The sequence below is a fragment of the Mus caroli genome, unplaced genomic scaffold (genome assembly GCF_978045245.1).
Source record: "Mus caroli unplaced genomic scaffold, Mus_caroli_1 scaffold_20, whole genome shotgun sequence".
In the NCBI taxonomy this organism is placed as follows: Eukaryota; Metazoa; Chordata; class Mammalia; order Rodentia; family Muridae; genus Mus; species Mus caroli.
In genome coordinates this window covers 22,303,769-22,425,664 of record NW_028227275.1, presented here as the reverse complement: position 1 = coordinate 22,425,664, position 121,896 = coordinate 22,303,769, and the positions used below count along the sequence as shown (strand labels likewise).

General features: G+C 40.3%; 3 protein-coding genes and 1 pseudogene across 3 annotated transcripts; 3 read left to right on the top strand and 1 right to left on the bottom strand.

The window, feature by feature from the left end:
* The first annotated feature begins 356 nt into the window (after positions 1-356).
* Hells (helicase, lymphoid specific) lies at positions 357-37,393 on the top strand. Its single transcript, XM_021151190.2, has 22 exons — positions 357-490; positions 811-932; positions 4,967-5,089; positions 7,829-7,885; positions 9,842-9,878; positions 9,968-10,032; positions 11,840-11,878; positions 13,140-13,367; positions 14,916-15,098; positions 16,368-16,511; positions 18,949-19,145; positions 20,525-20,621; positions 22,148-22,309; positions 23,293-23,432; positions 23,516-23,654; positions 26,774-26,857; positions 26,937-27,056; positions 28,942-29,058; positions 29,572-29,731; positions 33,774-33,870; positions 34,559-34,635; positions 36,858-37,393. The coding sequence occupies exons 2-22, from the start codon at positions 828-830 to the stop codon at positions 36,950-36,952; spliced, it is 2,466 nt and encodes an 821-aa protein (XP_021006849.1). The 5' UTR covers positions 357-490; positions 811-827; the 3' UTR covers positions 36,953-37,393.
* On the bottom strand, positions 24,653-25,759 carry LOC147000138 (ATP synthase peripheral stalk subunit b, mitochondrial pseudogene; annotated as a pseudogene).
* An 8,756-nt stretch (positions 37,394-46,149) lies between the features above and the next one.
* Positions 46,150-75,988, top strand: LOC147000137 (cytochrome P450 2C11-like). The gene is given in 10 exon segments (XM_085833792.1): positions 46,150-46,317; positions 51,018-51,208; positions 51,336-51,472; positions 57,818-57,978; positions 61,560-61,736; positions 67,019-67,113; positions 67,115-67,146; positions 70,393-70,574; positions 73,387-73,528; positions 75,751-75,988. Coding segments are annotated over 10 exon segments (1,464 nt in total). The 3' UTR covers positions 75,930-75,988.
* A 3,686-nt stretch (positions 75,989-79,674) lies between these two features.
* LOC110285234 (cytochrome P450 2C55) lies at positions 79,675-115,293 on the top strand. Its single transcript, XM_021151220.3, has 9 exons — positions 79,675-79,860; positions 83,032-83,194; positions 83,689-83,838; positions 91,457-91,617; positions 104,095-104,271; positions 106,871-107,012; positions 108,123-108,310; positions 110,951-111,092; positions 114,644-115,293. Exons 1-9 carry the CDS (start codon positions 79,693-79,695, stop codon positions 114,823-114,825), a joined length of 1,473 nt encoding a protein of 490 aa, XP_021006879.2. The 5' UTR covers positions 79,675-79,692; the 3' UTR covers positions 114,826-115,293.
* Positions 115,294-121,896: the final 6,603 nt, after the last annotated feature.

The following is a 121,896-nucleotide window of genomic DNA, read 5'->3' as shown; positions in this document are numbered from 1 at the left end:
GGTCCAGCGAGCTTGGCCGTTTTTGACACCCTAACATCGACCTTTACCTACGGAAAGGACAGGTACTGGGGGCGTTCAAAAGAGGTCTTGCACCCCGCCGAACAACTCGGGACCATCATTAAATAAGAAAGGGGCGATCGGGGCCACTACGGTCTGCGGCGCCTCTGTGACCACGGGCGATGTTCGAGGCTGGAGCTAGCAACACCCCTTTGCCTGGGCACAGGCACAGGCTTAACGCATCCCTCCTGGCGAGAGGCGGAAAGCAAAGCCAAGCGCGTCCAAATCTCGTGAGCCGAGGTCTGCAGCGGGCGGGGAGCCCGAAGTCTCGCGAGACCACCGGGTTTTCCCGCGAAAGAGAAGCGCGCGAATTTCTTGCGCCGCGGGGCGAGCGAGCCGGCCGGGTGTGAGGATTTAGCTCGCGGCGTTTGAGGCAACTGGGTCCCCGGCTGGTGTCCAGCCATACCTGCGGAGCCGCCCGCGTGCAGCAGCGGTGAGCCGGCGGCGTGGAGGCTGCATCCCGGGGAGGGAGCTCGCCGGGGTCCGGGCTGAGGAGGGGAAAAGGGGCGTGAGGAGCCGCCGCCGGCGACCTGGTCTGCTTGGTGGCACGGAAGCGTCCCCCCAAGTCTCCCTTACAGGTCTCCTCACGACCTGGGTCCCGGCCGACCGGCTTTGTCACCCAGACGCTGTCGGTGGTGGCTTTCGCTGGCGATGCGGCCGGCCAGGGAGGGGGAAGGCCGTGGCTCCCCCAAGTTGGAAATCCGGGGTTGTAACTTGAATCCCGTTCTGAAAGCCCCCGCCGTGCTCCCTTAGGGTCCTTGGCTCCAGAGATGGCCGAAGAAACGGAGCCTGCGGTGATTACTCCAGCCATGCTGGAGGAGGAGGAACAGCTCGAGGCTGCGGGACTTGAGAAAGAGCGGAAGATGTTAGAAGTGGTAATGTAAAATCCATAGCCGGAGGTTCTCCCCGGCTCCCCACCCCCACCCCCGGCCTGCCTGCCTCCCCCACTTGCTTCTCCTTGAACTCCCAAGCAGCCCTGGCCACTTGGCTTCTCCGTACTTGTAAAGAGATGATCTTGGAGTGGGCTTTGAATGATAGGTTTCTGAAGTGTGGTCTGGGCGGGGTAGGTTGCAACTTATCTTTGAGTGGACGTTTCAGATTGCTTTTTTGACTACTAAGATCCAGTCAGAGTCAGTGATGAGGAGTGTTTGGTTGCTTTTGCCATCTTTATTTGCTTTTTAAATATGTTCTCTTACTGTATGCCTAATGGCCAACATTATTAATCTTTAATGCCCGAGTCATAATGTATGTACTACTAGACAGAGGTGGTAGACGTTGACATTAATCAAAAGTTGGGCTGTAAGCCGGGTCTACGGATTATTCCCTTCCCCTCTATTTTTCTGTTGGGTTTGTTTTTGAGACAGTATTATGCTGGCCGTCATATCCTAGGGTCCCCCTGCCTAGCTTCCCAGTGCTGGGATTACTGGAGTGTGCATATCATTCCCTTCTCCTAAGGATTTCTTAGCAATTTATTACTGTTTGCTGCCTAAGTGATCAATTTGTTTTAGTTTTCTACAAGTAAGATTCTTTAGCTAAAATTGAGGTGTATGTTTTCATGATAAGTTACAGTATTTGTACATTTTTTAAAAACAGAACCTTTTAAAACGTAGTGAAAGCAGCTTTTAACATTTGGCAAGTTTAGTTCTTGATTAGTACTATGAAGTCCCACCTGCTGCTTAGTTGTTGCATATGCAAGAGAGGGTGATATAATCATGGGAAGTTCTTAACTCCATCTTAGTTTTTTTTCCTTGCATTTATTTCATCCTGTCAGTAGAGTATGAACTCTCTGTGGGATTTTTAATCTTAATTTTGTAGCCCATGCTGGGCTGGAACTCACAGTAGGTCTCCTTTTCTGAAGTGTGTGTGTGTGTGATGTCCATTTGAGTTTGGAGTAGCTGCAGGTGAGTTTGGAGCTAGACTAAGCAGGTTGTGAGCCGTCTGACTGCCGGGAAACAAACCTGGCACCTCTGCAAGAGCAGTTGTGCTTTACCAGCTGAGCCAGTTGGTCATAAAGTAAATGTGCCAGAGTCCAGCTTCAGCAGGGTTCGGGTCCCAAAGAGGTGTAGAGTCAGCAAGGGAAGGAGACTGACACCATCTAAAGACAAATCAGGCAAGATCGTAGGTTTATTGAAGGCTTTGCACCTTTTATACTCTATGTTTGCATGGTAGCTGAATCACAGGTAATGCTGAAAGTGGACTTAGTGATTCCAAGAGATGTATGATCTTCTCACAGAATACATACAGTTCAACTTACTTTGAACTATCTAACCATAAATAGAAACCCACTTAGTTTAGGAAATAATCCATCCTGAAACAGGTGATCAGTCACATGGTTCATGGTATGTATTTTGTATGTCAGTGTTCTTCAGTATTTATTTGTGTTCGTGGTGCACATGGAAGATGGACAGAAATTGATGTTATCACACTAGTTGTTTTGTAACTTTTTTTTCCCTCTGAATAGGAATGGGGGCATAATACATAGTTCTAGTTAGCCTCAAACTATTGGATCTAGCATTGTTAAATCTTAATGATGGTTTATTAAGAGTAGGTCACGTTAGGCCTCATGCCTATAATCCCAGCACTTGGGATGTGGCAGCTTGAGGATCAGATGTTCAAGTCATCCCTACATGGGTCACCCTCAGCTGTGTATCTACATAGGAAGTTTCCGGGGAGCCTTAGTTATATGATAGCCTGTCATAAAAAAACAAAACAAAACAGTGGTGGTTGTACTTCACACCTATAAATTAAGGACAACACTCAGGGAAACTGAGACTGGAGAATTGCTGCAAGTTTGAGACTATCGTAGGCTGTATAACAAAACCCTTTATCAAAAACAGTCACTGGGCTATAGAGGCATGCTATACAAGATTGTTTCTCAGTACTCACATGGTGGCTTACAACCATCTATAACTCCAGTTCCTAGATGACCTGACATCTTCATCTTCATCAGAACTCCATAGGTAGCAGGAACATGTATGGTACATACACACATATACACACAGTCAAACACATAAAATAATTTTCTCCACCCCTAAAATCTTAAAATCATGCTAGATGTGGTGGTGGTGCATGCATGCCTTTAATCTCAGCACTTGGGGTTTGTGTGGGGCAGAAGGCAGGTGTGAGTTAGAGGCCAGCCTAGTCTATGTAGCAAATTTCAGACAAGTCACAGAAAGATCTCAAAACAGAAGACAGAAAAGGTCAGGTTGTATTTCCAGTGTTTTATTCATTGAGTTCTCATCTACTTTATTAAGTAGATAGTTAGTTACATTTTAAAAATTGTAGAGCTAAGGAGGTGGGTTAATGATTAAGTGTTAATTGCCCTTGCAAAGGTTCTGAGTTTGAGTCCAGAACCCATGTCAGGTGGGTGGCTCACAAATTTTCTTTTTTTTTTTTTTTTTTAAAGATTTATTTATTATATGTAAGTACGCTGTAGCTGTCTTCAGACACTCCAGAAGAGGGCGCCAGATCTCGATACGGATGGTTGCGAGCCACCATGTGGTTGCTGGGATTTGAACTCTGGAACTCTGGACCTTTGGAAGAGCAGTCGGGTGCTCTTACCCACTGAGCCATCTCACCAGCCCACAAATTTTCTAATTACAGCTCCAGAGGATCTGACATCTCTAGCATCCATGCGCACCTTCAGTCTTCTCAAAGACACAGCTTTAATTTCCAGCATCCACATCGTGGCTCACAATCCTCTGTAACTCCAGTTCCAGGGGATCCAATGCCTACCTGGCCTCTGGATACCAGGCACACAAGTGGCTCACAGACATGATACATGTAGATAAAACATCTACACACATAAAGTTAAATTACTCAGTGAGTAAATATGAAAGTAATATAAAAAGTAGAGGTTTGTAGTTCAAAAGTGTATGTGACATGAAAGCAATGTCTAGTTGGGTGTGGTGGCCCATGTGTAATCCCTGTGTCTGGGAGGTAGATGCAGGAGAATCAATTCAAGGTCATCTTCTGTTAGCATAGTCAGTTTGAGGTGAGCTTCAGATCTTAAAGGTAAAGCATGAAGGCAAAGCTCTGGGGAACACAAAATGCTGGCAAGGGATAATAAGCCATGAGCAGTACAATATGCATATAGAACTTTGAAAAGAGCTTCATACTGATCAGATTGCTCAGCTAGTAAATTGTTGGGTGTACAAGACTGGCAACCTGAACTGGATCCCCAGGACCCATGGAAAGGTAAGAGAGAATTAACTTCAAAGTTTTCTTTTGCTCGTCACAAATGGGTGTGCAGGCCTGCAGATGTCCATACATGGTGTCCAGACAAATAAGAAAGAGGCTTATTTTGGTGTCACTGTTCTGATCCAAGTTTGAGGGGCTGAATTTGATGATGACATTCTTGAAGGCTGAATCTCCAAGTGGCAGAGGGCAACATAGATCACAGGTTTTGTTTTTTGTTCTGAGGTTTTGTTTTGTTTTGTTTTGTTTTGAGATAGCATCTTATGTAACCCAGATTGGCTTGGAATTCCCCTATATAACAGTGACTATTCTTGAACTCTTGATTCTTTCATCTATCTCCTGAGTACTGGGATTAAAGGCATAGGCACTGTGCCTAGGTAACAGCAATTTTAAAGTTATAAAAAGATGTGGTAGTCCCTGGCCAGTGAGAGTTTTGTTTGGTTTGATTAGCTTAAAAGTTAGGGATTTCATATGGTATTTTTCAAACATGTCATTATACTTAGTTGTTAATTCCTCCCCTCCTATTCTTCCTCACCCTCCTTTTAGTGGTTTTCGTCCTTTGGGTTTTGTTTTAATTTTATTTTCATTGCTTTGTTTAATTTATTTTGAGACAGGGTCTTGTGTAGTTAGGCTGCTGCCTAACTTGCTGTGTAGCATGACTTTGAATATTTGTATCTCTTTAATTTAGTATGGAATATTTTTCTTTGGATAGGCTCAAAAGTCTTGGGACAGAGAGTCCACTGAAATTCGGTACCGCAGACTTCAGCATTTGCTTGAAAAAAGCAATATCTACTCAAAATTTTTGTTGACTAAAATGGAACAACAGCAATTGGAGGTAAGTATGTATGATTAACTAGAAAATAGGTTAGAAGCATTTTGGAAACAGCTTTTTGAAGTATAGATTAGTACAGTTAAATGTAGAGATTTCAAATTTATTCGAGTTTTAAAAATTTTTTATTTTTTTGTTAATGATTTTTTTTGTCTGCATATTTGTATGTGTATATACCATGGGCATGCCAGAAGAAGGTATTGGGTCCCCTTGGATGAGTTACAGATGCTTGTGGGCTACCATTTGGGTGCTGGGAATTGAACCTGGGTCCTGGAAAGAACAGCTAGAGCTCTTGATAGCTGAGCCATGTCTCCAGATCTTGTTTTAACCAGTCAATGTATAGACTTGTGTAATCACCATCACAATTGCAGTAATGTACATGTCCATTCCAAAAATGTACTCTTGTGACATCAGGAAACTTAAGATGACTCTCACTATTGATTACTGTATTATAGTATTTTATACATAGATCTTTGGTTTCATTTTGTTTTCTATCATAAAATTCCTAAAGCTCTGGGATCTCCACAGTGGTATCCTTTTGAATGCTGACGTATTAACACGTTGTTGGGCCTAGAATTGGGGGTTAGCCACTTACAAGCTGAAACAGGATTAGAGGTGTACAACACCAACTTCAAGGAAAGTTGTTGGTTGATTACATTGTGGCAGTGCTTTAATCATTCATACCTGTGTAATGGAGCCCCAAAGAGGCATGAGCGCGTCCATTTATGGATCCTTCTGTTACTGATTCCTAAGTGCTGTGGTTATTCATACACCATCATGTGCAATTGCTTTCTCTCCTCTCCAGCCCTCTATTGTCTTTCTTTAGCAGTACTAGGGGTTTAATCCAGTGTTAGGGTCATCTCAGATACTAGGCAAATACTGAGTACTCTGAATACACAGAACCCTACACATACAGTTTCTATTTTAGGATACAAATATACCTGGGAAGGCTACCACAATTGTATGAGGATTTCTATCAAGTTTTTCATCCTGTCCATCTTCATCCATTTCTCCAGTGCTGTTATGTGCTATGTTTTCTAATATTACAGATTTATTTGAATTTTCTCTTGGTGATTTTATAGCATATCTGAATATCTTTTTCATGTTTGAAAATCTTCTCTTCAAAGTTTTGAAAGATATGTTTTTACTTGCAGGACTGGAGAGATGGCTCAGTAGTTAAGAGAGCACTTACTATTCTTGCAGAGGACCTGGGTTTGTTACCCAGCACACATGGTGGCTTGCAGCCATCTATAGGCATAAATATGGTGTGTGTGTGTGTGTGTGTGTGTGTGTGTGTGTGTGTGTGTGTGTAGGATTAAAGGTATGTGCCAGCTCATCCTGCTCTTAAGTTAAAAAAACAAGATATTGCTTCTGAAGCATTTTTTTTCTGGCCATTGAGTTGGCTCAGTGGGCAAAGTCACTAATCTTGAAGACCACGTGGTGGAATAATATTGCCCCTGAGAGCTGTCTGACTAGATACATATGGCACATGTACCTCCCCAAATAAGCAAATAAAAACTAATACAATGATTCTTTTTCTTTAGTATTTTAGTTCCCTCCTGTGACTTTTCAAGCTTCATTGGCCTCTAGCTTTTGTTTCTCACAAGATTTAATGCAATATTTAAAGAAAGTTAGCTACCTACTTGAACCTCGTTACCTTTTAGGCCATTTTCCAGAGTGTACCTGTCTCTATCACAGTGATCAACTAAGACTTTACTACATTTGCCGGAAGGTCTTTCTTTTAGAAACCTTGTTCAAATCTTGTGGTAAAATAATAAACACAAAATAAATCTTTAGCTGGACGAGTTAAAAGACAACTTCTGTTTTAGCCATCATATATATATATATATATATATATATATATATATATATATATATATATATATGTATATCTTGCTAGCATAGATATACATATATATATGTATATGCTAGCAAGATACCAGTGAGATGGCTGAGCAGGTAAAGGTGTTTGATCTCAAACCTGGCAACCTTTGTTTGATCTTCAGCCCCATGTAATCAGAGTGTCATAGATGTGTTCACATACACACAATAAAATGAAATTTTGTTAAGATTAATTATAAGGTAAATGTGGCATAGCTTTTAGTTTAGGAATAACTTTGCATTCCATGCACTGCTTTTGTAGGACTTAGTTTTTAGCCTAGGGAATAAACTTATTTCTTTTCCTTATTTTATTCATTCATTCATTCATTCATTCATTCATTCATCTATCGATCTATCTATCTATCTATCTATCTATCTATTTATGTATTTATTTATTGGCAGATTGCCTTGCCAACTTATTCTTTCTGTTGGTTGTCTTATGGCTTTGCCCAAGGACTTAGAAGTACTTAGCCTGAAGTCTGGAAGACCAGCTTTCTCTGTGCATCACAGTTCTCTCTGGTACTTGACCTTGGAGATGTTATCAGTCTGAAGATTTGCATTTTGTCTCATCTCAAAGACTTGGTTTCTGTTTGTCCTGAGATTGAACTCAGGCTGTGAGCTAAGCACTCAGAAGGTTTTCTTCTCAGAGCTCACTGTCCTTTTGAAAACTATTGTCTAATATATTGGATCTGTATTTAGTTCTGTGTGATAGAAGAGGATAAATCTGTTTCCTATAATCCCATAAAGCCTAGAAGTAAAAGTTCTTGTTTTTAATTAAGTAATTTTTTATTTTAAATACATTTTGATATAATTGTAATGCATATTTTTTTGTCACATGTCCTAAGGAAAAATTTTATCTTACAGGAACAGAAGAAGAAAGAGAAGTTGGAGAAAAAAAAACGGTCATTAAAAGTTACAAAGGTGATATAGTAAGCCAGGATTTTCCCCTTTCGTGCTGTGGCTTGGTCTTGAATGTGTTAAATACATTCAGTCCTCTTGAGAAAATTGTTACTTATTATTTCATCATCTACTTAATTTCAGATTTATTCTTCCATTGTCTTTTAAGAAATAATAATTTATGTGTATGTTTTTTGTTTTGCCTGGATGTGTTTAAGTACACCATGTGTGTGGAATGCGTCTGGGAGTCAGAAGTGGGTGTTATATATATTCAGCTGGTCCATCTGTTTGGTGTTTGTTTGCTTTAATTTTCAACTATTTATAAGTTTTCTTAATGGGTAATGTATCTTTCTCAAAGATGCATTTTTTTATGAATATGAGTGAGTGCCTCTGTGTGTGTGTATACACATATACACATATGTGTGTGTGTGTGTGTGCGCGCGTATTCACATGTGTGCCTGGTACCTGGAGAGGCCAGAAGAGGGTTTTTGGATTCCGTACAGTTGGAGTTACAAATGTTTATGAGATTCTAGGTGGGTGCTGGGATTTGAACCTGGAACTTCTGGGAGAGGAACCAGAACACTTAGCCATTGTTCTTGCTCCTTAAAATTTAAAAAAAAAAATTACTTTTCTTTTAAATTACCCTTTCATTTTTATGTGTGTTTGTGTGTGTCTGAAGGCTTATGGATGTTCACATGTGTACATGTATAAAGTCCCAGGGATGTCTGTTGGGAGGCTTCCTAGGTTATTCTATATTCATGAGGCAGAGTCTCAGTTAAACCTATAGCTTACCTGAATGTTCTGACTAGCTAACCTGCTTTCTTCAGGGAGCACTAGAATTCAGTGCGGATACCTGCTCACTCAGCATTTACCTGGGTTCTTGATCCAAGCTAGTTTTCACACTTAAAACTGTCCAGGCATCTCCCTAACCTTTTTTTTTTTTTTTTTTTTTTTTTTTTTTTTTTTTTTTTTGGTTTTTCGAGACAGGGTTTCTCTGTGTAGCCCTGGCTGTCCTGGAACTCACTTTGTAGACCAGGCTGGCCTCGAACTCAGAAATCCGCCTGCCTCTGCCTCCCGAGTGCTGGGATTAAAGGCGTGCGCCACCACGCCCGGCTATTTTTTTTTTTTTAAAGTTAGTTATTGCTAGTGTTTTGGTTGTATTTATCCCATTATCTTATTTACCCACTTCCATTGAATCCCTTCTTCCTAACATTTCCTCCTATGTTCATGCCTATTGTTTTTGAGACTCACTGAGTTTCAGGGCTTTTTTTGTGTGTGTGAGCTATATTACTGGTTTCCAGTTCACAGAGATCTTCCTGCCTTTGCCTCCTGAATGTTGGGATTATGTATGTGGCACTACCACATCAGGAAGTGTTTATATTGTTATTTTTATAACGTGTGTGTGTGTGTGTGTATCTGTCTGTTTTTTGTGATCGCTTACCTATGTTTGAGTGCTCATGGAGTATTAGAATAGGGCATTGGATCCCCTAAAGCAGTTGTGACTTGCCCAGTGTGGCTTCTAGGAACTGAACTTTGTCTGCAAGGGCATGAAGTACTGTTACTCTCAAAACATACAAAGAAAAAGTGTAACAACATAAGGATCCTTAGTAAACATAACATTCTAGGGTTTTGAGAGATAGCTCAGCAATTAAGGGCACTGGATGTTCTTCCAGAGATCCTGGGTTCCATTCCTAGTACCCACATGATGGTTCTTTTGTTCTGTTTTTTTCTGGCTGTCTTGATACTCACTCTGTAGACCAGGATGTACCTGCCTCTGTTTCTTATTTGCTGGGTTAAAGGCGTGTGCTGCAACCACCTGACTCATATTCATGGTTTTAAACTGTCTCCAGTTCTGGGGAATCTGATGCCCTCTTCTGTTATTGGCACCAGGTGTGCACAGGATGCCTAGATGGGGACATGTAGGGCAAATATTTAAAATTAATACATTTTTTATTAATATTCTAAATCTTTGTTTTGTAGGGTAAAAGTTTAGTTGATGGAAATGCAGAGAATCCAGGTAAACTAACTTTGTTCCAGCTTGAAGGATGTATGTTTGTACTTCTGTTTTTAGCTGCTATTAAAAAGTTAAATGGTTTTGTTTTATAGCCATGAAAAAGAAAAGAGGAAGAGAAGATGAATCTTATAATATTTCAGAGGTCATGTCAAAAGAGGTAATAATATTAGAAGACTACATATATTTGATGTTGGCTAAAATCTACTGTTGGTTTTAACCTTAAAAATATATTTACTTGCTGGGTGGCAGTGGTGCATGCCTTTAATCCTATCTTTTTGGTGGCACAGGCAGACAGATTTCTATGAGTACAAGACCACTCTGGTCTACAGAGACAGTTCCAGGATAGTCAGGGCTACACAGAGAAACCCTATCTCAAAAAACATAACAAAAATATCTTTACTTACCTGGACTTGGTGATGCATGCTTTTTAATTTCAGCAATTGGGAGGCAGAGGCAGGTGGATCTCTAGTTTCCAGGCCAACCTGGTCAACATTGTTCCAGGCTAGATAGAGCCTATCTTAAGTAAAAGATATTTATTTTTATGAAAAAAATATTTTATTTTTATGGTTTTGCCTACTTATATGTATAGTGTCCTTAATCCAGAAGAGAACATCACATCCCCAGGAACCAGAATTATAGAAAGATTATGAGTTACCTACCATGTGAGTGTTAGGAATTGAACTTAGGTACTCTAGAAGAGCAACCAGTGCTGTTAACCACTGAGCCATTTCTCTAATCTGGTTTTGCTGGTTTTGTTGTTGTTGTTGTTATTAATACAGAGTCTTGGTGTATACATCAGGCTGACTTTTTTTTTGTTTTTGTTTTTTGAGACAGGGTTTCTCTGTAGCCCTGGCTGTCCTGGAACTCAATTTGTAGACCAGGCTGACCTTGAACTCAGAAATCCGCCTGCCTCTTACTCCCGAGTGCTGGGATTACAGGCCAGCACCAGGCTGACTTTTAACTTGGGATTCTGCTGCCTTTGCCTCTTGAGTGCTGGGTTTACTGTAGTTTGTAGTTGCATCATCCTTCGTCATATGATTATTACGTATCAAGTGGATTTTAATAAAATTACAACATTCTTGGTAGAGAAAGTAGAGTTCTGGTTTATAGGAACAGTGTTGGAGACGCGTAGACTACTTTGTGTGGGGTTACAGCAAAGATGCTAAGAAGTGCTCATGAAGAAGGATGGCACCAGCCATTGTTGGAGGAATCCATAAGTCTGTGGTTTATAGATGCACACACCTTTGTGCATAAAGATCTGAAGAGGGCCTGAGGTTCCTTGGAGCTGTAGTTAAAGACATATATGAGATGCCCTGATTATTATATGTATACAGGAATCTGAATTCTTGTACTTAGGGTTGTATACTAATCTCCCTCCCTCCCTCCCTCCCTCCTCTCTCTCTCTCTCTCTCTCTCTCTCTCTCTCTCTCTCTCTCTCTCTCTCTCTCTCTCTCGATTTCTTGCTTTCGGCGGACTCTTTACTGTTTAGCTTTGGCTAGACTGTGTAATCAAGCTAGCCTTGAACTCACAGAGATCAGCGTGTCTCTTCTGGGATTAAAGTCATACTACTCTGAGCTCTTGCTTCTTCACAACAGCCCTCAACCTCCTTTTTTTCCTCACAGTGCTGGCTACTAAACCTAGGGCCTATCTTAGCCAGTCATGCATTGGTTCACTCACTATAAAAAGACATCTTTAATTAAGGATGAGAATAATTTACCTGGATCATACTGGTGGGGCCATGGAAGTAGTAGTCCTCTTTTTGTTTTGTTTTATTCTTTCAACACAGCTTCTTTGTTTAACAGTCTTGGCTATCCTGGAACTTGCTTTGTAGACCAGGGTTGGTTCAAACTCACAGAAATCCTCCTGTTGTCTCTTTAGTGCTGGGATTAAAGGCATGCATCACTAGAGCATGGCAGAAGTGGTAGTCTTATACATTATTAATTTTTATTTTTTTAATCTTATAGGAAATTTTGTCAGTAGCTAAAAAACATAAGGATAATGAGGTAAGATAAATTTTATTACTGTTGGTGTCTCTGTGTTTATGAATGCATATGTATGCCATATGTTTTGAAGCTCAGAAGAATAAGTTGATGGCAGGGTCCTTTATCTGCTATGCCATCTTGCTGGTTCTTTTGGCAATTTTGTTTGTTTTACATTAATTTAGTTATGGGATGTATGGCATGCAGGTGTCATGACAACTTGGAGAAATTATTTTTTTATCCTGTGGGTCCCCAGGATTGAACAAGTCAGATCATTCATCATCAAGGTTGCTAGCAAATGTTGAGCCATCTTGCTCCTTCTAACATTTTAACAGTGACCAGTTACCTAGGGTGAACCTGGAGGAATATGAGTTTGAGTTTGAGTCCTGATTAGCGTACAGATGCATAGAAGGTAGTTCCAAAGAAGAAGGCTTTTCTAACTGGTAAAATCTATAATTGATTAAGTTGTTAGTGAGATGGCTCAGTGGGTAAGAGCACCCGACTGCTCTTCCGAAGGTCCGAAGTTCAAATCCCAGCAACCACATGGTGGCTCACAACCATCCGTAATGAGATCTGACTCCCTCTTCTGGAGTGTCTGAAGACAGCTACAGTGTACTTGCATATAATAAAAATAAATAAATCTGAAAAAAAAAAGATATACATTGGCATTCTTTTTTAAAAGATCTTAAATACTTGCATATAATAAAAATAAATAAATCTGAAAAAAAAAGATATACATTGGCATTCTTTTTTAAAAGATCTTTTTAAAAATTTATTTGTCTATAATAAACATACACATTTGAGTACATGAAAAGGCCATAAAAAGGATCTCCCAGAGCTAGAGTAGAGGAGGTGCTGGCAAGGGAATTCTATTCTGCAAGATCCCTAACGGAAGAGCTAAACTATCTCTCCAGCTCCGTTAACTTTTTTTTCTTTTTTAATGACTTCATATTTATACGGGAAAGGAAGGTCTTGGAGATGTGACCATGCATTCAGATTTTATTCTCTAGACGTAGTAACTACAGTATTGTAGATTTTGTTACATTTTCTTTTTGAAAAAAAAGTTTCATGGATGATGCATGTGTGTGTGCGCGCCTCAGTATACATGTGGAAGTTAGGACAACTTTAGAATCAGTGGTTCTCCCATTCTAATTCAAGTCTCCAAGCTTGTACAGCAAGTGCTTTTACCTACTGAGCTGTGCCACCAGCCTGTTGCATTTTCTGATAGATGGTGAACATAGTAGCATTTACTATCAAGATTTTAATTAAATATTTCTCATTACAGGATGAAAGCTCTTCCACTACGAATCTTTGTGTAGAAGATCTTCAGAAAAATAAGGATTCAAACAGTATGATTAAAGATAGATTGTCTCAAACTGTTAGGCAGAATTCTAAATTCTTTTTTGACCCAGTTCGGAAATGTAATGGACAGCCTGTACCCTTTCAACAACCAAAGCATTTCACAGGAGGAGTAATGAGGTGGTACCAAGTAGAAGGCATGGAATGGCTTAGGGTAATGAGTTGTCTTCTCATCTTCTTTCTTAATTCTGTTACTTCTGTGTCTATGTGGGGGTTAGGGTATGGGCCATAGCACATGTTTATATAGCAGAAGATGATTTTGTGGAGTCTGTTCTATCCACCTTTATGTGACTATTTTACAATTGAATTTAGCAGGCTCTCATACCAAACACTTTTATCTGCTAAGCTATCATGCCATTCCAAATTTTATTATCATCATCATCATCTTTATTTGGTGTGTGTGTGTGTGTGTAGAGAGAGAGAGAGAGAGAGAGAGAGAGAGGTTGCTGTTGACATGTGTTGACTCATGTGCCACCAGAGAGAGAGAGAGAGAGAGAGAGAGAGGTTGCTGTTGACATGTGTTGACTCATGTGCCACCATGGTGTATGGTTCTAGAGTGTCAGAGTAACTTTGGAGTTGGTTCCACCTTGAGGATCCTGGGGATTGAGTACAGTGTGGCCTAGCGTGTGTCCTAGGGCTTTTATCTGCTGAGCACTTGGTACCCTTTTTTGTTTTTAAGACATTTTTTTGTCTTTAAGGCATTTTTGTTTTTGTTTGAAACAAGCAAGTTTCATAACTGAGGCTGGTTTGGAAATGGTGAGCCAGGAAAGAACTTGAACTCCAGGCTCTGTTGTATCCATTTCTTCAAGTGATGGCATGCATTCCCTATGAAACCTGTCTCGAATTGTCATTGTAGGTGATATGATATATACATGAACAAAAGTGCTCTGCTAGCTGGCTCAGGAGCGTGGAACTTCTCCTGTCTTTGTAGGAGTGCCAGGATTACAGGTGTACATGCACCGCTCTGTCTAGTTTTTATGTGTGGTTTGGGTTTCCAAAGTCAGTTCTTTAGACTTTATGCACTGAGCCATTTTCCCAGCCCTTGTGTTACCTGCTTTTGTTTTGTTTTTAGAGACATGGTTTCACTTTGTAGCTTTGGTTGACCCAGGTTTCACTAGTAAGTACTTCTGCTTCCTGAATGCTGAGATCAAAAGTATGTGGTGGCACACCTGATCTGAAGTTTTGCATTTTTGATATTGCTTATGGATTCTTTTCTCTAATAACTAAGTAGCATGATACACTACTACTCAAATTGTTCCATTTGAGTGTGAAAGAAATATTTGCATTTTTTAACATTTATTATTTGTGTGAGTTGGGTGGTACATGTGCACCTTGTACTTGGATGTTGTGCAGTGGTTGTCTGCATAAGCCTTGAGTGCATTGGATCCTTTGTGGCAGAGTACCCAGTGTAGGGGTTGGGATCTTAACTGGGATCCTTTGGAAGATAATCGAGTATTCCTAACTGCTGAGTCATCTCGCCAGTTCCTTGTGTGTATTTTCTGAGTGTTTTAAAGTGGAAATGTTAAATTTTAAAATGAGTGAGACCTTCAACACTTTCTATGTCCTAGATAAAGGACTTCTTATAACTTAGAGTTTATTTTTTATGTTAGATTCATAGTTTTGATTATCCTTTTAAAAATGAAGCCTTTAATCCAGAAAATGTTTATATTAACATTTATGTATGATGTATTTTTTTGTACAGATGCTTTGGGAAAATGGAATTAATGGCATTTTAGCAGATGAAATGGGTTTGGGAAAGACTGTTCAGTGCATTGCTACAATTGCATTGATGATTCAGAGGGGAGTACCTGGACCTTTTCTTGTTTGTGGCCCTTTGTCTACACTTCCTAACTGGATGGCTGAATTTAAAAGATTTACTCCAGAAGTAAGATATATTTTTTACATTAATATATTACATATATTTATTATATGAAATATAGACCACTCACAGTAGCTGAAATGATTTTTATATACATTTGATTTGACTTACTCAATTTGAATAGGACCATTCTTTGATTTATATATAGAATTGGGATTGGTAGCCTGATATTTTTTACTGAGATTTTCCTTAAATTGTTTTTGGGATTTTATAAATTATTTCATCTGAGTCAGATCTACATTTAAAAAAAGTTTTTGGTCGTCTTTTATTTTTCTGCTTGTTTTTGAAACACAATTTCACTCAGTATATAGCCCAGCTGTCCCCAGATATTAGCACAGTCTGACCTTGGATTTTTTTTTTTTTTTTTTTTTTGGTTTTTCGAGACAGGGTTTCTCTGTATAGTCCTGGCTGTCCTGGAACTCACTTTGTAGACCAGGCTGGCCTCGAACTCAGAAATCCGCCTGCCTCTGCCTCCCAAGTGCTGGGATTAAAGGCGTGCGCCACCACGCCCGGCTCTTCTTATTTTTAAAATACTTTTTAAATGTGTACCCCATGAGTGCCTGGTGCCATTAATAGGCCATCAAATCCCCTGAAACCAGAGTTATAGACAGTGAACCATAATGTGAGAATTGGGAATGGAAGCAGGTCCTTCCTCATTCTTATTTTAATTTATTTATTTTATGTACATTGGTGTTTTGCCTGCATGTATGTCTGTGTGAGTGTGTTAGATCTTGGATTTATAGATAGTTGTCAGCTGCCTTGTGGGTGCTGGGATTTGAACTTGGGTCCTCTGGAAGAAGAATAAGTGCTACTGCTCTTAACAGCTGAGCCATCTTTCCAGTCCTCCTCCCATGTGTATTGTTACATATTTTCCCCAATACATATTATTACCCCTATAATAATTCTTGTATGTGCCAGCTTATCGAATAACAAGTTCTGAATTATAAAAGAATCACTGTTTGGACTTGTTTGTAAGTTTTTTTTTTTTCAACTTAAACAAGTACTGCATATACATGCTATCTTACCTATGTCCTTGCCTCATGAGAATATATTCCTGAAGTAGTTTACCCATCTGCTTCATAAACCTCTTTGTTTTGTTTCTGTGGATTTAGGATTACTTTTTTTTTTCTTCATTTTTTTTTCCTTATGTTAGTCATGACTTCTTAAGTTAACTTAGTCATAGAAAAATGGAACTAAAATGTTCTTTAAGAAAGTGACTTGTTCTGTATTTTCCAAATCCTTTATATTTTGATTTGAATCAATATACCCTTGTAGATTCCTACTCTGCTGTATCATGGAACCCGGGAGGACCGTCGGAAATTAGTAAAGAATATCCACAAAAGACAAGGGACACTGCAGATTCATCCTGTGGTGATCACATCATTCGAGATCGCTATGCGAGACCAGAATGCTTTACAGGTACAGGTGATTTCTTTGTAGATCATTAGTCAGATTTTTAATTCATAGTATCACCATCCAATAACATTTGGTTTATTGTGGGTGAAGTAGTAGATGCACTTTGCATTTCCTTTAGAAACTGGAGACTTGCCCATAGAAAGATTGTGATTAAGGTTGATGTCTGTTAGTAGAATTATTGGCATTTTATCTGTGGCCATATTAAAAGTATTAGAATTGGTTGTACATTAACTATGCTGTAAATTTGAGATCTGTAGTTGGAATTTATTTATTGGTTTAGTTTTATTCAAATATGAATAGATTTGGAGAAAAATCATTTTTGTGTTTTTAGAACTGTGGATGGTGCTCTGTCCTCTGTCTTCATTGTTTTAGTTGCTTATTAATGTCCATGTTTTACTATGCCATTAGCTGCCTTTCTTCCTCACCATGTGAATTGTGTATAGTTTTCTGCGTTTTCTTCTCTGATCATTTAATGTTCATTCTTTTTTTTTTTTTTTTAAATATTTTATTTATTTATTATATGTAAGTACACTGTAGCTGTCTTCAGACACTCCAGAAGAGGGTGCCAGATCTCGTTGCGGATGGTTGTGAGCCACCATGTGGTTGCTGGGATTTGAACTCTGGACCTTCGGAAGAGCAGTCGGGTGCTCTTACCCACTGAGCCATCTCACCAGCCCCTTAATGTTCATTCTTAATTAAGTTCATCTTTACCTTTTTCTTTGTCTTTTTGGTTTTTCAAGACAGGATTTCTCTGTGCAGTCCTTCCTGTCCTGGAACTAGCTTTTATAGACTAGGCTGGCCTTGAATTCAGGGATCTGCCTGCCTCTGTCTCCTGAGTGCTGCAATTATTGAGCCACCACCATGTGGCTTTTTCTTTGTCTTTTTAAGGCAGGGTCTGTAAAGCCCTGACTGTCCTGAAAGTCACTGGGATTAAAGGCATGTACCACCACTGCCCAGACCTTTTAACTTTTTCTTACATGTAACACGGAAAGTAGCATACATGATGGCTTCAACATGACATCAAAACACACAGGTCTAAGTGGAGTAGTGATGTCTAGTACATTCACAAGTAGTGTTTATCAAATCTGCTGTTTGTATGTGTGGTATTGTTGAATGTAATTGGCAATAGCCATACATATATATATATATTTTTTTTTTTTTTAAAGATTTATTTCCTTACTTTATTTGCGAGTACACTGAGTCTTTAGATACACCATAAGAAGGTATCAGAACCCATACAGTTGGTTGTGAGCCACCATGTGGTTGCTGGGAATTGAACTCAGGACCTCTGGAAGAATAGCCAGTGCTCTTAACTGCTGAGCCATCTTTCCTACCCAGCTTTATAGTTTAATAAAGGCATGTATGTTGTGGGTGTAATAACAGTTCTCAGAAGGCAGAGGCAGGATTGGTGTGGTTTGGGAATAGTCTAGACCCTTTCTTCAAAACACACACACACACACACATACACACACACACACACACACACACACACACAGAGAGGGAGAGAGAGAAAGGGAGAGAGAGAGCACAAAGAGTTTTCTTTAGGGGCTGGTGAGATGGCTCAGTGGTTAAGAGCACCCGACTGCTCTTCCAAAGGTCAAGAGTTCAAATCCCAGCAACCACATGGTGGCTAACAACCATCCGTAACGAGATCTGGCGCCCTCTTCTGGAGTGTCTGAAGACAGCTACATGTACTTACATATAATAAATAAATAAATCTTAAAAAAATATAAATGTGGGATGCTTTTTGAAAATATTAATTGCTAAATATGGCTTCTGAAGATAGGGAACACCTAAAGTCAGTGAAGGAAATTGAGGAAAATTATCAGATAAAAATAATATCAATCTTATATGTGAGTCTCAAAATGAAAATTCCAAGAATGTTTTAAAATTTTGGAGCAAGCTAGTCTTGGTGCTTCATGCCCTTAATCCTAGCCAATCAGGAGGCAAAGGCAGGTGGATTGGAGTTGCAGGCAGCTAGGAATATGTAGAGATGCTCTGTCTAAACAAAATAAATAAAGAAAAAGTAAAAAATAAGTAATAAGTTTGGAGTACATATAACTAATGGAAGATTTCTTTCTTTTATCCTTCATTATTATTATTACTATTTTGATACCGTTTTTTCAGGACTCTAATGGCACGTGGCAGTTAAAAAGCTAAGATGACATTGACTTTAGAATGAATGAAAATATTAACACATGATAACGGGGATTTCCAGTAAGCTATATTTTAAGGACATAATACCCACTGGGTCTTAAAGTTTATTATCTTTATGATACCGGGAAAAAGGAATAGTCCTAGTAGATAGTAAAATGACATTTAATGAAATTCAATAGATGTCCCTCACAAGAACTTTTGAACTTTTATAGGTATAAGAAATATTTCTAGGAAAAATTATGAGATTGATTCTTAAAATTTCTTTCCTCAATTCATTTTCTAGCATTGCTATTGGAAATACTTAATAGTAGATGAAGGACACAGGATTAAGAATATGAAGTGCCGGCTAATCAGGGAGTTAAAACGGTTCAATGCTGATAACAAACTTCTTTTGACTGGTACTCCCTTGCAAAACAATTTATCAGAACTTTGGTCATTGCTAAACTTTTTGTTGCCAGATGTATTTGATGACTTGAAAAGGTAGGTTTTATGTCTTCTTAAAACCTCAAAAATCTGTGTTCTAAGCTGAAACTGATTCTTTTCTATTTGGTAGCTGAACTTAAATGACATTTTTAGCAACTTTTTGTGCTATGTATTATGTGTTCTACTTTTGACAGAATATATATGAGAGAAGATAAAGACTTTTCAGATTGATTAAAAGAAAACAAAAATAATCCTGTAAGGGGCTGGAAAGATGGCGTAGCATGTGTAGACCGCCAAATCTGAAGGCCTGAATTCAGTGCTGAAAGCCTGCACCAGTGGAAGGAGGCAGTGGCGTCTGCAGTTTGCTTTTCTTCCTCCCTTCCTGTGTCATGGCACATGTGTGCACTCCTTCCCCAAATAAATAAATGTACATAAACAACAAAGAAAAAAAGGAAAGAAAAGCAGTCAAAGTAAAACGTGAACTTTTAAATGCTCATGAGATTATAGGACATTGATTTTTGCTTTCTAAGATACTTTAATGTGGATAATTCCATTTCACAGAATAGCCCAGGCAGCATACATGCTCTTTATCTCATAGAAGGAAACCTGTATACAAGTTTTTTTAAAAAAATGACTAGTTAGCACCAGAGAAATACTGTAAGAGTCTCAATTTCAACCTAAAACTTTTATTGTTGGTATTACAATTTAAACTTAAAATTATATTTTCAAAACATTTTCGGAAAACAATATCTTCAGGATGGAAAAAGATGTATGTGCTTTGAACTAGAGATGTAACCCAGTGAAAAAGAGCTTCTGCTTAGCATCCTTGAAGCCCTGGGTTCTAGTCTTAGCAGGGCAAAAACAAATGAGGAAAAAAGTATAGCATCATTTGAATTTGACTTGTATATGATTTGACTTTTTTAGAAAAAAGTGTCCCATTTTAGATTTTTTGTTTTGTTTGTTTGTTTTTCGAGACAGGGTTTCTCTGTGTAGCCCTCGATGTTCTGGAACTCACTCTGTAGACCAAGCTGGCTTCGAACTCAAATCCGCCTGTCTCTGCCTCCCAACCATTTTAGATTTCAACACAATTGCTTCCTTTTCATTTGGATGAAGTCTTAATTTTATTTAAAAATAAAATTGCCTTTGAATTTTTGGAACAATGTTCCTGTTTCATAATACACAAATTAATATGGAATTTATGCTGTGTATAATGGCATATGCCTGTAATATCAGCACTTGGGGATGGAGAAGGTCAGGAAGACAGGAGTTCATGGTCAGACTTGGAGTTACAGTGAATTTGAGTCAAACTGGCCTGAATGAGAACCTGTTTATCTACCCCCCAAATATGAATATATATATGAAATTGTAAATATGTACCATGTTAGTATAATTGGATTCATGTGATAGATTAATTTGTAATTAATTTTCTTTTCCAGCTTTGAGTCTTGGTTTGATATCACTAGTCTTTCTGAAACTGCTGAAGATATTATAGCTAAAGAGAGAGAACAGAACGTTTTACATATGCTGCACCAGGTACCAAATCTCCTTATTCTGCTCAATTTATACTTAATATATTAGGAATTCTAGAGACTTAAACTTTGTAGAAGAGACTTAAAAAATAATAATCCTCCAAGTCGTCGTCCTTGCCAGTGTACTGGTATTGTTTGTCCTCACAGTCACCTGTCACTTTGTAAGCGTGCCTTTATATGTATTCTGAGAAGTCAATAATTTTTCATTAAAAAGATTAACGTTTTTCCTTGTCGTTATTTAGTACATACATTTTATTTACTTATTTTTTAGATGGGGTTTCACTATGTAGCCATGGTAGGCCTCACTATATAAGCAGGGTAACCTTAAACTCAGATTTGCCTGCCTCTGGAGTCCTGGGGTTAGTGCGAGGCAGGCACATTGGATATCAATTATGCTTTAGTATCCTGTTGCTCTGTCCCACTATACTTATGTATGGTTTTATACTATTTTTTTTTTTGTGTGTCATAAATAAATTTAAACTATCTGTAGTTTTTCCTTAAAAGAAAATTCTAGGTTAAAAATTTTCTTGTTAAGTTTCCATTGCCTTTTGTCTAAATTTTTAGACAATCCTTCACCTATATTTTGGGAATGTGTCCCAGACAAGCACTCTGCCACTGAGCCATTTCCCCAGCTTTGAAAACACAGGCAATTGTTCTTCAGAAAGAAATTATATATTTACAAAAGTTACATGGGACCAAAAACTTTAAAAATGAAACTAGTTGAATCTGCATATACAGATTTTGAAGATTAGAAATCTTTCAGCATCAGAATTGAACAAAAGTTGATAAACCCAGCCTTAATCTCATTAGCACACCAAAGAATTGAGATACTCAAATGTCTCTGGATCTGTTGTAGTTTTCTTTTTCTTTCTTTTTTTTTTTTCTTATTAAAATATTCAGCTTTATTTACAGGGCCATGAGGAAGGAGATGTTGACAAGAACACATGGAGCTCATAGTCAGTTACTATCCTGAAACATGGAACCAGCATTTGATAAGAATTATGAACACTGGATACTCAAAGCACACTTCATCTGTAGGCATGTTTATAGGATTAAGAACATGCAGTCTTGGTGGCTCAGTTTGTCAAATACACTATCAAGTATAACTCTGGTAGTTTCCATATGAATTACTTGTTCTAGTATCTCAGTGGTTCTTCATGTGTGCTCTCAGTAACTTACTGGTCTATATATTGTAAATATCTTCTTTCTCCTTCTTGCCCTTCCTGAGACAAGGTTTCTTTGTAGACCAGGTTGGCTTCTACCTCAGATTTCCCTGCCTCTGCCACTGGAATACTAAAAGTAAAGGCCTGTGCATCCCACCTAGCATAGCTATTTGTTTAAAGTAGTAATGGCATCTTTGGGTATATATGTTTTTGTTTTAAAGTTATCAAGTGCTGGTCTGGTATGAGAAAATCTCAAGGTGTCTTTTTAAACTCAATAGGAACAAAGGGGAAAGCGTGTTTAGAGTGTTTCTAAGGAGAGAAAAAGATAACTAATGTTCATATTTATTTGTTCATGTTTAAATCTTAGATCTTAACGCCTTTCCTACTGAGAAGACTGAAGTCTGATGTTGCTCTTGAAGTACCCCCTAAGCGAGAAGTAGTTGTTTATGCACCACTTTGCAATAAACAAGAGGTCTTCTATACAGCTATTGTGAACCGCACAATTGCAAACATGTTTGAATCCTGTGAGGTAATTGTGAATTTGAAATAACTGTTGATGGGATGACATAAATTTTTTTTTTCCTCTTTGTTTTTTTTGAGACGGGTTCTCTGTGTAGCCCTGGCTGTCCTGGAACTCACTTTGTAGACCAGGCTGGCCTCAAATTCAGAAATCCACCTGCCTCTGCCTCCTAAGTGCTGGGATTAAAGGCGTGCGCCACCACCGTCCGGCCATGGCATAACATTTTATGACTAAGTTTTAGTCTTTTGTCTCCTCACCCATTCTCAGAACTTTGTGAGTAAGTAATACCCCAAAAGCAGAAGGTACTTTCTGTTACTTATAGTCCTAAACTTACTGGTCATCTGTATGTTAGTTGTTTTGTGGTCTTTGGAAATAAATACGTGTTTAAAACTTAGATATCTATATGTTTAACAGCCTGGTCCCTGATCCTTTATACTACAGAGGACAAGTCAGACATAACCACCACATGTGGTAATGGGCTTCATAGGACATTTTCACTCAAGGGCTTCATGTACTTTGACCACATCTGTTATCCTACATCTCACCCGCCCTACCACCTTTAGAAGTTCATTTTTACAGCCACAGAATTTTGAAAGTCACTGTTCTAAAGACTTATCAATAAGACCAACCCTCTCCAACTCTCTGGTTTCCTTAATGGAGATGTAACAGTCACTAGGAGGATTCATGAATATTTGAAATTTTCCAATAATATCTACTATATTAAAAGAGTTGATGGGATTGCTTTATTACGTGTGTGTAGAAGTATACTTCATTCATATTGAGAACATTAGATTTAGAGTTTTTTTGTTGTTGTTTTGTTTTGATTTTTTGAGACAGGGTTTCTCTATGTATCCCTGACTGGCCTTGAACTCACACTATAAGCTAGGCTGGCCTTGAACTCAGATTTGCTTGCCTCTGCTTCTTAGGCATTCACCTCCACCGCCTGGTTTCTGCTGTTTTTAAACAAATGGCTTTTTATGTATTCTCTTTAGAAGGAAACAGTTGAGCTAAGTCCTACTGGAAGACCAAAACGACGAAGTAGAAAGTCAATAAATTACAACGAACTACATCAGTTCCCTAGTGAATTAGAAAAACTAATAAGTCAAATACAGCCAGAAGTAAACAGAGAGAGGTAAGAGTTTAAAGGTACCTTTAGATTTTTAAATTGTGTTTTTTACATTTGTCATACTTAATGTACTTACTGTGCTTTTGTAGGACTGTTGTGGAAGGTAATATCCCTGTAGAATCTGAAGTTAATCTGAAGCTGAAGAATATAATGATGCTACTTCGAAAGTGCTGTAATCACCCATATATGATTGAATATCCTATTGACCCTGTCACACAAGAGTTTAAGGTAAAAGATTAGCTAGTAATTTGTTTTGTTTTCTGTGGCTTTTTTTTTTTTTTTTTTTTTTTTTTTCTTTTTGAGACAGGGTTTCTCTGTGTAGCCCTGGCTGTCCTGGAACTTACTCTGTAGACCAGGTAGCCTGGAACTCAGAAATCCACCTGCCTCTGCCTTCCCTGTGCTGGAATTAATGGCATGCGGCACAACTGCCTGGCTTTCAGTGTCTTTTTTAAAATATTGAGTTAAAATCTTTTTAAAAATAGATTAAACACTAAGCCATTTCATTCATTTACTTATTTTTTGCTCTTTTGAGGTAGGGTCTCCCTATGTATCCTGGAACTCACTCTGTATACTAGGCTGGCCTAAAATTCACAGAGGTTTACTTGTCTTTGCCCCTAATTGCTGGGATTCAAAGCATGTGCCACTCCTCCTGGCTTACATTTCATTTTTAGTTATATGTGTATTCATGTGTATCTGTGTGTGTGTGTGTGTATTTGTGCATATGTGAGTGCAGTGCCTTAGAAGGCCAGAAGAGACCAGAATCTCTGGAACTGGAATTTTCAGGTGGTTCTGAATAGCCTGGCAGATGCTAGGAACTGAATGCTGGCCCTCTACAAGAGTAGCAAGTCACTGAATCACTAAGCTATCTCTCTAGCTCCAAAATATTCCTTATTGATATTTATTACTAGTAGTGTGTACCTGTGTGCATGTGTATACATATGGAACAGTGTGCATGTGCAAAGTTAGGACAGCTTTGTATAGTTCTCTTCCATGTTTATGTGGATTCCAGTGATCAAATATCAGATCATCAAGGTAAAAGTGTGTTTATTACTAAATGTTTCTTTAGCTTTAATCTTTATATTGTTTACAAGTTCATGTGTTTTCTTTAATTTTTATTAAGAGTTCTGATAGTAATTTTTGTATTTTACTAAGTTGTACACAACAAACCTTAACACACACATACATCTATGAACTGTTTTCTTTTTTTTTTTTTTCTGTTTCAAAGATTTTATTGCAAGATGCTTTAATTAATTACAAGTTTATATTATAACTTGGTAAATTCAGTTGGGCAGCAAGTTGCTGCAAGTTGCTTATTCAAATTGTGATCAGATAACTCCGCATACAGAGCAAGGATCAGAAATACCTTACTGGCCAATAGGGTTAAGCCACTAAGTGGACCTTGATCATTTTATTTCAATAGATAGCAATACAGAAAGAGTTCTTCACATAGACTAGTGCCCATTTAACTCTCTCTGGCTATCACAACTGAGAAAGACACATTCACATAACTGGCTGAGCTTGAGCCTTCTTTGCAAGCAGCTTTAGATCTTGAATGCACTTGGCAATGGTCTCCTTTTCCTGCTGTGCAGAAATGCTCTTCACCACATGCTTTTCTACCCAGTCTATCATGTGTTCTTCCTCCTTGCGACGCATCATGTTCTGTACAGAGATGTGGTAGTCCAGGCGATTCTTTACCTCCTTATATGCTTTATGTAGCCGTTCCCGGTAAGTGACCTCCAAGGCCAGGGCAATGTTATTCCTCTGAACATCGAAGAGGTAATGGCGCTTCTGAACCAGTGCCTGCTGTGCCTTCTCCATGTCGATTGCATCCTGGATTTGTTTCATGCTTGACTGCTTTACTTCTTCTAGTTGAGCAATTTTTTCCTCATTAAGTTTGTCAATAAATTCTCCAAAAGAGGCGCCATATTTCTTAATCACATAGACAATCAACCCTACTACTGATATGGTAGAGAAGGTCTCTGGGGTAATCACATATATTTCTTTGGATAGAAAATACAAGCTAAGTCCAGTTCCAAGCACATAGGGTCCTGTTACGCCAGTCTTAGGGTAAAGGAACTGGGAAAATTCCTCAGGAATCAGCCCAAGACGTACTTTTCCCCCATATTCAGGAAGAGGTGGTAGAGGGGCAAGGCGAGGCTGTCCTGTGTGAAAGACCCTTGTTGCCTGTAATACCCCTGGACCTAGGGCGGCCGCGTTCTTCAGACACGGGGCCGCTGTGGCGGCGGCAGAAAGCACCACCCGGGACAGCATTGTCTGCGAAGAGCGGGACAGCGGACTCCGTGTCCCTGTGACCCCGACCCGAGTCTGTCAGGGGCAGGCTGAACTGTTTTCTTATGCAAAACTTTTCTAGTTTAGTTTGCTGTTTTAATTTGGGGATGGAGGTGGGGGTGGGGAGGGCTGCCTTGGAAATCACTATGTCAACCAGGATGGCCTTTGATCCTGAGTGTTGGAAGTAAAGATGTGTACCACCATATCTCTGGCTGAAATAGAATCTTTTTGTTGTTGTTTTGTTTACAAGACAGGGTTTCTCTGTAGCACTGGCTGTCCTCGAACTGGCTCTGGATCAGGCTGGCCTCTAACACATAAGAGTTCTGCCTGCCTCTGACTCCCAAGTGCTAGAATTAAAAGTGTGTGCCATTACCACTTTGGCTTATTTTTATTTTATGTGTGTTTGCCTGCATGTTTGTATATGCATTATGTATGTGCATCATGCTTGTTTGGGTCAAAAGAAGGGGTCTGATCTCAGCAACTGGAATATTATGGCCTATGAGCTGCCAAGGGGGTTTTGGGACATAAACTTGCCAGTGCTCTGCAAGAACAGCAAGACTTCTCAACCAGTGAGCCATCGCTTCAGCCTCCGATTTTAATTGTTTTTGCACAAGCTGGCCACAACCATTTTATATAAGTGAAGCTGGCCTTGGACTTCATTCAGATCCTTCTGCCTCTGCCACCTCAGTGCTTAGATTTCAGACATGTGCTACCACACCTCTCTATACAAAACTTTTAAGAGAGTTGTAGGAAATGTAAATCATGTTTTGTGGTTAAGTTCATAGTTATTTTAACTTAATTTTTTTTTGTCTTTTTCTTGAAAAGTAATTATATCAATTTAAAAATATTGAATAATAACTTGTCGTTGAAAATTGAACTGTTAAGGTTGGGTGTGGTAACACATGCCTTTTATACCAGCACTCCTATTGGTAAATAGAGGCGGGAGGATCTCTCAGATTAAAAACCAGAAAGAAAAAAAAATTGAGCTATTAAAATGGCACATGATTGGAAATTATATTAACATTTTTTTTCTTTCTTTTTTCTTGTCTACTTTTAAGATTGATGAAGAATTGGTAACAAATTCTGGGAAGTTCTTAATTTTGGATCGAATGCTGCCCGAACTTAAAAAAAGAGGTCACAAGGTACTTCTGACTAGAATTTTAGGTCTTTAGTTTCTTATGAATCAGTATAGTTATTAACATAGATGTGTTAAAATTCTAGGTTCTTGTGTTTTCACAAATGACAAGCATGTTGGACATCTTGATGGATTATTGCCATCTTAGAAACTTCATCTTCAGCAGACTTGATGGGTCCATGTCTTATTCGGAAAGAGAAAAAAATGTAAGACCTCACATGAATTTCTTTTTTGTGACTTCTGTCTTCATCTTTGAAATAATATGACCAAATACTTTATAGTAAGATTGATTAAGGATAAGCATTTTGATTTGAGTACTAACAGACCTTAGTTCTGAGTTTCATACCTATGTATGCACACACAACCTTCTGGTGCAGTCTTAGATATAATAGTATCCTACTTCACTGCTGTAAGAATAATGGGCAATAGGGGATTGTATTCTGCTTTTTACCCTAGTTTTCATCTTTTCATTATGATAATTGTAAGCATGTGGCAATTAGAGTTTCCTAGTTGGCTATTAATCCACCCAGAACCTGCCAGTTAACATCTCATTGTTTCTTTATATCACACTTGTGATGCAGCAATAGGCCATTGTATCTACTTGACAATGTTTATATTTATGTTTATAGTATGTGCATGATTATTACCTGTATGTATTTTGTACCACACGAATGAATACCTGACACCTAGGCAGACTAGAAGAGGATATACAGTCTGTAGGAACTGAATCCCAGACACTGTGAGAACAATAAGCACTCATACCCACCACACTTCCCAATTTTAGTTAAGCATTTCCTTATTTGTATGTTTTTATGTGTATGAAGATAAACATGGTCTACAACTTACATGGAAGTCAAAGGACAGCTTGATGAGTTACTCTCTTTCCATCATGTGGGTTACGAGGATTGAACTCAGGTTGTAAGTCTTAGAGACACAGCTATTTTTATGGGTAGTGTTTTGGTTTTGTCAGGCACATTTACATTATATTGCCCTGGGTAGCACTTGGAATACTCTTGTTTTCTTGACTTCCAGTGTTAGGATTACAAGTGTGAACCACCATACATAACTGTTCTCTGGATGTGTTTAGATTATATATTCGTCATTGACTTTTGCAACAGAGTTACTATGTAGCAAATAAAATATGTATTATGTTTTTGACAAGTATGTGCAAAATTTGTTAAATACATCTACTGAGATCAAAATTACCACCTGCCCAGAAAGTATGTGCTTCTTCCTAGTTAAGCAACCCATCTCATTTTTTTTTTTTTTTTGGTTTTTCGAGACTGGGTTTCTCTGTGTAGCCCTGGCTGTCCTGAACTCACTGTGTAGACCAGGCGGGCCTCAACTCAGAAATCCACCTGCCTCTGCCTCCCGAGTGCTGGGATTAAAGGCGTGCGCCACCATGCCCAGCTCCATCTCATTTTTTAATACTGTTTCTGGTTTGTGTGTGTGTATCTGTCTGTTGGTTGGCTTTGTATGTGTTTGTTGTGTGGATGTGTATATGAGCATGTACCAAGGTAAGGAAGACATTCAATGTCGTCTTCCTTTCTTCCATGTCTTAGAGACAGGGTACTTCTCTGACCCTAGAACTCATTAACTAGGCTTGTATGGCAGGTGCTTTACTGATTGAGCTGTCTGTTAACGTAGTTTTGTCTGTTTTTTGATACTGGGTATGATACATACCTTTAACAAAATAAAAATATTTTGCGTAATGTAAATGTTTGAAAAGCAATATTTATATAAGTAGAGGTTTTTTGTTGTTCTTATTGTTGTTTTGGTTTGGTTTTTTTCTTTTTGTTTTGTTTTGTTTTTGTTTTTTCGAGACAGGGTTTCTCTCTATAGTCCTGGCTGTCCTGGAACTCACTTTGTAGACCAGGCTGGCCTCAGAAATCTGCCTGCCTTTGCCTCCCAACTGCTGGGATTAAAGGTGTGCGCCACCACTGCCCGGCTAAGCATAGGTTTTATTAGCTAATATAATTGTTTCCTAGCTGTGTGGGAAAAGACTTTAACAGTGATATTTAAAAATAATGCCCTCCATGTTTATAGTTAGTTTCTTTAAAAAATTTTTATGTCTGTTTCTTTTGCATTTAGATATACAGTTTCAACACGGATCCAGATGTTTTTCTTTTCTTAGTGAGTACACGAGCTGGTGGTTTAGGCATAAACTTAACTGCAGCAGATACAGTGATCATTTATGACAGTGATTGGGTAAGAAATGCAGCAGTATGCTGATTATATTTCTGTTCTGAAAACGTCTTTTATTTGTTTTGAAAAGTGCCTGTTTGCAGGTAGGAATTTATCAAGTTTTCTGTAGATAAAAACTTAAAAGACATTTTCAGAGTATTTAAATAATTTTAAGTTACTTTTATTAATTTAGTGGGTGTATTTGTGTATGTGAGTGACATATAGAGGTCAGAGGACAGTATGCAGGAATTGGTTCTTTGTACTGTGTGGATCCTGGGTATTGAACACAAGTGGTCAAGTTTACTGGCAGATACCTTTACCCGCTGAGCCATCTCAGTGGCCCCTGTGGGAGCAGTTAAGTAGAAAACTTCATAACTGTTACGTGAGTTGTAATTTTTACAGCCATACTGGAAGTTAAAATGAATCTAAACCATTAAAAAAAGTTTCTCCCCAGATAATGTATATGATTTTATTTTTCACCAATTTTTTTTCAGGTTTAACAATTCTATTAACTGTAAATTTCTTTTCAACTTTAAGAATCCTCAGTCTGATCTCCAGGCTCAAGATAGATGTCATAGAATTGGTCAGACAAAGCCAGTTGTTGTGTATCGTCTTGTAACAGCAAATACTATTGACCAGAAAATTGTGGAAAGAGCAGCTGCTAAAAGAAAGTTGGAGAAGCTGATAATCCATAAAAGTAAGTAATTTTTAACTTGCTTTAAGTAGTATATTTATTTTATTATTTATGAATGTGTTGCTTGTATGTATGTCTTCCATATGCAAACCTAGTGATCAGGGAAGCCAGAAGAAGATATTGGCTCACCCAGTTCCTGAAGTAACTAACTATTGTGGGCTCCATGTGGCTGCTGGGAATTGACTCAAGTTCCCTGTAAAAGCATCCAATGCTCCAAATCTGAGCCATCTCTATAGCTGTATAATAATTATTACGAGGTAATTTTGTGCTTCAGTTATCCATGTTATATGGTGAAAATTTCCAGTGTTTATCTATCCATCCATCTTTATAGTCATTCATTCATTCATTTTGGTTTTTTTTTGTTTTCAAGATAGATTCTCTGTGCACAGCCCTGACTGCTAATCTGTCTGTCTATTTAATGTATATGAGTGCACTGTCTCTGCCTTCAGACACACCAGAAGAGGGCATCAGATCCCATTACAGATGGTTGTGAGCCACCACGTGGTTGCTGGGAATTGAACTCTTCAAGACCTTTCCAAGAGCAATCAATGCTTTTAACCTCAGAACCATTTCTCTAGCTCACTTGCTTGCTTGCTTTCTCTCCCTGCCTCCTCCCCTCCCCTCCCCTCCCCTCCCCTCCCCTCCCCTCCCCTCCCCTCCCCTCCCCTCCCCTCCCCTCCCTTTAGTCCAATGGTTGAGTATAGGTATCTGCATCTATCTCAGTTAGCTGCTGGTAGGACCTCTCATGGGACAGCTCCTGTCTGTAAGCACATCATAACATCAGTAAGAGTCAGGCCTTGGTACCCATGCCTCCTGTTGAGATAGATTACAAGTTGAGCTGACTGCCTTTCCTTCAGTCTCTTCTCCATTTTATCCCTGCAGTTCTTTTAGACAGGAAGAAATCTAGATCAGAAATTTTGACTGTGGGTTAGTAACCCTGTCCCTCCACTTGAGGGCTTGTCTTTGTACTAGAGGTGGAATCTTTCAAGTTCCCTCTCCTCATTGTTGGGAATTTTGGCTAAGGTCACCCCATTGAGTCCTGAGACCTCCAGACCTCTAGTACTGTCCACAGGATATTCCTGACCCTCCTGCCCCAGAGGCTGCATATTTCCTTTCTTCTGGCCCTCTGGGCTTTTCTTCTGTACTCCCTTTCCTCCATATCTGATCTTGTTCCCCTTTTCCCCTTCCTCTTCCACCCAGGTCCCTCCCTCCCTCTAGCTCCCATGATTATTTTCTACCCCTTTCTAAGTAGAATTGAAACATCCTCATTTGGGCCTTTCTGCTTGTTATACTTCTTATGGTCTGTAGGGTGTATCCTAGGTATTCAGTACTTTTTGTCTAATATCCACTTATCAGTGAGTATATACCATGCATGTCCTTTTGGGTCTGGGTTACCTGTCTCAGGATGATATTTTCTAGTTCCATCCATTTGCCTGCAAAACTCATGATGTACTTGTTTTTAATAGCTGAATAGTATTCCATTGTATAAATGAACCACATTTTCTGTATGGATTCTCCTGTTGAGGGACATCTTAGTGTCCTCTAAGTTTGGTTATGTTGTGTCTTCATTTTCACTGAATTCTATAAAGTTTTTGATATCTTTCTTTATTTCTTCCCAGACCAAGTTATCATTGAGTTGTTCAGTTTCCTGAGTATGTGGGCTTTTTGTTGTTTTTGTTGTTATTGAAGTCCAGCCTTATTCTGTGGTGATGTGATAGAATGCATGGGATTATTTAAATCTTATAGCCATTGAGTCTTGTTTTGTGTCTGATTGATTTTATGGTCAATTTTGGAGACGGTTCCATTAGATGCCAAGAAGAAGGTATATTCTCTTGTTTTAGGGTGAAATGTTCTATAGATATCTCTTCTATTATCTTCACTATGTCTCTGTTTTATTTTCTTTTACCATGATTGTCTATTAGTGAGAGTAAGTCTCCTACTACTATTGTGTGAGGTTCAATGTGTGTTTTGAGCTTTAGTAAAGTTTCTTTTATGAATGTTGGTACCCATGCATTTGGGGCATAGATGTTCAGAACTGAGACTTTTTCTTGGTGGATTTTTCCTTGGAATATGAAGTGTCCTTCCCATCTCATTTGATAGCTTTTGGTTGAAAGTCTATTTTATTGGATATTAGGATGGCAACTCCTGCTTGTTTCTTGGGACAAATTGCTTGGAAAACTTTTTTCTAGCCTTTTACTTCTGAGGTAGTGTCTGTCTTTGTCATTGAGGTGTGTTTCTTGTATGCAGCAAAATGCTGGATACTGCTTGCATATCCAGTCTGTTTAGCTTATGTCTTTTTTTTTAAAGATTTATTTATTTATTACATGTAAGTACACTGTAGCTGTCTTCAGACACTCCAGAAGAGGGAGTCAGATCTCAATACGGATGGTTGTGAGCCACCATGTGGTTGCTGGGATTTGAACTTTGGACCTTCAGAAGAGCAGTCGGGTGCTCTTACCCACTGAGCCATCTCACCAGCTCAGCTTATGTCTTTTTATTGGGGAATTAACAAGTATGTTAATGATAGAGATTAAAGACAGATGATTGTTAGTTCCCATTATGTTTGTTGTAGGTGTGTGTGTGATTCTTTCCTTTTGGTTTTGTTGTGAGATGATTGATTTCTTGTTTTGTGTAGGTACTCTCCTTGTGTTGGAGTTTTCCTTCTAAAATCCTCTGTAGGGCTGGATTGGTAGATATTGTTTAAATTTGCTTTTATTTTGGAATAATTTGGTCTCACTTGTGTCCCCGGTTACTTCGCACCTCCTGGGAGGCATATGTGTAGGAGGGTATGCAACCCACTGATCTGGCCAGGGTGGAGAAGCAGACCCAAAGGGTAAGATCACTTCCTGAGTTTTATAATCCTCTTTAGCCTGCATATACTTCTTTATGATGTCTGGCTTATTTTTATTTTTTAATTTTATAGTCATCATTATTTTGTGAATTAGATCGAGGCACTGAATTCAGATCTTTCGCCTTTCTTTGGCCCTCATACCTCATTTTGAGAGAAAAATGTGAGACAGAATTATTTTGACTTGGTGGAAAATTTAAATTGTAGTTGAAAATTTGAGAGTAAAATGACCTTATCTTTCATAATTTTTTTTTACCAGTGATAAATAAGAAATTTGATAAAATTATAATTTGACAAAATTATAATTATTTGCTTAAATATTGACTATAGTTTTACTTTATATAAATTTTATCCATGAGTATGTATTCTCAAGTTGTTCCCAGTATTTGAAGATACTAATTTAACAAAATATTGAGGAATGTAAAAATCCAGACTTACAGACATATGCATCTCTTTTAAGTTTTTAATTTTAATTCTCTCATAATTGTATCCTGACTGAAGTTTCTCCACTCCCCCCCCGCACCCCCCCCTCCCCGCCCCATATCTGTCCCTTTCCCCTATCTACTACTTTCTTTCCTTAAACAAAAGTCAGGCCTCCTAGGGATCGCAACCAAACAAAAATACATAAATCTTAAGTATACAGTTTATTGGTTGTCATAAATGTATAACCCCAGGAAATTTTTATGAAGCCCTTCTAGTTATTTCTCATATTTCTCTGACAGACACTGTTAGTTTTTGTCAAAAATTATTTTTTTTCTTTAACTATTAAGCTAGGTTTTTTTTTTTTTTCCTAATTTTAATGTATTTTGAGATTCATCTGTTTATATTAGAAGAGTTTTGCTTTACTCAACATTTCATTAACATTTCTGTTGATGGACATTTGAAATGTTACCAGATTGTGTTTATTATGAATAAACTAATTGTTTGAGCCATTGTTTATAAAAAAGCCCCCCTTTTAAGAGGGGCTTTGTGTTTATCTGTCAGTAAATACCAAATTTGTGCCAAATGACCATATAATTTTATACTTCGAGCAAGATCCAATAGTTTTCATTTATAAGTTAAAGGCCAATGAAATGTTACAATGGATCCGTACATACAAATCAGTAAATGTTAAGTTTTCTTTCAGATTGTAATATATTGTAGTTTTCAAAGAAATTCTATAATAAATTTGATTTCTTTTGTTCTTTTCTTTTCCAGATCATTTCAAAGGTGGTCAGTCTGGGCTAAGTCAGTCTAAGAATTTCTTAGATGCAAAGGAATTAATGGAGTTATTAAAGTCTAGAGATTATGAAAGGTAAAATTAAAACATTGTATGTAACATTTAATAATTTAAGAGAGTGAGTGTGTGAATGCTTCTGCTACTGTACCTGTATGGAGATCAGATGACAACTTGTAGGAGTTAGTTTAAGTCTCTCATAATTGTATCCTGACTGAAGTTTCTCCATCCCCCCCCCCCCCCCCCCATGTCCCTTTCCCCTATCTACTACTTTCTTTCCTTAAACAAAAGTCAGGCCTCCTAGGGATCGCAACCAAACAAAAATACATAAATCTTAAATATACAGTTCATTGATTGTCATAAATGTATAACCCCCAGGTTCTTTTTTGTACCATGTAGGTAGGTCCTGGGGATTGAGCTCAGGTTATCAGGCTTGGCGGCAGGGACCTTTTTATTTTTTAAACTTTCTAATTTTTTATTTTATGTATATCGATGTTTTAGCTGCTTATATTTCTGTATCATATGCATGGCTTACACTTTGAGAAGCCAGATGGGGTATTAGGTTTCCCAGAGCTGGAGTTAAATATTGCTAGTTATGAGCTGAGTTAGATGGTGAGGTGTGCGAATGGAACTCAGGTCATTTATAAGAGCAACCAGTCCTATTAGCCTTTAAGCTATCTTGTCTGTCTGCAAAATTACTTAACTTATAATGTAATATAGAGTTCTTTGTAAATTTTCATATACTTGGATTTTTTTTTTTAAATAGGGAAGTAAAAGGATCCAGAGAGAAGGTCATTAGTGACGAAGATCTAGAATTATTGTTGGATCGAAGTGATCTCATTGGTGAGTATTTGCCCTTGTTTTTGTAAAGAAAACTGAAACCTATTCAGAATGTAGTGTAATGAAGCTTTGGTATAGTTTATTCAGGCATAATTGTCCCCACCATTTAGTGAACATTATTTTTTTACTGTTTGTCTTTTGTTGAAGACTTAAAACCTAGTTGAGAGACTGCTGAGGTGGCTCAGAGGTTAGGAGTTCTGCTCTTGCTGAGAATGCGGGTTCGATTTGACTCACAATCCTCCTTAACTCCAGTTCCAGGGGGAATCTATGGCATGCACAGACACATACATGTACATAATTTTAAAAATGAATACATCTTTTAAAATGGAAAAAAAATATCAGGAAGGAGACCAATGAGGGAGGGGGTGGTAAGGAGAATTTTTTGTCCGTCCATCCCCCCCCCCCCCCCAGTCCCCGTTGTGTATTTGTTATAATAGTGGAGGATCAGCCAGTGTGTACATATGTGTACATATAGTGGGAATCTCAGTGTTTACAGGAAAAAGGCGTCAGTTGAGACATTCTAACTGAGCACTTCTCCATGGTGTTAAACTGAGCAATTGGGGTCAGTGTTAGATTTTAGAATATTGGCACTAAGAATGTAATTTCATCTATTATTTCATTCATTCATGTTTTTGCAGTTGTCTCACTTTTTTACTGCAGTTTTAAAACAGTATCCAAATTGAGTTCATTATTTAACTTAAATTACTACTCATCTTTTGTTTTTCTGTGTTAGTGGCTTCCTGGAGGACCTCAGTGATTTGTCCTTGCAAAATGCCCTATAACCCATTGTCTTAAAGTTCCATATCTGAGCCATGAACAGTGTCTTCTCATCTTTATCTGTGCTAGAATTTATCTGGTTTCTTTATTTTAGGTTTGTTACCTAGTTTGAGTTTGGTTGCTTACTTGTGTTTTAGAGAATGTGGGGAATTCAGTTGAAGGCATTACTAAGCTCTTCCCACTACCCAGAAGGCAGGTCTTAAACACCCAGCTGGGAAGTTATTTCTGAACTCAGGACTAACCAAGCATAGTAGCTGTCACTTTAACAGTGCAGAAGGAAGTTCTAATTACCATGAAATAATAGACAGAAACAAGAACTGAAATGGCGGAACCAGATGGTGGCGACTCTGGTGGTGGTGGTGGAGCACAGCCCCTTTCCCCAGCATTAAGGGAGTCAGAGGCAGGGAGTTTTCTTTGATTTCAAGGCCAGCCTGGTCTATAGAGCTAATTCTGGAATAGCATGGGCTATACAAAGAAACTCTGTCTTGAAAAACAAAGCAGAAAAAGAATTAAAATATCTCTCAAAAGATGGGAAAACAGTTAAATGACACCATGCCCAGCAGGAATAAGGCAGCTCAGAAGGCTGGGGAAGTGATTTATATACCCAGAACTCATGAAATGCTGGTCATGATTGCACATATGCTAGTCACCTTCACTGTGAGAGGTCGGGGAAGGAGGGAAGAGTGATGAAGAAGGCACCTAACATCCTCCTGATCTTTACTTATTCTCAGGTGTGAGCACACAGAGGCACATACACTTGGTGTGTGTGTATGGATAGTATACATATGAATTACAGAGCTCACTTTGAAAAATCAAATTTTGTTAAATTAGTGGTAAAGAATTTTGTGAGATACATGGCACATAAACAAGTTTGCACTGGTTCTAAGTTGAAATTTAGTTTTTTGTGGTGTCTACTTTAAAAAAGTTGCTTTTTATTATGTATGTCTGAGTATTTTGCCTGTATGTGTGTGTGTCTGTAGCAGGTGCGTGCCTGGTTCCTGCAGAGGCCAGAAACATTTGTCACATCCTGGAACTGGATGCTTGTCAAATGTGCGTGCTAGAGCTCTGCACGAGCAACTAATGCTTATAACCACTGATCATCTCTCCAGCCACCAGCGCTCAAATTCTGCAGGATTGTCTCTTCAAAAAGCATCTCTGAGAAAAGAATTAGATTAGGTTTTTTGTTTTATACCTTTGTACACATAGATTTGGATCAGCAAAATAAGGCTTCATATTCTTTCCTCTCTATTGATTGGAGCTGACATAAGGCAGTATTAAAGTGAGCTCTGTGGGTAAGGGAAAGAATATTCCACAATTCTCTGTGTCTTTATATAAAATTTTAGAGAGAGGACTTGTGACATCTCAACATTATATTAGAAATATTTTACAATATACTTTGGATTTAATATGCATTTAAAAATGTATGTGTTTTGATATTTCTCTCTTAGATCAAATGAAGGCTTCAAGACCAATTAAAGAGAAGACAGGAATATTCAAAATACTAGAAAATTCTGAAGATTCCAGTGCTGAATGTTTATTTTAATGTAGAACTAAATGGCTTTTAAAAACTTTGGTTTACATCCATTCTGGTAATTTGCCTGTTGGCTTTGAAATCCATATTGTTCACTTTACTTTTATAATATATCAGTTTTTATAATGTAACTAGTATTATTGCATACTTGATGAAAATTTTGTGGATTTTACTTAGTATAAAATTCCTATAAATTTAAATTTTTCAGTTAGTTTTTGGGACTGGGTAGTACTTTTGAGTTTGTTATTATGTACTTAACCATTGCCAAGTTTATCAGTCTTCCTGTGGAAGTTTAGTGTCTCCCCCACCCTCTTTAGTAATGTAATTCATGGGATTTGGACTTCAGTTATGGAGTAGGCATTTGATAGGGGGAGATTGATTGAAACTGTACTTTCTGTTGCTGAAGTAAAGTTTTTGATTTTTGGGTCAATAATTTGACTTACCAAATAAATGTTTATTATAATATGATCTGGTCACATTATTTTTTCAGGAAACTAGTAATTTATTTAAAATAGTAAGCCTTATTTAATACTAGGATTCAACAATATTGTCTGAACTGACTTTGTTCTTTTGTAAGGATGTCAAAGATTTTAGCAGGAAGGCGCAAAGAAAATGTAAGATATTGATGAAAAAACAGAATTTAGGAGTGATATATTGTACTAAGGAAGAATGGAAGTTGAATGGAGAATTTATAGAAGGGATGCAGATACAACCAGAGCGATATGCATAAGAAACTCCGGATACAAATTAAGGAGCATACCAGCCACAAAGAGAACAATCAAGGCCCTGCCCAGGAGATTATATGACAGTGAAGAAGAAATCCCGAGTTTACCCTACCTAGGAGAGGGGAGATATTCAACAACCCATTTATTTATTTATTTCCTTTAAAAAATACTTTTGTGTGTGCATGTATTGTTTGATTCCCCTGGAGCTAGAGTTATAGTAGGTTATTAGCTTCCTGACACTGGTGCTGAGAGACAAACACAAGTCCTTTGGAAGAGCACTGCTGAGCTGTCTTTTTAGCCCCTGAAACATTTATCTACTTACTGATTGTGCTGTGGGAAATTGTTCTACTTTATGACGCAGCCGGGGGTGGGGGTGGGGGCGGTTGGGGGGCGGCGGCATCAAGACAGGTTTCTCTTTGTAGTCCTTGAACTCATTTTGTAGATCAGGCTGGGTTAGAACTTTTCGAGATCTATTTGCTTCTGCCTTCCAAGTGCTGACAGTAAATGCGTGCACCACTACCACCAGGCTAATCTTGAACAGAGTCATCCTTTCCTTTCTGAGGTAACAGCTCTTGGGAGGCATCCATATTTAGTGTTAAGGAACCCAGAGCTTTGTACCTGCTAGACAAGTACTTGACTGTCCTTAGACTTCTTCTTCTTCTTCTTCTTCTTTTTTTTTTTGTAAAATATGTTTTATTGTTCTTCAAAAGGGTTCAGGGTTTGGTTGTAAATCAGGCTGCACACCTTCTGTCAGTCTAACCTCTCTCACAAGTCAAACTGGCTTCAGTTAGCAATACTTCATTAAATCCAAAAGAACTTCTTTAACTCTTTTTGAGAGAGTGTTTTAGGTTGCCCAGGTTGTCCTTTGTTAATATCTCCTTGTCTTTGTCTACTTAGCTAGGATCATGGTACATACCATACTCAGCTTCTTTAGTTTAATAGTTACTCTCTGGGGTCAATAGAAGATTTGCATGTCAGAAAAGTGTATCGCAGGAACTAATATAATTTTGTGATTGTTAACATGGGCTCTGTAGTCAGTTCTGGGATATTTTAATGTGATCTTTGGGAAATGAATGACCTAGTAGCTATAGTTTCCTGCAAACTGTAGCAACCATAAGTCTAGGCATTGGTGTAAGGATTAAATTATATGCAATACAGGTGCAAAATAAAATTTTCTTTCATCTCAGAGGGGGGATATTATATATATCTATCTCTTAGGATACTGTCCTTTAACATGTCAGCTGGACTCTTCTGAAGAGACTGTATGCTTAAAGGTTTTCTTTTCTTTCTGACACTGTAGTTGTCTTTAGACACCAGAAGAGGGCATCAGATTTCATTACAGATGGCTGTGAGCCACCACGTGGTTGCTGGAATTTAACTCAGGACCTCTGGAAGAGCAGTCAGTGCTCGGAACCTGAGCCATCTCTCCAGCCCATCTTCTTGGTTTTTCATTTGGTTAGTCTTGCTGTAGTTTTGCCTGTATAATCTACATCAGAATCAGCTTCAAGTTTTGTTATTTCTATGATCATATTCCATTGTTTCATGTATTCATTTTATTATTTTCTTTAAACTATGTTAGATAATATAAATAACTGAGTTTTCAATGTTGATTATTTACATATTTAAAGATGTTATTTTCTCTGTTCCTTTAGACATTCCATAAACTTTGTTGGTTATATTTTCACAGTTATTTATCTGTTTCCTAAATTTTCCTGTTAAACCAAGGATTTCTTAGATATTTATCTTGCAGGTATATTACTTTTAAAAGTTATTGTTACCATTTACCTACATTGTGTTATGTGAGAAAACATTATTAGTGTGATGCTCACTGCATTGTATTGCTTGCTTGTTTATTGCTTCCGTGACAGGGTCTCCTGGGCTGGCTTCACATTTGCCAAGAATGACCCTGAACTACTGACCCTCCTGCCTCCACCCACCAAGTGCAGGCATTGCAGGCTTGCTCCACCACACATGCATGGTGTTTAACTTTTAGATGATTCACTTTCTTTTTGACTCAATACATGATCAGTTTTGTGAATGTCTTCATTTATACTTGAAAAAATATACTTTTTTGATTATTGCTTTACAAATTGTTTTATTCTTTAATAAATATCCATAATTGCTTAATTTGTTAATTTTCTTTTTGAGAAGCTTATATGTTAAAAATTTATAGTTGTCTATTATATTCTCTGTATAATTACACTACTAGTTTAAAGCCACCAGATACAGTTGTAGGAACAGAACTGATATTTTGCAAGAGTTACAAGCATTCTGAACCACATTTCTTCAGCTGAATTTTCTCCAGTGGTTTTCTTTCTGTTGTTTGCTCTGAAGAAAATTTTTGTTTGTTTGTTTTATCAAACTTGTATACAAACACACACAGAATTTGCAAGGGTATGTACACACCACGGCTATGGTTAGTCTTATTACCATACTTTTGTTGCTTTACAGTCATTTAATTTCTAGCCCTATAAAAAGAACTACTTCAGCCTCAATGGTAGAGGCTATAGTGAGCGCGCACTTAGGATATCCTAGATGATCTCATCTTGCTTGCTCCTGGAGATTACATCATCTCAGATGACATCATCCGAGCCTAAAACATACCATTAGCGGTAACTTCAGTCCTTAATTAGAGATGACTTCATCCCTTCCTTAGTCAGAAATGACCTTGTTTGGATAGTCCTTTTGTTATTCCCCATAGAAAGAAAAGAAAAAAAGATGACTTCATCCCAGATATTGAAATCTCCATGACACACACATGGACTATGCTCCGGTTTACAGGGCAGTGGGCGTTAATTGGCATTTGTTGCTTTATTTCTTCATCGGATGTTAGGGATTCTGTTCAGTTTCTGAGCCTGCTGTGCACTTAAGCACATGATAATGGTTGGCTTCTTGTACTCTTAAGAATACATACATACCTAAAATTCTATGCCTAAAAAGCGATTTGCTGTTGAATGACTATGTCTTCCCCAATGCATGTTGAAACCTAATCTCAGTGATGACATTTTGGAAATGCAGTGAGAGTTTATAAACCAAGGTGTAAGTAGATTGCCGAAATGCAGTATCGGTGGGACATATTTGCCTCTTTTACCATGTGAGGATACAATAAAAATTGTTTATAAACCAAGATGTAAGTATATTGTCAATTGCCTGACACGTCTCCAATGCTGCATAAATGAATTTCTGGCCCTTAAAAGCTATCCATAATTTTTTTCTATTGTAAGAGCCCAAATGGACTAAGAAAAAAACTAATGTCATTCTAAAAATTAGTGTTTATCATTGCTTTTCCCAGGGTTCTCTTGATTCATATAAACCCTTTCATCCACTTCAGTGAAGAACATCCACTCTTATCTCTTCTTGACCACATTTTATTACAACTTCCTATCTTGAATCACTAACCATATTTTCTTTTAACTTAGTTATACAGAAGACATGTTTATGTATTTACCTCTGTAGGTAACTTCACTCCTGAATTAGAGATGACATCATCTCTTAGTCACATATTTATGTATTTTACTAATAAGTTCATTATTGCCTTCAACAATGTAACAGTGTAGCTGCTGGAGCCTGCAGTAAAACATGAAATATATTGAGGGGCTTTAGAGATGGCTGACTGCCCTTGCAAAGGACCTGAATTTGATTCCCAGTACTCATATCAGGTGGCTCATGCCTGCCTGTATGCCAGTTCCATGGCACCTGACATCTCTGGCCCTTAGGAATACACATTCATGATGTGTAAATGCACACACATAATTAAGAAGTGCTTCTAAAAGAGTATCATTATTGGCAAATTTCTAATAACCCTGCCATGATGCTACTGATGCTCAGAAACTTCATGTCCATTTTATTCAGCCACGCAAATAGGGAATTAGTTATGGACAAATCTAAGAATATTCTTATACTTTATTTTATTCCTTCTCTTTACTCATGTTTTCTATATTGTTGAAAGCAACTTATATAGTGGAATATTAATTATATTCCATTATTACCCCCACAGATTCCTTTAAAAGGTGACAACCACCTGCCCCCTCCCACTCCCAGCTCCTCCAGCCCTTCTGACAGCTCCCCTACTAGGGTCCCTGAACTCAGTCTGATGTTTGGCTCCAAGCATCCACATCTGTATTGATCAGTTGCTGGCCAAACCTCCCAAGGAAAAGCCACACCAGATTCCTGTCAGCAAGTGCCTCTTGGCAATGGCAACTCTGTTGGGTTTTCTGTTTGAGCTAGGTTCAAACCCCAGAGACCCAACAGATTAATCTGCAAAGGACGTTTGCCATGCTCCCAGACAGGTTCCTGACTTGACCCAGCTCCATAATTCTGTGGCTATCAATCATGTAGGCTGTCTGGACTCCATCCCCACAGTTACCTGGTGTGTCTAAGACAGAACCTGTCATCTTTGGCCTTCCTGAGGCCCAGAGATCCTAGAGTCGCCTCTCCCATGGTACCCAGCAGTTTGTGATGCCCAAGAGTCAGAGCAGAGACTGCTCCTTCCCCACCCACCACAGCAGGGTCCAGTGGCCTAACACGACCTGATGTCCAGTCCATCCTGTAGCGGTTCCATGGGGTCCCATGTCAGTCTCCAGCATCCGCTGGCCCAGAGCCCCGGAGCTCTGGCAGGACTTGGGTCATCTCTCACACCCTTTTGTTTCCTCACACCTGGCAATTATAGATGGTTTTGAGCCACCATATATGTTGCTGGGCATTAAGCTCAGGAACTCTGGAAGAGCGACCAGTGATCTTAACTTCTGAGCCATTTCTCCAACCTTATTTTGAATTTTTTTTTTTCTTTTTGTTTGCCTTTTTTGTGGGTATGAAGGTAGAAGGGATCTGAAAGGAGTTAAGGGGTGAGGAGAAGGAACATGATCAACGTATATTGTATGAAAAAAATACTTAAAAATAAAATCATTTTTAAAAGTTTGGATTTAAATAAAGTTAAATTGCTGGGCAGTACTGATGCAGGCCTTTAATCCCAGCACACGGGAGGCAGAAACAGGTGGATTTCTGAGTTCGAGGCCAGCCTGGTCTACAGAGTGAGTTCCAGGACAGCCAGGGGTATTTCCACTGGCAAGCATCACCTTATGGTATATTGTCTTTGTCATATATTGATTGATTAATGGACACACTTTTAAGAGTTTATGTGAACATATAAACGTATATATTGGCATAAAGTTTTATTTCTCTATAATGTCTTTGCCATGTTTTGTGTCACAGTAATACTGATGTTTGAAATCAAGTAAGAAGGTATTTTACTTTTTGGAAAAAGTGCTTTCTGCTTTTGTCACAAGGCCAGCATTGCTGCTTCTGTTTCTATCACAAGGAAAGCCATTTAAACCAGGGGACAATTCTAATTATACAACGCACTTATCTGACTACCATGACGTTTAGGATAATCTATTTCAGACTATTCCATTTGTATTATATTTGGTGGTTAGTGAATTTTGTGTTCTGTGCTAGGTGAGGAACTATGGTCTTAGAGCTCTGGCTCTCTGTAGTTCCTGTTCTTAGGTAATCTCTTGGATCTGGTTGATTTAATTGGTTCTTCAGTACAGACTATGAACTATCTCCTTGTGAACGAGTAATTCATATTAGATCAATGTTCAGTGAGAACATGCATTTGGATTAGCTGTTTTCATCAGTATCAAGCGTCCTGATTGCTAGTATAGAGCTTACCACAGAGCGAGTCATTGGGGACAGGGCCGTGTAGCTTCAGCTTTTGTTTTCCTGATTCCTATGAGTCAGCTCCTAGGGCCACTGCTAACCCGTTCCTGATGTCATCTCCACGGGCAGGAGAGGAAGCTGAAATGCAGTACAGTCTCTAGCTCATCACCAGCTCTCATCTGTGTGATGTGAAGGCTCTACCATAGTTCTCTTGAAATCCGACAGCTGCTCTTTCCAGAAAATCTGTGGCCCTAGACCAGACTCAGGATTGGCACAGCCTGGTCTGTTGTTTGTATCATGTGACCTTTGGTTTGTATTACATGTTGTTTGTATTATGGGCCTTAGGCTGAAGGCAGCTTTTTTTCCCTCTTTCTTTCTTTCTCTCTCTTCTTTCTTTTTTTTCCGAGACAGGGTTTCTCTGTGTAGCCCTGGCTGTCCTGGAACTCACTCTGTAGACCAGGCTGGCCTCGAACTCAGAAATCTGACTGCCTCTGCCTCCCAAGTGCTGGGATTAAAGGCGTGAGCCACCACACCTGGCTGAAGGCAGCTTTTTAGTATGACTGAAACTCAGTCAGCTTTCCTTCTCCTTCCGAGAGATTTTGAGAGAGAGAGAGAGAGAGAGAGAGAGAGAGAGAGAGAGAGAGAGAGAGAGAGGCAGAGGCAGGTGAATTTCTGAGTTCGAGGCCAGCCTGGTCTACAGAGTGAGTTCCAGGACAACCAGGACTACACAGAGAAACCCTGTCTTGAACCGCACCCCCCCCCCCCCGAATTAAAGAACACGGCTGGATATACAATGCTTTTAGATGAAAATGAAATAACCAATACCATAATAGAAGTAAAAGAAATTGCAAGCATTTAAAAAAGATGAACAAGACTGACCATTTAGGCTCTACAGGCACCTACATTCATGTTAACATACCAACACACACACACACTCTGAAAAATCTTAAAAAGACAAATTCATGTTCATTAACAGATGAATTGATAAAGATATTGTAGTGTATCTGTATACAATGTGGCATTCAGCCTTATTTGTCACAATATGGATGAATCTGAAAGACATGTTGAGTGAAAGGAGCCAGGCAGAGACAAAAAAGTACCTTATATGCTGAAGCTAACATCTAGCAAACAAAAGGAGTAGAAGCTACTGTCTTCAGGGGAGGGGAGAAGGAAATAGGAAGAGTTAGGTCATATGCTTCAATTTGCAGTTAGGTAAGATGTACAGTGATTTCATATAAGGGCAGTAGTTAATGTTAATAGTATTTTACTGTATATGAAAACTTGCTACAAAATGTATGTATGTGTGTGTGACCTTGTGTACACGTGACAAACTATCACTGAGTTGTATCCCTATTCCACGGAGTTTAACTGCTAGGTATGATATTAATAATAATAAAGCTTGTTGTAAATTGGAGAAAGGTCAGATTTAGGTCCCCGCTCCCAGAATCCCAAGAAGCACAGACTTGAAAGCAACTGCCATATGGTGGTGGATTATGTCACTGTGTGTGACGGTAGTAATCACTTAATTATGTATATCAGAGTATCATGTTGCACACTTTAAATATAGGCAATAAAAGTAAAAATTTAAGCAGTAAAAAATGCTGTAGAGATGAGTTAGCAGTTAAGAGCACTGGCTGCTCTTCCAGATGATCTGGATTCAATTTTCAGCTCACACCTGTTTGTAACTCTAGTTCCAGAGCTTCTGACCCTCTCACACAGACATACATGGAGGCAAAACATCGATGAACATGAAAACAAACAAAACAAACAAAAAATCAGTGTAGTGTATATATCCTGAGTGATGTCTGTGAGTGGCACTATGGCCATTCTGTTATCCTGCACTCTCTGAGGGGTGAGAAGTAACTGGGCTTTGTAGGATGTTCAATGACAAAAGGTGTGTTTATTATCTAAGCTAATTACATGGCCTAACTGGTGATTAATCAATCCTAATGTTACTATAGCACACTAAAGGAAGTTTCCTAATGACTGGGAAGCTTTACTGAGTAAACATTATTTTATATTCAAGTATATGATTTACCTTCAATGCCATAAATTCCCAGTGATCATCCGTCTAAGAATGCAGACGTTTCAACAATCTTTGGATCAAATGATTTGCTTGGTTAACCCTCAATTTAGATAGTATGTTGGAACTATCTGGGGTATTTGGAAAAAAACAAAACAAAACAAAAAAACAAACAGTACCTGGTGTCCATGCTGAGGCACACCCACCCGCGTTCCCCTTCTTCCCCCTCCCCCATGGTACCAGCCATACGTGGGTCAAGTATAAAAGAGTTTATTTGGGGCCATAGGAAGGTGGGGGTGTTGAGAAGGGAGTTGAGGCGGAGAAAGAGAGGAGACACAGAGGTACAGAGACAGAGAGAGACAGAGACAGAGAGACAGAGACAGAGAGAGAGGAGAGAAATGAGAGAAGAGGAGGAGGCAGGCTGGGAATACATGGAGAGGGGAGGGAAGAGGGGGAGAGAGGATGAGAGAGGACTCAGGAAGAAAAAGACCAGAGAGGCTCCTATCTGGATGATGCTACATAAGAGCTGGGCGGAGCCAAGGAGGAATGCTAACAAGCTCACATTGGGTCCCACCCCAGACTAGTTACAACAGGATTTCAGGGTGGAGCTGTAGAGAGTAAGAGTGAAGAACTGCTTCCTTTTGTGTATTTCAACAGGCCAAAGTCCACAAAGAAGATAGATTAAAGCACATCTAGGTGATTGGTCACTGAGGTCTCAGAAGCACTTGTTGAGTTGGCAGCTAGCATTATAAAAGCCCCGGGCTGCAAGCTCACGGGAGTCTCCCTGAGAAGAGAAAGCTGCCATGGATCCAATCCTGGTCCAGGTGCGCTCTCTTTCCTGTCTGCTGCTCCTCTCACGATGGAGACAGAGCTCTGGGAGAGGGAAGCTCCCTCCTGGCCCCATTCCTCTTCCAATTATTGGAAACATCCTTCAGATAGATGTGAAGAACACCGGCCAATCTGTAGGAAAAGTGTTTATAAAAAGCTTCTCCACTGTTACAAAAGAAAATTAATCTTTGCACTGTTTCCTTGTAAAGCAAATATTCCCACAGCTTCTTATATAGAGAGTGCCATAGTTAGAAATAGTGGAATCCTTTTTTTAAAAATATTTTTATTAGGTATTTTCCTCATTTACATTTCCAATGTGTCTTAGTCAGGGTTTCTATTCCTGCACAAACATCATGACCAAGAAGCAAGTTGGGGAGGAAAGGGTTTATTTGGCTTACACTTCCATGCTGCTGTTCATCACCAAAGGAAGTCAGGACTGGAACTCAAGCAGGTCAGGAAGCAGGAGCTGAGCAGAGGCCACGGAGGGATGTTCTTTACTGGCTTGCTTCTCCTGGCTTGCTCAGCCTGCTCTCTTATAGAACCAAGACTACCATCCCAGAGACGGTCCCACCCACAAGGGGTCTTTCCTCCTTGATCACTAATTGAGAAAATGCCTTACAGCTGGATCTCATGGAGGCATTTCCTCAACTGAAGCTCCTTTCTCTGTGATAACTCCAGCTGTGTCAAGTTGACACACAAAACCAGCCAGTACAATGGACCCCTTGTCAACTTGATACACAAACACATCACTACATTCTTACATTCTTATTCATCCCCAAGGTCTAAATAACTTTAAAAGTCCCACAGTCTTTACATATTCTTAAAATTTCAATCTCTTTTAAAATTCAAAGTCTTTTTACAATTAAAAGTCTCTTAACTGTGGGCTCCACTAAAACAGTTTCTTTCTTCAAGAGGGAAAATATCAGGGCACAGTCACAATCAAAAGCAAAAATCAATCTCCAACCGTCCAATGTCTGGGATCCAACTCACGATCTTCTGGGCTCCTCCAAGGGCTTGGGTCACCTCTCCAGCCATGCCCTTTGTAGCACACGTGTCGTCCTCTAGGCTCCAGATGCCTGTACTCCACTGCTGCTGCTGCTCTTGGTGGTCATCCCATGGTACTGGCATCTCCAAAACACTGCATGACCCCTTCAGTCCTGGGCCTTTAATTGCAACTGAGGCTGCACCTTCACCAATGGCCTTCCATGACCTCTCACAGTGCCGAGCCTCAGCTGCTCTGCATGACCTCTTCATGCCTTCAAAACTAGTACCACCTGGGTGACCCTTAGATATTACCAAGTCCTGCTGCAGCAGGAGTGCAACCTTGGCTATCTCTGGAACACAGCCTCTTTGTGCTTTCAGAAAACACTTCCCAGAAGATGTCACCTCAATGATGCTGGTCTCTTCTTAATCACCGCTAATTTCTTAGCTCCAGCTAACCAGCATCAATAGTCCCAGTAATGCAAAGTTTTTGCTTTAGTAGTTCTGGTATCTTGTTAATCACAGCTGATTCTTCAGCCCCAGCTAACCAGAACTACAAAATCTTCACAATCAAAACAGCAATGGCCCTGAAAAGAGTCTTTAATTTTCCCTCTGAAATTTCACAAGCCAGACCTCCATCTTCTGCACTGTTCTCAATATTATCTTCCAAGCTCCTGCACAACATCTGACAGAGCTCTTAACAATGAATGGATTTTCAAGCCCAAAGTTCCAAAGTCCTTCCACAGTCCTCCCCAAAACATGGTCAGGTTGTCACAGGAATACCCCACTCTGCTGGTACCAATTTGTCTTAGTCAGGGTTTCTATTCCTGCACAAACATCATGACCAAGAAGCAAGGTGGGGAGGAAAGGGTTTATTTGGCTTACACTTCCATGTTGCTGTTCATCACCAAAGGAAGTCAGGACTGGAACTCAAGCAGGTCAGGAAGCAGGAGCTGAGCAGAGGCCACGAAGGGATGTTCTTTTACTGGCTTGCTTCCCCTGGCTTGCTCAGCCTGCTCTCTTATAGAACCAAGACTACCATCCCAGAGATGGTCCCACCCACAAGGGGCCTTTCCCCCTTGATCACTAATTGAGAAAATGCCTTACAGTTGGATCTCATGGAGGCATTTCCTCAACTGAAGCTCCTTTCTCTGTGATAACTCCAGCTGTGTCAAGTTGACACACAAAACAAGCCAGTACACAATGCTATTCCAAAAGTCCCCCATACCCTCCCCCCACACCCTTACCCACCCACTCCCACTTTTTGGCCCTGGCGTTCCCCTTTACTGGGGCATATAAATTTTGCAAGTCCAATGGGCCTTTCTTTTTATTGATGGCCAACTAGGCCATCTTTTGATACACATGCAGCTAGAGTCAAGAGCTCTGGGGGTACTGGTTAGTTCATATTGTTGTTCCACATAAAGGGCTGCAGATCCCTTTAGCTCCTTGGGTACTTTCTCTAGCTCCTCCATTGGGGGCCCTGTGATCCATCCAATAGCTGACTGTGAGCATCCACTTATGTGTTTGCTAGACCCCGGCATAGACTCACAAGAGACAGCTATATCAGGGTCCTTTCAGCAAATGCTTGCTAGTGTATGCAATGGTGTCAGCGTTTGGTGGCTGATTATGGGATGGATCCCCAGGTGCGGCAGTCTCTAGATGGTCCATCCTTTCGTCACAGCTCCAAACTTTGTCTCTGTAACTCCTTCCATGGGTGTTTTGTTCCCAATTGTAAGAAGGGGCAAAGTGTCCACACTTTGGTCTTCGTTCTTCTTGAGTTTCATGTGTTTAGCAAATTGTATCTTATATCTCGGGTATCCTAAGTTTCTGGGCTAATATCCACTTATCAGTGAGTACATATTGTGTGAGTTCCTTTGTGATTGGGTTACCTCACTCAGGATGATGCCCTCTAGGTCCATCCATTTGCCTAGGAATTTCATAAATTCATTCTTTTTAATAGCTGAGTAGTACTCCATTGTGTAAATGTACCACATTTTCTGTATCCATTCCTCTGTTGAGGGACATCTGGGTTCTTTCCAGCTCCTGGCTATTACAAATAAGGCTGCTATGAACATAGTGGAGCATGTGTCCTTCTTACCGGTTGGAACATCTTCTGGATATATGCCCAGAAGAGGTATTGTGGGATCCTCTGGTAGTGCTATGTCCAATTTTCTAAGGAACCGCCAGACTGATTTCCAGAGTGGTTGTACAAGCTTGCAATCCCACCAACAATGGAAGAGTGTTCCTCTTTTCCCACATCCTCGCCAGTATCTGCTGTCACCTGAATTTTGATCTTAGCCATTCTGACTGGTGTGAGGTGGAATCTCAGGGTTGTTTTGATTTGCATTTCTCTGATGATTAAGGATGTTGAACATTTTTTCAGGTGCTTCTCTGCCATTTGGTATTCCTCAGGTGAGAATTCTTTGTTCATCTCTGAGCCCCATGGTACTGGTATAGCGACAGACAAGTAGACCAATGGAACAGAATTGAAGACCCAGAGATGAACCCACACACCTATGGTCACTTGATCTTTGATAAGGGAGCTAAAACCATCCAGTGGAAAAAAGACAGCATTTTCAACAAATGGTGCTGGCACAACTGGCGGTTATCATGTTGAAGAATGCGAATTGATCCATTCCTATCTCCTTATACTATGGTCAAATCTAAGTGGATCAAGGAACTCCACATAAAACCAGATACTGAAACTTATAGAGGAGAAAGTTAGGGAAAAGCCTCGAAGATATGAGTACAGGGGGAAAATTCCTGAATAGAACAGCAATGGCTTGTGCTGTAAGATTGAGAATTGATAAATGGGACCTCATAAAGTTGCAAAGCTTCTGCAAGGCAAAAGACACCGTCAATAAGACAAAAAGACCACCAACATATTGGGAAAGGATCTTTACCTATCGTAAATCAGATAGGGGACTAATATCCAATATATATAAAGAACTCAAGGTGGACTCCAGAAAATCAAATAAACCCATTAAAAATAGTGGAATTCTTAGTGCATACAAATTATTCCTCAGAGCGCGCGCGTGTGTGTGTGCGTGCGTGTGTGGGTGCGTGTGTGTGCGTGTGTGTGTGTGTGTGTGTGTGTGTGTGTAGATGTAGGTGTTGCAAGTGTGAGCGAAGAGGCCAGAGGTTAAAGTTGATTGTCTTTTTTTTTTTTTTGAGACAAGGTTGGGTTAGTCACTGAACCTAGAGCTCAGTGATTGGCTCTTCTGGCTGACCATCAAGTCCCAGGATCCTCCTGTCTGAGCCTTCCCATGGCTGGGATCCTTGATTGACTGGAGAACACCTACCGTTTTATGTGTTTGCTGGGCTCCCAATTCCAGTCCTCATGACTGCACAGCAAGCATTTTGCCAACTGAGCCATCTTCCCATTCCCAAGGGAATTAAAAAAAAAAAAAGCAAATTTCTAATTATTAGCCACAGAAAGGGCTCAGCAGGTGATTTTGAAGTATGTTCAAAGCAGCTGCACGTTTCACTGCCCAGGTAGCACAAATCAGCTAAGCAGGGCTCAAATTTGGGTCTTTTATTTACTAGCCCTGTAATATTGAGTTGAATTTGAAATTCCCTGGGCTTCAGTCTCTTTAGCCGTTAAATTAATAAATGTGGTCAAGGTGTTGGTGACTTGTGACGGTCTCTCCCATCATTAGATAGCATCATTCTGCCTGTGGCACCTATTAAAAACAGCACATGTTTAATGTATGAAATCCAGCAACATTTGAAGGTGTTTTATAAGAATAAAAAAAATCATGAACACTATGATGACATCAGTGGATCATGAAAAATTAAGGCTACATATTGATTTTTTTTTTTTGCTGTTATTTGAATTTTTTTTTTCTTTTCAATTTTCCAGTTCTCAAAAGTCTACGGCCCCGTATTTACTCTGTACTTTGGCATGAAGTCCTCCGTGGTGTTGCATGGGTATGAAGTGGTGAAGGAAGCTCTTGTTGATCTAGGAGAGGAATTTTCTGGGAGAGGCAGTTTTCCAGTAGTTGAAAAAGTTAACAAAGGCCTTGGTAAGCGAGAGTACAAATGTGCGCATGCGTGAGTTCATGCACCTGAGACTCTTCAGGCAGCAATGGGCCATCCAGATGGCAGGCACTGTGTGTGAGTTCCTTGCCTGCCTTCGGACTAGATTCTGTTTCCTGTTCTGGTAGGAATCATTTTTTAGCAATGGGATGAAATGGAAAGAGATCCGGCGTTTCTCCATTATGACTCTGAGGAATTTTGGGACGGGCAAGAGGAGTACTGAGGATCGTGTTCAAGAGGAGGCTCGGTGTCTTGTGGAGGAACTGACGGATAGCAAAGGTAGGTGTTGCTTAGAGTCACTGACCAGCTTGCTTCTGTAATGATCTACATGGCAACACTTCTGGGATAGCCTCCATTGAGGGTGATGCTCGGCAATGCTAAGCGTGAAAAATGCTTGGTACAGGGAGCCAAGGAAGCCTTTGTAACCCTGTGTCTTTCATGTTTGCATCTGGGGTGGGGATAAAACTTCATTAAAGTCTAGTTTGTGCCAAACGATACTTTCCAACAATGCCAGACAGATAGAAAGATTGAATATCACGTACCGAATTTGGCAATGTTTCCTCCCTGACATGACTGTGGGCTAGCTATTCTAGAACATTTCACTAGGAAATATTTGTGAGACGACATTATGGAAGTGACCTGTTACTCCATGGGACATGAAGCTATGCATGCTTTTACTTAGTAACTCTGGCTGTAGAGCCTCCCTGACCGTCATCTCTGGCTGTGGAGCCTCCCTGACCGTCATCTCTGGCTGTGGAGCCTCCCTGACCGTCATCTCTGGCTGTGGAGCCTCCCTGACCGTCATCTCTGGCTGTGGAGCCTCCCTGACCGTCATCTCTGGCTGTGGAGCCTCCCTGACCGTCATCTCTGGCTGTGGAGCCTCCCTGACCGTCATCTCTGGCTGTGGAGCCTCCCTGACCTTCATCTCTGGCTGTGGAGCCTCCCTGACCCTCATCTCTGGCTGTGGAGCCTCCCTGACCGTCATCTCTGGCTGTGGAGCCTCCCTGACCGTCATCTCTGGCTGTGGAGCCTCCCTGACCGTCATCTCTGGCTGTGGAGCCTCCCTGACCGTCATCTCTGGCTGTAGAGCCTCCCTGACCGTCATCTCTGGCTGTGGAGCCTCCCTGACCGTCATCTCTGGCTGTAGAGCCTCCCTGACCGTCATCTCTGGGGTTCTTTAAAGGCCCGTGTCTGCAGGGTTCACAGCAATGGCATTCATACATACTTTCTAGTTCCTAGGCATCGTGAATGCCCCTGAGTGCTTGTGATTTGCTGCTCAGGTTTTTGACGTCAGCTGGAGTTATTTCATGCTACCCATAGTGTAATTTGTTGTTTGCATGCTTTAAGAGATGTCTACATCACAAAAGAGAAGTTTTAAATGGATTTGTTGGACTAAATCTTAAATATTATTATTTTAATTTTTAAATTTTATTTATTTTATTTTTTATTTATTAAAATATTATTAATGCTTAACCCCAACTTCCCCTTTTTGTAAGTTGGCTCTATTTCAGTTCTTCTTATGTTATCCTCTATCTATATTATTGTATTAATTGTGTGTTTTATTTTCTGTATTTTATGGGGCTCTGACATCTTGGGCTGCCCCACCCAAGGCTAGTGAATATAGCTAACAGTAGCAAATACTTTCCCCAAAGCATGCTTTTGGCATACAATCCATCCTATCTATGGCCCTCAACCACTTCCTATAGTAAATTCCCAGACATCAAGTTCTTATTCTTGCTCTAAATCCTTTTAGGGCCAGGGTGTGGGACCCTTAAGAACCCCTCACAACCGTGGCCCAGAGGTTTCTGCATTTTTTGCAATCCTAAACTTTCCTGTCTGCCTTTCCTGTCTCATTAATCCATTTGCCTACAAACTCCAACAAAGGCCTGGTCTCTCTCTGCTTTCCCTAGGCCATCTGCTTCCTATCCCATGGAAACTGACTTTGTCCTTTCTAGGAGAGTCTGTTGAAGGGCATCTTGATCTGCAAACCTCACATTATCTGAATGAAACAAAATTCTAGCTGGATTTTGAAACAGTTAGATTTCGAGTTAGAATATTGATGGCAACTTTTTACCCACTTTTCCCTCTTGGCTCTGCCCATCTGAGATGTAATTGTCACAATAAATGTGATTTTCAGCTCGGATTCCAAATGACCTTAATACTTACTCGCCTCTTCAAAATGAACGGGGAAGGGAGATTGAGAATCAGAGTTTCACTGCAAACTCCCTTTTTCCGAATTTGAAATTAAGAATACCAATGATTGTTCTCCCTCTCCTATGCCAAAATTAAAAATAATTCTGACACTCAGTGTCATGGTGTGTTATAACAGAAAAGGGGCCAGGCTTGGGTATGGTTGACTACCAAATGGGCTCCTTCTGTTGAATTCTTCATCACTGGTGCACAAATACACTTTTAAAGCTAACAAACAATAATTGTACCTGTTTACGGCACATTCATATATTTGCAGTGATGACATAGTCACTAGCATTTTGTCTCCTTAGATCTCTCTCAGTTCTTTTTGGGAGAATCAGAATTACCGTCTTCTAGTTCTTTATAAAACATGTAAGGAACTGATGCAAAGAGCAGCTCCTGTGCTGTGCTATGGAGAACTAGAGTTTGTTCTTCCTATGTAACTCTGTTCGTTTGTTATTCTCCAGCCTCTCTATTCTTCCACAAAGCATCCCTTTTAACCTTTCATGAACACCAATCCACTTTGCATTTTGTAAGATAATCTTGTTTTTTTTTTTTTTGTCTCCACTATGAATGAGAACATGGAACATTGGTTTTCTGTGTCTGGCTTGTTTCACTTTACATAATATGTCCCAAATATGACTATTTAGTATAAAGGACAGGATTTCATTCTTTTTAAAGACAATAATATTTGAGAGTGGGTCTAGACGTCAGTTACCGCACCTGTGGACATTTCTTCATTATTGTGAGTAGGATGCACATTTTGACTTATCATCCTTCACTATTGCTGATGTACATTTGTAGACTTTTCATATTAAAATTTATTCATGTTTCATTAGAACAATTTTGCTGAAAATTGCCCAGCAAACAATTCCCTCTGACTTAATTTGCTTGTCTGTAATGTAATGTAATGTGATGTAATGTGATGTAATGTAATGTAATAGGCTAACTTGATGCTCAATTTAATAACATTATAGAGGTTGGAGAGAGTGTATATGAGTTTATCACATTGGCTGCTCTTGCAGAAGACCTACCTGGGTTCAGATCCTAGAACATACACCTTCAGGTTTACAACGCTCCAGCTCTAGGGTATCTGATTGCTCGTGCTTACCTCTGATGGAACCAGGCATGCACACAATGCCCATACATGCATGCAGGCAAAACACTTAACACACATAAAATGAGTAAGTCACAACCAAAAAAATTGTAGTAGTCTGTTGATGGTTTGTCATGCAATAGCACAGGTATCCACTAGAGGGCGGGTTTTGACAAGTAAATGTGAGCTCTGATTGGTGATAGTGAACATTTTCTGAACAGGAAATTTCTCTGTTCTGTGTTTGAACTCTGAAATAAGAGGAAATGTAAATGAAGAAAATACCTAATAAAAAAATTTAAAAAAAGAAGTAAAGGATATTACTTATGAATTGATCCTTATGTTTGACCTGTACATGAATTAAATTAGAAATGACATTAAAAAAAATTAACTTAGGCAAATGATGCTATCTTCTAATAATTGTGTTCAGTTATTTTTTTTTAAAGATTTATTTATTTATTATATGTAAGTACACTGTAGCTGTCTTCAGACACTCCAGAAGAGGGCATCAGATCTCGTTACGGATGGTTGTGAGCTACCATGTGGTTGCTGGGATTTGAACTCTGGACCTTCAGAAGAGCAGTCGGGTGCTCTTACCCACTGAGCCATCTCACTAGCCCCCAATTGTGTTCAGTTTTACTTTTTAAAAGTGGCACTGGAAATTTAATGTAGGGTCTTGAATCTGCTAAGAAAGTACTCAACTAGTGAGTTACATAAAAATCTTTTTTTTTTTTTTTTCTTTCGAGACAGGGTTTCTCTGTGTAGTCCTGGTTTTCCTGGAACTCTGTAGACCAGGCTGGCCTCGAACTCAGAAATCCGCCTGCCTCTGCCTCCCAAGTGCTGGGATTAAAGGCGTGCGACACCATGTCCCGCTACATAAAAATCTTTGATTTCACATTTTGTTTTGAGAGAAAGTCTCTATAACGTTCAGGATTGTCTTTTTTTTTATATTTTTAATATTTTTTTTATTACGTATTTTCCTCAATTACATTTCCAATGCTATCCCAAAAGTCCCCCATACCCTCCCCCCACTTCCCTACCCACCCATTCCCATTTTTTGGCCCCAGCATTCCCCTGTACTGGGGCATATAAAGTTTGTGTGTCCAATGGGCCTCTCTTTCCAGTGATGGCCGACTAGGCCATCTTTTGATACATATGCAGCTAGAGTCAAGAGCTCTGGGGTACTGGTTAGTTCATAATGTTGTTCCACCTATAGGGTTGCAGATCCCTTTAGCTCCTTGGGTACTTTCTCTAGCTCCTCCATTGGGAGCCCTGTGATCCATCCAATAGCTGACTGTGAGCATCCACTTCTGTGTTTGCTAGGCCCCGGCATAACTCACTGTAGCCTGGGCAGGATGAGAAATTAAGACCCTCCTATGTCAGCTTCCTAAGTAGTTAGGATTCCCTGCCTGCACCATCTGGCCACGATGTATTCATTTTCATTAATTAAAAAATAATGTTACTGTTATTAAAGGTTTATTTTTTATGTAATTTGGTGTTTTGTCTGCATGCATGTCTGCACACTAGAATAAGTAATTGGGTCTGATGGAACTACAGTTATGAATGGTTGTAAAGTGCCCTGTGGTTGCTGGGAATTGAACTCAGGTCTTCTGCAAGAGCAGCCAGTGTTTTCAACTTGTGAGTCATCTCTCCAGCCCCCCATAAATAAATTTTTTGCCTTTTTTTAAATGCTAATCCCACATAATACCTGCATCTCCTATAATCTTTCTCTCTTTGGTCTTCCTTTCTGCTGGTTCTATTTGCAATTCCTTCAACTATTCATCTATGTTAAAGATTTTCAGGTTGTTATTTTCTTCCTACCTATATTAATATTTAATTATATATAAGCTTTCTAGGGGGATGTGATTCTGTGTTTGTAACTGTTAGGTCTTTAAAATTGTTTCATTCCCCCCCCAACCCCCACCCCGTTTTGAGACAAGAGTCTTGTTGTGCCGTTCTTAGTGGCCTAGAACTTTCAGAATGGTGGTGGTGGAGAACTCCCAGCTCTCCTGTTGTATCTCCTGAGTGCTGGGATTACAGGCTGGCACCACCATGCCTAGCACCCCAGAGCTCCCAGGGTCTAGATCACCAATGAAGAGGACACATGGAGGGATCCATGGCTCCAGATACATATGTAGCCGAGGATTGCTTTATCTGGCATCAGTAGGAGTGGAGCATTGGTGCTGTGGAGGCTTCATGCCCCGGCACAGGGGGATGCTAGAGCGGTGAGTGGGTGGGTGGGTGGGTGGGTGGAGGAGCACCTTCATAGAGGCAAAGGGGAGGGATGATGGCATGGAGGGTTTTTGGAGGGGAAACTGGGAAGGGGGACAACATTTGAAATGTAAATAAATAAAATAATCAATAAAAACAAACAACAGAGAAACAAACAAATTAATACCTGTTTTAAAAAGCATCTCTTTCACGTCATTCTTCTTTTGCTTGCCACAGAGGTCACTTGGGCCTAATGTGCAAACAAAGATAGAGACACCAACATAATATTTGGGTAACCATCCAGAAACGAGGTTAGAAGGAGTTTTTTTTTTTTTTCCACTAGTTCATTTGTTTATTCACTTTACATCCCAATGAGGAGGAGTTATTAAATCAGGTCTGAGAAAAGCAGTGTGCTGTTTTTTTTTTTTTTTTTTTTTTAAATTTATTATATATAAGAACACTATAGCTGTCTTCATACACACCAAAAGAGGGCATCAGATCTCATTATAGATGGTTGTGAGCCACCATGTGGTTGCTGGAATTTGAACTCATGACCTCTGGAAGAGCAGTCAATGCTCTTAACCACTGAGCCATCTCTCCAGCTCCAATGTGGGCTAGTTTTTAGTATGCCATAGTTCTACCTATCAGAGAATTTCTAGAAACTTATTTTATTATTTATTTATTGTTTTTTTTTTTTTTTTTTTTTTGAGAAAGGGTTTCTCTATGTAACTGTCCCTGGCTTTCGTAGAACTGGCTCTGTAGAGCATGCTGATCTTGAACTCACAGACATCTGCCTGCGGCTGCCTCACAACTGTTGGGTTTAAAGGGGTGTACCACCACCACCTGGCTAAGCATGTTTTATTTTTAATCTATTTATTTTATGTGCATTGGTGTTCTGCCTGCATGTATATCTGGGTCAGATCTTGGAGTTACAGACGTAAGCTGCCATGTGTTTGATGGTATTTGGACCTATGTCCTCTGGAAGAATGTTCGGTGCCCTTAACCTCTGAGCCATCTTCCCAGGCTTCTGTAGGAATTCATTAATTCATAAAATACACCAATATGTTATTAAAGAGTCTCTTACATACATGCATTAACAGTTATTTTATTTACCATTTCCCATTATCCAGGTGCTCCCTGGAATCCCACCTTCATCCTGGGCTGTGCTCCCTGCAATGTGATCTGCTCCATTATTTTCCAGAAACGCTTTGATTATAAAGATCAGACTTTTCTTAACTTGATGGATAAATTTAATGAAAACTTCAGGCTCTTGAGCACACCATGGATACAGGTGAGGACAAGGCCTTCTTTTGTAAGGAGCCATCTAGGCTTTTGTCTCCAGGAAGGCCACAGCATTATTTGGACTAATTTCTTTTTAGACATTTCAGAGATAAACATGTGCAACTTTCTTTTTTCTTCCTCCTTCCCTCCCTTTCTCCCTAATCTTCTCACTTCTTCCTTCATTTTTTTTTCCTGCATACCTTTTAGGTCTCTCTGTGTCTGTCTGTGTCTGTGTGTGTCTGTGTCTGTGTCTGTGTCTGTGTCTGTGTGTGTCTGTGTCTGTGTCTGTGTGTGTCTGTGTCTGTGTGTGTCTGTGTCTGTGTCTGTCTGTGTCTGTGTCTGTGTCTCTGTGTGTGTGTGTGTCTGTGTGTCTGTCTGTTTCTGTGTGTGTGTGTGTCTGTGTCTGTCTGTTTCTGTGTGTATGTCTGTGTCTGTCTGTGTGTGTGTCTGTGTCTGTCTGTGTCTGTGTCTGTGTCTGTCTGTGTCTGTGTCTGTGTGTGTGTGTGTGTGTGTGTGTGTCTGTGTCTGTGTGTCTGTCTGTGTCTGTGTGTGTGTGTGTGTGTCTGTGTCTGTGTGTGTGTGTGTCTGTGTCTGTCTGTGTGTGTGTCTGTGTGTGTGTCTGTATCTGTGTCTTTGTGTGTGTCTGTCTCTGTCTCTGTCTCTCTCTCTCTGTGTAGGGGATCTAGGTGCCTGCAGAAGCCAAAGCTGGAGTTATAGGTGGTTATAAGCTTCCTGATATAGATTCTGAGAACCAAACTCCAGTTCTTCAAGATGAGAACTTGTTCTCTTAACTGCTGAGCTGTATCCCCAGGTGTTGGTGCTGTTTTTAAATTTTTCCTTTGTAGTTTTTGTGTTCTATAGGCAGAAAGTTCCTAAACTACATGTTGTGTCACGTTTGTTTTCTGAAGTCTCTGTTTCTTTAGTTGCTGACAGATTCTTCCTTCCTATGGATAGATGAGAGTTATAGATGACAAAGTGGAAAACAGAGATAGAAAAGGAAGAAGGTGATGATGTAGAGATACAAACAGAAGAAAGAAAAGAAAGCAAAGATGAGAAGTAGGCCTGAGAGTAGAAGAGACAGGGAGGAGAAGTTCTCACCAGACTGGCTGTATGCCCAGACCCAGTCCCAGAGTTAAGTAATCAGCAGAAGCGAATGCTTAGAACGTTCCCCCTAGGTCTTTTCATAGTTTTTACCTGTCATGCATGTGCCCTGGCTCTTTGAAAACATCAGTATGCATGGATGCTTTTGGGTATCCTGATTTTCCAGATAGCCTCTCCCCAGCTCTTCTTCCTAGTCTTACTGTATTGCCAGGAGCTTTGCTTGTTTTCTTTTGTCCCAAGTGACCCTATGTTGCCTAGAGGAATCTTAAGGTTTTTTTTTTGATAGTCTTTACAGCGTCTCCACCCTGGTGCGTTCTGAGTGGGATGAAACAAAGACAAGCTTTGCCTAGTACTTCAACTTCCTTCCCTAACCTCTTACAACATGGAGACAATCACACCCTACCCCCTCCAGAATCAAGGGCTACACATTGGGAACAGGGCTCTTGTTATGGATTCCACCGAGACAAGGCAGAGGTGACACAAAGGCAAAGCAATACTTTCCTATTCCACACATTAAAAAGCCCTCAATTTTCCATTGGTTTATGGAAACTTCTATTTTCCATACTTCTAACAAAGTTGGTTCAGACAGTTTTTGACTTTAGGTGTGTGTGTTGGAGTGGGGGGAATCTGTGTGGGAGGATGAGTCCTGGCATCCGACCATGAGAATGTTTCCACACCACTGTCCTTTTGGTATATTATTAATGTCGTAAGGCAGCAGAGGACTTTATTATTCAGAAGAGAAGACAAATGCCTGGACACAGGCCTGGAAGACAAGCCCCGGCCCATGAAACCTCAAAAGTCTAAGTATTACTTTGGTTCTCGCAAAGGCATGTCCAGATTCTTGATAGCAGTCTAGGGGCTTGTTGAAATCCTCTTGTCACCAACAGGCTTGTCTGCCAATCAAAGTTAAAGTCATTTTCATCTCATTACTTTGCACAATTCTTTTTTAAAGATTTATTTTATTTAGTGCATATGAGTGTTCTATTTGCACCTATACCTGCATGCCAGAGGAGGGCATCAGGTCACATTATAGATGGTTGTGAGCCACCATGTGGTTGCTAGGAGTTGAACTCAGGACCTCTGGAAGAGCAGCCAGTGCTTTTTAACCACTGAGCCATCTTGCCCACCCCAGCAGTGACTTTGTAATTGAGGATATCAAAGGCAGAGAATATTTGGGAGCACAGATGCTGCCAGGAATTTCTGAGAACTCGGGCTTCCAAATTAAAGACTCAGGCTAGCTGAAGTTAATGCTCTGGCTGAGAAAGTAGTCTAGGTAAGGTTATTAAGATGATTGACATCTGAGGTGTATAAAACTTAACTCTGTGTTGGGCTGTCATGTTCACTAACATCATCATCTACCAAGCTGGCTTGCTATTCTGTAGAAGATAGTTACATGATTTTATAGGAGTCATTTGACCACTGTTGTATATAAGTATTTGTCCATAAAATGTAGGATTGAGTTTCATGATATCCTTGAGCCCTTCCCAGCTATAAAGCATGACTGATTTTATCCCAGAGGCCAACTGTTAGTGGTAGAAATAACAGGGAGTGACTACTCTGTCTCTGGTTGGCTGAACTTCCTTCACCTTATAGCTTATCTCACGCAGAAGAGTCATGGCCTTCCTGTAGCTCAAGATTGGAGGTAAAAACGAGAGCCTGGATGAAAGATGCTTCAGTAATGTCGAAGTTATTGGCTTGTCATCCCTGGTCATGTGATCAGTTCAGTGCTGTCTCTGTCAGCCTTTCCCTTTTACACACATCATAAACATTGAAATGTTTCTCCTCAAGTTTACCCTAGCTTTTAAAAAGTGTATTCTTTTCTCATACATTATATCTAGACTACAGCTACCCCTCTCTCCAGTCCTTCTAGTCATCCCCTCCCTTCTCCCACAGACCTCTTCCTTTGTTTCTCTTTAGCAAAGATCAGGTCTTCCAGGGATATCAATTAAACATGACATAACCATATAACATAATAACATTAGGCACAAACCTAATAGCATAGCATTCTGGACATGGCAACCTAACAGGAGGAAAAGGGTCCCAAGAGCAGGCAACAGAGTCAAAGATACCCCCTCTCATACTGTTAAGGAGTTTCACTATACAACCATAACATATATGCAGAGGATTTAGCTCAGAATCATACAGGCTCTGTGATTGTTGCTCCAGTCTCTGTGGGCCCCTATGAGCCCTGCTTAGTTGATTCTGTGGGCCTTGTTCTTCTGGTATCCTCAACCCCCAAGCTTCCACAGTCCTTCTCCACCCTTCTTCAGCGTTGCCCTTCCTCTGCCTAATATTTGGATGTGTCACCCTAGTTTTTTTTATGAGATATTTTCTTTGTTTACATTTCAAATTTTATCCCCTTTCCTCATTTCCTCTCCCCAAAGTCCCCTATCCTATCCCCCTTCCCCCTGCTCACTAAGCCACCCTAGTTTTTAACCATCGTCATAGTACTCATGGCTTGAGTTTAATTAATGGTCTTTAATTTCCAAGGTCTACAATACTTTCCCTGCCATTATTGATTATTTCCCTGGAAGTCATAACCAAGTACTTAAGAATTTCTCCTATATAAAAAACTATGTTTTGGAGAAAGTAAAAGAACACCAAGAGTCCTTAGACATGGAAAATCCTCGGGATTTCATTGATTGTTTCTTGATCAAAATGGAACAGGTAAAGTATGATCTGTTGGGTTGCATTATCTGATTTATTGATCATTTCTACAATTATGAATGCATAGCTGTTCAGGCCAGAAACACTTGGTAAACACTTTAAGTACATGCTGTGTGCATAGAACTGGACTAACAACCACGGAGGGTTTAAAATGACATTGTTAATAACTGAAACATGTGGACACAGCTTTTAGGTACTAACAGGCTGTCTGAGTAAAGACAGAATATGCACCATGTGAAGTAGAAAAACAAACAAGTCAGGCATTAAAAATACCCAGCATTGAAATAAAAGGGGGCATAGTTATATCAGAGTATGTGGGAGAAGAAGAAACCTGCTGTGCAAGTTTCCTGGGTGACCTGAGATTTGATACAGATTTTCAAGTATTTTCAGTGAGGAACAGGGGAGAGGATTTCTCCTGGGCACACCGAAGTGTTATGGTAAAGAGAGGGGTAGAGATCCATAGCCGAGTATAGCTGGAAGTGATTGTCCACAGACGAGGTTGTGGACATGCTTTTCAAGCACTCTACAAACATATGTATTGGCATGAGAGTCTGTATCTATGAGCCTGAACAGGAGTCTAATGCAGATACATAATACTCAGGTTAAAGTTCCTGTAAACTCCATAGAATGATCTATGTGGTTAAGCATTGATACTGAAGAGGAGTACTAACTTGGGATTTATTATCTGTTTGCATTTTAGGCTGATACATGTCTAGATTGTAGCTATGTTGATTCAGAAATAAATTCAAGGTGTTATTTTTTTCTATTCTCAGAGTCCATAAGCTTTGTTTTAGTTAATGGGACAGATACTGGCAATGGCAGGAGCTACGTTGGAAAGTTCAATAGTAAGTAACCAAGAGGAAAGGATCAATGTGGTCAATTAGAACAGTGGTAGGGAAGGTTCAGGAACCATTGCAGAATTGGAGTGGAAAGATTCTAAGAGCCAGAGATCAGACAGGACTGTACCAAAGCAGTTCATTCCGGAAGGACTGGCACACTCATGTACTCATGGCTGCTGTGGCTAACTGCTCAAAATCTACACAAGATCAATTCAGTCCCTAGTCTTGGCTGAGGACCTGTTGACAATTGATGGCTTCTGAGGAGATAAGTTGTTTTTCTTTTTTTTCTTTTCTTTTTTTTAAAGATTTATTTATTAATTATATGTAAGTACACTGTAGCTGACTTCAGACACCCTAGAAGAGGGCATCAGATCTCATTACTGATGGTTGTGAGCCATCATGTGGTTGCTGGGATTTGAACTCATGACTTTTAGAAGAGCAGTCGGCATTCTTTTTTTTTTTTTCCTATATATTTATTTATTATATGTAAGTACACTGTAGCTGTCTTCAGACACACCAGAAGAGGGAGTCAGATCTTGTTACGGATGGTTGTGAGCCACCATGTGGTTGCTGGGATTTGAACTCTGGACCTTTGGAAGAGCAGTCGGGTGCTCTTACCTGCTGAGCCATCTCACCAGCCCCGAGCAGTCGGCATTCTTAACCCCTGAGCCATCTCTCTAGCCCCCGAGTTGTTTTTCTTTAAGGATGTGGTCCTGGGCAAGTCTGCCATACACACAGGTGTATGTGAGCAGCATAAATTGTACTTCATGTGTTCTTCATGTGAAAAAATAACTAAGTTGAGGGGAAATGGATGGGAATGGATCTTGGAGGAGACAGGAAGAGGAGAGTTAAGTAAGATCAAAGTACATTGTATGATTGAATAAAGTTCTCAAATAATTGATAAAATATTACAAATAGAAAAGAATGGTGAGAGTAGAAGTTTGGAAACTGGGTGAAAAGCATAATATAGATATAATAAAGACATGTGTAAGTACAAACATACATACTGCTTTTTGCCTCAGTGTTATATTTAAAAGCTGTTCTGGTCTTTAGACCTATGTATAGTATCAGAATCTAGCTGTTTATTGACTGTGGCTTGATATCATCTGTGTATAATTTATTGTGTCTATATTTTTGTATGCACAAGTATATACTTATGTACAGATGTGTGCATGTGTGTGGGTTAGAGGCCAACCGTAGGTGTTACTCCTCATCACTGGTCACTCTGAGAGGGACTCATCAGCCTAGAGAAATCAAGTCATGTTTCTGGTAGCCCTGTGGAAACATGGTCCTCCTTTCTGAAACACACACACACACACACACACACACATCTCAAGAATGATTTATGAGATTTATGATCAGGCAAAGTACCTGGCTCCATGCATGGACTCATGTCGACTAAGTCAGTTTGAATCATGTCCTTGTTATGACTTGGATTTTTTTTAAAGGTTTATTTATTTTATGTGTATGAATACACTATTGCTCTCTTCAGACACATCAGAAGAGGGCATCAGATCCATTACAGATGGTTGTGAGCCACCATGTGATTGCTGGGAATTGAACTCAGGAACTCTGGAAAAGCAGTCAGTGCTCTTAACCACTGAGCCATCTCTCCAGCCCCATGACTTGGATCTTAAATGTCTTACAAAGGCCTCCTTGGCTTTATCTTTTATGCTTCATGCTTTAATCCCTTGTCCCCTTTCCTTTATTTGCTTTATGCCTGTGGAGGTGATTAGCTCTGCTTTACCACATTTCTCTTTACCATACTGTTCTATCTCCTTGGGTTCCCAGTGTCCCAGGGCCAAGCAGTCAAGAGCCAAACAGCTGGATTATGAACAGCACTGAATCTCTTCTAATTTTTCATGCTTCTTGGTGTATTGTCAAAGTGATGGGAAACTGCTTACATTGCTTTAAACCTTTCTATATGCATCTATAAATATAACTAATGTAATATATATTTGCATACAATGTGGTACTTTGGTCCACAATGTTATGAAATGATAAAATAAGGCCAATTTACATATACATTACCTCACATGAATATCATTTGGTTGTGGTGAGAACATTGACACTCCACAATTGTAACAATTTTAAAGGAAGGGAAATAAGAAGTGGGTAAATTAATAACACTTTCTGCTATCCTCTTTAGTTATTTTATTTTATTTTATTTATTTATTTTTAGTGTGATCCCAGTCAATTCTGAGACTGAAGGCAAATTTAATTTTCCCAATCCACTTTTTATGCCATTTTAATTACATGCAAGTATTAAGGATGAGTAGTACAATGAGGAACTCAAAAGACAATAAAAGTCAAGGAACAAGCAAGACAATAAACACAAAGCCCCATGGTCACTCTGATGATAGCTATTTCTAAGGATGATCAAGATATCTGAGCCTACTTCTTTGTTCTACCCTAAAACCAGATTCTTACTTTCTTGTCCTTGGCCAATGTCAGATTCCTGCCTGGCCTTACTTCTTTGTCATTGGCCTAATGTCAGATTCCTGCCTGAGCTTACATCCTTGTCATGGCCAATGTCAGTCTCCTGCCAAGTGGCACCCCAAAAAGGCTCTCCACATCTCCCCCTTTTAATTTAGTAAACAAGACTGAGCCTGTCTTAGGTTGTTCTAACAAGAATGCCTTCCTTACCCATCTTTAAGACATGCACAGCTTGTTTGTTTTATACGAACAAACATGGCCTTTTAGTGTTTGTTATTAACAAACATGGCCTTTCAGTGCATGCCTGTCTTAGGCTAGTAAGGCCCTGTGCAGAATCTTACCTGTGATTGGCTTGCCAGCCTGTTAAATTAATAACTCTGTCTGGGAGTTTGTTTTTAGTTTCAAGCCATGTACTCTGGCTGCCAACATGTTGATGCTGTTAAAAGCAAGCTTTAACATGGTGGGCAGGAATAAAAGCATTCCCAGGACAAGAAGGGCTAGCATGATCAAGCTATATATGTCATTCTGGAAGCTTGACCAAGATGGAAATACTGACTTCAGGCCATGAATAATCCTACCAGCAATATCAGCAGTATCAAAGCTTAGCAGAGCAGCATTCTTTAAATTCATTATCTCTGTGTGCAAAGCTAAAACATCAGGAGAGGTGTTGGAATTATGCCAAATACCTTGCAAGTGTCTTTGAACCCTTTCCCAGCTATAGTGACTATCGTTGTAAACCGTAGGAGTAACACAAATCCACTGGTATCTGGCATGACACTCGAGATGGCTCCTTATTTTCAGGCTCTGAACCTGCTCTCTGATCATTTGAATTGTATTATAAAGAACATCAATCTGTTGTTCCAAATGCCTATCTAAATCCTGCTGAATACTCAGAGCATTAGTAACATTTTTTTGCTAAATGGTTAACAAAAGTCTTTTAACTTCTTGTGTCAAAGCAATTGCAGCAGTGGTGCTAGCTATTAACTTAATTAAAGGTGCTATACCAGCAATAATGAAGCCCACTATTCTCTTGCTTCTACTTAAAGCCTGACACAATTCTTCCAGTACCTGCAAGCTTTTCTAGAACACCAAGGTCCTGTAATACTCACAGGCAACACAACAAAAGCTGGTTGATAAACCACCGTAACAAACATGCCAGGTTCCAATACATTAACACAATAGGAAAGAGTACAATCAATACAACCTAAATTGAATACTGTAGAACAAAAGTAATTTTAACATGACCAATTAATAAAAGATTGGGAGTCTTAACACATGTACTAACATCTTTTTGAAATCCAGACCCTGTTCCAATTTTATCTATTGCTAACATAGCATCATAGAGAACTGCAGCTAACTTTTAAATATGTCTCTAAATATGTCCAGAACCAGCCTTCCAAATGAAGTCTGTTATTGCCAATATTGGATTGATTCATAGACCAGTCCATGCTTGAGTCAGAATAGCTGGTCACATTCAAGGAGAGAGAAGAGTCATCATAACTTCTCTTTTTGATTAAGCTTTTGAAGGCAGTTTCCACAGTGTCCATGTTCTCTGTCCCACAAGGTCTAAAAGCTTGAAGCAAGGCAGCTTGTCCAATCTGGGATATAGGCAAACAAAGGTGGGTCAGGAACATATGTCCAAAACAGCTTTCCTGTCACCACTGTCAGGGTACTCAGCAAGCTCACAGGTCAGCATCATTCTTTGTCCCAGCATTAGCATGTCTCACCAATCACTCTGGCAGCTAGCATGCTCCTTCAGCATCCTTGTCCTCCTACAAGGTTGATTCACCGCTGACCCAAATCTTCTTTACTTTCCTTTGCACGTGCTTCAAGTTCCCTCGGTGTCCATCACTGTACCAAGCTTACTGGACCCATTTAGTTATTTTAGTTTCAGTAGTAGACTTTGCATTGTGTAAGTTTCTTGTCTTTAAGAACAACATGAATTCTTTTTGATTCATTGTTACTAAGCATGCCAGCAAACCAAAATAAAATCCACATAAATCCTAGGAAAAGCACAGTCCACAGTCTGAGTTTACCCATGAAAGCTTGGTGGCTACTGTAACTGACATGTTTGGAGCTGGAACAGAAACAACAAGTAACACTCCTGCTGCTGCTGAAGCATGTGGCTGTCACAGGTATGACTGCAGACAAGGAGCTGGGGAAACTCAATATACATGCTGGAAAGGCATTACCCATGTCCTTCATTGGGTCTCTTGTAGAAACCCCATTACTAAAATTGCTCTGTTGCACTGTAACATGTACATATGAGGAAGAACTAAAAGTGAGGCAAGTTTTCACAATGGGAGATAGTTACTGAGAGAAACATGATAGTGTGAACAGTAGCAGAAGCATGCGGCTCTGATTTTAGTGACTTCACTCTGATAAAGTGTCTGCATTTGATGGGTGGTGTCCATAGCAGGCTCATGTGCCACCTACTAGTGTAGACTGGTACACTGGTTTCCTGAGGCATACAGTGTCATGTATGTATCATAGTGTATTTCTGATCACCATAACAAAATAATAATGGAGACTATAGACTTTATAAAGAAAATTGTACTTAGCTCCCAGTTCTGGAGGCTGGGGTGTATAACACTGACATTTGTTAGTCTCTGGTGAGCACCCTTGTTGGATGGGATCATATCAACTCCAGCAAATGTGAGAGTTATGTATGACACACATGTTGGAAGGGGTAGTGTCAGAATTTCTCATAACAACCTTTCTTATTTTAGCTTCAGATTAGATTAGACAGTATTAGACAATTTGGGTATGAGGAATCTTAGAGGAGAGACATGAGTGACACTGACCCTAGACATCTCTAGGGTTTCACAGAAGTGGATGCTCACAGTCAGCTATTGGATGGATCACAGGGCCCCCAATGGAGGAGCTAGAGAAAGTACCCAAGGAGCTAAAGGGAACTGCAACCCCATAGGTGGAACATTATTATGAACTAACCAGTACCCCAGAGCTCTTGACTCTAGCTGCATTTGTATCAAAAGATGGCCTAGTCGGCCATCACTGGAAAGAGAGGCCCATTGGACTTGCCAACTTCATATGCCCCAGTACAGGGGAATGCCAGGGCCAAGGGGTGGGGGTGGATGGGTGGGGGACTGGGGGGAGGAGTGTATTGGGGACTTTTTGGATAGCATTGGAAATGTAATTGAGGAAAATACCTAATTAAAAAAAAAGAAAAAAAAAACCTTATCTCTAGGGTTTGAAACATACTCGAGCATTTGTAATAGTTCCAAGCTAGTATCCAATATTAGGAATTTAAATTAGCTCTTTTATGTCCAAGAATGGATAAATGATGTAACAAAATATTTTCTTACATGTAAGAAATATTTATAAAGTTACACTGATATAAGAATGAACATATGCATGCTAAAAATTATAAACTGTCCTCTAGGAGAGAGAGGGTGTATGTGTGTGTGTGTGTTTGTATGTATGTGTGTGTGTGTATGTGTGTGGAGAGAGAGAGAGAGAAAAAGAGAGAGAGAGTCTGTTTGGGGATGTTCTCTATTTTATATGTAGCAATAAATAAGTGATTCCTCATCTCCTTTAAAAGGAACTTTGAGAAATTGTTCGTAAATAGAATCATAAAACAACAGAAATGCCAATAACCTCTGAATGTGCATATAAATTTCCCAAGACATTTAAAGAAATGTTTCAGTGAGTGCATTTGTCATGTGAGGAAAACACAGAGAATCATTCGGAATTTTTAGATAAGAACACACAGACATTCATCAGCCAAGGGAATTCAATTGCTACCTTATGCTAATTTGATTTGATGCTAATTAATTTTTTAAAAAAGATTTATTTATTGTTATATGTATGTACACTGTAGCTCTGTATCTGTCTTCAGACACATATCCAGAAGAGGGCATCAGATCCTATTACAGATGGTTGTGAGCCATCTTGTGGTTGCTGGGATTTGAACTCAGGACCTCTGGAAGAGCAGTCAGTGCTCTAAACCGCTGAGCCATCTCTCCAGCCCCGCTAATTAATTTTTTATATTTACCAATAACTTTGTTGAATAGCTAAACTCTTCTCTGACTAGATCATAACTTAAAATAACCAATTTATTCTAACCTACATTCTGCCATGTGTCTGGTTACCTGTGTTCAGGTACCATGCGTCCACCACATCACATTTTCTTGGATGAATCTCTCATGCATGGCACTGTTTCAGCATCCATTCTGCCATCTGGCTGTCTTACCTCCTATATCCTGCCTAAGCCATAGGCCATCAAATTTATAATTGACAGGTGCCACATCCATATAGACTTAAGATATTTTCTCTGCAATTCTCCCTTTTAGTCCAACAAAAGGCTTTTTAACTTTTAAATAAAAACTGCATATAAATGTGAGAATTATGAAACAATTATGAAAACTATAAGGTAAGATTTACATTTATAATGACCCATCTACTGTATTTGACAGTTTTAGAAAACAATTTTCTATCCTATCTTGTTTTGTTTAAGGTTTGTTTTTTTTTTTTTTTTTTTGGTTTTTTCGAGACAGGGTTTCTCTTTTATAGCTCTGGCTGTCCTGGAGCTCACTTTGTAGACCAGGCTGGCCTCGAACTCAGAAATCCGCCTGCCTCTGCCTCCCGAGTGCTGGGATTAAAGCCACCACGCCCGGCTTTAAGGTTTGTTTTTAACCCAATTTCTACCCTTACCTGTATTACCAACCTAAAAACATCTTCTTACACCCAAGGCATATTCTTAAACCTTAAACAACTTAAGCTTAATTGTAAGACTATAACTATACAGTCTTCAACCCGACTAGAGACCTGAGAATGAGTAAATATTAACTGAGTAAGTAGGTCATGCAGGCAAGCAGCTTCCTAGACCAATAACTGACAGACAGCAGGTTACCTGGACAGCTACCTAGTAATCTCTGTAAAGTTGGAGCACCCATCTTCACCCTTCTGTCCCAGTATATCTGACAGACATATTTGTAAAGCAGAAATTATTAAGGACTTCTTACTCTGTCTTGGCAGTGTGCAACAGTTAACTCCTGTGTTTAAGTTTGTGATTTCGGAGAGCATTTATGACACTAATTCTTATTTTTTGGTTCTTGTTTTTTGTCTTTGCAGGGATAGGAATTTCTTAGCTCATATTTGAAAGACATCTGTATAGTGAAGCATTTAATCATTCTGATTTACATTGATTATCCTGTACAATGATATGTAGAAGTATATCTACTTAATGAATGCCTGGTTTTTAGGTGTTGTATTTCCCTGTGGTATTACAAGGATAGATGTGCTTAGGGCCTATGGTGATACTGTTGGGACACTTTCCTCATGCTCCATGTTACACTGACATGCTGTGGCAGTTGTGCCAGTTTTCTCTCATTACATCATTTTCTACTTTGTCTTATTAGCTAAAGTCCAGGAAGAGATAGAACGTGTAGTTGGCAGACACAGGAGCCCCTGCATGCAGGACAGGAGCCACATGCCCTACACAGATGCTGTGGTGCATGAGGCTCAGAGATACATTGACCTTATCCCCACGAACCTGCCTCATTCAGTGACCTGTGATGTAAAATTCAACTTCATTCCCAAGGTAAGCTTGCTTCACATTGCAACTTAGTGTTTGTGGGGTTCCTAGTTTGATTCCCACTATAGTTGCAAATATATAAGAGAATAATTAAAAGTAGTAATATGTGAAAGTATCTTAAAAAGAAGAGTATAGCTCTTTAATATCATAATCTTACAAACATGGAGTTTCCAAATTTTCATTAATGATTACTAGCTTGATTTTTGTTGCTATGATAAGAACCATGACTATGGGCAACTTAGGGAGGAAAGGATTTATTTATTCTCACAGGTCAGAGTCCATCATTGAGGAAAGTCAGGTCAGGAGCACTAGCAGGGCAGCAACTCCACCAGGGTGGAGACTTGAAGCAGAAGCCATGTAGGACTATCCCTTCCTGGTGTTCTTTCCATTGCTAGTGTTCAGAAAGCTTTATTATACAACCCAGGTTCACTTTTCTGGCACCACTCATAGTGGGCTGGGTCCTTTCATGTCAACTATCAGTCCAGACAGGCATACTAATAGGCCAGTCTAAACAAAGCAATTATTCATTTGAAGTTCCCTCTTATAACTCTGGGTTGTGTCAAGCTGATAGCTGAGGTAACTAGGAGAATATCTGCACTTAAAAAGCACTTAAAGGGATATATAAGGATTATATGTCATATGCATATGAGATATAAAGGTGTTTAGAACTATATTTTAGTTTATTAAACCCATCACACTTAATAACTAAAACCTTTAGTATTTCCAAAGACTGAAGAATTTCTTACTATTTGATAAGCACACTCACACTGAAGAAGTTATCAATATAGTAAAATTATATTCCACATAGCTTGATTACATTTTCTAGTTATACCAAGATTTTTTTTTATAGATTTGAAGTGAAAACTTCTCATAGTGCAATAAAGGAACAATTTGCTTCTCCAAAACTGAGAACATTTCCTTTAAAACATTTTTTTTTTATTTAGCAATTATTTGAAGAATCAAATCCACTTGTCCTGTGAAATCTTCCTCTGTCTGGTTTCTTGTGTGGGTTTTCTTGGAGACTAAAATTTAATTGTGTGTTTTGAGCAAGGTTATAAAATAGGTGATGCTACATCAATGGCCTGCTTCATCAGATTGTGGCCCTGGATATACTGTGGTCCCACTTGTTTGTAACACTATGGATCATGTTTCTAAGAGAGTGTTTTCAGATCCTCTGTTGCTGATGTTCTTATTTACAAATTAAAACAAACCAAAAACAACCACCTCCACCACCACCACCACCACCACCTCCACCACCACCACCACCACCTCCACCTCCACCACCACCACCACCTCTACCACCACCTCCACCTCCACCACCACCACCACCTCCACCACCACCACTTCTACCACCATCTCCACCTCCACCACCACCACCACCTCCACCACCACCACTTCCACCACCACCACCTCCACCATCACCTCTACCACCACCTCCACCACCACCACCACCAACAAGAATAAAACAAAATTCCAAACCCTGCAGGGTGGAATTTAATCTTTTAGTTTCCTATTTTCCAATTAATTTATCAAGAGTTTTAATATTAATTGACAGTCTTTACCTGGGTATTCTATTTTACAAATAATTTACCATCAGTTTATAAAACTAGTCAGTAATTTTAAAGATAAATCTAATTTTTGACATTTTCTCACGTGTCTATAATACAGCCACACTTACCTTCTCCCTCCCTTCTTCTTCCTTTTTTTTTTTTTTTTTTAGGTTTTTCGAGACAGGGTTTCTCTGTATAGCCCTGGCTGTCCTGGAACTCACTTTGTAGACCAGGCTCGCCTCGAACTCAGAAATCCACCTGCCTCTGCTTCCCGAGTGCTGGGACTAAAGGCGTGTGCCACCACGCCCAGCTCTCCCTCCCTTCTTATCCCCCTCTGTCTTACACCAAACCCCTTCCAACAGTTTCTCTTCTCATTCTCATATCTTTTTGTTCTGTTTTTATTACCTACCTTGCTTAATGAGGGCCGACGACATTTGCATGGGCGTGGCACTATATCTACTGGATCTTAAGGGACTAAGTGGCCACACCACTAATTAGTAATCCTTGCCTGAATTGATCATTCTGAGTTGTGAAATTATGGTTGTTCTCATTTTTCACCTCTCTTGCACTTTTTAAGGTACGGTTCATCTGTGATGATAAGGCTACTGCAGTTTTGAAGTGTATGAAGCACACAATACACCTCAATAACAAGTGCTCAAGTGATGGTACACCTGTCAGTGGTATATTCAAAATTATCACTAATCAGGCCAGATCTCCATTTAACAAAAGCTGAAGCAAAGGATTCTCAGTTATCCTGACTTTTCCAGAATGAACGTAGACTTCCATCTAAAGCCATAGCCAATATGAGTTGAATGAGAATAGACGTGATAAATGTAGCACAAAATAAGAGACCTCAGAATGCTCAACCCTAAATGGAACATCCGTATCACGTTTCCTTTTTCAAGGCTAAAGGATCATTGTATAAGAGAGGGCAGAGAGATTGTAAGGACTGGAGGTGGTAGATGCATACAAGGAAACAGTATCTTCTGGACATGGGTTGACATTATACTTATGAAATTATGTCATATGACAGCATGCCTGAGACTCATTCAAGCTCAAACCAGAGCATGGAGAGGGGAGGTGGGCATGAAGTTCCATCCCTAGCTGAGGAGCTAGTGTCACTTCATCTCTGTTCGTGTTTGGTCTATGTGTAAACGTCATTGCTCTGCTTTGGATGCAATACTTTCATTCATAAGTCAGATTGGTTTAGGTGAGTTCCTTCAAATCCTTCCCATTCAGCTTTCATTACGTCTGTTGGCTGTTTTCAGGGTACCACTGTGATTACATCATTGACATCCATGATGCATGATGACAAAGAATTTCCTAATCCAGAGAAGTTTGACCCTGGTTACTTTCTAGATGAAAGAGGAAACTTTAAGAAGAGTGACTACTTTGTGCCATTCTCAGCAGGTAAAAGAAATTTCTTTCCATTTGTACTTTGGAGGACATAATGGAATTTTAGGATGAGATAGAACTTCTAGGGTGACTCTGCTGGGACTGGTAGATTTTCTGCTTGTATGTCACAAGAACGTCCACTTTAATGACTCTATATTTTCTCTACTTGTAATAGTTCCTCTTTATTAGACCATAGTAGTGAGAATCACCGAGTCTAGCACAGGTGCTGTTGGACATGACAATATAAGGGAAGAGGAAGTTTAACCTGGCTACTGGGCTCAGTATCTTGTGGGGCAAAGGTGCAGGCACAGGGCTATGTCTGCCAGAACATGTAGGCCCAGGGCAAAGGGGGGCACTTTTATTTTTATTTTTTGTTTTGTTTTTGTTTTTGTTTTTGTTTTTTGAGACAGGGTTTCTCTGTGTAGCCCTGGTTGTCCTGGAACTCACTCTGTAGACCAGGCTGGCCTCAAACTCAGAAATCCACCTGCCTCTGCCTCCCAAGTGCTGGGATTAAAGGTGTGTACCACCACTGCCCGGCCGGGGGGGGCATTTTAAAAAAATTATTTATTTATTCAGCTTACATCCCACTATCAGCCCCTGCTCTCTCCCAGTAACCATCCTGTCCCACAAATCCTTTCCCCATTCCAGCTTCCCCTTAAGGGTAAGACCCAGGGCAAGCATTCTTACTTCTGTGGATCTCAGGAAGAGATTTCCAGGGTTTGAACATGCCTTAACCCCAGAGCCTGCTCCCCACAGTCCCATGGCTCTCTGGCCCCACATTTGTTAACTGGACATGGCCTCTGTATGTAACTGCCAGCTGCCTAGGGGCTCTTCTTTTAGACTTTGCTCTTCTGCTATAAGAGAGGGATCTAATTTCACATTTTGAGTACACCCTCTGTGGTATCCTTGTCTCCCAGACAGATTTGGGAATGCAAGTGTCCTAGAAAATATAACAAGCTCTGCAGAGACTCGATCTGAGTTAGGGAAGTAGGTGAGTCAACAGGAAACTGTAATCTGATTGGATTAGTGCTGAGAGAGAGGCAGTCAGAAGGACGTTGCTCAGATCTTCTTTCACAGCCAAACAGAATTACTCTAAGGGGTCAGAGGAAAGGTGGTTGTCTCATAGGGATCAAGGAATTAGGAAAAGAAGAGGAGGCAGGGTACCATACAGAGAAAATGAAGTACGGGAGGGGACATTTTCTGTCAATGCAGGAGGCCAGAACCTGCTGAGCAAATGCAGGCTGGGAAAGACCTTGGGCATGTAGAGGGACACTGCACAGTGATTCCAGAGCCCCTACAGTTTCCTTTACTATGATCCTACACCTTGAATGTCCAACCCCAGTGATCCATTATATGTGCATGGTGTCACTTACACGTTTTGCTATAGGGTTTGATTCTTATGCTGGTGGTAGACTAGTACAAATCAAGATGTGTATAAAGAGCCCTTCCTTTTAAGGCACTCACTTTGGCAAGGTGGCAAAAGATAAGAAAGCATAGAATTCAAGCAATCTCTGCTATGTAGAACCTTGTATATGATGAGGAAACCCACAGAGGGTAAGACTCTATTGGGATCACAAGACTCATAAAGAGGAGAGGCCATAGCTCTTGAGGGAGTGTCAATGCTTCGCCAATGGGAGCTTGAAGCTTTCAACTTTATGATGTTGGAGATCGGTGAATGGAGCTGTTTCTGGGACTGGGAACGAGATATGGGTGTCTTCTATCCACATACTGAAAAACTCATTGACTACGATGTAATCTCCATGTCAACTCAGATGATTCAGGAACAAATCTTTCCCCCTTTTTTCTTTTCTTTTCTTTTTTTTTTTTTGTTATAACGTATTTTCCTCAATTACATTTCCAATGCTATCCCAAAAGTCCCCCATATTCTCCCCCCCACTCCCCTACCCACCCATTCCCACTTTTTGGCCCTGGCGTTCCTCTGTACTGGGGCATATAAAGTTTGCAAGTCCAATGGGCCTCTTTTCCAGTGATGGCCGACTAGGCCATCTTTTGATACATATGCAGCTACAGTCAAGAGCTCTGGGGTACTGGTTAGTTCATAATGTTGTTCCACCTATAGGGTTGCAGATCCCTTTAGCTCCTTGGGTATTTTCTCTAGCTCCTCCATTGGGGGCCCTGTGATCCATCCAATAGCTGACTGTGAGCATCCACTTATGTGTTTGCTAGGCCCCGGCGTAGTCTCACTAGAGACTGCTATATCTTCTTTGCTATTACAGGAAAGCGGATGTGTGCAGAAGGCCTGGCTGGCATGGAGCTGTTTCTGTTCTTCACCACCATATTACAGAATTTTAACTTGAAGCCTCTGGTTGATGTAAAGGACATTGATACAACACCAGTTGTCAGTGGATTTGGCCATGTACCCCCTTTGTACCAGGCTTGTTTTATTCCTGTGTAAATGGCAGACTCCTTATGGTCTCATCTTCGGTGTCTCCTCTGAGGGTCCTGTCTACTTCATTATTGGTACAATAGTGGCTTTCATTCACATTTCTCCATTCCCTTCCTATCCAGTGAATATCAAACCTCATTGAGCAGAATTCCCAGAGTCAATACACAGTTCCTCTCCCTGTTTCCTGTATTTTGTGACACTCCCATGCAGTACTTTCATAGTAAGTGCTGATACTTAAATGGCTTAGTTACTGTTTATACTATGTTTTCACTATAAACAGCAAAATCTTTAGAATATGGCAATTCAGAATTATCTATCTCCTGCATGTGCTAAATAAAAACAAATTTTGGACCAGTTCTTAGACTCCCCTCCTCTCTCTCTCTCTCTCTCTCTCTTTCTTTCTTATTAGTTTTTCTTTATTTACATTTATTTTTTATTAAATATTTCCTTTATTTACATTTCAAATGTTATCCCCTTTCCTGGTTTCCCCTCTAAAAACCCCCTATCCCATCCCCCCTCCCTCTCTTCACCAACCAACCCACTCCTGCTTCCCTGTCCTGGCATTCCCCTAAACTGGGGTTTTGAGCCTTCTCAGGACCAAGGGCCTCTCTTACCCTTAATGTCCAACAAGGCCATCCTCTGCTATATATGCAGCTGGAGCCATGGGTACTCTTTGGTTGGTGATTTAGTCCCTGGGAGCTATGGGGGTACTGGTTAGTTCATATTGTTGTTCCTCCTATGGGGCTGCAAGCTCCTTCAGCTCCTTCAGTCCTTTCTCTAGCTACTCCATTGGGAACCCTGTGCTCAGTCCAATGGTTGGATGAGAGCATCCACCTCTGTATTTGTCAGTCATTGGCAGAGCCTCTGAGGAGACAGCTATATCAGGCTCCTGTTAGCATGCACTTGTTGGCAACAGACTCTCTTTCTTATGGCATAGTTCAAGGAAGAAGTAAAGAAAACAAAGTCTCAAGAGGCCATATTTGTTTTCATAAAAATTTATACAGAAAGGGACCAAGATAACCCAAAAGCTCGGAATACCCAAAATGCAATTCACAGACCACATGAAGCTCAAGAAAAAGGAAGACCAAAGTATGGGTGCTTTGGTCCTTCTTAGAAAGGGGAACAAAATACTCATCGGAGCAAATACAGAAACAAAGTGTAGAGCAGAGACTGAAGGAAAGGCCAACTAGTGACTGTCCCACCTGGGGATCCATCCCACATACAGTCACCAAACCCAGACACTATTGTGGATGCCAAGCAGTGCTTACTGACAGGAGCCTGATAAAGCTTTCCCTGAGAAGCTCTGCCAGAGACTGACAAATAGAGAGGTGGATGCTGTCTGAGCACAGGGTCCTCAATGGAGGAGTTAGAGAAAGGACCCAAGGAGCTGAAGGGGTTTGCAACCCCATAGGAAGAACAATAATATCAACCAACCAGAGCTCCCATGGACTAAACTAAAAACCAAGGAGTACACATGGAGTGACCCATGGCTCCAACCATTTATGTAGGAGAGGATGGCCTTGTCAGGCATCAATGAGAGGAGAGGCCGTTGGTCCTGTGATGGCTCGATGCCTCAGTGTAGGGGAATGTAAGAGTGGGAGGTGGGAGTGGGTGGTTGGGTGGGGGAACATCATCATAGAAGCAGGAGGAGGGGAGATGGGATAAGGAGTTTGGGGGGGGATTAGGAAACGTTTGAAATGTAAATAAATGAAATATCCAATTTAAAGAAAAAAGAAAAACATGATTGTTTTAAAGGGAGATAACTATGTTTTACAGTTGTTAGATTTTAGGGTTATGTGAGTCAGGTACAATATAGCTGCTTCTCTTTGCCCTTGATAAAGAATTCACCTGTATTCACTCAGGCAATAAGTATTATATAGTAAACTTCTGACCCAGATTTTAACCCACAGGTAATGTAATTATTAACTAAACTCATTTTTATTTGAAAGTCACAGCCTGAGTCATGAAATGTTGACTCACAGGGCATAGTTGATCCTGGTGAACCCAGTTGAACTGAAGTGTGAAGAGAAGGGTGTAAGGTACAGGGGACTTGGGTTCCAGCTTTACTGTACCACCCTCAGTCTGTGTGACTCTCTAAGGCCCGTTTCCTCAGCTCTGAAAAAGAAAGGGTTTTCTCTGAGGCTAAGGTAATTGAGGGACTCCATAAGGATATGTTCGGTGTGAAACCTCTGGAAATGAAACTATCAAAATCCCGTCAAAGATGGGTAGAACATTGCCCAACTCTTCCTCTTTGTCTCTGCAGAGCTGACACTTGTTCAGTTTTGTTTTGTTTTTGTTTTTGTTCTCCTGAGTACATTGGAGTCAAATAAGGACTTCTATGTTGTGTGAAGCTGATGTCCTAGGAACAAAATCAGGGAGCTGTACATTCGGAGTAATTAAAGATGGGGGGTTGATTTTGTTTGCCCTCTGGATAGCTTCAGTGCAAGGCATAGGTCACTGCAAAGGACAACAGATCTTATCTCAAAGCTAAGTTCTTCCATGTATGAGGTGCAATATATAACATGTATGGTATGTTTCCAGATTTCCTTTATCCATAAAAAATTAGAAACAAAACTTCCTGCTTTAAGTGGTTTTTTTTAAAGAGGGAATTTAACAGTAAAATATACATAAATTAGTTAATTACTTGACACATGCTGGGTAAGCTAAAATGTGCATATTTCCCAAGTGGTGGCCTACATATGAGGCAGATGCAGTAGGGTCCTGAGTCTGTGGACAGTCTGAGATACCCAGCAGGGAAGAAACCAAATCATAGATGTATGAGTTATAGTACCTGTTTTCTCTTTAGACAACTCTCAGATTGGTACAGAATGCTGAAATCTTGCATAAGATTTTCAGTCTCAAAGAGACTACCCTAGGTTTTGAGAAGCATCACTGGCTAAATAGTATTTTATAGACTAGGTATAAAATACATGGCTTGCCTTCAACATCCTAAATTCCCAGCTGGCTAACAGTATAGTGCTGGAATGATTTTTGCACAAATAGTTTACTTCAGGTTCTGGGAAAATAGCTCAGTTGGTAATATATACACTGTGCAAGCACAAAGACCAGAGTTCAGTTCCTCCAATAGTCATTAGTCATGTAAAAGCTGGGCTCTGTAGTACATGTCTGCAACCTCAGTGATGGCTGGGGTGGGAACAGAAGCAAGAGGGTCCCTGAAGATCTCTTGCTTCACTGAGGAATCCTGTATCAATGAGAGAGGGAGGGAGAGAGAGAGAGAGAGAGAGAGAGAGAGAGAGAGAGAGAGAGAGAGAGAGAGAGAGAGAGAGAGAGAGAGAGAGAGAGAGAGAGGTGGAATCAAGGAAGACACCAAAAGTCAATCTCTAGCCTCCACAATCACATGCATATGAACTCAAATGCATGCACACCAAGATGCACACATGGACACATATTTATTTCACTGCAGCTTAATTCAGGCTTCAAGATGTAACTGGAACTATGAAGGTATTGAAATCTGCCCTACTCCACATTAAAGACAAGCACAACAATAGCAATAAAAGACTCATAACAATATCTGGGTTGAGTCTAATTCCAGACTAGCTCACCATGGTTGGTAAAATCTCCTCCCAGGAGATTGTAAAGAGCAGCTTCTTTTCATGTTTGCTGCAGGCCAGAGTCCTTTCAGAAGATAGATAAAACTGCACATAACTGATTGGTCACTTAGGTCTCAGAAGCACTGTTAAATTGGCAGCTTGCATAATAAAAGCCCTGGGCTGCAAGCTCACAGGAGTCTCCCTGAGAAGAGAAAGCTGCCATGGATCCAATCCTGGTCCTGGTGTTTACTCTCTCATGTCTGCTTCTCCTCTCAGGATGGAGACAGAGCTCTGGGAGAGGGAAGCTCCCTCCTGGCCCCACACCTCTCCCAATTATTGGAAACATCCTTCAGATAGATATAAAGAACATCAGCAAATCCTTCAACTATGTAAGTATCCTTCTTGCTATATAGTGGTTGAAAAGTAAGAATTATTCTCTGCTGTTAAATAAGTACATTTCTGGGGTTAAACTATTTTATCATATGGCAAATGTGCACTGTGGATTTTCATATTTGGTTTCTCATTGTAGAAATGATTAAAAGAGATAACATATTTGTCCAGGATAAACATTTTTACACTGTAAGGTAAAATCCATATAGCAGAGAGAACAGCTACTTTTTCATTATTTCATGATTCTTAGCTACAATTTTTGCATAAGATAAAAGGTATTGGAACTATTTTTAGTATTTACTGGAGACATCATCTACGTACATGTTGTGTATTATCTTCAGGTTAGCTAACCAAAATAATTAAATTTCTTCAAGGAAACAAGTTATGTCTGATATCAAGGCGTCTGAGTCAACATAAACATATGTGAAAGAAAGAGAATTAGTAAGATCCAGTGGGGCCTCAGTGTTTCTGTGCAAAGCTGCTGCCAGAGCTATGGATGAGCAGCATGTAAGAGATTGTCCTGTGGGATGCTGCATGTGCTGTTCTGCTTGCAGTCTGTTCTTTAGTCAGTTATATCAGGATTGCAGACAGCCTGACATCACACTCAACTAGAGAGAGATTTCTCTGATTTTAGTAATATGACAATATTTTAAAATTAATTAATTAATTAACATCCCAAATGCTACCTTGTTCCCGGTCCCTGATCACAGAATTCCTCGCCATGCCCCCTCCCATTTACTTCTGAAAGGGTGCCCCTCCCCCCCAAGGTATAACCCACCCTGGTGCGTCCTCTCCCATGATGGCCAGACAAGGCAGCCCTGTGCTACATATGTGCCTGGACCACAGACTGGTATATGCTCTTTGGTTGGTGTCTCAGTCTCTGGGAGCTTCCAGGGGTCCAGGTTAGTTGACACTGTTGGTCTTCCTTTGCTGTTGCCGTCCCCTTTAGGACCTTCAATCATTCCCTTAGCTCGTCCATAGGGGTCTCTGACCTCAATCCAATGCTTGGCTGTAAGTATTTGCATCTGTCTCAGTCAGCTGCTAGGAGAGACTCTCAAGTTATATTTGGCACCTGTCAGAGATTGATGCCTGTTCATAGGATGGGTCTCATGTTGGGTCAGTCTCTGTTTGGCCATTTCTTCAGTCTCTGCTGCATTTTTTGTCCCTGCATTTCTTTTAGATAAGACCAATTCTCAGTCAAAAATTTGAAGGTGGGTTGGTGTCTCCATCCCTCCACTGGGGGTCCTGTCTGTTTCCTGGAGGTGATTGTCCCACTGTTGGGCATTTCTGCTAAGGTCACCCACATTGACTCCTGGCAGCTTCTTAGGGAGAGTTTTCAAATGATAACTTTTCAGTATTTATCATAGGGTGACTGAGTGACCCTGTGAGAAGAGCTCAGCAGAATCCTGAAGCAAAGTCCTTCAGAGTTAAGTATTTGTTTCAGTGTGGACACAGGGGGCTGGTTTGTGCTAGTCTGCTAGCTTGAAGTCGAACAGCTTCTGAGGGGGAAGTGAGCATGATTATAGGAAAGCAGAAAAAAGATTCAAAGTTAAGATTTAGAATTGGAAGGGCTGCAGCTCAATATCACACCAGCCTCGAGGCAAGTTTGGTTTCCTTAGCCTTTGTATACTTCACAGTACCATAGGAAACATAGCCACAAGCTAACAGAAATAATTGCTGAAATATAAGACATCTGTCCCCATCCAAAAGACTCCCTATTCCTTCCACCAAGGTCAATACAATAGAATTTTCAGCTTCTCACTGTGAGCCTCAAGTATTCCTGCTGTTATCATTCTATTCCTTATCAGGTCAGAAAATCTGTAGGGTTGTGAGCCCCAGTCCACTCCACCCTTGGGCACAGTTGCTTGGGGAGGCCCACACTACCTTCAGGCTGTAGGGAAGCACTGAGATACCACTCTGGGGGTAGGAAAGTGCAGTCTGAGGCATGGGAAAGCTGGAGCTGGTTTGGGGGTCCCGGGGCCTGCTATGGCTGGGGCTGTGGGGTTCTCAGGCTCTTGGACATCCAGGCACCACTGAGAGTTGCAGAAGAGCAGAGAACAGAGTTGGGGGTTCATAGGCTGCATCTAGCCTGGGGTCGGGATGGGGTGAGGAGGGTTATGAGAACCTCTGGTTGGTCCCAGCAGCGATAGTTCTTGGCTGTATGGTGATCGTGGCTGGGAGTGCAGATCGGTCTTCTAGGGGAGACTAACTGAGGCTCTATAGGTGAAGACCTTCTCCATGGCTCCGCACAGTGGATCTCAATGAAAAGAGACAGTCCGTGGTCTTGGTAGATAATGAGTGCATAAAACCATACCCCACTTCTCAGGGTGGGCCTGAGATTAAAATATCTTTTGCAGGGAGGATTGTCTGGGAAGAGAAGCTTTGGCAATGCCTGGGCATCTAGGTACTGCATTAGCATGAAGAACTCTGTTTTGAGCCTACTTGACTGTGGTCATAGCTCTTTTCCTTTTGTGTTGGTCTGAGATGTTAGGGATGCCTCATCTACATATGGAAGGGCTTAGGGTATTGCACTTACATGACTAATAGTCACAAATCTATGGGTGGTTGTTGCTACATGACTTGGGCCTTGTGCTGGGAACAGGTGAAGCTCCTACCATCCCGTCAGGGTCTCTAATGATGCAAGCCTTTAGCTTCAGCTTACCAGACTTCCTCCTCTCATGATCCACCACTCTGTAGAAATCTGCCAACAGACCCTGATCCACCTTGACTCTGCCTAGCAGGTAGAGTTTTCTGTTTTCTTTTTTTCTTTTTCTCTCTCTGCTTCAGAGAAGTGACAAAAGGCTTCCCACACTGGTTCGTTGCCCAAGTATCAGAGATTCACTGAAAAGGGTTTCAAATCTGAGTGTTGAATTTTTACCCATGGGAAAGTTAAATGAATTTGAGATTCTTTATCCTCAGTGTCTTTATCTGTAAGTTTACAGATTAACTTCCTTCAAAGTGTCACAGTTTGGACAATTTGCACATTGGTTTGTCTGGAAATCTTCTGGTAAACAAGATACATGCAGCATATGAAAGTTATAGCAAACAGCTTTATATGCATCGAATCTAAATTTGAAGTTGTGATTGGCAGACTACAGATGTGGACAGTAAGATGCTCATATCAGCCTAGAATCTTCTTCTGTTACTTATAATTTCTTTCTTATTTGCAGTTCTCAAAAGTCTATGGCCCCGTGTTCACTCTGTACTTTGGTTCAAAGCCTACTGTGGTGGTACATGGATATGAAGCAGTAAAGGAAGCTCTGGATGACCTTGGAGAGGAGTTTTCTGGGAGGGGTAGTTTTCAAATTTTTGAAAGAATAAATAGTGATCTGGGTAAGTGTGCATGTATGCACATGCGTGTTTATGCATGTGTATGCTGAGCAGGGATCATAGGGACTAGACAGGAAAATCTCCTTAGGCAGTGTTTTAGGGTTTTACTGCTGTGAACAGACACCATGACCAAGGTAACTCATAAGGATGCCATTCAGTTGGGGCTGTCTTATAGGTTCAGAGGTTCAGTCCATTATCATCACGATAGGAGCAAGGGGGTGTCCAAGTAGGCATGGTGCAGGAGCAGCTGAGAGTTTTCCCTCTTCATTTGAAGGCCATTAGAAAAAGACTGACTTCCAGGCAGCTATAACAAGGGTCTTAAAGCCCATGCTCACAGTAACACATTTCCTCCAACAAGACCACACCTACTCCAACAATACCCCAAATAGTGCCACTCCCGGGACCAAGCATATTCAAACCACCACTGGCAGGGAGCCAAGTGGCAGTCAGGATCCTGTTTCCTCCATTGTCTGGGGTCTCGTTTCCTGTTCTGGTAGGGGTAATTTTCAGCAATGGAACAAAATGGAAGGAGCTTCGGCGCTTCTCAATTATGACCTTGAGGAGTTTTGGGATGGGGAAGAGGAGCATCGAGGATCGCATTCAAGAGGAAGCATCCTGTCTTGTGAAAGAGCTAAGAAAAACAAAAGGTGGGTACCTGTTTGCCTGGCTCTATCTCTACATGCCCTTTTCAACACTGCAGTGGTAGCCAGCTATTTCTGGGTAGTGGTTGTTAGCTCTCATGCTAGTGCCCAAGGACAGAGCTTTGCTTGTCTGTCCTCATGTCTGTATGTGCTGATTGTGCACACAGTGTGACTATATAATAGTCATATTATCCCTTTCTGACCCAGTTGCTTTCAGAACAGAACATCATGAAGATAGAAAGTGTTAAGCCGCTTTTTGGTATGGGGACAGAGAGGGGTAAAATGTAGCTACTAGAATTTCTTGGCATCATGGCAGATCCACAAAGATTCACCACAGGAGGAATCAGATTTTAATAAGGCTACAAGATTAGGTTTTATTTGTTGTACCCAGAGATTAAGTTACTACTGTTTCTGAACTGAGTTTGTGTTGCATTTGTGTGTGGCTTGTCTGGGTTTGAGAGAAAGGTATGGCAGCAAAGCATGGGTTTGCCAGATATGTGCCACAAAGGCTGTGGGAGACTTGAAGCACGGGGTTGGCGTGGTAGTGACCTGCCAGTGGGAATCTATCGAGCTTGGTGGAGAAATTGTGGAGTTCTGAGTCAGAATTTCCACTAGATAAAAACAGGTTGGCTATTGCCTGCCAGTGCATGGCCAGCCAGGCCACCGAGGCAGAGGCACAAGTGCAGGTTGTGCAGTTCTAACTTTTTAAAAATATTTCCCACAACAGGTGGTGCCCAACATGAGGATGGGCACGAATCTATTAGAAATTTAAGATTATTAGCCTGAGAATTACAGTCTTATTTTATTTTATTTTTTTGCTGGATGATTGGCTGGGTGGTGCTAAAAAACGAGTTATGTGACTCAAATGCGAGGAAAGTTTAAACAAAGACACTGCTAATATTTCTGAGGTCCCCTGCTGTGAGAAAGTACAAACTGCTCTGAGAGAGAAAAAAGGATGAAGTTGGCTGCTCTAGGCTGAGAGCCGAACCATAAGATAGTATAAGATTACTTGCCTCGCAGGATACTCATATTCTGTCTAACATGGTCTACACGGGAATCTTGAGTGTCTTTTCCTTCTTGGCAAGATAGGAAAGGCCTAGTATTGGCACATACAGTATTTTATTTTACCTCATTTGTTTTGGATTGTTTTAATTTAGTCACTGACTCCAGAGTCGAGAGTGCAGTGATAATCACTGCCGGCTTTGAACAGATATTAAAATATGTCTGTGGCTCTGGGCCGAGAGCCAAATGGAAAGGTGGGTATAGATTGTTTAACCAGCCACAGGAAACTCATATTCTACTAATGTAGTTTACGTGGGAGTCTTGAGTATCTTTTCCTGCTTGGCAAGATAGGAAAGGCCTAAGTATAGGCACATATAGTATCTTAATTTATCCCGTCCCGCGGGACTCAGTTATTCGTGGGTGCGAGGGGGACCGCAAACCTGGGAGAAAATGGGGTGGGAGGGAAAGAAGAGCCGAAGACCAAGAAGATTGTTCCTCTCAAGGTTTATTAGGCTGAGACGCCGGGTTTTACAGCATACATTGAGGGGACTAGAGAGGGGTTGAGGGGGAATTAACAAAGAACAAAGAAGTAGGCATCTGCTGACATGAGGGCCGAAGTCAGGCTCCAGGCGGCGGGCACTCTGCGTCTTATCTGGGAACATAGATACTTCTTAATAGCCTTGGGTGTTAGGTCTTGGGTGTCAGGCCGGGCTCAGAACGTAACTCATGTCCTTGGATGTCATAGGAGTCAGGAAGAGATAAGAAAGAGGGGACTATAATTCAGCTTTTACAGCCTCAGGTGCTAGGCTCCTAGCACAAGGCCATTTGGCTTGTCAGGGTGGGAGATTGTGAAGGGTTCGCTTTCTCACGGTATGGTCTCCAACATTAATTTACATCATTTGTTTTAGATTGTTTTGATTTTCAAAATGGGTGTGATGTTGAGTTTTGTGGTTATATAATTCCTCTGCTATAGAGGTCAGAATAAAGGTTTTTCTGGTTAATGGCTCAAGGATATGCTGATTTGGGAGAAAGGGTTTGTCTTTGTGATTTTAGAAAAGGTGATTAAGGTCTATACACCTTCTAGAGTAAAATGAATAAGATTTAATAGCAGGAGACCCACAGAGAACTAGAATCTAGAGAATCAAACAAAAGGATTATCTTGATGATCCTAAAATTTTGTTTTGAGATTTGTATTTTACAGAATATACAGCCTTGGTGAGTCTTCTTGTCAGACATTCTGAACTCACCTGCTTGAACTCCTGATGTCTTGAACTTTCAGCTGGATCTAGTCAGGACACAGACTAATACAATCATTGGTGTGGCCTTTTTAAGGCCAGCCAACTCCCCCATTTTCCCTACCCTCCCCCCTCAAAATACCTTATCATCCATATTCAGCTTGAAGAAGTTATGAAGAGTTGTCAACCCAGTTCCCTGGGCTTTGGGGCTGGAGAGGGTTATTAGTAGGGTGTCTTTCTAGGGAATGTAGAAATGGTAATATTGGAATAGGGAGGAATAGCTAGAATTGATTGTATAGCCATAATCTCTTTTGGTAGAAATCTCTTTAATTGTTACTAAGCTGAAGTTATAATTTCTTAAATAGTACATAATTCATTTTGATGCAAAATCAAGGGTTTCATTGGTATAAATTTATTCTATTGATACAAAATTTTGTAAGTAAAGGGATTAAACCCAGTCCTTCTATACTTGTTATTTTAATCTGATCTGAGATGTTTAAGCCTGTGAGTTTAGAGCCAAATAGCAAAATTCATGGCTCTGAGTTTATTGTTAGGATGTTTTCAAGATTTCTGAATAGAAAGAGCTAAGAGTAGTTAACAGACAATAGTCCAGATTACTTTACATAGATAGTTGGTTTTCAAAAACGTCAGAAATCAACATAATGTGACACTTAATGTTACTTATTCACTTGTTGTTGAGACTAGTCTGCTCTTGACAGCTTTCCTTTTTTGGATTCAAAGAAGAAATTGAGCATCAATGGAATTGCTTCAATTGTGGCAAGACAGCCACTAGGCAAAAATTGCCTCTTTTTATCTACAGACATAATACTGTCCAAAGAAAGGACACAATTACAGGTTTAGGACAGCTTGATTCTGACAAGACAGAGTAGGCTAGTCCTTAATACCTTGTTTCTCTAGGTCTGTCAGATGATCCTGGCCAGAAGGCTGAAGACCGATGCTCCAACGTTTTGAAGTAAGGGACTGTCCAGGTGATCAGCAGTTTCTATAAACTGGTTAACTTTTGGAAGCTGTGTTAGGCTTCCTATATATTCTCAGTTAATATCACTCATTCTTGGATTTCTGATGGGGTTGAAAAACTACTTATAGTTTCAACCCAGGCTATTTACTTTGAGAGAATAGATTTCAGAAGGCATACTATCTAAAGTCAGGACATAAGTCAAGATAGAATCATAAGTCTTTTAATTTATAATAGAAGACAATGTTCTATCTTAATGACATAAATGATGGGCTGGGTGTTAGGTCTATCTTATACTTTATAGATTACAATATGGTAATAGTTGTGCTCTATATTTGAGAGAAAGATTTTGTTATTTATTAGAACAGAAAGGGAGAAGTGTTGTGGATGGGCCTGGTGCTGTTCTTGTGAGCCAATCTCTTAATGAATAAAGGAGCCAATCACTGGGCAAGTAGGCGGGACTTCTGGTTTGGTTGGAAGAAGAGAGGAAGCAGGAGAGAGTTAGCTCCTGTTTGGAATGGGGACAGAGAAGGGTAAGCTGTAGCTGCTAGAGTTTCCTGGTATCATGGCGGATCCGTAAGGATTTGTCACTGGAGGAATCTGACTTTAATAAGGCTTACAAGATTAGGTTTTAGTTGCTGTGCCCAGAAATTGAATTGCCATTGTTTCTGAATAACAACAAAAATGTGTTAAGCCTCATTAAAAATTCATGCAGGGTAATATTTTCCTGTAGTATCATAGTGGCTTATTATTTAGAATATTTCCTTGGACACTATTTGTCAACTGTACATGATATGATTGAGCTCATCATATTTTCATGGAAGATGAGAAAGTGACATGTTTTGTCATCAAGGTATTCTATATCTGTTTGGTCAGTTTTAGTGACACAGTGACACATGTTTGCTTCAAGACCCATGCCTGCAACTTCTGCCAGTAATGATGCTTATCATATTTTTATTTTCTTTTGTGTTTACCCTGTAAACAAAGGGCACAACAAAGTTGTCAGGTGGTTACATGATATTAGTAACTATTTGCTATGGCTTTTCATATCTCTTGAGTAAATATGTACTACGATGAATTCTGCTACTACTTAACATGTATGGCATTATTTATTTATTGTATTTCAACTACTATTAACTCTACCCTATCTTCTGCTAATTGTAAATTAGCTTTCAGTCTATTTGTAATTTGCCTATTAGCCATGTTTTAGTTTTCTCTAAACTCTTTCTGATTCATAGATGTCTTCCAGATCTTGGGAGGGACCTCTCCACCCAGGTTTAGCTATTTCCTAGACATAGAAAGCATGCCTTTGATTTTTCAACCAGTTCTTCCTACCAAATGTTTCCTTTACCAAATTCACACATGGCAGTCCTGTGTTTTCTTTGCTCTAGGTCACATGGCAGTAAGCAAGGCGTGGGATCCCTAAGAGCATCCAGATCCCACTGACGTTACTCTCACTAAAGTTCATCCAGTGTTTCTTCTCTGCCTCATGCCTTCCTCCTGTGCATATGGTTTCCTGACCTCTCCTTTCTCCTGTCTGCAAGCCAACCCTGATGTTCTCCCTGAGTGTCTCTATGTGGAACTGTGTGTCTCCTCTTGGGCTCTGTAACCACTAGTCTTTCCCATGATTCTCATCTGATGTGCTGCCCTTTACATATCTAGATAAAAAGGAAGTTCTGGGTGCATTTTTTTTTCACACCAAGAACAATTTTATTGGAGGGGACATTTATAGACACATTTAAGCATCGTTTGCGTGCGCATTCACGCCTACATATGCATATATGAACAGGAGGGAGGTACAACGGGGATGGCGGTTCCATCTCCACAGTTATGCACGACTCTCCTCTGTCCCGACGGTGGCCTTTCCACGGAGTCCTCTGCGTGACTTGGGGTGTCCGTCCATCCGTCTGTCCCGCGGGGAGTGCAGAGACATCTTGACCACGGCGTCCACACTGCGTGTGTGCTTTCGTGGGTGAAATTTCCTTATATTTATCTTCCCTAAATATAAGGAGAAATTAGAAATCTAATGAAATTTTGATATTTATTTATTTTCAATTTTACTTTATGTGAATGGGTATCTTGCCTGCATGCAAGTGTGTGTGTATGTCCTGTATGCTCCCAGTTCCAGTATACACACACACACACACACACACACACACACACACACACACACACATTTGTAGTTGTCAAGAGACAATGACATTTGCAAGCTATACAGGGCACACACTTTACTCATTACATAATTTCAGTTTATTATATCTATGATATGAAATTGAGGACTTATTTAAAAACTGTTTTTGAGACAGCATCTCACTCTGTAACCCAGAATTTGTTCCCGAGCTTACTGTGCTCTCATCCTGAAGGGCATGGAATTCAGATTGTTATACCACACTGAATCACCACTATCTTATTTAAATATGCCAATGCAAAATTAATATTTCTTCTGCTTTTATTTCTTATGATCAAATTGACTTAAATAACTGTCAAATTAAAAAAAAAGTTGATGACTATATAGGACAATAACCCAGGATTTCAGTAGAGGGTAGGCTTTATTTAAATAAATGAAATCTATATTCCTGGTGACTAGGGACACAAAATTCTATATTTTTTTCTTTTTTTTTTCAATTTGAAATGAAGTAATTAAAGGGCTCCACTTACTAATGTAATCTCTATATTTGTCCCATCTGAATTTTCATTTGAAATTAATTTCACCTTTATTGTAGGTAAACAAATTTATAATAATTGGTGTTTGCGTTTTGTTATCCCCCTCTTTTTTTATTATTGATCTAGGTATTTCTGTTCTTTCTTTTTTTAAAAAAAAGATTTATTTATTTATTTATTATATGTAAGTACACTGTAGCTGTCTTCAGACACACCAGAAGAGGGAGTCAGATCTCATTACGGGTGGTTGTGAGCCACCATGTGGTTGCTGGGATTTGAACTTTGGACCTTCGGAAAAGCAGTCGGGTGCTCTTACCCACTGAGCCATCTCACTAGCCCATTTCTGTTCTTTTAAGTTGGTTCTGATGAATGCTGCATTTCTGTAATCCTTTTCTCCTTTGTGGTCTTCTCTGCTGGCTGTGGTGGACATAACTCCTTCAGATAGTCACTGGGCATAAAATATTTCCAGGTTGCTATTTTCTTCCTTAATTGTGTAGCAATCGCAAAGAGACGTGAGGTTCTACACTGAAGACATGAATTGTTATGTGTTCTTAAAAGTGGTAATGTGCCAGGCAGTGGTGGCACATACCTTTAATCCCAGAACTTGGGAGGTAGAGGCAGATGGATTTCTGAGTTCGAAGCCAGCCTGGTCTACAGAGTGAGTTCCAGGACAGCCAGGGCTACACAGAGAAACTCCTGTCTCAGAAAAAAAAAAAAAGTGGTAATGTGAATATCAGCATTTGTATTGGTTAGGTGCTGGTAGAGCCTCTCAGGGAACAGCCATACCCAGTTCCTGTCAGCAAGCGCTTCTTGTCAACAGCAATAATAATAATAATAATAATAATAAAAGCCATCATTTAAAAAAATTGGTAATGTATAGCCTGGCAGTGGTGGCCCACACCTTTAGTCCCAGTACTAGAGGCAGAGGGAGGTGGGTCTCTATGAGTTTGAGGCCAGCCATGTCTACAGAGAAGTTCCAGGACAGACCAGGCTACACAGAGAACCTTTGTCCCCAAGAAACAACAACAACAAAAGTGATGATGTATTTTCTTAGAACTTAATTTAGAATATGTACACAAAGAGTGATGTTTACACAGGGAGCAACTGTTAAAGATTTAGCCAATGATTATTATCCCATCCCGCGGGATTCAGTTATTTGTGGGTGCGAGGGAGACCGCAAACCTGGAAGGAGATGGGAGGAAGAAAAAGAGAAATAGGAGACCAGGAAGGGTACCTATCGAGGTCTCGTTTATTATGCTGAGGTGCCTTCTTTTTAAAGCATACATCGCGGGGAATATGGGAGGGGTCGAGGGAGAATTATACAAAGAACAAAGAAATGGGCAACTGCTGACATGGGGGCCGAAGTCAGGCGCCAGGCAGCGGGCACTTTGCGTCTTATCTCCGGAACATCCATCCTCCTTGACAGCCTTGGGTGTCAGGCTGGGCTCAGGAAGAGATAGGGAAGAGGGGACTATAATTCAGCTTTTACAGCCTCAGGGGCCAGGAAGGGAATAGGGAGGAAGGGGGGTGATAACCAGCTCTTAGTACAAGGCCATTTGGCCTGTTAGGGAGATTGTGAAGGGCTCACTTTCTCACGGGATGGTCTCTGACAGATTATTAAGCAAGCTGGGACTAAAGAATCAGTGGTATTCTAAATGGAAGCCTGTGAAAGTTCTTGCCAATATAGTAATTTCTGAAGACGTTTACATGGACGTTTTAATGGTATTTTAAACTGTTTTCAATCCTTCAGGTTCACTCTGTGATCCCACATTCATCCTGAGCTGTGCTCCCTCCAATGTGATCTGTTCGGTTATTTTCCACAATCGTTTTGATTATAAAGATGAGAAGTTTCTTAACTTGATGGAGAGACTCAATGAAAACTTTAAAATCTTGAACTCCCCATGGATGCAGGTGAGTCAAAGATATTCTCTTCACAAGGAATCGTGTACAGTTATTTCTCTATCAAATTAAAAGTTCTTAATATACATATTTTTATTTACTAATTATTTTATTTGTTTACATTTCAAATGTTATTTTCCCTTCCTGGCCTCCCCTTCACAAACCCCCTTCTCCTCCCCTTTGCCTCTATGAGGGTGTTATTCCATCTACCCACCCTCTCCCACTCCACTCCTCTAGCATCCCCCTATGCTGGGGCATCAAACCTGTACAGGACCAAGGGCTCCCCTCCCATTGATGTCAGACAAGGCCATTCTCTGCTTCCTCTGGATCTGGAGCCATGGATCCCTGCCTGTACACTCCTTGGTTGATGGTCTAGCCCCTGGTATTACTGAGGGGTCCAGACAGCTGATGGTTTTCTTCCTACGGGGTTGCAATCACCCTCAGCTCCTCCAGTCTTTCCTGCACCTCCCCGACCAGGGTCCCTGAGCTCAGTCTGATGATTGACTTCAAGCATCCACATTTGTATTGGTCAGTTGCTGGCTAAACCTTCCAAGGAGCAGCCACACTAGGTTCCTGTCATCAAGTTCTTCTTGGCAACAGCAACAGTTGGTGTCTGCAGATAGGATGGACCCCCAGGTGGGGCAGTCCCCAGATGGCCCTACTTTCAGTCTCTGCTCCATTTTTTGTACCTGTTCTTCTTTTGGACAGGGATATTTCTGGGTTAAAAACTTTGAGATGAATGTGTGGCCCCATCCCTTGACCAGGGACTGTGCCTATCTATTGGAGGTGGTCTATACAGGTTCTACGTCCCCTTCTCTGCTAAAATCATTCCCATTGGTTCCAGGGAGCCTCTCATTTACTGGCGTCGGGGACCCTCCAGTGGCTATCCCCAGTTCCTCATCCACCATGCTACCTATTTTTATTCGATTTCCTGACCCTCTGAACCTTTCTCCTGTCCTCTCCAGTACCTGATACTGCCCCCTTATTTCCTTCTGCTCATCCTTTCTCCTTCCCAAGTCCTCCCTTCCTCCACCTCCCTCAATCATCCTATTTCCCCCTCAATGCAGAACTGAAGCATCTGTATTTGGGTCTTCCTTCCTCCTAAGCTCCATATGGTCTGTGGGTTGTATCAAGGGGATTGTGAATTTTTGGGCTAATATCCACTTATAAGTGAGTACATGTCATATATGTTATTTTGTGTCTGGGTTACTTCACTCAAGATGATAGTTTCTAGTTCCATCCACTTGCCTGTGACGTTCATGAAGTCACTGTTTTCAATAGCTGAGTAGTACTCCATTGTGTACATGTACCACATTTTCTGTATCCATTCCTCTGTTGAGGGATATCTGGATTCTTTCCAACTTCTGACTGCTATGAACATAATGAAGCATGTCCTTGTTATATGTTGGAGCATCTTTTGGGTATATGCCTAGGAGTGGTATAGCTCGGTCTTCAGGTAGAACTATTTACAATTTTCTGAGGAACCACCAGACTGATTTTCAGAGTGGTTGTACCAGCTTGTAATACCAATAGCAATGGAGGAACGTTCTTCTTTCTCCACATCCTCGCCAGCATCTGCTGTCACCTGAGTTTTTGATCTTAGCCATTCTGACTGGTGTGAGGTGGAATCTCAGGGTTGTTTTGATTTGCATTTCCCTGATGACTAAGGATGTTGAAAATTTCTTTAGGTATTTCTAGGCTATTCAAGATTCCTCAGTTGAGAATTCTCTCTTTAGTCCTGTACCTCATTTTAAAATAGGGTTATTTGGTTCCCCTGAGTCTAACGTTTTGAATATTAGCCCCTTATCAGATGTAGGGTTGGTAAAGATATTTTCCCAATCTGTGGGTTGCTATTTTGTCATATTGACAGTGTCCTTTGCCTTATTGAAGCTTTCCAATTTTATGTGGTCCCATTTGTTGATTGTTGATCTTAGAGCATAAGCCATTGGTGTTCTGTTCAGGAAGTTTCCCCTGTGCCCCTTTGTTCAAGGCTCTTCCCCACTTTCTTTTCTATTAGATTCAGTGTATCTGGTTTTATATTGAGGTCCTTGATCCACTTGGACTTGAGCTTTGTACAAAGAGATAAGAACAGATCAATTTGCATTCTTCTACATGCTGACTGCCAGTTGAATCAGCACCATTTGTTGAAAATGCTGTCTTTTGGTAAGATGGGCATTTTTACTATATTAATCCTGCCAATCCATGAGTTAGGTGCTTTTTGCTTTTTGTATTTTCCTTGACTGTTATGTCGATATCTTCTATAATATGTTCTATACCTGAGATTCTCTCTTCTATCCTTTGTATTCTGTTGCTGATGCTTGCATCTGTGACCCCTGTTCTCTTTCCTAGGCTTTCTTTCCCCAGGGTTGTCTCCCATTGTGTTTTCTTTAATGTGTCTATTTCCATTTTTAGATCCTGGACAGTTCTGTTTAATTCCTTCACCTATTTGATTGTGTTTTCCTGTATTTCTTTAAGGGATTTATGTGCATTCTCTTGAAGGGCTTCTACTTGTTTACCTGTGTTCTTCTGTATTTCTTTCAATGAGTTATTTATGTCCTTCTTAAAGTCCTCTATAATCTTCATGAGATGAAAATTTAGATCTGAATCTTGCTTTATAGGTGGGTTAGGGTATCCAGGGTATTCTGTGATGGGAGAACTGGGTTCTGATGTTGCCAAGTAGTATTGGTTTCTATTGCTTATGTTCTTGCCTCTCAACATCTGGTTATCTCTGATGTTAACTGGCCTTGATTTCTCTGACTGGAACTTGTCCCAATTGTGATACTGTGATCCTTTGATCCTGGGTGTGTCAGAACCCCTGGGGGGTTTAACTGCTACTGGGGTGTGGGCTGAATGTGTTGGGATCCAGGGCAGAGTCTCTGCTCTAGGTACAGGTGCAAAGTAGAAGGAGCACAGGTCTCTGGCTGGGTGGGGTATCTGAGTCTCAGGGTCTCTGGGGTTTCATTTAAACTGGGTATTGGGGTGGGGTTTGAGGGTTTTACCTGTAATACCAGATGTGTCAGAATACCTGGGGAGTTGATCTGCAACTGGGGTGTTGGTTGAATGGGTTTGGATCCGGAGCTGAGGCTCTGCTCTAGCACAGGTGCAAACTGGAAGGAACATTTGTTTTCTTTTCACATAGATGTTGTACCTGCATTCTTTTCTGTGTACCACATGCTTGTCTTGTGCCCACAGAGGCCAGAAGAGGGCATCTAGTCCCCTCAAACTGGTGTTATATATAGTTATGAGCCACCATGTGGGTGCAAGGAATCCAACCATGCTACTCTGGAAGAACAGCAGTGTTCTTAACCTCCGAGCCACCTGTCCAGCCCCTTTCCTATCATTTTAAACTCCATTCCTCTGTTTTATGGACCCTGCTTCCATATGGTTAATTGTTGATTGTTTCCCAGAGTTGTGATAAAGTTAAATCTAATGGTTTCTCTCTCTCTCTCTTTCTGTCTTTATATTTTTTCAAGGCAGAGTAAAGTACCAGCCCACAAAATGAGTGCCACCATGGTTCTTTCTAGATCTTGACATGGTGGCATAGATGTCTCAAAAACCTTATTGGAGACTTTGGTGTCAGACCACATGGCAATATTTAAATACAGTGCAAGCCCACTCATTAGAGGCTTTCCCACTAACTCCCTTTTCTGGGTGATACAGCCTGCAAACATGTTCAAGCTCTCAGAGGACATCCAGGCTTCCATTGAAAGACTGTGTCACTCACAGACTTGTCTGTCAATCAAGTCAGAGACATTGTTATCCCTTTATATAGCTGAAATTTCTATTCTGAAAATATTAAGGATGGGTACTTAGGAACAACAACAGGAAGATTGAAGGTGTCATAGAATCCCACTCTGCTGCAGTGGCATGTCCCAAACTCTGCCTGGAAGATAACTGTGTGGATGCATAGAGATTTTTTTTAAACTACTCTTGTGTATAAAATTTATCTAAAATATTGAGTTGGGTTTCATGATATATTTTTAAAAGCACAATTTTCTATTTGTTCATATAAAATAGACTCTGTAGGAGAAATTTTTATCATGGTATCACTAGTTAAGTCTCTTGAATTTCTACTATTATTTATTTATTTTTAAGTTTCTTGAGATTTTCTTTTCAAGTTTCTACAACAATCACTCCACCTCTTATCAAACACAGATTTTCTTCTCATACAATATAATTTGAATACCCTTTCCTCTCTCTCTACCCCCCTCAGTTCCTCCCCACCTCCTCTCTCATCAAGATCTTCTCCATTTTAGTTTCTCATTAGAAAAGAACAGGCTTCTAAGAAGTTACAATAAAGCATAAGAAAATAAAATACAGTAAGATAAAACAAACACCCTTATATTGAGGTTGGCCAAGCCAAGCCAAAAGAAAAATAAAAGAGCCTTAACAGAGAGCACAAAAATTAGAGTCTCAGTTGTTTAGACATTCAGGAGTCCTATAACGTACCAAACCAAAAGCTATAGAACATATTCAGAGGACCTGGTGCAGATCTGTATAGGCCCTGTAATTGCAGCTTCAGTTTCTGTGAATTCATATGAGCCTTGCTTAGTTGTTTTAGAGGCCCTTGTTCTCCTGGTGACCTCCATCTCTTCTGTCTTTCCCAATCCTTTTGTCTCCTCTTCCACAGGGTTCTCTGAGCTCTGAGGGGAGGGGTTTGATGAAGTCATCTCATGTAGAGCTGTATGTTCTCTGTTCTCTATCTCTCTGCTTAGTGTCTGACTGTGGATCTCTGTATCTGGTTCAATCTGTTGCACGATGAAGCCTCATTTTTGAGAATTTCATATAGTATTATATTAATACTATTTCTACTCTTTTCCACTGTAACTTCCTATTACTGAAACACACACAGACACACACGTGTGCATGCGCGCGCGCACACACACACACACACTCACATCTATACAAGCCACTGAGTACATTTAGTGTTGCTTATGTGAACATTGTTCAGGACTCCTGGGATTAGATAACTTATCAGGGGGCTCATTGGTTAAGGATGATTCCCCTCCTCTTTGTAGTCGTTGGTTGTCTGTAGCTCTAAAATTTAGTGTGGGGCCTTCTGAGATTTCCCCCATTATGTGGACATGTCAACTGGTGTTGCCATTGTGCAGGTCTTGTTTAGACTACCATATTGTTGATATTGCATGTATACAGCTTCTCTTTCATATGTAAAAGATACCACCTTCCAACAGATATCCTGGTCTGATTCTCACAATATTTTTGGCTTTCTCTTCTTCCTTTTTTTTTTCAATTTTTAAAAATTATATATTTTCTTTATTTACATTTTAAATGTTATCCCATTTCCTGGTTTCCCTTCCAAAATTCCCCTTCCCCTTCCCCCTGCTCCCCAACCCACCCACTCCTATTCCTGGTCCTGGCATTCCCCTATACTGGAACATAGAACCTTCACAGGACCTAGGGCCTCTCCTCCCATTGATGACCAACTAGGCTATCCACAGCTACATATGCAGCTTGAGCCATGAGTTCCACTATGTGTTCTCTTTGATTGGTGGTTTAGACCCATGGAGCTCTGTGTGTGTGTGTGTGTGTGTGTGTGTGTGTGTGTGTACTGGTTAGTTCATACTGATGTTCCTCTTATGGGGTTGCAAACCCTTTCAGCTCCTTGGGTACTTTCTCCAGCTCCTTCACTGGGGACTCTGTGCTCCGTCCAATGGATGGCTGTGAGCAGCCACTTCTGTATTTGCCAGGAGCTGGCAGAGCCTCTCAGGAGACAGCTATATGAGGCTCCTGTCAGCATTGGCTCTCTCTTCTATGTGTTCCTTAATCCTCAGGTGTAAATGTTGCTTTGTAGATCTTTCCATTGGCATTGGGCACCCCACAATCAATTGTTCTCTGTATTTTGACTAGTTGTGGATTTCTGCAATAGTATCTATATGTTTTAAAAGGAAGTTTCTTTGGTAAGGTATGAGAACTACAGTTTGCTGTGTGTATAGGCTAAGTATTTAGAATGCAGTTATAAGTTATACTGATTTAGGCAAGCAGCAGTAGTACCTTCTTCTTTAGGGTCTGTAACCTTACCAGCTATTGGTACTTGGCTATATTTACAGTACCACTCAGATTTCCCTCAACTGAGCAGAAGTTAAGTCTTAGTAGACAGTTGTTGGTTACTCCCAAGATGTATATGCCACCATTGCATCATCAGGGCTAGCTTGCTGTTCCGGTCACTGTTGAGGTTTGTAGGTTTTTGCAGCTGCATAAAGACTTAACAATTGCTTTTGTCTCTTGGTAACTTATGTATTATCTTTGAATACAGTGAGAGTTAGTCCTCAGTGAGGAGATTTCCAGGTTGGTTTCAACTGGATTTGAAAAAATTCTGTGCCGGGCAGTGGTGGCACATGCCTTTAATCCTAGCACTTGGGAGGCAGAGGCAGGTGGATTTCTGAGTTCGAGGCCAGCCTGGTCTACAGAGTGAGTTTCAGGACAGCCAGGGCTACACAGAGAAACCCTGTCTCGGAAAAAAAAAATCCTGTGTGTCTAAAATGTGTTGCTTTTGGAAGTAGGGTCTTAGCTTCAAGTTCTGGGAGGCAATCAGGGACAATGGCAAAGGCAATAGCCTTTACTGTTTTAAGAGCTTCTTGGAATTCCCCAAATGCTAACTTGAAGGGAAATTTTTCCATGCCTTTCCCTGGGGTTTTTGTAAGAGTCTATGATTCTTAAGGGGAGCATTATCACAGTAAATGAAATAGTGTAACTCCACATTTGAACTTTAAAATACATTATATATTTACCCTCTTCCCACCGTCTCCTGTACTACCCTTTCTCCCTAGTTAAAGTCTCCCTTTGATATTTAAATATTTTATATTTCTGGAATTTCATCCTTCATGATTTTTACATCCTTCCAAGTTTTAAAGTCAGGGTTCCATTCTGGAGGTTGAGTAATAGCTGTAAAAATAGCAAGAGTGGCTTTGTGCTCTCTAGCACAGTGCCCAAACTTCCATAATCTCTATCCTCAGCAATAACATAGTGACGTATAGAAATTCATAAAATCTGAGGGGTTAAAAATTTTAAACCAGAACATGAAGTGATGAGCTTCATTATGATGTGCGTGTGTGTGTGTGTGTGTGCACGTGTATGTGTGTGTGAGATTCTACTTTGTTTGTATTTATTTCCCTCCCTCACTGTCCACACCATCCCTTCTTTTCTCTTGGTGGTTCTCTTTGTTCCCCTAACCAGTACTGTCTTCTGATTTTCTCTCATAGGAATTCTCCTTATCTTTCTGCCTTTCCCTTTGCTTCTGCTAATTTTCTTCCTTCTCATTGTTGCCTTTTTACTTTCATTACTTTATATACAGATCTCCATCTCCATGCATTTTCCAGAAAATGTCATAATTTCTTTAATTTTTAATTGGATATTTTATTTTTTTTACATTTAAAATGTTAGCACCTTTCCTGATTTCCTCTCTGGAAGCCCCCTATTCCCTCCCCCTCCTCCTGCTTCTATGAGGGTGCCCTCCCCCCACTCTTGCCTCCCCCAGCCTGGCATTTCCCTACACTGCGTCTTAGAGCCTTCACAGGACCAAGGGCTTCTTCCATTGATGACAGACAAGGCCATCTTCTGCTACATATGTGGCTGGAGCCATGGGTCCCTCCATTGTACTCTTTGGTTGGTGGTTTAGTCCCTGGGAGCTCTGGGGGGGGGGGTCGTCTGGTTGTTTGATATTGTTGTTCTTCCTGTGGGGTTGCAAACCCCTTCAGTTCCTTCAGTCCTTTCTCTAACTCCTCCATTGGGGACCCAGTGCTCAGTCCAATGGATAGCTGTGAGCATCCACCTCTGTATTTGTCAAGCTCTGGCAGAGCCTCTCAGGAGACAGCTATATCAGGTTCCTGTCAGCGAGTTTTTCTTGGCATCCACAATAGTGTCTGGGTTTGGTGACTGTATATGGGATGGATCCCAGGTTAGGGCAGTCTCTGGATGGCTTTCCTTCAGTCTCTGCACCACACTTTGCTTCCATGTTTCCTCCCATGAGTATTTTTGCCCCCTTCTAAGAAGGACTGAAACACCCACACTTCGGTCTTCTTTGTCCTTGAGCTTCATGTGGTCTGTGAATTGTATATTGGGTAGTCTGAGCTTTTAGGCTAATATCCACTTATCAGTGAGTGTATACCATGTGTGTTCTTTGTGACTGAGTTACTTCACTCAGGATGATATTTTCCAGTTCCATCCATTTGTCTAAGAATTTCATAAATTTATTGTTTTTAATAGCTGAGTAGTACTCCATTGTGTAAATGTACCCCATTTTCTGTATCCATTCCTCTGTTGAGGGACATCTGGGTTGTTTCTAGATTCTGGCTATTATAAATAAGGCTTCTATGAACAAAGTGGAACATGTGTCTATGAACAAAGTGGAACATGTGTCCTTATTACATGTTGGAGCATCTTCTGGGTATGTGCCCAGGAATGGTATAGCTGGGTCTTCAGGTAGTACTATGTCCAATTTTCAGAGGAACTGCCAGGCTGATTTCCAGAGTGGTTGTACTAACTTGCAATTCCAGCAGCAATGGAGGAGTGTTCCTCTTTCTCCACATCCTCTTTATTTATGACTGAAACAACATTCCATTTTGTGGGTATGTCACACACACACACACACACACACACACACACACTTGCAGGATATCTAAGCTGGCTCCATTTCCTAGGTTTTCTGAATAGTTGAACAATAGACATTAAGAAACCCAACATAGCATTTTATGGGTAAATGTTTATACACAAGTGTGGTTAAACAATTGGGTACACCTGTACAGTCATCTTTCAGGCAGGATTCAGGACATACTAGTTCTCAATCGCCAACTCTCAGTAAGAGGAAGTCCCAGGTGTGTGTGTGTGTGTGTGTGTGTGTGTGTGAGAGAGAGAGAGAGAGAGAGAGAGAGTGCAGATGGCAGACAGCATGGCTGAGTGCAGCCAGCAGAGGCCCCTGTTGTGCAAAGAAGAGAAGCTATTAAAGTAAAGAAGGCTCTTGTGGACCCAGCTGTATGTTCAATATAGGCTCAGTATCAGCGCAACTCTGAGAAAGATAATAGTCCACATGATTATGTGACCCTAACACTCAACACTCTTTTTGTTAAGCTTCAAGAATTCAGAAAGAGGTTATCTCAGTTCATCATTCTTACTCATCCTCTGTGCTACACTTTTTTTTAGAAATATTTTTGCTTAATCATATTTTATTTTATTTCATTTTTTTGAGACATGGTTTCTCTGTGTAGCCTTGGCTATCCTGGGACTAGCTCTGTATTCTGTTCTCTACCTCACAGAGATTACCCAGTGTCTGCATCTGAAGTTCTTGGATTAAGGCATGCATCACCACTGTCTGGCACTTTAGTATATTTTAAGATTATTTTATTCATTTGCATCTGTGTGTTTGTGTGCATGTGTGTGTCACACATGTATATATGTTTTGTATGCATGCAAATGGAGTCCAGAGGACTGGCTTCCTTAGGAGCTGTCTGTCTTTTTTTTTGGGACCAAGCCTGTCTCTGGCCTGCAGCTAACATACAGGGGAGACCCTGAGGATCTGCTGAGCTCTGCCTCCCCAACTCTGGAAATACAAGCATGGGCCCTTGTAGTTCTACTTTTTGCTTCTTCCGTTAGGACATCTAAGCACTGCTGTACACCAAGCAGGGAAGGATGAAGTCGCGCTGAGTTTCTTAGTCTGTGCCTTCCCTTGGGGTGTCTGAATCACACTGCACACTAGGCAGAAAGGATGAAGCAACGTCTGGATAGGCTGGGTCAGCAGGATCCTGCTCTGACACTGAGCATGGGGAGGAAAAGAAGTTCTCTGAAGATTTCAGTGTTACAGCTCTTTTATGTACAGCTCTTTTAGACAACATTCAGTGAAACAGCCATTGGGTAGAGAGTTGCTCAGTTTCCATGGATATGTGGGTTTTCTGCTGTTTATGCTGTTATTGAGGCTGGAACCTTACTTCATGGTGATCTGATATGATGCATGGGATTATTTCAGTCTTCTTGTATCTGTTGAGGGTTGTTTTGTGACTGATTGTATGGTCAATTTTCGAGAAGGTACCATGAGGTGCTGAGAAGAAGTTATATTCTTTTGTTTTAGGGTGAAATGTTCTGTAGATATTTGTTAAATCCATTTGTTCATTATTTCTGTTAGTTTCACTATGTCTCTGTTCTTCTGTTTCTATGATCTGTCCATTAATGAGAGCGGGGTGTTGAAGTCTTCCACTATTATTGTATGAGGACCAATATGTGTTTTGAGCTTTAGTGTTGTTTCCTTGACAAATGTGGGTGCCTTTGCATTTGGAGCATAGATGTTCAGAACTGACAGTTCATCTTGGTGGATTTTTCCTTTGATGAATATGAAGTGTCCATCCCTATCTTGCTTGATAACTTTTGGTTGAAACTCTATTTTATTGGATACTAGAATGGCAACTTCCTCTTGTTTCTTAGGACCATTTGCTTGGAAGACTTTTTACAGCCTTTTACTTTGAGGAAGTGCCTGTCTCTGTCTTTGAGGTGTGTTTCTTCTGGGCAGCAAAATGTTGGCTCCTGCTTGCATATCCAGTCTGTTAGCTTATGTCTTTTTATTGGGAAGTTGAGTTCTGTGATATTGAGAGATACTAAAGAACTATGATCTTTAGTTCCTGTTATGTTTGTTGTAGATGGCATTCTCTACTTTTGATTTTGTTGTGAGATGAATTTCTTGTTTTTTCTTTGGAGTAGTTTCCCTCCTTGTGTTGGAGTTTTCCTTCTAGTATCCTCTATAGGGCTCGATTGGTAGATAGATATTTTTAAAATTTGGTTTTGTCATGGAATATTTGGTTTCTCCATCTATGATGATTGAGAGTTTTGAAGGGTATAGTAGACTGGAGTGGCATTTGTGTTCCCTTAGGGTCTGAATGACCTCTGTCCAGGATCTTCTGGCTTTCATTGTCTCTGTTGAGAAGTCTGGTTTAATTATGATAGGTTTGCTTTTATATGTTATTTGTCCTTTTTCCCTTACAGCTTTTAATATTTGTCTTAGTTAGGGTTTTACTTCTGTGAACAGACACCATGACCAAGGCAAGTCTTATAAAAACCATTTAATTGGGGCTGGCTTACAGGTTCAGAGGTTCAGTCCATTATCATCAACGTGGGAGCATGGCAGCATCTAGGCAGGCATGGCACAGGCAGAGCTGAGAGTTCTACATCTTCATCCAAAGGCTGTTAGTAGAAGATTGACTTCCAGGCACCTAGGGTGAGAGTATTAAGACCACACCCACAGTGACACACCTACTCCAACCAGGTCACACCTAGTCCAACAAGGCCACACCTTCAAATGGTGTCACTCCCTGGCCCAAGAATATACAAACCATCACAATATTCTTTCTTTGTTTTGTGCATTTTTTATTTTGATTATTATGTGATGAGAGGATTTTATTTTCTGGTCAAATATATTTGGTGTTCTAGAGGCTTCTTGTACATTTATGACATTTCTTTCTTCTCTGATTTCTTTTTCTTCTCTGATTTTGTTGAAGTTTTTTTTTTTTTTTTTTTTTTTTTGGTTCTTTGTACTGGGAATGTTCACTCTCTTCTATACCTATTATTTCTAAGTTTGGTTTTTTTCATTGTATCCTGGATTTCCTGGCTGTTTTGGATTAGGAGTTTTTTTTTTTTTATGTTTTGTATTCCTTGAACTGTTTTGTCCATATCTTCAAGGCATCCTCTATGCCTGAGATTTCCCCACCCACCAACTCCCACCTCCCCACTCTGGCATTCCCCTACATTGGGGCATCTAGCCTTCATAGGACCAAGGGCCTTTCTTCTCATTGATGACTGACTAGGCCATCCTCTGCTACATATGCAGCTGGAGCCATGAGTCCCACCATGTGTACTCTTTGGTTGTTAGTTTAGTCCCTGGGAGCTCTAGGGGTACTGGTTGGTTCATATTGTTGTTCCTCCTATGGGGTTGCAAACCCCTTCAGCTCCTTGGGTACTTTCTCTAGCTCCTCCATTGGGGACCCTGTGTTCAGTCCAATGGATGGCTGCTCACTGTTAAGTAGATATTAGCCCAGAAGTTCAGAATACCCAGGATACAATTCATAGAACATATGAAGCTCAAGAAGAAGGAAGACCAAAGTGTGGATATTTCGGGTCTTCTTAAAAGGGGATCAAAATATTCATGGGAGGAGACACACAGACAAAGTGTGGAGCAGAATCTGAAGGAAAGGCCATCCAGTGACTGTCCCACCTGGAAATCCATCCTATATACAGTTACCAAACCCAGACACTATTGTGGATGCCAACAAGTGCTTGCTGACAGGAGTCTGATATAGCTGTCTCCTGAGAGACTGTGTCAGTGCCTGACTTTTTTTTTTTCTTTTTCTTGAGATGGCATCACAGTATGCTACCTGGGTCATTCTCAAACTCAAAGGCTCTGGTGATTCACTCACATAGGCCTCCTGAGTATCTGGAATACAAATGTGAGTGACTACATTCAGCCTAATAAACATATTTTCAAAAATGTTTAAGGTCTACAATGCTCTGCCTACCCTCATCAGTTATCTCCCAGGGAGTCATAACAAAATAATTAAAAATTTTACTGAAATAAAAAGTTACATTTTGGGGCGAGTGAAAGAACACCAGGAAACACTGGACATGGACAATCCTCGGGACCTCATTGACTGCTTCCTGATCAAAATGGAACAGGTAAAGTGTTTCCATTTAAGTTATTTGATAACTTATATTTCATCAATTATTTCTATTCTTATTGGAAAAAATTTAACTTTCCAGGCAAGAAACACTTGGTAAGCATTATAGGTTCCTAATGTGGGCATGAACTGGACTAGCATCATTTAAGATTTAAAATTGAATTGTTAAGCAATCAGAATTATTTAATAAGGTATATGAGGACAGGGAAGATACCCTTTGGGTGAGTTAGGCATAAACAACTTAAAAATGCACACTATCAAACATTAAAGTAAAAAGTGAACTTGATGACACAGGAGAATGACAGACCTGTGCTTAACGCGGCAGGTGATTTCGGCTTGTTACTACTCTTTGTTACTAATGAGACTTGAGTTTGTTACTAATCTTTGAGTATTTGGAGTAAGGTAGCAGGAGCGAGGATTTAAGGTAGGTACAGTGAAGTGATGAGAGGCTCAGATGTGTGTGGTGACACAGGAGGGTAAGAACCTTAACTGAGTGTAACCAGACATGATTCTGGACATACAGTCAGGTAAAAATGTCTTTGAGGTACTCTGAAAATGTAGGCATTGGCATGAAGAAATTCCACTCTTTCAGGTATTTGTTTAAAACAAAACACGAGTGCAATGCTTTTGCTACCCAGGGGGAAATTACTGAGATCAGAGTGGAGTTCAAGAGTCTGTAAAAGGGCCTTTTTCTTCTTTGTACTGTCTTAATGGTAGTCTGCATTACGAAAAGATAGATTCTGAAATAATGTCATCAATCCTGGCTTATTTTTATCCATCTTGAAATTTCTAAATTATTCATCTATTTTGTGTTTGTGGGTGTTTTGTATGCCAGAAGAGTCATTAGATCTCATGGGACTACAGTTATAGATGGTTGTGAGCCACCATTGAACTCAGGACCAGCCAGTGCTTTTAACTACTGAGCCACTTCTCTAGCCCGGCCATCTTAAATTTTAATCTCTCATATTTTAAAAGTCCACCATTTTATTCATCGGTACCTTGGTTGTTTGCAGTAGATAATGCTGGCGATAATAGGAGAGTAGGCATCTCTGTAACTTATTAATTTCAATTTTGTTTTGGATCTATAATGATGGGTGAAATGGCTGAGTCATGTTCATTTCATTTTTACTGATGAACTGCCCTTCTGTTTGCCAAGGAGACTGCAATAGTTTACATTAGAATAGGAATAGGCAGTGTTCCCTTTGCCTGCTTCCTCACCTGCACTTTGCAGTGTTACAAAAGTCTCCCCAGTGGCTAGCACTGTTAGGAGTCCTTGTAGCAACCACTATCACCATGGTTTAGAGAATCACAGCTATGTTTCACCTCCTCTGGCCTAGAGTCACTGACTTAAGAGTAAATTTACCGGGAACCTTTCAGATAGTGTTTCACTTATGACTTTGTCCTTCTTTCACTCAGAAAATTCTGTACATTGGCGCTTTTAAAGAATTTTATAATGGTGTCTTTGGATTGCCATTATTGTACCAATATACTTTTAACCTTTGTACTTAATTTTGTGCATGATTATGAATAAATTCTTAGTTTACAAGTGTTCTAGTCCCTAAACCCATTCTGACATCAACATATAAAAATCAATACATATTTATATACATGAATATATAAAAACACACATATATACACATATAAATAAATGTATATACATTTATATATACTTGTGTACACACACACACACACATATATATATAGATATATTGATATATTGATGTATCAGTAGGTAGAGGAGAGTCAGGAGTCTCTTATTCAACTTTGTGTTACACTTCAAAAACTTCAAACTCTTTCTGGGTACATTGGTGCATGCCTGCCATTTTTCATGTTTACACTTAACATATGAATATTCATACTGATGTTAAAGATTTATTATTATTATTCTAAAATTATGCATAGGTGTGTTTGTTTGTCAGTGCTGGATCATTTGGTGCTAGAATTACAGATGGTTGTAAGCTGCCAGGTATGGATACTGGGAATAGAAGTTAGATCCTGTGGAAGAGCAGCAAGTGTTTTTCATGGCTGACTCATCTCTCCAACCTCCATACAGCTGTTAAAGTACTTGGGCTCCAGATGAGTTACACCATCTCCATTGTAGTATGTGTTTTAAGAAAGAAAGAATGGGGGATGGAGAGATGGCTCAGAAGATAAGAGCACTGGCTGCTCTTCCAGAAGCCCTGAGTTAAATTCCCAACAACCACATCGTGGGTCACAACCATCTATAAATGATATCTTGAGGCCTCTTCTTGCTCGCAGGCATAAATGCAGGCAGAATGCTGTACACATAATACATAAAATCTTAAAAAAAGAAGGAATGAAAAATTTGTATCAGTGGGTACTTTTTTGTTATGTTATTGGTGTGGCATGCTCTGAGAAATTCAATTTTGATTCAAGGAAGAAATAAGGGCATAGAAATGAAGATAGAGGTAGTTAACTTCCATTCTGTGCTATACTGTGCACTTGCTGTGATAGTTTTACTATGCACTTCACATTCTAAATTTGCTTATTGTAAACCAACTTGTATTATTTGAAAATTGTTGAAATTGGTCACTTTCTAATATGTATTGTCACTTTCTAATAACAAAAATTCTCAGGAAAAACACAATTCCCATTCGGAGTTTACTATTGAAAGCTTGATGGCCACTGTAACCGACATATTTGTAGCTGGAACAGAAACCACAAACATTACTCTAAGATATGGACTCTTGCTCCTACTGAAATACACAGAGGTCACAGGTATGACTCAGGTTTGTGAGGCAAAGTCAGTCTTCTTCAGATAGCCTGAGAGAAGTTTTAATATTGATGTTTTTGTGTCACCAGATGCCATTTGTACACATATGATAAAATACAAATGAGGTCAATTTTGACAATAGAGAAAAATGAATAAGAGAAATGAAGTTACTGTGAGCGACAGTAAACACCAGAGCTCTGAATTCAACAAAAAGTGACTCTGTGTAGCTTCTGTGTTAGTGTTTGTAAGCATGTGTGTGTTTGTAAGCATGTATATATATGTGTGTGTGTGTGTGTGTGTGTGTGTGTATGTGTGTGTGTGTGTGAGTTTCAATATTTTGTGTGAAGTGGTCACAGGAGTGTAATTCTTCTCTATTGTAAAACCGCTCACAAATAGAGTAATTAAATAATAGAAATAGTCATTATTTATGAGTGTGAACAGAAACTACAGACACAACTTCTAGAAGATTTCAAAGTGAATGCCTTTGAAAACTGTAAGGATGAAAACAGGAAACTAAGATTCACATATGCACAAACACATGAAGATATTTAGTTTTCTATTTAAAAATATTTATTATTTATTTTATGTGTATGGATGTTTTTGCCTAACATGTATGTCTGTGGACCATGTACATTCCTGGTGTTCACAGGGACTAGAAGGAGGCATCAAGTCTGAGACTGGAGTTACAGACATTTGTGAACTACCTGTGGGTGCTAAGATTAAATCTGGATCTTTTGTAGGAGCAACCAGTGCTCTTAACCACGGAAATATCCTTCCAGTTCCATGACTCAATTTTAAAGTATCATTATTATTTGGATGTGAAATTAATTCTTGTTCTGTGTTTTTTCCAGTGAGCCAGTAATGGTTATAATTCACATGTAAAAAGTATTTACATATTGAAACAGTTCATCATTTCTGTGTGTTGAATATTGTGTACAATACGGTACCTGTTTGCACATGTTAATCTTAGTGCCTAATTTGTGTGTGTGTGGGAATTTGTGTGTTATAACAATTGTCGAATTCTAAGTGTACATGTGGTCTGATACCTTTATCACACTCCATATAGACTTGAATTCCTATGACAAATGTACCCTTTTTAAATTATGTCCTAATAGCTAAAGTCCAGGCAGAGATCGATCACGTGATTGGCAGACACAGGAGCCCCTGCATGCAGGACAGAACCCGCATGCCCTACACTGATGCCATGGTACATGAGATCCAGAGATACATTGACCTCATCCCCAACAATGTGCCCCATGCAGCTACCTGTAATGTTAGATTCAGAAATTACGTCATTCCCAAGGTAAGCTTGTCCCTCTGACCCTGAACTTCAGTTATCTTAGAGTTTCTAAATTGAAAATATGATTCTAATCTTCCACCAACACAAAATGAAAGAAACTGAATTTACCTTTCACTGTTACATAATGACCATCTTTGTCTCCTTTTTCTAATTTTGGCTTAAACTATATTTTATCCAATCATGGCTACTTCTGGTTTATTTGCGTTGAATCTCTTTCAGTTTGTATATGTCCCTATAAGTGAAATAGGTTAACAATATGGCTGCTTGTTGTTACTGTTTTATTTTGAATACGGAGTCTCTTGTTTCTTTTTTTTTTTTTTTTAAATTTGAGAATTTAAGCTAGTTATAATTAGGTAATCATTGACAAGTATTGCTTTCCAAGTGTCATTTATGGTCTAATTATAGCATCTTTACTTCTCTATTAAATGATTTTCTGTGGCAATGTAATTTACTCTAAAGCTGTGTTTTGCTTCCTTGCTTATCTCTTGTGAATGTCTACTGTAGATTTTTGCCTTGTATAATAAAACATATTTTGATTTCAACAAGCTATGTTGAAATGGCAATGTAAGATGTTGATAAAGTTTAAAAAGACATAAATGAACAACAGCAACAAAAAAGGAAAAAGAAAACAGCCCAATAAAAACTCTGCATCTATACGCTATTCTCTCCTACTTTTAAATTCCAGTCAGTGTCTCACCGTTTTTCTGATGTGGTTGCCAGTCTCTTGAGTTCACATGATTCCCCTATGTCTGCCTCCCAATGCTAGGCTACAGGCATATGCCACCATACTCATGTATATGTTGAAAATTTATCCTTTCTTCTTTTCTTTTTCTTTCATTTTAGTGCTGGGGACTGAACCCATGGCCTTGCACATGCCAGCCAAGTGTTATTGCACTGAGCTATGGCCCCAGGATTTGATTTTGATGCCTTGTTTTCCCTTTTTTTCTATTGCCTATATTTGAACATACTCATACAGATATTATTTTTACTTTTTTTGTCATTCAAAGTAAAGAGATGAATGATTTGGGTTTTTTTTTTTTTTAATTCTCTTACACAATGTCAGAGCCACCTGAACTATTCTGTGAATTGTTGTTACTTGTGAGCTCCATACATTCTCATGCTTTTTCTTTCTTTCTTATAAGCTGATACCTCCTTTACTTTGTAGAATTTTTTAAAAATTTATTTAGGTCTGGTGGAAATATGGTTTCTTTCTTTCTCTCTCCCTTTCTCTCTTTCTCCCTTTCTCCCTTCCTCCCTCCCTCCCTCCCTCCCTCCCTCCCTCCCTCCCTCCCTCCCCCTCTCTCTCTCTCCCTCCCTCCCTCTCCCTCTCTCTCTCCCTCCCTCCCTCTCCCTCTCTCTCTCTCTCTTTCTTTCTTTCTTTCTTTCTTTCTTTCTTTCTTTCTTTCTTTCTTTCTTTCTTTCTTTCTTTCTTTCTTTCTCTTTCTTTCTCTCTTTCTTCCTCTCTTCCTTCCTTCCTCCCTTCCTTCCTTCCTTCCTTCCTTCCTTTCTTTCTTTCTTTCTTTCTTTCTTTCTTTCTTTCTTTCTTTCTTTCTTTCTTTCTTTCTTTCTTTCTTTTCTGGAGCCTTTATTGGTCCTTCATTTTTTGGGGGGCTAACTTCAATGCCTATAGTGTTCTTTTTGTATTTTGCCATGAATGAGAATTTCTAAAACAATGTTGATAAGCAGCCATGATAGCACCCTGCTTCTTTCATTATTAATTTTTAAAATTACATTGATTGATTGATTGAGAGACAGAGAGAGGTAGAGAGCCACTTGCAGGAGACAGTTCTCTCCTGCTACCTTCTGGGTTCTGGGGATCAGACTCAGGTTGTCAGGCTTGCATCCCTTTACCTGCTGAGAACCTTTGAGTCCTTCCACTCATTAAACTAAACTATTTTTTTTTAATTTATTCATTTTACATCCCTGTCACTGACCCTCCTCTCTCCTGCCACAACCCTTTTCCCATCATCTATCCTCTGTGTGTCCCCCACCCTGGCACATCAAGTTTCTGTGGGGCTAGGAACATCCTGTTCCACTGAGACCTCACAAGGTAGCTCAGCTAGAAGAACATATCCTATGTATGGGCAACAGCTTTTGGGATAGCCACTGTTCTAGTTGTTTGGGACCCACATGAAGACCAAGCTGCATATCTGCTACATTGTGTGTGTGTGTGTGTATGTGTGTGTGTGTGTGTGTGTGTGTGTGGGCTAGGTTCAGCCCATGTATACTCTTTGGTTAGTGGTTCAGTCTCTGAGAGCCCCAAGGGTCCAGGTTAGTTGACTCTGTTTTCTGTAGAGTTCCTATCTCCTGGACCCACAATCTTTCCTCAACTCTTCCATAAGAGTCCCCAATCTCCATCCACTATATAGCTGTGGGTCTCTGCATCCCCCAGAGTCAGCTGCTATGTGGAGCCTCTCACAGGACAGCAATGCTAAGCTCTTGTCTTCAAACATAATCAAATGTCATTAACACTGTCAGGAATTGGTACTTGCCCATGGGATGGGTCTCAAGTTGGGCTGGTTATTGGTTGGCCATTCTCTCAGTCTCTGCTCCATTCCCTGTCCCTGAATTTCTTGTAGAGAGGATAAATTTTGGGTCAAAAGTTTTATGGGTCAGTTCACATATTTTATCTGTTATTTTCAGGGCACAGACTTAGTAACATCACTGACTTCTGTGTTGCATGATGACAAAGAATTTCCCAACCCAGAAGTATTTGACCCTGGCCATTTTCTGGATGAGAATGGGAACTTTAAGAAGAGTGACTACTTTATGCCTTTCTCAATAGGTAAACACAATTTATTTTTATTTTTACTTCAGGTACAAGGTAAACTTTTTGGGAGCACTGTTGTCTAGGCTGACCCTGAACTCAATATTCTTGCCCCATCTGTCTAAGTATTTGACATCATAAACATGTGCCACTAGGCCCGAGTCCACAAGATACAACTCTGAGGTAAAATGGATTTTCTACCATGTCCTCAGGAACAGGTGGTTTTGCTCTTTGTGCCTCCTCAGGAGCAATTCTCCCAATGCCCATGCATGTCCCTTGATTGTAACACATTTTCTTTGTTCCTCTACATTACTGGGGTTTTGAGAATATCCAGCCTATATTTTTGACTCAAGAAAACTAAAATGTAGGCCATTTGAATTTTGCTTCTGCATGTACTTCTACCTTTCCTAAGTGCTCCTCTTGGAAGTGAACCTTGTTTAGACTTTTCTCAGCTGCATGGGAAGAGCATCTCAATCCATTCTTAGACAACTCTGGGAGCCCAAGAGAATGTATAGAGACTAGGATCTGAAGAGACTTACTTCTGAGTTAGGGAAGCTGGAAGTCAACAGGACACTGCAATCCAATTGGATTAGTGCTGTGAGAGAGGCAAGGTTGGGTTTCTGGGGAGGTTACTCACCTCCTGCTCTTTCACACTCACAGGACTGTTCAGGTAGGGTAGAGGAAAGTTGCCTGGCTCATAGGGAGCAAAGAAATAAGACAAGAAGTGGAGGCAGGCAATTGTACTAAGGAACAAAGTACAGGAGCAGACATTTTCTGCTGTCAGAACTTGACAAGAATGAAGGCTGAGAAAGACCTTGGACATGTAGAAAGGAACTATGTGGTGATTCCAGAGCCTCTAGGGTTTCCTTTACTTATGATCCTCCACCTTGGAGGTTCAGTCTCACTGCTCCATTCTGTGTGCTGAGTCTCTGCACACAGAGTCACAGTCATTTTTGCCATGTGCTTTTATGACTTTGATGTGGGTCTGCATTGTACATTCTCATATGTGACAGACTGAGCCTTTCTGTTTAGGGAACTCATATTTGGGGAGAGAGGCAAAAGATGACACAGCACAATGTTCTAGAGGTCCACATTGCTGTGGAAGCAGGGATAGTGAGGAAACCTTGGGGTCAAGATTATGAAGGATCATATGGCCCTTGAGGAAAGTATCAGAGCAGCATTTCTGAGATAATTGGTGAAATGTGAAGCTTTGTGTGTGGCATTGGAAAATGGGGAAGGGAGCTATGAATGAAAGTGAGGAGGATTAAGCCTGGTATTGAGTTATCAGACAGGAAAGTCAGTGTAAAGGTTCGGGCCAAGCCATTTCAATCTCGTCTCATAGGGCAGATGCAGGGGATGCATTTAAAGTGAAGGAGTTGGAGGGATCTGGGAGGGAAAGTGGACAGGGTTTGTGGGGAGGAGTTGGGAGGAGAGGGGAATCTGATCTGGTATTGGGTGAGGGAAAAGGACTGAAGCCCCCAGGGCTAGCAGAATGAATGGAAACAGGCAACCTCGGGAGATAGAAGATTGGGGAGATCCTCCAGAATGCACCAGAGATCTGGGAGGTGAGAGAATCTAAGGACTCAAAGGGAGTCTTAGATGAAATGCCCAACAATAAGGAGAGGGAACTTATAGAGCCCACCTCCAGCAGGAAAACAGGACATCAAGTGAGGAATGAGGTTTCCATCCTACAGTCACAACTCTGACCCATAATTGTTCTGTCTGAAAGAATTACAGGGATGGAAACAGAGAGGAACTTGAGGAAAAGAAGGTCCAGCGACAGGCCCAAAGTGGGATTCAGCTCAAGGGGAGGCCCCAAGGCCTGACACTATTACTGAGGCTATGGGGCGCTCACAAAAAGAAACCTAGCATGACTGCCCTCCAAAACACCCAACAAGCAGCTGAAAGAGTCAGATGCAGATATTTGCACCCAACCAATGGACAGAAGCAGCTGACCCCTTTTGTTGCATTAGGGAAGACTGATATAAGCTGAGGAGAAGGATGATCCTGTAGGAGGACCAGCAGTCTCAATTAATCTGGACTCCCGAGATCTCTCAGATACTGGAACACCAACCAGGCAGCATACACCATCTGATATGAGGCCCCCAATGTGGGGTATTGGGCTATGCAAAGACAGACTGGTCTCCAGTCGAGCTGAGGTCTGAACCCTGGGACCTGGTGGTAATAATTCACCTACATGGGATGGAAGGAGTTCTCTTATGTCTCCTGGAACCCTGGCCACTATCAAAGTTACTGTCCCCTTGGCCCCCACAGGAAAAGCATAGTTAGTAGTCACAAAGGCAATGTCCCAAATTTTTGACCTTCAGGCTAGACTCCTCCCCAGTTACCTAGCAACAGAAAAGCCATAAGAAGGGTTGTTTGGCCCCTCCTCACTCTCTCACTCCTCTTGCTCTCTTGCTCTTACTCCCCTTTCTCTCTTCTCTCCTCTCCTCTCTCTTCTCTCTCTCCCTTTCCTCCTTCTCTCCTCTTGGCCATGGCTGGTCTCTCTCTCTCTCTCTCTCTCTCTCTCTCTCTCTCTCTCTCTCACCTTTTCTCTTTCCCCCTTCCTTTCTACAACAAAGCTCTAAAACCATAGACTGTCTCTGTTCATCAAGGCTTGCTGCACTTACTCTCACCTGTGTCGGAACCTCTCTCCCTCAGCCCTCTGTCCCATTACCCCAGGACACAGGGTGTCGCCCCAGGGCCCCTTGATTTCAGGGGCTGCCCCTTGCCCACCCCCCCATCGAGTGGCTTAGATGCCCACCCAGGGCCAAGTGGAAAGCGTCTGGCAGACCTCCTGCATCTGCCTGCCCAGAGCACAGGAGGAACTCTGGCCCGATATGGGCTATCCACCCTCCCTCCCCTTTTCCCTGCCCCCTTTTAGTTCTCACACCCCAACACACATACAGTAGAGGGCTTCCAGGTCTGTGTTCATTCAGAGATGATACACCTAACCCTTGAGAGACTGGAGGCACCAGGGAGTTTAGAGGTCAGGTGGGGTGGTGGGTGTGGACATCTACGTGGAGACAGAGTAGGGTGAGAAGGTGTGGAATGCGAAATAGTCAGAAGGTAGATAAAATATCGAGTGTAAAAGAATAAATTAATTAATAAAAAATAAAGTAAGGAGTCATAGATATAAACAGGCAATTATGAAAAACTTTGAGTGTAAAAGTATTTTATGGCTGTTTAATTTTCCATAAGCACAAATAGAACAGAGTATCTGAGTTGCTCTAATACTTCCCCTTCAGCTATTAGAGCAGTGAAGTGAATGTGTTTCTAGAAGACTGATGCCAACTTGAAAGGTCAAAGGGTAGTTGTATGAATTGTTAGTAATATTGAGATGTAGAACTTATAGTAATTATTTAATGAATGAAGTGTGCCTCCTAAACCAGACATTAAACAGACAACATTTATGTCCAAGGTTGTGTGCATCACTGTTTAAAAATCCTTGTAGTCATTCAGTATTTGACTCACCCAACATTTACAAACCAAACCTACCTGTCTACCTTTAATAACAGTTCAGAACCTTCTGAAAGGAGGGAAACCTCTGTGTTGCTTTTGTTTTTCAGGAAAGCGAATGTGCGTGGGAGAGGCCCTGGCTCGCACGGAGCTGTTTTTGATTCTGACCACCATTCTACAGAATTTTAACCTGAAATCTTTGGTTGATACAAAGGACATTGACACTACTCCAGTGGCCAATACTTTTGGCCGTGTACCACCTTCATATCAGCTGTACTTCGTTCCTCGTTAAAGCAGAACACACTGGCTGTTGCTATGCTGGTGTCTCTGACTTTCTCAGGGGGCACTCTCCACATCCTGTCAATTATTAGGGACATCTCTCTCACTACTCCTTTCACATCTTTTCATTCTCCCACAATCCAGTCATCATCCATCTTTGTTTAAGAAGATTTTCCAGAGTTATCACACAAATCCATCCTCTGTCCTCTTCAGTCTACAACACAACTGAACTGTACTAAGACATGTACTGTGTCACTAATATGTTATAAGTGTAATACAGACGAGTTCAACTGAGAGCCATCTATGCTTTGCTTGATTCAAAGTAAAAGGAGTTACTAACTGAAGAGTCATTTTTCAGGTTTCTTTTCTTTTCTTTTTTAACACATAATTTGTATAAAGAGTGAAAAAGTAAGGTTAGTATTGAAATGCATAATGTGATATCATCTTTTACCTATTTGAATGTGGATTTGTAAATTAAAATGAAACTGAAAATAAAAGAATTGGTAATAAGTAAGAATTGGAATTCTTTTCTTTGTCATCTTTTTCAAAACCTGGGTAGCTGAAATTGCATAGGTTTATTTATTGGCCTTCTATTCTAGCCCATTCTTCTACATGTCTAGTAGACCAATGATTTTGTGATAGTCTTATACCATTTTTGTTACTATGACTCATTAGTATCATTTAAAATAAAGTATTTTGATAACTCCAGAATTAATCTTTTTATTTTGTATTGCTTTGTGGTTTCTGGGTCTTTTGTGCTATCATATGATTTTTAGGATTATTTTCTATCTCTGTGAAAACACACATTAATATTCTGATGAGGATTATATTCATAGATTGTTTTCACTAATGTAGCCCCTTTCATGACATCAATTCTGTTGAGCTATGAGTACAGGAAGTCTTTCCATGTTTTATTAGTCAGCGTTCTCTAGCATCGCAGAATTTATAGAATGTCTCTGTATATTAAGGGAAATTACTAGAATGGCTTGCAGTCTACAGTCCGACTAAACCAACAATAGGCATCTATGAATAGGAAGTCCAAGAACCTAGTAGTTGCTCGGTCCCATGAGGCTAGGCCTTTCCGTTGGTTTCCTGTGTAAGCTGGAATCCTGAAGAAGTAAGCCCCAACAGATGTGATGACAAGAAAGTGCGAGCAGACAAAGAACAAACAGTTCCTTTTCCCAGTGTCCTTATGTAGGCTTCCAGCAGAGGTCTGTCCCAGATTAATGGTGTGTACCACTATGCCTGAGTTTGGAACTTGCTATTTCCCCAGGCTGGTCTTGAACTCAGAGTTCTGCTTACCTCTGTCTCCTAGGATAAAAGGCATGTACTACCTTGCCTAGGCCTGAACTTTTCATGGCCACTACACTTCAAGATTTGGATCAGAGATGTGCCCTTCATTTCTGGATTGTAGTTCATTCCAAATGTAGTCAAGTTGACAATAAAGAATAGCCTTCACACTTGTGTTATTAATTTTTTTCTTTTTTAAATACATTTTTATAAGATATTTTCTTCATTTACATTTCAAATGTTATCCCCAAAGTCACCTATACCCTCCCCCCACCCTGCTCCCCAACTCACCCACTCCTGCTTCCTGGCCCTGGAATTACCCTGTACTGGGGTATATGATCTTCGCAAGACCAAGGGCCTCTCCTCCCATTGATGGTCGACTAGGACATCCTCTGCTACATATGCAACTAGAGACACAGTTCTGTGGGGTACAGGTTAGTTCATATTGTTGATTCTCCTATAGGGTTGCTGACCCCTTTAGCTCCTTGGTTACTTTCTCTAGCTCCTTCTTTAGGGGCCCTGTGTTCCATCCAATAGATGACTGTGAGCACCCACTTCTGTATTTGCCAGACACTGGCATAGCCTCGCCAGAGAGAGCTATATCAGGGTCCTGTCAGCAAAATCTTGCTGGCATATGCAATAGTGTCTGGGTTTGGTGGTTGTATATGGGATGGATCCCCAGGTAGGGCAGTCTCTGGATGGTCCTTTCTTCTGTCTCAGCTCTGAACTTTGCCTCTGTAACTCCTTCCATGGGTATTTTGTTCCCCATTCTAAGATGGAACGAAGTATCCACATTTTGGTCTCCCTTCTTGAATTTCATGTGTTTTGTAAATTGTATCTTGAGTAGTCTAAGTTTCTGGGATAATATCCACTTATCAGTGAGTGCATATCATGTGTGTTCTTTTGTGATTGGGTTACCTCACTCAGAATGATGTCCTCCAGATGCATCCATTTGCCTAAGAATTTCATAAATTCATTGTTTTTAATTGCTGAGTAGCACTCCATTGTGTAAATGTACCACATTTTCTGTATCCATTCCTCTGTTGAGGGATATCTGGGTTCTTTCCAACTTCTGGCTATTATAAAGAAGGTTGCTATGAACATAGTGGAGCATGTGTCCTCATTACAAGTTGGAGCATCTTCGGGGTATATGCCAGTGCCTGGCAAATTTGGAAGTAGATGCTCACAGTCATCTATTGGATGGAACACAGGGCCACCAATGAAGGAGCTAGAGAAAGTATATAAGGAACTAAAGGGGTCTGCAACCCTATAGGAGGAACAACAATATGAACTAACCAGTACCCCCCAGAGCTTGTGTCTCTATTTGCATATGTAGCAGAAGATGGCCTAGTTGGCCATCAATGGGAGGAGAGGCCCTTGGTCCTGCAAAGATTATATGCCCCAGTACAAGGTAATGCCAGGGCCAGGAAGCAGGAGTGGGTGGGTTGGGGAGCAGGGTGGGGGGAGGGTATAGGGGATTTTTGGGATAGCATTTGAAATGTAAATGAAGAAAATATCTAATAAAAAAGAAAGCCACTCAGCATAAAAAAAAAAGAGTTGTCTTCATCATCATGTCTCTTTGAAGGAATAAAACACAAATTAAGACACTGAGATAATAGTACAAGACATGGGTTTCAGGTTCTGGATCCAAGCAGACAGTGGTTGGTTACTCTCATGATGTTTGTGCCACTATTGCTCCATTGGGCATGTCTTGTAAGACTGATTGCTAATATTTCTTGTAGGGTCCTAGTTGGGTGAGATTGATGATTTCTTTTCTCTTTCAAAATTGAACATAGCACCTTCTAACACTATAGAAGCCATTATTTATAATGAAATAGGTCAACATTGTTTGTCACCTAGAAAAGCAAAGAACTCATTTTGTGATTTATCTACCAGAGATACTTAAGATCAGTTTGATTACTTGGAAACATCAAATAAGCTCAAATCAATGGGCATTTTTTTTTATAAACATTGGGGGTATTCTTTCAGTGAATGTTAAAGTCATAGAACTATGGAAAAGTTAGTATGACTGATGTTATATAACAAAATTTTTTTAACATGATGATGGATTCTGAACCTAGTATCAGTGGGGCATGATAAATATCTTTGGGGTTTACTGGCAGAACAGCATTGAGGATGAGGAATTACCAATACTATTTCTTTTCCATGCTGACTTGAGAAAAGTTACACAGGACTGTAACTGTGAATGTGATATGACCAGGTGTTTGAATTTCCTTCCTTAACGTATCCTCTAGGATGCACTGTAAGCTGGGCTCTAAGCTGAAATAAATATCCTTTCTCCTAAGAATGTTTTGGTCAGCGTATGTATGCATGTATGCATATATATATATATATATATATATATATATATATATATATATATATATATATATATACATATATATATATTCATAGGAGTAGAACTGAAAATAAAGTTGCTAATAAGGTTTTTAGATTCATGCCTTTGAGACCTAGTAAAAGCTATAGGTTTGGGTTAAAAGGCATGGAACATTCTTTTATTTGGTCCAGAAAGCTAGATATACAATTGAACAGAGATGTTTTTTAGCATGATGAAGAAGCACCTTTAAGTCAATATTTAGAATACAGTCAAAGGGGATTTAAATTTTTGAGTTTTTGACTGAATTGCAAGCAGCCAGTCCTCCATTAGCTTTTCAAAACATCATTGGTCCATGTTAAAATTACAAACTTTGAAATCTTAGTATAACAATAGCATGGGGAGAGGGGAGAAATATGAAACTTTAAAAATTTCTTTATGTCTGAAATTGTTTTCTTATCCATCTACAACTTGCATTTATATACCTTAAACACCTTCTTAGATCCTTCAACCTTAAACATCTTTTTAGAATCTACAACATTTATAACCTTCATATACCAACTTTAAACATTTTTCCTCTGTGTGGGGCAGTAGACCATGAGAGGAAACCTGGTCCTCAGTCTAGCTAAAAGCTTGAAATCCTGTGAACCCTGAAGAGATGGTAGGAGCTTCACCTGCTCCCAGTCATGTAGCTGTGGCCCCTCATAGATTTGTGGCCATCAGTCATGTAAAGGAAATGCCTCAAGCCCTTCCACACATAGATGAGACATCCCTAACATCTCAGACCAAGACAATAGGAAAAGAGATGTGACCATGACCTGTGGTCACATTGGTTCAAGACAGAGATCTTCAAACTAATGAGGTAACTAGAGGCCCGGTGGTGCTGTCAATAAGATTCCCTTTTCAGGGCTGGAGAGATGGCGCAGTGGTTAACAGCACTGACTGCTCTTCCAGAGATCCCAAGTTTGATTCCCAGTAACCACGTGGTGGCTCACAACCATCTGTAATGGGATCTGATGCCCTCTTCTGGTGTGTCTGAAGAGAGCAATGGTGTACTCATAAACATAAAATAAATAAATCTTAAAAAATGTTTAAAAAGAAAAAAAAAAGATTCCCTTCCCAGATATTCCTCCCTGAAAAAGGTATTTAATCTCAGGCCAACTCTGAGGAGTGGGATATGGTTTTATACATCCACTGTCTGCCACGGCAATAAACTGTTTGTACTACAGACTGATTCTTTTCATCAGGATTGGCTTTGGGGAGACATGGAGAAGGCCTTCGCCTATAGATCCACAGCCTAGTCTCCCTTGGAAGGCCACTCTGTACTCCCTGCCACACCTGCCACATTGAGGCCATACCAGGCAGTCCTCTGTTGTGTATGTGTCAGGGAACCTTGGACAAGCTAGGGTATGCTGCTTGGTTGGTGGCTCAGGGGTCCAGGTTTGTTGAGACTGCTGGTTTTCCTACAGGGTCGCCCTCCTCCTCAGCCTTCCTTAATTCAACCATAGGGGTCCCTGACTTCAGACCATTGGTTGGGTGTAAATATCTGCTTCTGTTTTAGTCAGCTGCTTGTTGGAACTCTCAGAGGACAGCCACGCTAGACTCCTGTTGCAAGTATATCATAGTATCAGTAATAGTGTCAGGCCTTAGAGACTCCCCAATTTGGGTCGGTCACTGGACTTCCTTTCCCTCAGTTTCTTCTCTAGTTTTGTTCCTGTTGTTCTTTTAGACAGGAACAATTCTGGGTCAGAGTTTTTGGCTGTAGACTGGCAACCCCATCCCTCCATTTGATGTTCTATCTTTCTTCTGGAGGTGAAGTCTACAAGTTCCCTCTCCCTACTGTTGGACATTTCATCTGAGGTCCCTCCCTTTGAGTCTTGAGATTCTCTGGCTTCACTCCTGGCCTCCTCCCAATACCTGATCATGATTCCCTTTTCCATGCCTCTCTCCCTACCCTCTACCACCCAAGTCCCTCCCTCTTTCTGTATTCTGGTTTTCCTTCCCTCCCAAGTAGGACTGAGGTGTCCTCACTTGGGCCCTACTGCTTGTTAACCTTTTTGAGTTCTGTGGATTGTATTCTGAGTATTTGGTACTTTTCTTGGCTAATATCAACTTATTAGTGAGTACATACTATACACGTCATTTTGGGTATGAGATACCTCACTCATGATGATATTTTCTAGTTCCATCCATTTACCTGCAAAACACATGAAGTCCTTTTTCTTTTTTTTTTAAATTTTTATTAGGTATTTTCCTCATTTACATTTCCAATGCTATCCCAAAAGTCCTAGGCCATCTTCTGATACATATGCAGCTAGAGACATGAGTACTGGAGGGGGGGGGTACTGGTTAGTTTATATTGTTGTTCCACCTATAGGGTTGCAGACACCTTTAGCTCCTTGGGTACTTTCTCTAGCTCCTCCATTGGGGGCCCTGTGTTCTATCCAATAGCTGACTGTGAGCATCCACTTCTGTGTTTGCTAGGCCCCGGCATAGTCTCACAAGAGACAACTATATCTGGGTCCTTTCAGCAAAATCTTGCTAATGTATGCAATAGTGTCAGTGTTTGGAGGCTGATTATGGGATGGATCCCAGGTATGGCAGTTTCTAGATGGTCCATCCTTTCGTCTCAGCTCCAAACTTTGTCTCTGTAACTCCTTCCATGGGTGTTTTGTTCCCAATTCTAAGAAGGGGCAAAGAGTCCACACTTTGGTCTTCATTCTTCTTGAGTTTCATGTGTTTTGCAAATTGTATCTTGTGTATTCTAAGTTTCTGGGCTAATATCCAGGTATCAGTGAGTACATATCATGTGAGTTCTTTTGTGATTGGGTCACCTCACTCAGGATGATACCCTCCAGGTCCATCCATTTGCCTAGGAATTTCATAAATTCATTCTTTTTAATAGCTGAGTAGGACTCCATTGTGTAAATGTACCACATTTTCTGTATCCATTCCAATGTTGAGGGACACCTGGATTCTTTCCAGCTTCTGGCTATTATAAATAAGGCTTCTATGGACATAGTGGAGCATGTGTCTTTCTTATCAGTTGGAACATCTTCTGGATATATGCCAAGGAGAGGTATTGAGGGATCCTCCGGTATTACTATGTCCAATTTTCTGAGGAACCACCAGACTGATTTCCAGAGTGGTTGTACAAGCTTGCAATCCCACCAACAATGGAGGAGTGTTCCTCTTTCTTCACATCCTCACCAGCATCTGCTGTCACCTGAATTTTAGATCTTAGCCATTCTGACTGGTGTGAGGTGGAATCTCAGGATTGTTTTGATGTGCATTTCCCTGATGACTAAGGATGCTGAACATTTTTTCAGGTGCTTCTTAGCCATTCTGTATTCCTCAAGTGAGAATTTTTTGTTTAGCTCTGAGCCCCTTTTTTAATGGGGTTATTTGATTTTCTGGAGTCCACTTTCTTGAGTTCTTCATATATATTGGATATTAATC

What these genes read in the sequence shown, in the direction of transcription:
- Hells (XM_021151190.2), top strand. Translation starts at nt 828, where the DNA reads ATGGCCGAAGAAACGGAGCCTGCGGTGATTACTCCAGCCATGCTGGAG. An exon ending in TGGAACAACAGCAATTGGAG is followed by an intron (nt 5,090 to 7,828) that starts GTAAGTATGTAT and finishes TTTATCTTACAG; the next exon opens with GAACAGAAGAAGAAAGAGAA. An exon ending in GGATCGAAGTGATCTCATTG is followed by an intron (nt 34,636 to 36,857) that starts GTGAGTATTTGC and finishes TTTCTCTCTTAG; the next exon opens with ATCAAATGAAGGCTTCAAGA.
- LOC110285234 (XM_021151220.3), top strand. Translation starts at nt 79,693, where the DNA reads ATGGATCCAATCCTGGTCCTGGTGTTTACTCTCTCATGTCTGCTTCTC. An exon ending in TCAGCAAATCCTTCAACTAT is followed by an intron (nt 79,861 to 83,031) that starts GTAAGTATCCTT and finishes TCTTATTTGCAG; the next exon opens with TTCTCAAAAGTCTATGGCCC. An exon ending in GAAATACACAGAGGTCACAG is followed by an intron (nt 107,013 to 108,122) that starts GTATGACTCAGG and finishes ATGTCCTAATAG; the next exon opens with CTAAAGTCCAGGCAGAGATC.